Source organism: Drosophila ananassae, chromosome XL (genome assembly GCF_017639315.1).
Source record: "Drosophila ananassae strain 14024-0371.13 chromosome XL, ASM1763931v2, whole genome shotgun sequence".
In the NCBI taxonomy this organism is placed as follows: domain Eukaryota; kingdom Metazoa; phylum Arthropoda; class Insecta; order Diptera; family Drosophilidae; genus Drosophila; species Drosophila ananassae.
The window spans coordinates 6,933,635-7,075,844 of record NC_057931.1 but is presented as its reverse complement, the minus strand read 5'-3'; the positions used below and the strand labels follow the sequence as shown (position 1 = coordinate 7,075,844).

The window sequence follows — 142,210 nt, the reverse complement described above, 5'->3', positions numbered from 1 at the left end:
AATGATCTGCCAGAAATCAGGAACGTTAAAAAGTAGCCTCGTCCTGAGATGGCTGAGAAGGCTGCGAAGGACGACGACTCTCGTCCGACAATCCTGTGTGCCAGTGCCGATTAGAGTTCGCAGTTCGAGGACATTGGATGGCAGACGGGAGCAATCAGGCAAAGTGCCTCCTCCTTTTGTCCGGTGTTGCATTTGCTGATGCTTCAGATGTTGCTGTTGGTGTTACTGTTGTGTTGGTCACTTGGCAGGATACCTGGCAGAAAAGGATACACATACACACTCACGCCGGAATAGTGGGCGATAAGGGCGCTCGGCAGACACAGGAGCTAAAATAATTGCATAATTTGCATATTATTTTCTGCTAAACATGCAAAAAGCTTCCACACCGCGTTTGCAACATGCACTCATGTATGCACATCCTTTTTACCCACACATGCATACACCCACATATAGTGCACGATATATATGTGTGTGTGTATATTAAGTGCAAAGTGTAAATAACCAACTCAGCATAAATCGTGATTACAACATTTTATGCGAGTGTGTGTCGGAGAGTGTGCGGACGTGTGTGCGGATATTTGCGGGCTGGATTTTTTGGTTTTAATTTAATTAATATTTTCACTTCTTTTTTATGTCTCTCCACCACTTTTCTCCACGTGTATGAACCGTCTAGCACTGCTTTTTCATTTAAATATCTAACCAAATGGCAACAATAGACAAAAGGCACTGCAATGATTTTGGGTTTCAAGTCAAAAGATTGGTTATGTTTTTAAGGATACTGTTCTAAATAATATTATAATATTATTTCAAGAATCCTTTCTTTGTAAAGTTTGTATTATTTGTAATTGCGGTAAGGATGGAGTAAGACATAGTATGACATTCAAATAGAAGGGAAACTTCACTACCCTTTTTAAATTAATAGTTTATAATAAATAGTTTTGGGTTGAAATATTCTGCAAAATTAATTAATGATTTCTAGGAGAAATAGAAAATATTTTAAAGAACTTAAATCATTATGGAATTATTATATATTAAGTATTAATTTTTATTATAAACCGGTTATTTAATATTTCTATTATTTACTATATCTCCTCAAACTTTAATATAAATTTTCTTGGTTTTAAGTTACTATTTTAAGGGTCTATCTTAATAACACCTTTAGAATTTCTTTCAGTGCCCATCTCCGCATCACTGCACCCATGCAACAATTTGTGTTTACCTTGTGGATGCCACTCCCTATGCTCCAGGATCTGGCTGCCGCCCCTGCCACGGCTTTTTTTGGCTGGCCTGGCTTTTCATTTCGAGCTTCATTGGCGGTGGGAACAATGCGGTTATGTAATATAGTGCAAATATTGCGTAAAACTTAGATAAATACGTTTTAGCCATGGCCAGCAGAATGGCCGGCAAATGCGTTTATGCGACTCAAATGGAAAAAAAAAAACTAAGCTTACCCCAAAATGTTCATCATACTTTGTTGCACATTTCGTTGAAAGTTTATCGGAATTGGTTTTATAATTTATGGATTGGGTTTTGGTTAGTTTGTTGGGGGAAATGTTACAAAGGAAGTATTAAAATTATTATTTATTTTTGTACATTTTTCAATGTGCATTTCCCCTAAACTCCCAAAGTAAACTAAGAGAGTACCGGGTATCAAAAAGGTTGTCATTCGGATGAATTAGAATAAAGTTAATATTATTATCATTAAATTATTTAAAACCATTAGTTAATAGAAGAAATATAATGTATATAAGCCATTAAAATCTATCAGGAAGTGATTAGTTTCTTTTATCCTTTAATCCATTATTTTGTAAGTAATTATCCTTATAATTCCCAATATCTAAGCGCCCATAAACCCGCTACCCTTCTTCGCTGTGTGTGTGTGCGTTAATGTGCATTTGTGTAGCAGCCTTTGAGGGGGAGTGGCAGCTTAAAGGTGTATGTGTGTGTGTGAGTGCATAGGAGTGTGTGTGGGTGTGTGTGGGTGTCCGATAGAAAATGCAAACGTGCGAAATCGCATTAAATGAGCATTAGCGCATTGTTGGTTTAGTGCAACGAGCCCCTCTCCCTCAACACCCCTCTCCAAATGCAAAATCCTTGCCCCATCCTCCCCCCTCCTCCCTCCCCTGTGAGATATCTGGTTAAATTAAAGCAAAAATTTAAAGTGAATTATGATAATGGGAATTTGATGAAATATTTCCTGGCTTTCCGAAAAGTATTCCACTTGAACTCTCACTTTGATCTTGTGCTCTCTGCTTACAAAAAATGACCGCGGGTCAAAGTTCATTTTCTAATCCCCTCCACCCCCCACCCCTCTACCGCTCTCACACTCATCTGGCCAATTCACACTTCTCTTTCAGCGTCGCCCGAGGCACTTCAATAAATTAATTTAAAGTTTAATTAAAAAATTGGTCTTTATTTTCAATTAGTGCCCGGCGAAGTGACCTCCCCTTCCTCTATCTCCCACTATCACCTCCTCCCCCTCTCTTTACTTACAGCTTTTCTTAATTAATTAACCAAATTAAATTTATGCACAACAAGGCGTGGGAGGGTCTAGGGAGGGGCTAGGGAGGAAGCGTCCAAGGAGCTGAAAGGAAGCCAGGCACAATAATTATCAATAAACCTGACCGTTCCACCTTTTTCTTTTCACTTTTTGTTGTTTTTTTTTTGGGGCAACAAGAAGACTATCTAGAAACGGGGGGTGGACAAGGGGACAAGGCGCCTTGGGGGGTCTGGAGTGGCCATGGTGGGGTGAGAGGTCGAGGGGCAGGCACAACAATGGCTATTAACTTACATTACCCAAGAAGTACCCGACCAGACAGACGGGAGGTCGAGGCGGGGAAGGATACTACTGCGGGCACGTAAAAGAAACATTAACGCACCACCCCCCACCCCCTACCCAGTAACCTCCGCCCCTGGACCCAGTGGCCCTGTTACTTGTTAACCCGAGGAGCGTCAGCATCCGGCACGTGACCTGGAACCTGCAACACGGAACCTGCAGCCGGGAGCTTCAAGTCTGAAGCCTGAATCCTGAAGCCTGGAGGCACTCACAGTCCCCAAAAAAAAAATGGCAAGATTCTAAGACGGAAAGGGCACTGAAAAAAATAAAAACAAGGGAGATTTAAAAGTTTTTTTAAGATTAAAAATATAAGTTAAAATATAAGCATTTTTTGGGGAGGGTTTGGAATATTTACCAAGTGGCAGTTGAGGTTTAATTTGAAGAAGAACTTTCTTAAGGTGAAACATAAGGTTTTGAAAAAAAAGTCTCTAGTTTAAAATATTCTTTCCATAATATAGTCTATGAATAACATAAATATATACTGCTCCTATTCACTGTAGATTATTATTTATTTCTTATAATTATGCTAAAAATAAATCCATAATTCTTGCAAAAATGATCTGAAAGGATTCTCATGGAGTCTGGTTAGTCCTTGCCCTTCCTGCTCCTCTCCAGCCTCACTCTGACACAAACATACATCAGCTGCAAGTTGCATCCAGGACGAACTTTGGTCTTACATGGCCATTAAGATGTCTCAGGTAGCTGGGCTACTGCAGGACTACCGGACGGGGTTACAGGATTCAGGGTTCAGCTGGAGCTGCTCCACCACTCTATTATTGCCACACGGTCGGGCGGGACAACTTAATTTCCGTCTAGATTTCAATAATGGCTGAGAACCCCCTTACCCAGCCCTTCCCAGCCACAAGGGACCTGCAACTTGCAACCTGCAACACGAGCAACATCAGCAATGAATTTTAAAATATTCATAAATGAATGCAAAAAGAGTTTGTCGGGTGCTAATGGGATAAGGTGGGGCACGCCTCCTTTTTCCCAGGCACGCCCCCTTTTTATTCCTCATGCCCCCATACACCGCCCTATTTGAGGTCGAAAGCTTACATTGGTTGGTGTTGCAGTTGCCGTTGCCGTTGCTGTTGCACTAATTGCTGCCTTAGTGGGTGAAATCAATGGCAACTGGCAGACTTGCAACAATGCCATCGCATCCATCCTGGTCGCATGCAAACTGCTCCACTAGTCGCCCCCTCTGATGCTCTGCCTCCCAGCTCTGCTCCCCCGTAATGTTTCTGTTGTCGCTGTCAGTTGTAATCAACGTTCAAGTCACACCATTCTCCCCTATCCCCACTCCCCATCTGCCACAATGCCCCCTCGCCTGCCCCAGCCTGTCCCAGGCCATCGCCAGCTGCGGCAATTAGAAAATGTTACCGACTTAGAAATGCGTGGCGCCCCGGCTAAATGGACGTTAATGGCCATCTGCTGGCAACCAACTAATAGCAAAAAAATGCCAGCAACACCAACAACAGCGGCAATAATAAAATTATCGCCGAAAGGGGTAAAGTGGGAAGGGGCGGGAACGAGAGCCAGAACGAGCACCAGGACGAGGGTGGCTGACCTTTATGAATTGCTCATACGCCCAGGTGTACGGAAAGTGACAACATCAGAGATGGCAGCTGGTGGAGAAAAGGAGAATAGCTCGATTAGAATTCGTAGAGTATATCTGTAAAAAAAAACTAAATATTTAAAACTAATATATATTTTAATAAAAAAGATTTTATGATTAGTGTACAAATATAAAGGCATAAAATAAAAACTCTAGGAACACTTTCTAGCCAATACCTAAACCATTTCCCTTATCAGAGCTTCAAACCCTTTCGATCTGAATTCAAGGATCAAAATATCCCTTTGAAAATGGGGATCTTAAGACTAAGTAGGATTTTTTGACTTTTCTTACACTTTAAAGCGAATATTTTAAATACTTCCCTGCCGAACCAAAAAAGGCGTACCATTTATGAATCAGGGAACTAATCCCCATCGATCTGCATCAAAGGATCTTGAAAATTCTCAAAATAAAATGTTGGCCCAAATCATGATGATACCCCTTGGAAAAGTGCGATCAGCACTTTTCTCGCAGTTTTTGACGAATATTTTAACCATTTCGCATCCGATTCAAAAACGGCGTACCATTTATGAATCAGGGAACTAATCCCCTTAGATCTGCATCAAAGGATCCTTAAAATTTTGCAAAAAAAATTTCGGCCCAATTTTTGATAAAAATCATGATGAAACCCCTTAAAAAAATTTCAAAAAATGAAAAAAAAAAATTTTGCCAGATTTTGATGAGAAATAATAGTACTCTGAGTTCTGAGATCGGGAAGGTATAACATTCTTCAATCAGCCAAGTATTGACCAAGTTATGACTACTTCCCTGAAAAATATTAAGGTATTTATTTTATAAAAATTTTTAAATAATATTTTAGTTTCTTAAAAATAGAGTCGCATCTCCAAGCTAAGAAAACAAAAGGGTAACCCGGAAACTGTTTAATAGCGGAAGGATGTCCTGATGGCCGTGGGGTGGTACTTTGGAGCTGCCTCCCCGGGAGATAGCAGTGGATGGACTGGGCAGTAGGCCATGGGAGTAGGCGGCGGGCTGAGGGAGGCGTGGCACTTCGGTAGGCGCATTAAAATGAAATTGCAAATTAAACATCAAAGTCACTCCCGGACAGAGCGGCGAGTGAAATGAGTTCATAATCGGATTTGACGACTTGTGAAATGGTTTTAAATGGCGTTCGGTGTTCAATGTTCACTGTTCAGGGTTCAGGGCTCGGTTCAATGGAATTATGTAATTTTCTGCGAAAAGAAACGTGTAAGGTAATAAAAAGTTGAATATTTAAAATATATGTATGATATGGTGCCATTAAGAAGTGACGTAATATTTTTTCTTTCTTATTTAGTTTTAATTGATGAGCTCTGGTTGCTCCAATATTTTTGGAGCTTTAGAGAGAAGATTTAAAGAACTTAACACTTCTTAATTGAAAACCCTATTTTTTTAATATTACCTTTTTAATTTTACCTTTTATTTTTATATCAATAATTCCCTAATGTATTTATAATTTTTTGTTTCAAAATCAAAGTACTTGGTAGCATCTTTTTGAATTTTTCTGAATTCTGTCTGATTTTTTGTTTTGATTTTGTTGATTTTGGTTCTTTTGCTGTTGCTTTTTTTATTTTTGTTGCCTATGTTGTTGATGTTGCTCATGTTGGTTGTTGCTGCCACCGCCAATAAACATTAAAAACAGGCGTCGACAACCGAGAGCCGACAACTGACAAGCCAACAACATCTAACGAATTCTTCAAAAATCAATACGCCAAAGAATCCAGAAAACTGAATATGAACTGAAAAAAATATTCAAATATTTTAAAGGATTTTTTAGTTGTTTTTAATTATTACTTTATCCTTAAACATTTCATTCATTATATATATTTCTATTTATCTCAGAAAGTGTAGGTTTATCTTTCTCTAAACCACCTTAGGTATTACTTTAAACTGCTTATTCTTGGCTTTTATTTTATTCAATGTTTATTTATTAAATATATTATTATATATTATTATTTGTGCATTTTCCTCAGTGTATTACGCATGTTGTTAGCTCTACGGTGGCTACATTGGCGCCGGTCACAATGGCGATTTTTACAAAACAGTGGATGAACTTCTGAGGAGGAACTTGGGGAGGGATCTTGGCTTTTTCAAAGGAGCATTTGTTGAATTATAATTTTATAGTTTGGAGATAATAATGGAGAGTTATAGTATAATATAAATAGCTTCTAAATAAAGCAAGATTTTATTTATTTCTTACTTTGAAGTCTAGAAAACCTCCATGAAAGTAGAACCTCTAGACCACTGTTTGATTTCCTTTCCCTCGACTCTGTCAGGACGAAGGGGGTGCTCCCTTTTCCTTGTTGAAACTACATACCACCGCCAGAGTGCACCACCCCCACCAGCCCTTTCCCCTACTTCTCCTCTCCCCTGCTCTCCCTACCCCTACGAATCGCATCTAATGTTTCCCGCTTTCCCAAAACTGCTGTTGGATGTGCGGCTTGTGCCAGCGGTTGACTGACGCGAATGCGTTATTAAATCTGCATGTGTGTGTGGGAGAGAGTGTGTCTATGTCTGTGTCTATGCCCGATACATGAACGGAGATGTGTGTGTGTGTGTGCGTGTGCTGACAGCAATTTGCGTATCAATATGGGCACATAATGCTTCGAAAATGATTTCCAAAAATTTGCATTTAAATTAAAAATTATATTTGCAACACAAACAGACGAACACTGATGTAGTGACAGGAGTGGCCAGGGGGATAGGGTGATAGGAGGTGATGGGGGGAGGGGGGGTGTGTGTCAGACGGGGCATAGGCATTGGCTCTGGCCGCAAAAACGTCAAAAAATGCAAATTTAGCAAATTTTAACAAAAATTTTTAGCTTTTAGTTGTTTCAACGCTGCTGCCGTTGCTGCTTCCGATGGAAATAGAAATGCGTTACGCATACGCAACGTGTGCGGCCACAAAATGGACGTGCACCCTCATATCCATACACTAACACTCATATATACAGACACACTCAGACAGACATGAAAGACACCAACACACAAACGCAAGTACAAATACAAACACACATGCACTTGACAGCATCCGTTGGCCGAAATTTGCGGCTTTCGAAGCTTCTGTTTTTGATTAGGCCACCGACACGATATGGTGTTATACGCATACACCTATACATATATACACATATAGATAGACCAACACACACACACAGGCATTCCTAGGGGTAGCTGCGGAAAATTATCCAAAATTATAGGTTGATAGATTCAGGTATAGGTTCTTTAGGTAGTTTCTTTTAAATATAAAACAAATACAATCCAATCCATGAAGTATATCTGAAGAGCAGATCTATGGAGGATTTTTTAATATATCATACCCGGTACTACAGAAAAGCGAAAACTAAAGTAGTAATTAAACTTTTCGTAAGTTAGTTATTTTATCAAAGAAATTGAAAGAATGCATTGGAAAACCACTAAAAACAAGAAATTATGAGCAGAGGTAGAAGGCAAAAGATATATTATAATATAGAATATACTATGCCACCTATAGATACTATAGCATATAAAACATAAATAAAATAATATATATACTACAATATCGTAGGAATAGAAACTATAAAGAATATCTACACCTTTAAAGCAACATTTTCTTAAATAAACTTGACTTTTTAGAAAGCGCCCCGTTCTGGTCAATAGTAATTTGTTGGCTTCGAGTCCAGTGGCCAATAGTCAATGGAATCCGGGAATTCCGGCTTCCTCAGGACCTCCCCCTGGGAGCCACCCAATAAGCCAGCACTTATGCAAGGCTTGGCATTCCTACGGCGGACACAATCCCTCAGAATGCAGCGGCGGCATTTGTATTGTGCGACAATGCGGCGATGGCGATGGCGATGGCGGAGCGATAGGAAAACAATGGGTCCATCGGCGAAAGGAATCCACCACAATTCACGGATGACTTGAAGGGATATACGGAGAAAAAATTAGAAGTTATAAAGAGTTATATAAGTACTGTTTTTTTGGCTTTAGTTTCATGTTATTTTGAAAGGTATAGGTATTTATTATTGGTTTTTTAAGATCTCATCTATATTCATCTTGAAAGTAATGATTTTTGGTATTATTAGAGGTAGGATTTTGAAAGCAAGAGCTATATGACCAACAAGGCATACCTCCTCTTCTACTATAGATACTTGCTTTAAGGACTATCTTACATATTCTTCAAGTTGCTTAGTATTTATTTAAGTAAAAAATAATATAAAATATAAATTGTCAATAATATAATTAAAAAAAAAATATATATTTCATAAGAATATCCTATTAAACACATTTCTCAGTGCACCCCCAAGGCGCTGCCGAGTGCCGTGTCCTTGTGGGGGGGGAGAGTAAGGGTAGTGGGTGGTGGGCAGAGCACCCAGTGGGCGGGAAAAGGGGCGGTTGCGAGTGGTGGTGGAGAGTGTGTGAGTGCTAGTGTTGGTGTGTGTCAAAACAAATTTCATTTCACATTCAATTAAATTAATTTTAACACCATTTGCAGTCCTGGGCAGCTGGCAGGACTGGCAGGACGATGGCAGGGCAAGGACGCTGGGCAGCAGGCGGCAGTGGAAAGGACACTACAGGACCTGACCCTCGGCGAAGAAGAAGAAGAAGAAGATGCCAATGCCAATGACGACACAGCAGGATATGCAGGATACACTCTCAGGATAGTCAGGACCTGGAAGCTGGAAGACAAGTACCGAGGACCAGCGACCAAGAACCAAGGACCAAGCAGGGAGCCGAACGTTCCCCGCATGCCGTTGCCACGTTTTCCACATTTCTCCACTTTACCGTTAATGGTTTTATCTTTTCCTTATTGCCACGCCCCCCTCATTTTGGCCCCAGCCTCCCGTAGATCGATCGAGCAAAAACAAAGGGGGGGGTTGGTAGGAGGCCCTGCGAATTCGAACAGCGAGTTAATATAATTACAGAAATAAAGTCTGGAATTTTAATTAAAACACAACTTCATTTACAGCCGCAGACGACAGGCGGCCGAGTTGAGTTCAGTTCGGTTTTCAGATAATTCCGATGGGTGGCCTCTGCCAGATGCAGGAGAGGAGGTCCTGGGAGGTCCTGCGAGACCTCAACAGCCTCCCAGCAAAGCCTAGTCTCTGGCCTCCAGGCAGAAAAAAAGGCAGAGATCATTTAGTTAGAATTTTTTAACCTAAAACATGTAATGTCTCATTACTTTTTGTGACTTTTTGCTTAGTTATTTTTAGTTAATAAAAATATAAAAAATATTTAAAACACAAATAAAATATCAGAAAGGAGTGTAACTTCATTTCGATTCCCTAAATAAGCAAAGGAAATTTTCAAAATCAGGAGAACGAGCATTTCGCGGGCATTTCAATTATGTTTTTACGGCTTAGAGTTAATTGAAAAGCAATTCGTCGGCAAACAGCCATTGGCCGATGCTGGAAATAAAAACGAAAATGAATTCTGAAATGTGAAATGTGAATACTGAAATCAGAAATGTGGAATGGACGCTCGTCTTGCCGCTTTTAAATTCATAGATAAATAAACAGATTCATTCGCGACACAAGCCCCCCACAATTATATATATATTATATTTCTGTTTCTGTTTCAGTTTCAGTTTCAGTTTTTGGTTTTGGTTTTACTTGATTTTCGATATTGACTTTGGCGATTTCAATTAAAGCACGTAATTGATTAACGAGGAGGCGCGGGAATAAAAATTGAAATTATATTTACTTTTTATTATTATTATTTTTTCAGTCAGTGGCCAATAAATTTATTTCGAATTGCGTGTGATTTGTAATATTTATTTTTGTCGCTTCGTGTTGTTAACATTAATATGCGATAAGCATTATTGTTTTCGGTTAAATGGTATGAAGACCCGATGATTATGGAAATTGCACTTGCAACTTGGCTTGAAATCAACAATAAGGAATAAGGAGTAGAGGGACTGCAGAGTCCTTTGGCCGAATTTAACCCTCTGACGACCCCTGGCTCGGATTTGCATAATAAATGAGACACAAAGCCAAGCGGCTACTGTCACATGGCCAATGGGGAAACTGGCCATGTGCCATCTATAATGATGATAATAATGATGCCAAAGGACATCCACATCGACAAGGACATGGGCAGGGCATGGACATGGACATGGCCATGGACAGGTGTAAAAGGGGAAGCAATTGAAGTGAGAGTTCACTTGAACACTCGCACAAATGCAAATCGGGGTACATATGCCATTATACACTGATCAAAAAAGGGGGTGAATCTAAAGTGAAATAGAAATTTTAAAATAAAATATTAAATATTCAAAGGATAACCTAACAAGAACTCCATGAAATTATATACTTTTTAATATAGTTTTTTTCAGAGTACTTTTCGAAAAGGAGCGAAACAAATTGCTGGAGTTGTGAGGGGTAAGGACTTGGGGGACAGGATGCAGGAGCAAAACAATATGCAAATTTTGCTGCATACTTTTCGGAGGCAGCGTGAAAATCATTGCAGCTAAGCAGACAGTAGGCCCCCAGCCCCCAGAAAGTCAGCCCCGTCAGACAGACTACTCCACTCAGCAGAATCAAACAAATACAAACAGAAGCCAGCAATACAAATAGACAAAGGCCAGAAAGATATGGCCCGGCTCGAATAGAAAGAGAGCAATACAAAAAAAAAAAAGAAAAGAGAGAAAGAAGCAACATAATGCCCTTCCGGTATCCAATAAACCGACTGCACTTGGACAGCCCGGATTTCCGCCTGAATCATTGATGAGCTATTAAAGTCATTTATATTTTGCTGTTTGTTGTTCATCCAACTTCAGCGGACTTCTTTCGTCCTTCCATCCTTTACCCTTCCACCATCCCTATCTCTTTCTCAAAGAGTGCAGTCCGTCTCTTTCTGGGACTAACTGAGCTAACTATGTGCAATTGTCGGTCCTCTCGAACTTTTCTGTCACGTTTGTTTTCGTCACGTTGGTAACTTCTGGGCAGCGAATGGGATAACTTTCATATTCATTAATGCTCATTTACACACCTGGGCAGGTGGACCCCCCTGAACTGTACCTGGTACTTGCTCGGGCAGAAAGGATAACAAGGATAACACACTCACTGGGCCAGCAGTGTTTTCAAAGTTCTTTGTGGCCAGCTGCTAAGTGATACGATGAATTTTCAATTGGATAATAAGCCATCTCCCTTATCACTTTGATGGAGTATTGTTTGGGAGCTAATGGGGAGCTATATCATATCACATGACAGCTTTTTAGAGACTACTTCTTAGTGGTTGTTTTCTACAAAAAGATTTTAACGAAATTAAGGGCTTATAAGTGGGTTAATATGAAAAATAAACATCTAAATCATGAAAGTATATGTAGATCGTTCTTTTAAAACGACAGATAGAATAGATATCGATTGTAATATGTTTCGATAAACAATTATCTCTTTTTTGAGAGTGATTTCAATATAAATCTAAAATCAATTTGAGAGTGTGAGGGTTTTATATATTTTTATATGTTTTCTGAAAAAACTGGTACAAAAAACGAAATAAAAAAGCCACCTTAAAGCCGCATATTAGAGTTTTAGCTTCTGACCACTTTTCGATAGATTCGATTAATATTTCACCATATTTTAGAGCGTTTTTCCTTAGAAAATAATACCATAATAAAATTAATAAATTAATGGAACCTGTTACCCATTCTTAGTACTTCATTAGTCCTAAAAGAAGAACTATTTCCCAATTTAACCACAAGTGTCTCTCATAATTTGTTTTCTAAAACATATCTTTCCTATCAAATCAATTTAAATGATTTAAATGAATCTTACGAAACATTTAAGTCCTTCAATAATCCTTTAGTCCTCATTTCCTGGCTTAATTAAAGCAACAACATCCTCATTTCTCACGTGGCAGTGCGTGTGAGGAGTAAGGGCTGCCGGCAATTGCCACGAGGACATGGGAAGGACAACGGCAATCCAGACAACAAGGACAGACGGGGACAACCAGGACAACCCGGGACAACGACGACGCGACGTTGATGGAAATGAAAAGATAATTTACCCGCATGTTTCAGCCTCAGTCTCAGCCCAAGGGCCACGCCCTCCCGAAAAACCGTCTCTGAATCTGAATCTGAATCTGAACCCGAATCGGTATCCAAATCTGAATCCAAATCCGAAGCGGGATCCGCATCCGAATCAGTATCAGGAGTTGGCTCACTTCAGGAGCTGCTGTCGCCGAGGAGTCCTCGGAATCATCATCATCATCGTGGTGGGCCCATTGTCCTGGCCACTAATGCTAATGCCCGGCTATCTGTCTATCCATCAGGCGACCATGTTATGATGTAAACGTTAGGCTCCATCTACATTTCCACCTCGAACTCCACTTTCTGACATGGCACTGAGAGAAATGGCTTCTGGGTGGCACTTTCAAGCATGTCCTTGTGTCCGATTGTCCCCCAATCTGACAAAAAACACTATATCTCCCAGACTATTAAAGCTATAGACATGAAGTTTGACATGTTGTGAGTTATATTTTGGGCCGAAATTGAAAACAATTATTCTCTCTGTGGCAACGATGGATAATGTCCTGTTGCAGCCTCAAAATCCCGCTTCATTCCCGTTCAAATATGTCGCTTCCGTCTTGTCATTGGATTTGCAGGCAAACTGGGCAGCCGGGCAGCGAGGCAGCCAGCCAGTAAGGCTACTGCCAAACATTTTCAGGACGCACAGGCCCACAAATTTATTGTCCTTAAACATCCTACTAACGACAGTGAATGAGTGAGCAAGAGCGAGATAGCGGGAGAGTGTCCTGGTGGCTATATTTGAATGCCAAGTTGCCAGTTGTCACAATGTGAGTGATATATAGCCAAAATGTCAAATGTCAGCGAAAGACATTATTACTGGCTAGTTGATCCGTCCTCGCCACCACTTGACTCCCACTTTAATCGTCCCCCTGCCAGTCCTGGCCCCTTTCACATCCTTGGGTATCCTTTTGCGCCTCCGTCTCCGCCTCCGCCTCTGTCTCTGTTTCAGTTTCTGTCTCCGTCTGCGGATGTCGCCGTCTGCCAGGATAATCGATACGCACAAATACCCATACACTCACACACATGCAAATGCAGGACGCGTACAGGACACACGAAGGACTCTTAAAGGATCCGCTTGAGTCGTGGTTAAATATTGAATTTCAATGCAGTTTAGAGAAGCGATCAGAACAATGCCAGTTGGCTTTCATATTTTTTATAAAATGGTCTTAAATTTTTAGATAAATGGATGTAAAGGATAAGAACTAAGAAAAGCCTAAAAATAACAAATCATAGTAGGTTTTTTTTTTTTTGAAACACATATATTTTTAAAACACTACACTTTCCACCTGTTGGCTTTTGCTTCCCTCGCCCCAAAATCACTCATTTATTTAGTTCCTTGCGCCCGGTTCGGATCAAATGAAAAACTGAAAATCTAGCAAACGTGCACCTTAAAGCCGCTGAAGAGGAGAAACGGAATACAACGGAAGTGGGACTCAGACCGGAAACGGAAGCAGCACTCAAACCAGAAACAAAGGCACAAAATGGAACGGCTCAGATCGTCCCGCAGCCGCGAAGTGCGTATCGGCAGCTATAAAGTGATCCGTAAGATCGGAAGCGGCTCCTTCGGCGACATCTATCTAGCGGTCTATATCCATAATGGCGAGCGGGTGGCGATCAAGGTGGAGAGCACGAAAGTGAAGCATCCGCAGCTGAACTACGAGCGCCGTCTCTACCGCGCCCTACGCCCAGCTCCTGGGCTGCCGCAGATTCGATATTTTTGCAAGGAGCCGCACTACCAGGTAAGGTCCAGGGATCAGGTGACTATATCCTATATATATCCTTTATACAGGCTATGGTAATGGATCTATTGGGACCGTCGCTGGAGCGACTGTTCCAGTTCTGCGAAAAGGCCTTCACCATCAAGACGGTCCTGCTCCTGTCCGAGCAGATGCTCCGCCGGGTGGAGTACGTCCATTCGCGTGGATTCCTGCACCGCGACATCAAGCCGGACAACTTCCTGATGGGCCTCGGCACGATGTCCAAGCAGGTCTACCTGATCGACTTCGGGCTGGCCAAGAAGTACCTGGACATCACTACCGGTGTCCACATCCCCTACCGGGAGGAGCGCAGTCTGACGGGAACGGCCCGGTACGCCTCCATTTGCGCCCATGCCGGCGTCGAATCGTCGCGGCGGGATGATCTGGTGGCCCTCGGCTATGTCCTGATGTACTTCAACCGGGGCAGCCTGCCGTGGCAGGGCCTGAAGGCCTCCACCAAGCAACAGAAGTACGAGCGGATCTATGAGAAGAAGATCTCCGTGTCGGTGGAGGCGCTCTGCGAGGGTTATCCTTGCGAGTTCACCATGTACCTAAACTACTGCCGCGGACTGGGCTTCTACGACCGTCCCGACTACGAAGCCATATGCCGCATGTTCCGGATGCTCCGCCAGGGCCTCAATCTCCGCCCGGGACTCATCTACGACTGGGACATGCTGATGATGAAGTTCCACAACACCCAGGACAATCCGGGCATCGGGAAGCGAGTCTTTCCTCCGCGCCAGCCCACCGACGGCGGGGAGAGCGGAGAGCCGATTGTCAAGGACGAAAAGTGCAACACCTGGCCCTAATCTGGACTGGACTGGATGCGTGAATTCCCGGGACACTCCCGGCACTCCCGAGACGTTATCCAGTCCAAGTATGTCCCGTAAATGAAAAGTAGTTCCATGAAATTCCCCAGAAGGCCTCTCGATTCTAGTCATCTATTTAGAAACAATCAAAAAATTTATAAATTAGTTGTGTAATTTTTAAAAAAGTGTTTTAAAATTTTTGAATTTTGGATCTATAGTTGGGATATATATAGATATATAAGGAATATATAGATAGGTCCATCTTTGGTCCATCTTTTAAATGTAAAACTTAGTTGAAATGGTTTATAGACTTTTAGATTGAAACATATATAGTATACATATATTTTTAATATTTTCTATTACATAATACCCGAAACTCGTTTAAAATAAATGATTGCATACTTTCGGGTACTTGTAATAAGCCCTTGAAACAACTCCTCTTGGCTCTCCCAGCTAGACATTGTTGATTCTTTTGTTTACGCACTCAATGGGCCAACAAATAGTGATTTGAAATGTAGACACATGGGTGGATGGATGGATGGATGAAGGGATGGCTGGATGAAGGGATGGATGGATGAATGGGGCAACTAAAATCTGAACCAGAATCTGAGTCACAAACCGAATCAGAATTGAACAATTTTTTTCATTCCACAAACAAGACAACTCTCAGCTCAGCTCGGCTAATAAAAGTTTTCCCAGTTTTTCCGATTCGTGGGAGTGGGAGTTGGGAGTGGCAGTACTCCCTTAGCTCCCCCAGATTCCCAGATCCCCAGATCTCCCCTTTCCCCCCGGCAAATAGACCAATTTAAATTGGAACGTGATTATGCAAACGTTTGCACAGCTTAACTCAAGTGTCGCTCCGTGCCGCTCGGCCAGTTGCAAGTTGGCCAGTTGCCGCCGCTCACACATGCCCGAGAGTGGTGCCCGGGGGTGTCTAGGGTGTCCAGTGTCCGGGTTCCGAGAGAGGGCCAGGGAATGTCCAAGTACCACTGTGTGCATTACAAGTCTTAAATCAATTTTTAAGGCCAACCAGCAGCGCACTAAAAAAACATACAGCTTAGGAGCGGAATCACATTGTTTTCAAAGTAAATGATTCTGGTATTCCATTAAAGGCTCTAGGACTGTCATGAGAACTTGTTAAAAGATAGGTTTCCAGTTAATTAAAAGTAAAGATTATGTGTTAAAATTAAATATATTTGAGAGTCCTTTCAGAAGACTCCACATAAAATAGACTCAATAAACCTCTAAAACCTAGAAAGAAACACTTTCAATACCTGTGAAACCACTCCATTAAGCGCGTCAACCAGCTCCATCTGTGGGAGATCCTTTCCAGGCCAAAGACCACGGTGGCCAGAAAAATGACCAACGCGTGTATGCGGTAGACACCGCCCATTAGCTTATTGGTGATCCGCGGCAGGAGCTCCCGGTTGCCGGCCAAGTCCTTGTCGCAGAGGTAGTTCACGTACCTCCGCCCGATCTGGGCTATCACCCCAGCGCCGAGGAGCTGCTTCAGCTTCCGGTCCACCGCCGGCTTGAGGAAGGAGCGACGCGGGAAGTAGAGGACCAGCTGGTACGTGTAGATCGGCTGGGGGACGAAGGTCAGACGGGTTATGTCGCGGTGCCGGTGGTTCCAGTAGGCCAGGTTGCTGACCAGCGCAATGGATGTCAGTCGCTCTCCAGGGGCGGCGTGCTGGACCCGGTCGAAGCGGGCTGAGAAGGACTCGGACATCCGGCGGGTCATCCGCAACGGATAGAAGTCGTGGTAGCCGTTCGAGACCAGAGTGTAGTTGTCTTCAATGAGGCCGGCGACGTCCTTGGGCAGGGGACGGTACTGCTGCATGCGCAGGACATCGAAGAGACGGGCCTGATAGGCGCCCCGCAGGACCAAGGTGAGCAGCAGCCAGCTGGCCACCAGATACCGCAGGAATCCTGTTCCTGGCAACCTGTGCATGGGTATGGGATTCCCCAAAGTCATCTGAAAGGTAAGTTATATAACTGTGATTTAAAAACAGGATAGTCAGGGTAAGAATGCCTACAAGAAACAGATTCTCCAAGGAATACCGCAATCGCAAACGTGAGCTCAGGGCGAAGGTGGCCACAAAGGCGGTGGCGTAAATCAGGATAATCATGGTCCACACCTTGCCCCGAAAGGGCAGCATGAGGGGTCCGAAGCGGCCCAAGTACCGATCCCGACGAACGACCATCACAAACTGGCTCTGATAGTAGACCGTGGACTTGGAAAAGAGCCACCTTCGCTTGTCCGATCCGCTCAGTCCACCAACTGCCAGCTGGGCACTTCCGTCGGCCAGCTGAAAGTGTATCCTTACTACATATCCTTACTGCCCAAAAGATAGGTCCTACCTGCGCAAAGCTTCCTGTGACATTACCCTCGCCGAAGATCTGGCTCGGCTCGCTGGGCAGCAGCAGTTGAATTTTGAACTTCAGGGCCTTGGACAGCAGCTGCAGGACCTCCCAGTCAATGCCGGAGACATCCTTGGGGTCCACCACCTGGTTTTCCGGATAAGAGTTACGCTCCTCGGTCCACTTTTCGTAAATAAAGTGCGGCGGCATGTGGTTGGCAGTAACATTGAGGACACAGTTCCCCAGGTGACCCTGTCGGACAGGATACAGATAGGTCATGGGCTGGAGAGGCTCTCCGGTGACCGGATCGAACTGATTGATCTCCAGGAGGGTGAGGCCGATGGTGCAGTTTGTTGTGAAGAGCGAGTAGGCGTACAAGACGACAGTGCCATCGGTGGTCTGAACCACCACCACCACATTGATCACCGGAAACCGCAGGCTGGCCACGATTATCTTGCCGACGGTTGCCTCGACGGTGTCAGGAGACTGGAACTGTGTCACCACCACCACGAAATAGAACTCCCGCTCCACCAGTTCGTCCGGGAAGATGATTTTTAGAAACCTATCAAAGAAGTTGAATGAATTATGGGGCTTACAGGTATCCTCATCCTTCTTGTCGGTATCCTCACAGGAACTCTCGCTGGGAGTTGACCACGAAGAGCGTGTAGTCCCAGGAAGTCTCCTCCTGGTCATCGCCGCTGTGGAGCACCACGCTGATATTCGGCGCCAGATTCGACAGCACATGGTCCACTATGGTGCTTTGACGGTCAAGTAACTCATCAGGACATTCCATACAGTCCTGCCTGATCACCATCGTGTTGATCTTGTTGGCAATGAAGTTTTTGACCACATAGTGAGTGGCCTTGGCCAAGACCTGGACCTTCATCTCGTCCTGGGGAGGGGTCAGCTTGGCAAGGAGCAACTCCTGGCCAGTACGTTGGTCCTGGCTGTTTCCCAGGAGCCACAAGGCGGAGAGCAGACAGAGTCCCACAAGTCTCATGACTGAGCGAAAAGGAGTGTCGGGCAGGACTGCCAGGACTTTGGCCAATTCCAGCTAATGTGATGGAGTGATAGCGGGATAAATTAATTGCCTCTACTCCAGGTTATAGTGTTTGTAATTCCATTTTAATTGATTGATAAAATATTTTTATTAAGATACTTTCTAACTCTTATTTAAACCTGAATCGGAGTCGGAAACTTCAAGCTGTATAATTAATCTAAAATCCTATGCCTTTGTATATTTAATTTAAAATATCCTCTTTTATTATATATTTTTTTAAATTTATCTATGTAAGTCCCCCTTTTCTCTCAGTGTACCTACTAATTCTCAAATATTTACCAGAGATAACGCACTCGATCGCCGCCTGAAATCCAAGATGAAAATGGAAATTTACGACCAATTGGAGGATGGCTTTAAATTGAGTCAAGGCCCCCCAAAGTCCGCCATCAGTCATGAGCCATGGCCAGAAGCAATGGAGGAAAGCAAAAGCAACCAAAAAGGCCAAAACGAAATGAAAAGCAAAAGCAATAAGCGCACTTCTTGGTAATTTAAGAAGCGAGACTTGACCAAGAATATGGTGGTTCTTGGGTGGTGTTAGATGGGTACACTAGGGTGGTGCTGCATAGGTCCTAGGTCCTCCTCCTAGGTGGTTCTGGGTGATTTCTGGGTGGTTCAAGAGGGCCTTTTGGGTTCACTTGATGTTATTTTACAAGGACACGCGCACAATTTATAATAACGTCGTCTTCGCCTCGTCTCGAGCTTTTCTTCGTCTTCAAAATGCTTTCTCTTTTTTTTATTTTGTGCCCCGGCAAAAAGGAAAATTCTTGTAAGGAAAAAAATAAAGATGGAAAACCCACACACACACACACTCTTAAATACAAAAATGCTAAGTACACTGGGTGTGTGTGTGTGTGTGGCAGTGTCTGTGTGTGTTTGCAAACGAGAAAAATGAAGCGAAACAATTCCAAGTAAGCAAACAAAACTGATGGAAGATAATCTACTTGAAGCATACTTTAAGGCGTATCTAATGGTCCTTTTAATGTTTAAACACGCTTTCGTCCTGCCAGCCCCCTCACTCCCCTCTCCCCTCTACCCTCTCTGGCCAGCTCCTTGGCCAAAACCAATGTCCCATGTTTATTTTATCCACATCATCAGCGTTCAAGTCGCCGGAGTCGTCGGGTCCAATTCTGCGGTTGGCTTTTTCTCACAGTAGCTGGCCAATGTCACGTTTAGTCCTTCCTCAGTCCCACTGCTTGGCCACGCCCACTTTTGCCCACTTGCCAAAGCATACACTGTGAAAAATAGGTCAAGGAAGGGGTTTATTTAAGGGGGTATGTTGGGTTTTGAATATTTTCCATCTTTATTATAGTTTTAATTTTTATTAAGACTTCACTTTGTATTTTATTTATTTAATTTATTGGATCAATAAAACCTTACATTTTAATTCATTAAATTTATTTTTTATATTTAGTTTTTTATATTTTTTAAATATAAAAAACAATTCTTTAGATTCTATTACAAAAATTTAAGTTTCAACCAACATATCTTTTGGCAACAAGTCCCTTTAGTCTTCTTTTAGTAACCCCTTTTTAGATATATTTATTTTTTCAACTTCTCACCATTTTTTTTCAGTGGATCTTTGCACATCTTATAGCCCGTCGTCTGCGGCTTCTTTTCTGTGTTTATTTTATCATCATAGTTTCGCATTTCTGCTTTTATGAATTTTTAATTTGAACAGCCAGGGAAATCCGCATGGCTAATGTCTAATGGAGGTGGGTGGTTGGGTGGCATTAGGGGGTGGAGCTGTGGAGTCGTTTACCAGACAAGTCGATGATCCAGAGAGCCAGATAGTTTGAGTGGCTATTATTCGATGAAAGACAAAAAAATAAGAAAGATGTCTACTAACTACATAAGTACTACCAAGTATTGAAGAAAAAATGTTAAAGGAAAGTAAAGTAGAAATTTTAAATAATATTTAAAAAAATATTATTTAATTGTAATACTTAATAAAGTGCTAAAAATGTTGAAAACTCTCCATTTAAACCGCAAATATTGTTCAGGCCACATGCCACATGCCACCACCACCACCTGCTCCTTGAACATTTCGGTGGCAGGTCCTTGGCTGCTTGGTCCTTTTTTGCGAAAAACGATTACGCACTAAGCCTATAACTTATGTTGATGTTTTCTTTCCGTCTTAACATTTGCAAATTTGTCATTTTTTTCCTTTGTCCCGCTTTGGGCTGAGCCTTGGCTTTATCTCACCAATATTTTGCCAGCGTCCTGTCCGTTTGCTTGTGGCTTTTCGTGTCCTTGCTGGCTCCTCCTCCAACTCCTCCTCCTTCCACCATCTACTTCGTAGCCTTAAGTAGTCTCTGCCTGGGTCCTGGCCGTCAGTTTTAAGTACTGTTTGCTTATTCCAGGAGCGTTATCTAGGTCCTCCGCCGCCAAGTCTCTGTGTATCATATTAAACTAATCCTAAATGGTTTCTTCACGGTACATTTGCCAGCGCTTGTAAGGACAAAATACAGGCCACAATCTGCTTGCCACAAACACACATACACCCCCCAGTATATGCACCTGCACATTGTTTGGCATTTTGCCGGCTAAACATATTTGTAAAAAAAATAAAAATAAAACACAGTGCAAAAAAATAAAGTAAAAAAATTAACAACAGCAAAGAAAATCCCTAAGTAATCGGAAAGTGGAACAATTCTCAGAGCCCCTCAGATGTTTGCCAACTGGGAATATATCGGTGGCTATATAAACTTGTATCCTTTATCCTTGTATATACAATTTCCAACTCAAATGCGATTAGGCAATATCTTCTTTTTTTTTTCTTGCCTTTGGTGCTTTCGTCTTTTCCCAGCAGGATGTGGCTTATACGCTCCCTGGGGGTCCTTTAAATCCAGGCAGGTGAACTCATTTGATCGACTAGTGGAATAATTTTCATTTCCTTGATTTCTCAATTCCATAAGGGAGTTGCTGGAGTATGGCAACTTAGGGATGGGATTTATGTTCATTTTTTAATAAAAAGTTAAGTATGAATACTATATATAATAATTCATATGTTTATTAAATAATCTTTAATAGCTGCGTTGTGATTTGAATTTAATATCTTAACTTAAATGCCTAAAAGCCTATTTAAACCATTTAATATTAAGTGTTTTCCATTTCAAGACAAGCCATCTCATTTTCAATGCAATTATTTTCCCTGCAATTATTTTCCCTGTTAGTTTCTCATGATAGTCAGTGTGTCTATAATTTTCCCTTTAAAGACATTAAGTTTCAGGTTTAAAGTTTCAAATTTGAAGACTATTCATTCGATTAATCAGCCACTCAATCAATCAGGCAATCCTTCAATTTGCAGCCCCAGACCCCACATCGATGCCTTGATTAATGGCCCTCCAATTGAATGTAGAACTCAATGCCGCTAATTGAGCTACAAATTATAAATCTATGAAAATTGTCGTCACCATTGGTCGCCCAACCCTCCACTCCTCGTTAAATGATACACATTGGCCGAAAACCATTGGGGACTCAACTTGGCCAAATTATGTTTTTGGCCAAATTCGTGTGCGGCGTCAACTTTAATTTGAAAACTCCCATTCCTGTTCCCATCCATTGCTACTCATTTATAAAGTTATGCGCTAATAAATAGTTTACAATCGCCGATAAATTGGCAGTTTCAGCCCTACCTCCTCCCCCAAAAAAAAAGGGGGGTAGAATGGGCGTGGAATGAATACTATTTTTGGACTATACGTCCATGTATGTCCGTATATATTAAGAGGAGCAGGCCGCAAAATGATAATAATTACGTGCATTATGTTTAATGCAAGCGATGAACAAAATGTGGCCAAAAAGGAGTGGCAGGGGAGGGGGGTGAGGGGGCTTGGTAAATGTGTGGCCATTGATTTCAGCTTTTAATTTGCAGCCATTGTTCTAAGGCATGTGCACTGACAGAAAATGTTTGTCAATTTTTGTATAGTCATATTTTGACAGAAAATTATGGTTCAAACCAGAGAGGTATAACTTTTGCTTATCGGCCAAGTAATTGCCAAGTTATTGCCAAAATCCTTAAATTAATAGAAATAAATTTCTCTCAGTGCAAATGCCATGGGTATGGCTGAAAGGGGAAGTGAAGGAGTAGAGGTTAAATGCGAGTGCATGTTTATATTGCCACGTCGGCCAAACAATAGCCGCTAGTTAGTTTGCTGGCCGTTCCTTTTTTTTTGCCACTATTATGGCCTGATCGCTTTCTCCTCATCCCCTTTTCACTCTTAATTTTCCAGCCCCCAGCTCCAGTCCACCACTCGTACTGTATTTTTGTGTGTTGCATTAATTAAAACACAATCATCGCAAAATAATGCCAGCCACTGCCTCCTCGATGGAGTTAAAATTATTTATTGAACGGTAAAAGGCATTCAAACACATATGACCCCCCTTGACCTCAGACTCTGGCCAACAGGGGTAGCTATTGGCCAACCAAAAAAAAAAAAATAAAGAGAGAAAAGTGGCAATTAGAAAACGTAAAGTGCATATGCAAATGCATAATCTATAACCAAACAAATTACTTAAATTAAGCTAATTTTATGAGACCAAAAATGCAAAAAATTTTAAATTAAAAAGGCCAACATGGGAGGGGGGAACTGTTAAAAGGCAGATAGTTTTTTTAAGCCGAAAAGCTTTTCAGTTCCGCCCTCTGGTGAAAAGTTGGAGTACTGCAAGGAGTTCTTGGCCAAAAGCGTTTCTTTTGGCCAACATTTTTTAGGGAAATTTATGTGAAAAAATATGGGTTTTCTTTTAAATATATGGTTGGCGGTTGAAATACAAGTTATTCTAACTGTTTTTAATAAAATACTCCTTCATATCTCTTTCCCCACAGGCATATGTCAGTGGCTCGTGGCTCAAAGCCCAAAAAAGTATGCTACAAAAATATCCGAAATATTTATATATTTTTAATAGGTTTTAATATTAAGAGAGAGAGTTTAAAAGCGAGTTCTGGTTAAAAATATTTAAAACTAACAAATAAATACAAATTAAAGCTCACATTGACCAAATTGCAGCATAAATGTTACGTAAAGGACACCACAGGATCAACATCAAAGTACAGTCAACATAAAAACAAATTGCAAGTGCTTTAAGGCACTGAAAATAAACACATTAAATTGAAGAAAAAATGGAGAAACAAAAATAATAATAAAGAATAAAACAACTTCGCCTTAAACCCATTTTTGTATAAATTTCTGTCACTTTTTAAACACTTTTCTTATTAAAATTTTTTTAACAGTGCCTTGGAAAGGAATCGGTGGTAGAGTAGAATCATTAACCCATGTTGCCGCAGGAGTGTCACATTAATTACAGTTATTGAAAATCAAAACATAAATGCCAGTTAAGCACATTGCTGTGTGTGTTTGCCAGTTACGAATTGCAGCTTGCAACATGTGGCAGCCAAGGGATGTCCTGGCACTACGTGCATGTCCTGGCCGGAGAGAAATGAAACCGAAACTGTAAATCGCATTAAAATAATTACATTTAATGGCAACCGATCTCTTTCTCTCACACTCTCACATCCTGGCAACTCATTTGTTTTTATTAACGCCACATGTAATTGCAACCGTTGCAAGTTGCAAGTTGCAAGCTGCAGGCAGCAGGCAGCAGGATGCCGGCTGCCAGCTCCTGGTTGCCAAAGCTGCAAGTTGCACGTGCCCAGCCATATGGAAGGCCAAAATGAAATGGCAATTGGATTTGGCCAAAAGGTCGAAGTTGGCCAGCGGCCGAATAGTTAACGATTATTTAACCAGAAGGAATTAACCTCATTTTCATGGTTTCATAATTAATCCAATTTGTTTAACATATACACTCGCATTTTCCCAGCTTCTCATACTTTTCCATTTTCTTCAGCTTTTGTTTTTGTTATTTTCCTTTTTTTTTCAATACTCTTTCTGAGGGTATTATGATTTTAATGACTTTTGATAATCAGTGTTCTACAGTACCATTGTCCTTCTGTCCATATATCATTTTGTCCGCTAGTCTGATTGTCGGTTTTTATGTCTCTCCGTTAGTAGTTTCATTGAAAACATTTACATTAATTTAATATATATTTTTAAGAGCATATAACTTCCAACACCTTTAGATTTTATTTATTCCTTCCTGCTTTTTGTTGATTTTTCCTCGTTCTACTTTTTTTTCTTCTTTTTTTTTGCCGATCATAATTGGAAATTTATTATCCACCGTGGAGTTGTCGACAGGGGACTTTGGTTGTAATCAATATGCGATTGTGTCGGCAGTTCTCCTTCTCTTTCTTCTGCCTCATCCCCCCTCTCTTTCAGTCTTCCCATCGGCCGTCTCTGTCCGGCGTGGTCACGTGGCGTATACGCAATGCGGACAATCAGCAACAGGAACAAGAACAACTTAATACGCGGCCACAAACAAGGGCAATTATGAAACGCCAGCACTTATGCGTTTGCCTTAAGGGTGGCGGCAAGGGTGGGTGGTGGCATTAAGGATAAGAAGAAGAAGATGAAAGGACCAGCAGGTCCTTGGGGAACATTCGTATAAAGGGACATTCTTAGAGGCCAAGAAAAGCTTGCAAAAAGTCAAAGTCAAACTTGTCCCAAAAGCTTTCGAGTTTTCCAGGCTATGTTTTTCGATTTTAATTTAGTTTTTTTACGAAAAAAGTTTTTCATCAACAGATGTTACTAACAGAAGGTGTTATTTTAATTGAAAAGACTGTAAAATATTGTATTAATTTATCAGCAAACAACAGAGACAATTTTAAATAAAAAGAATAGAAAAATAAATAAATTACTTGTAAGCCAGGCCTTTCTTTTAATTTTTACAAAATATAGCGAATTCTAGTTAATTATTTTAATAAAATGTTTAGTTAAAAAAAAATTAAAAAAGATATACAAATATGTTTTAAAATAAAAATAAAGTAGAAAATCAGGTAAAAGTTTAATCTTATATATTTTCCAACTATTCAACCAAAGGTACATTGCTTTTAAACAATATTAAAAAGGAAATCAGGCAAAACATTGTTATTTATTAGGTTATAATTAGTTTTAACCCAATGGGTTATTAATGTTTAAATAATTTAAAACAGAAAATCAGGTAACAAATGAAATTATTAACAATTTTAACGTATTTGTCAAGAGGTCCTAGCTCCATCGTCCACAGTTTGTTGACAGCCAAGTCATATTAGACTAAGCAAAATAAAAATAAAAATACCACATTTTAAATACTTATTTTGCTAAAATAGAAAAGAAAGATGAGAGGAGGAACCGTGTAGATTCAGGATGCTGCCAACATAGACCCCAAAACAATTCAAAAATTTAAATAAATTAAAAAAATAAATAATGAGTTTGAGATAGAACACCTTAGCTCGAAGCCAAGGGACTAACTGAATATTCTCTAGGAGGGCCTGCCCTTTTATACCCATTTTTCAGCAAAGCCTCCTATGGTTTTTTTTTTTTGGAATTTTAAATAAAGTTCTCTGGGCCTACTGGGGTTTTAGAATTGGTTTTTAAACTCATCGTTTAATCGATAAATGATTGTATAATACTATTTTCTAGTGTTCAACATTTTTGAAAAGGATTAAGTTTGAATTGATTTGAAATAATAGTTGAGCTTTAATACTTTTTCAGAGAGTATTATATATATTCTAATCAGGATAAACTCCTAAGTCTGTAAAGGTCTATATAGGAGTCTATAAATAGGTTTTTAATTAAACAATAATCGAAAACTGGTATCGCAAAAAAGGCTCAATGGCAACAAAAAGTTGGCAGCACTTATACCCTCTAGAAAAAATTCAAATCCTCTAGATTAGCAACAAGTATTTGGAAACTCCGAAACCAGAATGCCACAAAAATGCAAAAGAATAAGCCAGGACTCAGTCCTTGGACTGTTATACAAAACATTCGAAGAGTGAGAGTACTTTATAATAAATTTAAGAGAAACGTTGTAGAAAAGAGCGCATGTCCAGGATAATTAACAGACACAAAGAGCAAGAACTGGTTAGAAAACATCTCTTAATTTTTTCTCTGTGTAATAGGCAGTGTCCTGTCATCAGCAAAGTTCCAAACCCAGCTATAAATATAACAGAAACTGAAAATGGATGTCCTGGTCCAGTAACCGAAGCTCTTAAAAATCAAGGCGCAGAATTCGAGAGCGAAGGATAAATCTCATCTAATAACAGTCAGTTAGCATTTTGGCAGCTTGGCATTTTGATATTTTGGAGTCCTGCCGACGAATCCTCAAAAATCGGATGCAATTCCTGTGTAAAGGCCCCCCTCGTTCAAGCCTTTTTAATTCTCCATCCATTTTCTAAGGAACACTCTAATAAATCTCAATTACCTGGACCCACAAATCACTGGGAAATAGACAATAAAAAGTCTTAGTGTCTGCGTCTCAAGGCAGAGCCATCATTTATGAATTTAGGAAAGGAAACATAGATCCTTTTTATAAATAAATGCATATTTTAAAAGTCTACTTTATTTAAGGGGTTACATGGGTTTCAAATTCCTCTTTTCAATATTTTTTTATACAAAAAAATACATTTTTAAATAATTTTTTTTCATTTATTGTAAAGATAAATATTTAAAGAAGGTGTTCTTAAATTTTAGAATTTCCATTGCGACGTCATATCCAGAGAGCCCAGGAAAAAGTTACATTTGGGATCATCAGAGCTGAAAATAAAATATAAGAATTTTATTAATACTTTGAATACTTTGAAAAAAGACAATGTTACAAGAAAAATAATTTTTGTTTATTTTAAAATTTTAAATATCTCGAAGGCAATTAACAATTTAAGAGACATTATGCCTATTTGGAAAGTGTTGGAAGTCTTAAAAGGCCATGAAGCTGGTCTAAGTTTAAAAGAATAGAAAATTCGATTTTCGGTAGAGATTAAAAAAAATAAATAAAGAATAAAATATGATAATTAAAAAAAAAATAGTCTTTATTCATTTTAGAGTTTTATGATCAAGTTATTTTGGAGACTTGTGTCTCTTTGGAAAGTGTTTGAAGTCTTAAGAGACACCGAATATGGGCGAAGAATCTTTAAAGATTAACTTTGAAAATGAAAAAAAAATAATATAAGAAAATGAGGCTTCATATTGTTTTTCTTTAGATTAAAATTATATAATTACCAAAATATTAGATTTATTTCCCTCCTGGTTATTTCGGGAAGATTTTTCAAAAGCAACAAACAAGAAGCCAAGGCTTAAACAAAAAATAAGAAAATGAGAGAAAGGAGGGGTGATCTTCTGCACTTACACAGGAAATATTGCAAGTCAGTTATTAAAAAAATTTTAATAAAATAGGAGAAAATGAGAAAGGCCCTGGGTCCATCGCCCACGGTATTAATTGGCTCACCAAGCCAAATAAAAATATAAGTATCTTAATATAATAAATCAGAATAAAAGAACCGGGCTCGGTAGAGACAGTATATTGTCAACTTATGTCCCAAGAGTAAAAAATTAAAATAAAATTTTAAATATAATAAAATAAAACAAAGAAATTAAGACGGTTGAGGCAGAACCCTTCGACTCCAAGCCGAGGGACTGACTGATTTTCCTCTACGTGGCCTGCCCTTTTTATACCCAATTTGGGAGCAAAGCCTACTATTGGTTTTTTGGGAATTTGAAAAATTTTCAGTGCCTACTGGATTTTCCAAATAGTCAGTTGATGTACACTGTTTTCTAGTGTTGTACATTTTTTGTCAATTTATCGTTGCTTTATGAAGATTTTTCAAAAAAAACCTTTAGGATTAGACTCTTTTAGAAGGAATATTAGTCTAAGTTAAAAGGGTTATTTATAGTTTTTTATTCAATATTTTATTGAGAAGATATTTTATGAAAAAAAGAGTATTATGTTACATATAATTTGATGTTATTTTTTATATATAAGAAGTAGGCTTTGGGTTTTTTGTCATTTTTCCATCCACCCAACTCATAACTCAGTTTTCTAAACTCACAGTTTTCAAATCCCATTATCCAATAAATGGCCAAGAATTGACCATAAAATTATTAAAAATCAAGACATATTAGCTGTTACTTTATGAATAAGAGAAAAGCTTCCAGAAAACTATAAATCAAGAAGGCATCTCCGTCTTTTTATTGTTCCAAGGTGGAGGGGCATTCGTGTCGCCCGCATTTTCCATCTTCCGGTGGCAACGTCTTCATTTTGCAGTCATCACGTTTAAGCCACCCCGCCCTTGCCCCTGGCCCATAACACCACCCACAGAGTGGCCCCTTTTGGCCCCGCCTCTGGCACATTTTCGCCTTTTAATTTCGCACTTGGGTCATTTTGTTGTTTGGTGTGGATTATAAGACCACTTCATATTCATGCAAGTAACAACCGACCCGGCACAAACACAAAAAAATGGTGAAAGGAGAAAGCCCCTCCCTACCCGGTAAAGCCAGACATTTGCTACATCTTCTTTGGGGGCGGGGGCGTGGCCAGGGGGGGGCATAAAAACCAGCTGCCTTTTGTATTTAGCCACAAAACAAAAAAAAAATAAAGAGAAATAGCCAAAAAGTGGAGACCGAGGAGAAGAGGGCAACAATAAACATTCCCAGCGACTGGCTGGTTCTTTCTGGCCAAGTGCAAGCTGACCGAAAGGAAAGGCCAAAAGGTTTTCGCCGGGCCAGGGGGTCAAGAGGGCAAGAGGCAGGAGAGCATGAAGGCGGGAAAACAGGAAGGAAAGCGAAGAAAATAGCTCAGACCAGGCCAAAGGCAACTCGACTCCCACACAGACACAAATTAGCTTTAAATACTCCCCTAATTAATTAAGCACAACATTTGATTCATTAATTATTTATTTATATATAGAATTTTTAAAAAAATATGTAAATATTTAAAAAGCTAGTTATTTCTCTCAGTGAAGCCACCACAAAACACTTGAATGTCTGCCATTCGTCGTTGCCTGGACAATATGATGGAGTGTTGCTCCAAAAAAAAAAACCAAAAATCAACAAAAAACGTGGAAAAAAAGGACGAAAAAGAATAGAGGGGAATACTCACAAAAGTAACAACTTAATTTCTGGTCCCTGGTCTCCTTTTTGCCAGGACTCTGCCACTGCTGCTTGGTTACCCTTTTCAATTCAAAACCGAGGACATTGGCAATCCATTGAAATGGAGTCCATCAATCAGAAGGACAAAAAGCAGGAGCCACAAACAAAAGCACACGGAACTTGTCTCGAATGACTAGAAAATATCCTGACAGGATACTTTTATTAAAATAAATTTCCATTTTGTTCTGGGCCACTAAGTTCAAAGTTTATCGGACTAATTGGCTGAAAGATGAGAGTTCTTTTTGGGAAAGTTCTTCAAAAATCAAACTATTAAAATAAAAAATAATCATCAGGTGTTTCTGCCAAATATTTATTATTTTCTTTATTTATTTTTTACTTTTTTTATAAACATTAATATCTAAAAGACCAACAAAAACAAGGAGCTGGCAGGGGTCATCGTTCACAGCTGTTCTGGCCACTTGTTTCGCTCCCTTTCCGTTCCGTTCCGTTCTCCTTGCTCCACTTCCGCTTCCGTTTCAGTTTCTTCTGCCTGTGTGTGTGGGTGTGTGTGTGAGAGTGTGTTGGCATTTTTTTTACTTCCTGCATCCTTTGGTTTTTATTTTTGTTGATAATTTGTTGGCCATCACATTTTCCGCACATTTTGCGTCTCCCGAACTTTTGGTCCTTCGCCGCTGTCCCTTTCTTTTGGCCGTATTTGTCCTCCTTGTTGTTGTCCTTGTTGCACGCACTATCCGCCTCTTTCTTCATGCATTATTTAACTATTTGTCCTCTCTTTCTCTCCATCTGTATCTCTATTTGGCATTATTATTGTGTTGTGTTTTGTTTCCCTTTGTTTTGTTTTAATTAAAACTGCTGACCGCCAAGCTGTACCCAGTTTTCTTCAAGATTTTCTTTGGTCCTTCTACCTCCTTTTACGCCAACCTAGACCACGCCTCCTTTGAGGGGCGGGCGGGGCATGTCTGTGCATTAATGTGGCTTATAATCAAGATCCCGCCAACACAAAAAGCAAGCCAAGCCAGAGTCGAGTCAAGTGGAATGGAATAAAAAGTTGTTCGTCCTGCTTTTTGGCCACATCAAAGGCTATATCCTCCAGCTCTCTTTTCACTAAGCCGTTGCCCCATTTCCCCTGCCACTTTTCTTGGCATTTTCCCACACATCCAGCCCCCCATCCAGCTTCGGGGGGTCATCGAGTGTGGTCGCCTTTTTGTCGAAACTTCCATCATCCGCTTAATGGCATCCGTTGGCGGCTTTTATTTGGCCCGAATTATGGCACAAATAGATGGCTTACTATATCCATAAGATATAGTTTTAAATAAGATAGCAAGTAAAAAAATTAAAATAAATCAAAAATAAAGAAGAAAATCAGATATATATAAATGTTTCCAGTTCAACATCAGATCCAACTAAACAGTCCATGAATTCGAAAAAAGTAAAATCAAGATAAAAATAAAAAAATATTTTAAAGAGGATCTATAGGTTGCCCACACTCTTCACAAAATTGTATATATTTTAGAGCCCATCGAGGAAACAGAAAATAAAATAATAATGGAAGTACCTCACAAATATCATGGTATTAAGCAAGTAGAGGACAGGAAAATAAGCAAAAGGCCCCATATCGGTAGAGTCAGTATATTGTCAACTTAGACTCCAATGGATAAATTTTAAATAAAAATAAAATAAAATAATAAATAAAATAAGAAAATAAGACGGTTGAGACAGAACCCTTCGGCTCGAAGCCAAGGGACTGACTGAACACCCTCTGAGGAAGACTGCCTTTTATACCCAATTTTCGTGCAGAGCCTACTACTGGTTTTTGGGAATTTGAATAATTCGATTTTAAAGTTCGATAACAAAAAAGTTATCATTTATTTACGTTTTTCAGCACTGGCAGTATAACAATTTCACAGTTAATAGTGTGTCACAATTGTTGAACACTTATTTCAAGTGTTGCAAGTCTTTTAATTAGACAAATCACAAAACGATTTTGGCCAAGTTAAAGCCTTGTAGACCCACCAAATGTTCTCCGTTGATTAAAACAATTCATATATACTTTTCAGACATTCTATTACAAATACGTAAAGACTTACAATTTGATTTTGTATCCTTTATTTTTTGTTTTAAGAAGGACCTTGACCTGGTAAGCCAATTCAACGGTTTCAAAAAACGGCTGTAAGTTTGCTTTTGTGGCGTTCCTTGAAAATGTAAAAACTAGAGAGCGGGAAACAAAAATCGGAGAAACGTAGTCAAGGGGTTAGATGGCTAAGAAAATTAACGACACGACGCGGTTTCATTTGTTTTCTAATTTAAATTTATGTTTATGAGTTATGGCCGCGTCCCCCTCCTTGGAGTTCCTTTCCTCCCATAATTATGAGTTTCTGGTCCTGGGTTCTCTTTCAGGTTGTATTCACAGGAAGGCTATTAATTTTTGAGCACTTTGTTTCGCGGTCTCGGATTAGTTTACAGGCCCAGATTGAAGAAGGGCGGGCGGTAGGAGGCCCGAAACTTTCGAGGTAATTGGATGAACAGCGACCATCTAGGCGAATGAGTAATGTGGCCAACAATTGACAGATGGCCGAGACCAGAAATTAGACCCGAAAATGGCTCTCGAAAATTCATAATCAAGATTTTGTGGCCGGGACCATCGGCTTTTGAGTTTTTCGGTATCTTGCAACCATTTCGACCAACTTATTGGTGATTTTAGTGTCTTTGGCTGATTCGGCAGTTTCCTAGAGCTGTGCCTGTCCCCAAAGAGTCCTGAAATTCGTTTTGCTGCCAGGATATCTGAGGTTAAGGCCGCATCATGACCACGCCTCTTCAGCCCCCTACCGCCCCCGGAGATAGGAGAGAGCAGAAAAAAAATTCATTTATTATTAAAATCACTTTCGTTGCAATGAGGATTCCGAATGTCCTATCGTTTCGTTTGTTTTTATTAGTGTGCGTGTCCTCCTATCTCTCTCTCTCATACACTGCCGTCTCTTTCATGGCCCATGTTTGTCCAAAATCCTGACGAGAATTGTCTTGAACTAGCCGAGTCCATGTGTAATGTTCTCTACTCCCTTGGCTGCCCGTTCACAGGACCTCGACATCGAAACTCCAACTACACTTCGCACAATCTTGGATATTTTGTACAAAAAAATATTTATATATATTTTTAAAAATAAAATAAACAAATAAGCACCTCATAATTTCTCCTGGCCACAAAGCAACCTTTAAAATTTTTTAAATAATACCCCAATGTATTTAAATGAAACGCCAGTATAAGTACCTCATATTTATCAAGAATTTACCAAAAAAGGGCCATAACCGAACATGAATATTTTCGAAGAAGAGACCCAGTTTGAAAAAATAATAAAATTAAAATATCAGTACCTCATCATAATTAATAAAATAAAAAAATAGGAAACGAGGCGGTGGTACATTAATTTGTATCTGCTTCAGCTGACAACGAAATCCCACTGCAAATGGTTTTTGGTCTTCAAGCAATTAAATAAATTTCTTTAAGAAGGACCTCATGAAAATTAAAAAAAAAGTAATATAAATATGAGAAAATCAGAAACGGTAGAGGCAGTATATTGTCGACTTATGTTCCAACGATAAATATTAATTAAAATTAGAATAAAATAAAATAAGAAAATAAGGCTTTTGAGATAGAACCCTTCACTTTAAGGTCTGAGGACTAACTGATTATTTCCCACTAGGACTGCCCTTTTTATAACGAATTTCTGAGAAAAAAGGGTACTGCTGGATTTTGGAAATTGAAAATAAAGTGCTCTGGGCCCACTAGGTTTTTAATTGGACCTGCTTACTTGATGCTTTTCCAGCACTAGTTTCTATTTTTTTACCTTTTTATTACATTGTTAAAACTTACAAATAAAAGGTTTAAAAATTCTAAATTAGCTGGTTGTTTGAAAAATCAAATTAAAAATGTCATAACTTTTAAATTAGCTTTTCAAATATATCATATATTTGAAAGCTTTATTGTTAAACACTATTTTCTAGTGCTGGTCATTTTATTAGTATTTTATTAGTATGGAGTATTTTTTTCAGTGCTGGCACTTGAGTCCTTGGCATCCTTTAGCCGAGCGAAGCCGCTTGTTGTTGCTGGGTTAACAAGTGTCATATGTGGTTGCTGGATGTCTCTCCATCTGGTTGTCCTTCCGTCCGTCCTTTTGTCTGTCTGTCTGTCTGTGGTAATGGCACAGCTTCTACAGTTTCCACTGCAGCACTGTCCCCCGTCTTCACCCCAGCCAAATGCCACGGCGCACCTGTCTCAGGTCGTAGTAGCATATTCCTTGGATTTAACTCAAGTGTGCTTTGGAGATTTTGTAGCCGCTTTAAAACGTTAGCCTCCCCCCTCCGAGTCATCCCCCTATTCTGTTATCCTGTCGCTCATGCCATCCCCTTAAATACACCACCCCCTGTTTTGGGTTGTTTGTTTTTGTGTTGTTTTGGGCTGCGCAAAATGTCAACGAAAGTGCAAATAAAATCTAATGGCGAAATCATTGCAAAAGTTACGAATACAGACGTGTTTTCTTCTTGTATGAGTGTGTGTATCTGCCTGTGTGTGTGTCCTTTTTTGTATCTGTGTGCGGATAGGTAAACTGTGTGCTTAATGTGCTTGTCATTTGGTTTGTCGCACCCGCGTGAATTTGTTTTTATTCCAGCATTGCATTTTATGAGCCCGACCGACTCATTTATGGCAAACGCATTTCACCCAACCTTTCCCTTCGCCAAAAAAAAAAACCCACATCCCTCCCCGGTAACCTTACACATGCCCAGGATTTAATGATCCTGTGGCAACCGTTTGCCATCATCCCAGAAACCTCGTTTGGGATATTAGATTCTCCACAAAGGACTTGAAAACTTGGCTAGGTTGCATATTACATTCATATTAAATATCTGGTTTTAATCTGGAATTTTTAATACAATTCTTACAAGTCTATTTCTTAGATACTTTAGATATGTACATACATATGTTTCACTTTTTTAGTTACTAATACATACATTAATTTATAATATTTACCAAAAAGGCAAACAAACAAATAAAACAAAAATTGAATAAATAAAAGACTTACGTCAAAAAAATGTGGAAAATAAACCCACAAAAGCCAATAAATTAAAATTATTAGATATTTGTATAATACAAAATATAATACATATATTTGTAAAAATTTTAATATATATTTTTTTTTGTTCAAAATAATTTTAATAATTAATTAATACTATTAATATTATTATTTAATACTAGACACCTGCTAAGAAACTGACCACCATTTCTTTCATTAATTTTATGTATTTTCCATACAAAATATTTTCATAAATTTTTCATTTCATTTGAGTTCACAATTTGGCTGTAATTGAGGTAAATAATTACCAAAAATTAATTCACACCACACACCATTGAATTTAGACAAAAACAGGCCACTCTAATTAAACCAAAACATTGTCAATATTTAATTTGTAACGAGTATTGCGGAGTAATTACTGTCCATATTCAGGCGAAATAAATGGTTTTTATTTTTTTTTTTGTAGTTTTAGCTTCTGTTTCAGTTTCTATTTCAGTTTTTTTGGCCAATTCCTGTTGGCATCTTGGCAGATTTTATTTGGCCTAAACCAATTTCTAATCTCCTTTCGCACTCGCAATTGATTCAATTTCAAATATTTGCCTTTTGGCCGACGAGAAGAGCCAACGCCAAAGCCAAAGTGAATGGGAAATTGGGGAAATTCGGGGAAAATCTGTATGAGACTATGGCTAAGGGGCAAAAGGCGAAAGGGGAAAGGGGAAAGGGGAGTGTGGAAGGGGGGGTGCAAGGGCACTAAAGGTGCTCAAATATTTATGCCCCTTGTGGTGGATAACCGAAGAAAACACAATGAAACTAAATAAGAATATTGCGATATACAATAACCGTCTCCCACGGCCTGATCCGCTGAATAAAACATGCACACTGAAAGAAAAAGTTGTCTTGAACTAGAGGTTGTCTTGAACTAGAAGTGGTTTTAAGATTTGATACAAAAATAAATCGCTATTAATACCAGGTACTAATACCTGCGAATACAAAGAGTACCAGGTATCATTATCAAGCTTCCACTTATCAAAATCTTTTATAGCTTTTCATTACATTTTCTCTCAGTGCAATGCCAGCTACATAATCAGTGGGAAAAAGCCTGGCGGAGGCAATGAATTTCTGAATTTAGGCGCTGCCCATTTTATGAAATCCCCCCCTTTTACGACTCGCATCGCATATGAGTAGTGCACAATTACACACATTTTTCTCCAGTCTGTTTCTGCTGCTGTTGCTGCTGGTGATGTGTGTGTGTGTGTATCTCCATATCTGTATCTGTGGATCTCTATATCTGTTCTCTGTATCTGTATAACTGTGTATCTGGGCGGCATCAAATATTTATAGACGTGCCAGGGGAAGCCGCCAAGCAATCGCTTCATATTCAATATTCAGTTGTTACGCGCGGCAAGTGCAGCAAATTGCCAATTCGCCATTCCAATAAGCCGAAACCAAATGAGCAGCCAGCCAAACAATGGCCAAGTCCCCTCTGCTCCGGCCCTCCTCCTCTACCCGAGGAGCCCTCCCGTCCTCTATTATCTATCGGCCAAGAGCCAAGGGCCAAATCCGTTCCGGCTTTTGAGACGAGTTGCCTGGCGGAAGCTTCCGAAGAGCAATTATCCCGGCCAACACAATAAAATCCAAATATTGGAATCGTACCAACCAAATGGAATTTCGGTGTGGGTTTGGGGTTTATAAAAGGAGTAGGATATGGCCGAAAGTGTCACTAGTCTGAGGAATCTGGGGCACTTTTTTTCAATAAACTGTATCTGACAGCGGAAATTAGAGCATTAGAAATATCATTGAAAGGGTAATTAAATGCTTAGGTATTTTTAAAATAATTGACTCCGTGAAGGACATGTCAGGGAGGTTCTTTGTCAAAAATTATTAATTTCAGACTCTATTTGGCCTATATTTGAGAAATTTTACGGTCGGAAAGCTGAATTTCCCTTCAAAACGCTGAATTTCCGTACATGGCCCATTGCCATAGCTATATCTCAGCCAATTCTCACCCGATTCCTACACGGAATACCTTAAACGATTTGTGGAGCGATTTCCAGCAATTCTGCATCAAAATCCTAGAAGAAAACATTTTTTCGTCATTTTTCATATTTTTGTGGGGGATCCCCTTAAAAATTCGGGATTTCCGTACTTGGCCCCTTCCCATAGCTATATCTCAGCCAATTCTCATCCGATTCTAAAACGGAATACCTCAAACGATTTGTGGATCGATTTCCAGCAATTCTCCATCAAAATCCTGGAAGAAAATATTTTTTCGCAATTTTTCATATTTTTGTAGGGGATCCCCTTCAAAATGGGGGGTTTCCGTACTTGGCCCCTTCCCATAGCTATATCTCAGCCAATTCTCATCCGATTCCTAAACGGAATACCTTAAACGATTTGTGGATCGATTTCCAGCAATTCTGCATCAAAATTTGATCACAAAATATTTTTCCAAAATTTTTGATATTTTTGTGGGGAATACCCTTCAAAATGCGGGATTTCCGTACTTGGCCCATGGCCATAGCTATATCTCAGCCAATTCTCACCCGATTCCTAAACAGAATACCTTAAACGATTTGTGGATCGATTTCCAGCATTTCTGCATCAAAATCCTGGAAGAAAATATTTTTTCGCAATTTTTCATATTTTTGTAGGGGATCCCCTTCAAAATGGGGGGTTTCCGTACTTGGCCCCTTCCCATAGCTATATCTCAGCCAATTCTCATCCGATTCTAAAACGGAATACCTCAAACGATTTGTGGATCGATTTCCAGCAATTCTGCATCAAGAGTCGATCACAAAATATTTTTCCAAAATTTTTGATATTTTTGTGGGGGGTCCCCTTCAAAATGCGGGATTTCCGTACTTGGCCCCTTCCCATAGCTATATCTCAGCCAGAACACCTTAAACGATTTGTGAAGCGATTTCCAGTAATTCTGCATCAAAATCCTGAAGGAAAATATTTTTTCAAATTTTTTCAAAAAGTATACTGCCTCGGAACCCTTTAATGATCTGCTCCCCTGCAATTACAGGCCCTTTGACCTCCGCCACTGCATATATGCAAGAGCAATCAAATTTTCAACGGTCATTTGGCCAGCCAGCCAATCTAATGGCCATCAGGGGGCTTGTGGGTGGCCGCGAAGAGGGCGTGGCATTTATATATTCATAAAGCAGCCGCCGTGGCTGCATCCGAATGATGTTTACCTCATAAATAAGTAATAGGGAAGCTCAGATGTGTGTAGATGCAGCAGACAAATTACCAACAAACTGAGAGAATGTTGCCAAAAAAGTTACTACAAAAATAGACATACACTGAGCCTGTTTTGTGGCAAAGGACTTAAAGGATTTGCTAGCGAATTTATGTTCAGGAGTGATAGTACACAGGAAGAACTGCTTGAAATGGAATTAAAATCATAAAGAATGTTTACTGTTTTTCGCCTTATTAATGCTGAAATAAAATTATGATTTCCGGATGAATAATATAATTTATGTCACATCACGTATACGCCGTGGAGTGCCATAGTTTTATTTTGCAGTTTCCCCAGCCAGGGGATTCAAATGCACACAATTAATGCTAATTAAGTTTATTTGACAAACTGATGCCGAAAATCACGTATACGCCTGGTTGGCCGATGCATTGAAACTTGTAATTCACTTAACTGGCACTGTCCTGGTTAATTAATACTGTTAATTGTAGTATATCCCAGTCCGTTTCGTCCTTAAAAACATATATAAATTCCAGCATATCAGCTCTTAATTTTAAGCCAAGAATGTGATGTTACAATGTGTGGTTTCCTTTTTCCAATTTTCAAGTCTTGGCCATTCATCGAAATGCAATTCATTGCATTGGACTGCACTTTGGAGGACCAAAGGATACTGGGATACAAAGATACAAGGACCAAGCAAGGATATCGTAATTGAGGAGCAAAGAAACGAGCCACGGCTCATCAAGCTCCACTCGAGAGTGGATCAAAATGAAAATCAAAATGAAAATGACGACGGCACCGAATCAGTTCCACTCTAATGGCCACAAGTGTGAATGTCTCGCAGATGTGCCCACCCCAAAAAATACAAAAAAAAAAAAAAGAAAAAACGTAACATAAGTAACGAGTTCGAGTCCGGGGATGTCAGTAGTATATCATTTTTTAGTGAAGTGCAACCGCAACAGCCGCAAAACGAAAGAGAGCAGCCGCAATGGGGGCATAGGAGGGGTGGCAGGTGGGAGTCACGAGGCAGGAGGCGTGGCCTCGACCCTCAGACGGATTCATAGTTACACTCAGCCACAGACACAGATACAGATACAGATACAGATACAGATACAAATACAGTTACAGATACAAAATATGTAAGCTGGCCCAAAACGCCCGCACTTGAATTAAACATCTTTCACATTTGGTAGCAGAGATGCACTCACACACTTGCATTTTACTCTACACATGTCTCCACGTGTGTGTGTGTGTGTGGGTGTATGAGTGTGTATCTGTGTGTGTTAAACCAATTTGTCTGACTGCCTGCGGATGTGTGAGTTAGTGGGTGCTGTGCTCGTTTTTTTCAAGAGCGTGGGTTTAAGACTTTCGAAAACTGTTATAGTTTTTTATATTTTAATTACAACTCTTAAAAATTACAATATTATTTATATTATATTCAAGAAACTCTTTAAAAGTTTGAAAATTTACCCTTTCAATAAATAATGGAAAACTTTACAATCCCCCCATTGCCAAAAACTATGGCAATGTCATGGGTATGGTTAGGTGGCTTTTTCCCGAAGGGGTGCTAGACGGAGAGGGACATCGGGGACTCCAGCTAGCATTACAAGCAGCTGCTGCAGAGGTCCTTACTGCCTCCTGCCGCTGCTCCTTTTTCCATCTTTCTGATATTATCGTCGACTGAGACGTCGTCTCCTTCAGCTGAACGCTCATAAGAAATTCATAAGTATTTCCGCTTCTCTGATTTTTGATTCGGTAATTAAAATGCAACTGAGATTGTGCTTGCTCTTTTTCTTTCAGTGTGAGTGTGTGGAAGTGTGCTAGTGTGTGTGTGGGAGTGTGTGTTTTGTACGCTATGAGTGAAATATTTTTGTATTTGTACAACAAAAATGAGAAACATTTGACAGACGTGCAACATTTTTGGCGAAATGTGTATAGTTTTAGGACTTAAGTGACTTTAAGTTCTCAAAGGTGTTTTTATTCCTGAAATTTAAAAGTTTTTGTGGATTTATGTATTTATTAAGATAATATATTTTAAAAGTTAGTTTTTTTTAAATAACATTGGGATTGAATTATAAAGAAGTTAAAGAGTGTTGATTTTCTATACATATCACGTATACGCCGTGTATTCTTAGCTTATGTTCTAAATCATTACGTATACGCCACGTAGGCATAGTTTTAAAACTATGTATGTATAGGTTTAGATAATATTTAAATAACTATGATATTTAATAATATATTTAATTATATTATTATTTTATTGATTAATTTCAATTTAAAGTCATACTTTCCTATAAGCGATGGCTAAAAATCTATGTATTTCGTGACACGCCGCCATCACTAATCGATATCGTCCTGTGATTGTTTTTGCCAACTCACACATGCAACCAGAAACACACACTAACAGACAGAGAAATGCTCATTGGAGAGAAGCGATGGAAACTGTTATTCCAGGTGCTCCCTGGGCCCGACAGCTGATTGCTTTGGCGGCTCCTTGGCTCCTTCAAGTCGAGCTTTGATTACTCGAACGGTTTCTAAGCATCAAAAGGACGACTCCTTTCCGCTTTCACCTTTTCCCCCCGCCTCTCTCCCAGTCCTTCCTCCATTCGAAGCCAATGCAACAGTGGCAAAACGCATTATCTGCTTCAGCTGTCAAGTGGAAAGCGCTGGAGAGCAACTGGAGAGCGGGGGAAAACTACTGGGGGGAAAGTGGGTGGAATGTGGGTGGATCGAAGGGGTATTTCAGGGCGAAAGTATGGAGAAAATGGCGGGGAGGGATGCAGCAAAAGAAATATATTTTGCAATTTCATTTACAAAAGTTTATCTTGGAGTGCGCGATTTGCGCCAGGAAACGGACTGTGACTGCGACCAGGTGGAGGCCCAGATTCAGAGATTCAAACGATTCAGGACTCCAACGACTCAGCATTCAGGTGGCAGAGGCCCAGGACCAAAGGACGAAAGCAACATGCTGCTGTCACACAGGAAACGTCGATGAATTTTATACTTTAACTTTGATATTTAAGCGAGGAAATTCATTTTAAATTTATTATGTGCTTTAAAATATTTCTAGTTAACAATAAATTTTAAATTATAGTCGGTTTATTAAATTACTTAAATGTTTTTTTTTTTTAAATTAATCCTTTATTTTTTAGGACAACTATTGTATTCCAGAGAAGAATGAATCCTATTTTATAGAGATCTTTTTTATTTTTATTCATTAAACTTACCAAGAAACTAATTATAATTACCTTATTAAATATTTTTTTAATTTTTAAATAAAAAACCCTTTCAAAATCTTAAATACCCTTGAATTAGAGTATCAAAAATATAAAAAAAAAGAAGGAATGAAAGAAAAACTAATGGCATCAAAGAAGAAAATCAAATATTGCTCAAGTGCCACTGGCAGCCCAGCCGCCAACAAAATTCGCCTCCTCCTTGGCATCCGCCTCCACATCCGCATCCGCAAACACATCCGCATCCCCATCACCCCCACCAACAACAACAACAACAATATGGACAACAAATACAAGAAGAAGCCGATTATCGTGGAAAACCGTGTAAGAAAACATGCAGATGGTGGACGGAAAGTTTTTGGCCAAAACGATAGACCGCAATGCTGCCATAGCCAGGCAGGACGAATCCTCGAGATGAGATTTAAGGATAGGATAACAGAGGGGGACCTGGCCTGGGCGTGAGCAAACAGGGAACAAGTTTATATGATTTTGATGAATTTCCGTGGCAACGGGGCCAAAATGAAAGCGCGACTCGATAAGTAGCAGTTAAGATTTCGCTGCTCTTCTCAATATCCGCATGGTCAGCGAGCCAGGGGGTATGGGGCGGGAAAGTACTTTTCCAACTCTAACCACCACCCCTCCACTCCACTCCATCCCAGTAGCAGGGGAAGGGGCCTTTACCTTTGAGTTTAATATCTGGCGAAAAAGATGAAAAGTCTTGAGGAGCGAGCGAGTCCCACTGGAAAGTAATTTCCTGCAATTTAAACTAAAGAAAAATAAGGAAGCGTCTTTGATTTCCGCGTGAAATGGCGGGTGGCTCTCAGGAAGAGGGGAGTGGCGGTTGATCGAATTAAAGTTGATTCAATTTATTATTAGCCTCGACTTATTGGATAACTCTGCCCGTTGCCGATTGCAATTGCAAGCTCCAGCTGGCTGGAAACTGGCTATCGAAATCCAATCAAGCTTACTCTATATATTAATATAACTATTTATTTATTTTTGATGGCCTCTTAAAAAATAAACGGTACTCCAGGACACGAAAACTATTTCAAAGGGAAGTGGGAATAAGTGGAGCTGAAAAGTATGCTACGAAATATTGCACGCATTTCTTAATAGGAATAAATGTACTTTATAGCCAAAAGGGCCTGATTCCGGGTATTATATAGCTTTCAATTTGTATACTATGAGTGGAAATATTTTAAGAAATATATAATCTTTGTTCCAATTACTTTTTTCAATTATTTATTATATTTTAAACAGGTTCTTTTTATTGGGAATCTTAGAAATAAATCTAAAAAGCTTGTTTTTCTTATTATTTTTTCCATAAATAGTATCTTTATGGTATTACCCTTCAAATGTTTGAACTAAATAATAAAAAATCTTAAAAATTGATATCTTTAATCATTATATTTCAACAGTTTGAATTTTGTAACTATTTTTGGCTCTAAACTGAAACCTGAGTTGCAAAAAAAAAAAAATAGCTTCGTCCTGCCAAAAAATTCAAACCTATCTGTAGCATATCGGTCTGCGACTGTTTTGTGTTTGGTTCCTATTTCTTTTTGGTGATTTTTGTTACTTTTTTTTTTAAACAGGGAGTGAGGAAGGAGGGTGCAGAAAAAAACAGGAAGTGGGGGTAAAGGACTCCTTCAATGGAACTCCAGCCGCCCCCCCGTTTAGCCGCGACACCAAATGAAATGCCTGAGGGCAGTAAATTTAAGCGCCCGCCAGGACTTTCTGTCCTGCCAGTATCCTGGGCTCGGTGGTAGATGGCTGTAGTTGGTAGTTGGCCAACGGAAACGGCAATGGAACGCGGTTTTGGCCACGTGGCGAGCGGAGTATTTACCGCCATGTGCATAGTTTGCAAGTCTGCGCGGCGACACCTGCAGGAGTGGCCGAAACAGCTCCTATCCCCCGGCCTCTGGTCCCCTCTGACAGGATACATACGTATAGAGGACCAACACGGAACCAGACTGAAAAGCAGACATGGCCACTAACAACATCAAAAAGTGCCAAGTGCCAAGTGTTTGCGTTTGCGTTGGTCGCCAAAACGCGGCCCAACAAATTGTTCCTCCTCTCGTGCATTTTTGATACCCTTTAAATGGTGGGAAATTAAAGGGGATTTTGTTTTCTTTTAAAAATATAAGGGATTACTTATTTCTGTAATTTTTTTCTTATTTTTGTAGGCAAGCTACAGAATATAGAAGCTATTTTTTGGATAGAGTTCCTATAACTCTTTTATTTGAAATGGTTTTAGAATTATTGTGACCTGTTTGGAATGTTATTTTTATATATTTTTAACTAAACTATTTAACTTATATTCTAAACTTACTAATGATAGATAAATATTCCTACTTCTTCTATACTATTTTTAAGAAAAGCTCTCTTATAATATCTTGTATAATTTCATCTTAAAAACTATATCTTTCATAAATGTATAGTTTTAATGGGTATCCTAGTCTTCGATTTGTGTGTGAAAAACCTGTGACATTTTTTCGCAATTTTTGTTTTCTTTCCTTTATTTTTTTTGAAGGGAAAAGGACCTGCTCTCTAATGTGTACTGGACTGGTCCAAGTTTTCTTCTGGCTCGTCCTCCGTTTATATTTCGCTTTTTTTCAAAACTTTTTTTCGTAGTCGTTCGGCTTGTTTTGTTTTGTACACTTGTTGGCTACTCTTTTATGCACATCGATTTTCGCTCAGTGCTTTTTATTTGCAGTGGTGTAAGGGGGAGGGGTGCAGGACATGGAGGACATGCAGGACATGGAAAGGTGGAGCCTTGCATCGGAGTTGTTTGTTTGGCAGTGTTTGTTTATGTGCCGTAACTGGTTGGTGAGAAAAAAGGTTAACAGAAAAAATGGTAGGGCGAAGGTGGTAGAGCCTGGGAGAAAGTGGAGAAATGGAGAAGAGGTGGCGGAAACTTTTTAAAGCGACATTTAACGATGCTCTAAAGTTGAGAGCACCCCCGGCACTCGAAAAGGAAGAGTGAGTGTCGCATGAGTGCATTCATTCACTCAGCCGCACTCGTTCACATTCGGCGAGTCCTCACTTGACACCCAAGTAATTATACACATTAAGTCCTCTGCTTTTTTTCGGTGTAAAATGGGGCAACAAGATCCTGAAAATTTAACGAAAAACTGAAAAGCAGAAACCTTCAAGTAAAGCGACAAATCGCGCCACAAAAACTCAAAAATTCACACGGAAAATTGTGAAAGTGTGGTGAGGAGTTGCGGAAAAAGGGGGGTACTGCGTGGGGTTGCATGTGATGATTCATTTTGCAATATTGCATATTGTGCGACGCACTTAAATTCAATTAAGCTACAAAGGCAGTTACACAACACAACACAAGGGGCAGCAGCCATACAGGGCGCGCTGACGAGAAGGACCAAAAAGGACCCAAAAGGACCCGGACCGAGAGCCCGGACCGGGTACCGAGTACCGGGCACCACAAGCGTCCAATAACCCATGAGCTGTCGCACCGTAACCACCCACTCCACTGCAGGCAACCACCAGCCCACAACCACTCTGCAGACAGCACTGACAGAAAAGCAGGATAAAAGCTCTTATATATGTTGTAATATTTTTATATTTTCTCTCAGTGTAGGACTTCACGGCATTGCCCTTCGTGCACTCACTCATTCATTGATTCATGCACCAATTCCCTCAACCATTCAAGTCCCTCATTCAATCATTTCTGGCGAGTCCTCGAAGCCATTTCTTTGGCTTTATAGTTTTTCGCTCCGAGGACTCAAAGACGGCATTGTTATTTAGTATTTTCCCTAAACACAAGCCCATTGGATTTCACGAGCATACGACTGGAAGACCCTAAAATGCGGACTAAGTAAATGGCTACGAATACCCACCCACCAATTCCAGGGTATCAGGATGGATGTTTTTTAGGTGAAAAAAAAAGAGCTAACGATAGTGGCAGTGTGTCGGGTGTGCCTCTAATTTCATTTACACGCTTTTCAACGAGCTCCATTTAAATGTTTTTCCAGGTGTGTCAGGTGCTACAATGGCGGGAAAATTGTTGGGAATTTAGGGGTTCAGAATAAATGATTTTATATTAAATTTTAAAGAAATATAGAATTGATAAAAATTATTAAAAGAAAGGATTCTTTTTTCCAGAACTTAAACTTTTAATATATATCGATTTATTTTATTCTATTTTATTCTATTTGAAAATCATATGTTTCCCGAAGTTTCAAAAATAACATCGATTAAATTCGTGAATAGATCTTTAATAACTATCGATATTTATCGATAAAAACTTTAAAGCAAGCATAAACCAAGTATAAATACAAATACCTACCCTTTATTATGGCTTTTAACTAGGATCCTAAACTCTTTAAGAGATAGACTATCTATTGTGCTATTTCCATGACCTCTGCTATAAGTAAATATATGTAGGTATATCTGAATATTTATGTAGTTACCGTAGCAGGTGGGCAGGTAAGTGGGCGGGCGGGCAGGTGAGTGAGTGAGTGGATGTGGAAGTGGAACTTCCGTAACTGTATTCGCACGAATCCTTGGCTTTGCATCTCGCAGATGCCTCGCTGCCATGTAGAACTAATTCCATTAAAGCCAGCTCTAACTTGATTTTCAATTGACTCCTCATTTGCAGTGGTGCGGCAGGACGACGGTGCCAGGACTCAGTCGATGGGTCAGGACCTCGGTGCTGTCAGCAATCAACATGTTCAATTGAGCATATCCTGCCGGCTGCAGGACACTATACCAGAGAAATGTGATTACCCGACGCTATTTTCCACATACACATCCATCCGCACACTCGCAGGACTAGAAAGAGATGGGCCGATAGATGGCGTTAGAAAACAAGGACACAACATAAAGAAGCAGGAAGAAGTCCAGCGGGCGCCTTTTACATTTCATTGGATTTTATGCGTTTCACTTTATGCTGATGTTTTTATTATTAAATTTTCTTGAATTTTCATTTACATTTTCTGGCTTTCTTAGCGCTCCTCCATCTCTTTCTATCCCTTAGACGTCGTCCTATCTCTATCCGGCATTTCTCTGTCTCTTTTTGGTCGTTAGTGTTGTCGCTGTTGCTGATGACTCCTCTTCATTTTCACACTTTTCATTCAATTTATTGCATTTCGCAAATTGAGTGTCGCTTTCCTCAGATCTTCTCGCATTTTTTTTCTTTATTCCCTTTCGTCCTGGCCACATCATCATCCTGTCCTGTTTCTCACTTTCCTAATTTTCCACAGCTCTGGAAAAATATGCGAATGAAATCCCTAAAAAAAAAAGTAGCCAATTCGATTTGTGTTATTAAGGAGCTCTAGACCTTCAATATTCTTAAATTATGGAGAATGTTTTTGAAACCAAAATTAGGTAAGGAGATGGGTTTCCCAAAAGACTCCCTTAAGATAAACTTAAAGGATCTTAACAATACTTCACAAATCTTATCAGTTTAGTACCCATAACCTTGTTGTATTTCATCAGTATAACATATATTATATAATTAAATATTTAAAATATAAATTAAAATAATAATTACATACAATATCCCTGTTTTCATTGAATGCTCTCAGCAAGAGTCCTTTCAGAAACCGTGCTTCCAGCCACCTCGCTTTCGTCCTCGCTGCCATCCTGGGTGTCGGTGTCCAGGGGCGTACCTCCCTCAGTAACCATAACAGAGACGTCCATCTTGACGGAGATCTGGATGCCCACCATCTCCATGCCGTTCTGGGTCAGCCCCTCCACCTGATCGGCGGTCAGGATAATGGCACGCCCGCTCCTCAGAAGCTTCAGAGGGCGTCGGGTGTTCCGCAAATCGTAGCCCTGTCCCGTGTAGGAGATGATGCACTCGGGCCTGTCGCCCTCCAAGGACCACATGCTGAGAGTGATGCGCAGGGGCAGGAGATCAGTGACCACAGTGGTGGCCCAGATCGCAGTCAGTTGCTCTTGAGAGTTCGAGTTGGCCGTGATGTCGCCCAGTTTGATGTGCATGCTCATCACCATAATCGGGAGGAGGTTCTTCTGCTCCCCGAAACCAAAGCCCGTGACCACGTTCTCCACCTGCATTACGGCGTGGCACTTGGGCACGTTGCGCAGCGTCAGCCGGAGATCCATGCAGAAGCTCTTCGGCTCCCCCAAACGGATCCGATCGATGGTCCAGAACCGATGGCAGCCCACCAGGTGATCGTTGAGCCCCTCCGCACAGAGATACGTCGGGCAGTTGAACTCTGGGCATTTGGCCAGCCGTATAGTCCTCGTGATATTCTCCATGGCGATCGGAAGATCGACAGCCACCACACTCATCCGGATCTTCATCAGTTCGTCGAAGAAGACCGAGGGACATCCCACGCTCGATGAGTGCCAATCCTTCCACTTGCGTCCTGTGTAGATCACACGGCGTACCTGAAAGGATACTTGTAGGACTAAGAATCTCAAATCAAGAGTTCCAGATTACTTTACCATTGAAATCAAGTTGCAAAGTGCATTCTGATCCGTGTTTGGGGGATCGGAGGCCAGAAGAGATAGAGAGTAGTTGTTTCGTGGACCCAGAACATTTCTTTCCACGGGCACAGGCTTGTTCTCCTGCTTCGCTTGGGTGGAAGCCACCGGATTCTCAGGCTTCTCCTCCAGCTCTGGCGTCTTCGGCTTCTCCTGACTCTCAGACTTCTTTGTCTTTAGCTTCTCCAAATTCTCCAACGCCTCTTGATATTCCTGCTTTTGTGACATCTCAGACTTATCCGACTTCTTGGACTTTCTTGACCTCTTTGACTTCTTCGACTTCTCGGATCTCTGTGATCTCCCCGACTTCTCTGACTTCCCCGACATCTCTGAAATCTCCAACTTCGAGATTTCACTCGTACTTTCTTCCACTGGCTGCTCCGCCTTAAGTGTTCCCTCACTGCTCTGCTGCTCCTCCAGCTCGACTTCGGCATTCTCCTCAGAATCCTGCGATGATGCATTTTCCCACAGCGGCGATTCAGGAAAAGGGGGCCTGTCCCCGTCCAAAGAATTGCTGCGACGTCGCGGCTTCACCGGAGAACTCTTCCGGGCAGACACCTCCGACCGGGAGCGCTTCTTCTCCAAGAGGTTGGTGCGGCTGCAATAGCGCGTGAAGTCGCTCAGATTGTCGTTCTGCCACAGCGTGATCATCTTCCCGTCGTTGCCCGGCTTCGCGGATCGATGAGCCTTGGTTGTGGCCACACCAACGTCCAGCTCCAGTTCCAGGCGCAGTGTGACGCTGAGTAGGTGGGTGATCTCGCCACAGAAGCCGCAGTGGCGGGCCATGTGCTCGTCACACTCGAGGCACTGGTAGTGCTCCATCTCGCAGACACAGAGCTGCGGGGTGGTCTCCCGGGAGAAGGGCCGGATCATGGTACGCTGACACATCACACAGTTCATCTTTTAGATTTATTTTTAACTAAATTCAATATTAACTTATTTAATAATTAAATAAATAATATTAAGTTATGCTTTGCTTAGATGGGCGACTGAACAGGACGAAGGTTGAAGAATAACTGAAAATTATAAAAAGTCACAGTTAAAGAGCTGAAACCCAAAGTGACAGAAAAAGCACAGACTTCTAAGGATTAAGTAACAAAATATTTTATTTCAGGCAACTATTTACCACATTTATGTCAGATAAGTTATTTAAGTATAGAATAACTCAATTTTGGCGCTTTTACTCTATTATTGTTTGTGGAACCATGAGAATTAAGCTTTTTAGCAGCCATTTTGAATTATAAATATTAGTCTCTTCCTCTATTTACGGTTTCTAACACTGCTTTGTCAGTGCTGCCAACTCTTTTTCCGACGAATGGAAACCTTCTAAACAAAAATGGTTAAACTGTATAAAAAATTGTAAATATATATATTTTTATAAGAAGAAGGGATAAATCTTAAAGAAAATGATGACAAATGAGCATCACTGATAGTCGATTACCCTCTAGATAACTGGAATTAGTGTTGATAAACGTAATAACTTTGCTCTTTTGGCACTGCTGGCGCCATTTCTTAAAAATTAGCATAATGGCCGCCACTTGGCTTTAAAATTATAAATAAAATGTTTACTTTTATTAAAAATATAATTTCAAAAAGGGGGGGATCGATAATTAGTTTGACTTTCAGTTGCCTTTCGTCTAAATATCACCGATCGACTGACATACATACATAGTTTGCTCCAAAAGGCCTTGCTTGTTTCCCGGAAACGAACAAAGCGCCCTGGACAACTCGAAATCATGTGAAGGCCTTCACAAAAATCTCAAAATTACCCGAACCGAATACGGAGCCACATACAAATTCTCAACGCACAAACTGAAAATATATATACTTTATTTTATGTATATTTTTTAAAATCTGAACGCAACTCTGAGAATAAAATAAAAGGCAGGATGTCCAGCGATCCACCGGAAATGGAGGCCGATGCGGAACAGGAACACGACCAAGACCAAGAGGATCAGGAGTCAGAAATGCCTATAGAAGTACCGTCGATCAGCAGCATCACCAGCTCCGAGGACGAGGCCGTTCCCAGCACCAGTCACCGTCCGCCAGTGATGGCATGCCCCGTATCCCATCCCGTGCTGGGCAACACCACCGGGTTGTCTGCCTCATCGCCGATGCTCACCGCACCGCTTAACGGCTGTGTAGTGCGGGTCAAGCGGGAGCTTCAAGAGATCCGGAAGCACCCACCGCCCAACTGCTCCGCCGACATGCTTCGCGACGATCTGTTCCGCTGGACGGCTGGCGTTAATGGACCCAATGGCACCGTCTACGAGGGCGGGCACTTCCGGCTGGACATTCGCTTCCCGGCGGCCTATCCCTTCCGGCCGCCCCGCATCCGGTTCACCACCCGTATCTATCACTGCAACGTGGACAGCCGCGGCGCCATCTGCCTGGATGTGCTCGGCGAGCGCTGGTCGCCAGTCATGAACGTGGCCAAGGTCCTTCTGTCCATCTATGTCCTGATGGGCGAGTGCAATCCGGACGATCCGCTCGTCATGTGCATTGCCGATCAGTACAAGACCAATCGCAAGGAGCACGACAAAATCGCCCGTCACTGGACCAAACGCTTCGCCATGCCCAAGGACAGCAAGGACACCAAACAGGACATCGATCATACCGAGACTCATGAGCAACAGCAAGATCAGGAAAATCAGGTTCAGAATCAGCAGCAGGATCACCATGGACAGCAGTCCTCGGCCAAGGATTAGTAGCGCTTGGGCCCCCAATTGCATCCTTCAAAATCGATTCCTCGGTTATTTTTACATTTTGCCTTTAATAAACCATTTCAATACATCAGGACGTGCACAAAACCACAATCCTACCGATTTTATTTGATTATGATTCAAGCCATCGATTAGATTTCAATTATTGATTGTTTCTACATTCTACTTAACTCCTAGGAATAAGTAGGCCATGAGAGTGGAAATTTGAAAATATTTCGTATATAAGGGGGCTCTGTTCCTAAGGGAATCAGTTGCTGCCTGCCTCCAAGGCAGTGAGGAACTCGCTTAAGTTTCTTTTTATTTATTTCTTATTTTCCAATTATTTAATTTCAAATTTTAATTGATGTGCCCCTATTTTTTTCGTTTTCGCTTGTCTTTCTTGGGCTTCTTGCGACTGATTTTCTTATTTTTATTTTTTTATTTCAATACTATTTTATTTATTTTTTTCTTCGTAATGCCGTCGAACGCATTTTTTTACAAAAACTTTTTTATATTTTGTATTTTTGGATATTTTTTATCGCTCTACGTGCGTAAGAGATTTATAATTCCAATGCAATCGCATTTAAATATAAAAGGTTTCAGTTTCGAAACTTCTGAATACAAAGTTCTGGATTAATTCAACAGACCTCATAGAGCTTATTGTTCTGGAAAAGAGGCAATTTCCCAGGAATCTCATAACCCAAGCGGTAAGTGGCTGCATAATTATTAATTAAAATATAATCAAATATTTAAATCAATTTTCAGGTAAATTGAGATTTGGAATCGAATTGAAGCAGCTCTAAGTCCAGAATTGAAGTTCAGCAGCTCACCAACGGATTATCCTTGGCCGATAAAAATTATTTTACCTTCTTTCTTTATATTCTTATTGTTAAAAATAATTAAATTAAAATATAGAACCCCTTAATTTATATGAAAAGTTAAAAACTATTTTTATACTGTTTAAAAACTGAAGAAAAAACCGAAAAGCAAATGGAAAAAGAAAATAATGAATATCCTCACTTGTTGCATTTTCTTTAGAAAGCAGAGCCCTTTGAGCCTTTGAGCCTTTGAGCCACCTGTGGGGTGCATTTCTCGTAGCTTGTATCTCGTATCTTGTAGACCGTATCTCGAGGATACGAGAACGATGATCCGAATGTTTTGTCCTGCCAGGCTCCTGCCTATCCCCCGCTTCTGTCTGCTATCTCCTCTCGGCCGGCTCCCTTTTGTTTATTTATTCTTTCTGCTTTCTTTCGCTTTGGTTTTTTGGTTTTCCTATGCCCTATCTGTGAGTGTGTGTGTGTGTCGCCATTCCTGTGCTTTCTCTCCCTTTTTTGTTTTTTGTTGTTTTTTTTTCGTCCTTTGGTTGCCTTTCTTTCCCGTTTCTCCGGCTTTCCTTTTCTTTCATTTGCCTTCAATGCAATTATACTGGATAAATATCTTCTTCCGTTTTAGCTGTAATTACAAAAGTTTAATTGAGTTTTCTCGGCTCGTTGTGTTCTTTTTTTTTTTCTTCTTTTATTTTTCCTGTCGCTGCCGCTTCAGCTTCTGCTTCTGTTGTTGTTTTTTGTGGGGAGAGAGAGGCGGGGAGAAGCGGGGGAAGAGTGGGCGTTAGGAGCCGGCCGGAGAGGGCATGGCCAAAGAAGTTTCGCCCCAGCATTCGTCCTGAAGTTGTCGTATCCTTGTCGCCGCGGCTGCTGTTGACGTTTGGCTCCCCAGCCACTCCACCCCTCTTGTCCGCCGCCCCTCTTCTTTACAAAACTGAGATACACAGATACAGATACATTTTGTCTTTTTTTTTCGCAAAAGTATCTGGCGCTCTTGTTATTGTTGATGTTGCAAAAAAAAAAAAAAAAAAAGAGTTGTCAGAGGCTGTCTATCTCCTGGCCACGTGATTGTTTTCCTTGCCTTTGCCGGGCCTGTGGCAAACACTTTGTTAACACCACCACCCCCCCAGGATATCTCCAGGACACCCCACCCCACCCACTAGCCCCCTCTACTCCTTCCTCAAGGACGTCGCATAATAAAAAGTGATTAAAACAGAAAATAAAGCTGCAATGCCAGCCGCAAGAATTATTGATACAAAAAATGAAAAAAAATGAAGGGATTAGGGAAAATAGGAAAAACTTCACCGAGGGAGACCAGGACATTGGCCAGGACAATGCTAAATTTGTTGCCTTAAATTAAAGAACAACAAGACAGATTTTAGGGCTATATAAAAGTCGGTACTTATAGAGCCTAGCCTTTCTTTCTAAGGACTTTTAGTTGACAACTAAAGTTTTCGATAACTATTTTTATAAAATATAAAAAATATATAATAAAAGGATTAACTTTTTGAGTTTCTTGGTTTTAAACCCCGTTAGAGTCTTTTTTTTCAGGAGACTATCTACCCCGGATATCCCATCCGACGTATGTATATGGCTAAAGTCAATTTATATTTTAATAAATAGCGAAAGTGTTGAGCAGCGTCACAGGCACGCATTTCAAAAAAGCATCCTTGGAGAAGGATGTGGTTAATTTATTCATTGCAAATTTACATGCTCATGTTTGCAAATTTAAAAACTGCTCACACCCGTGTGTACCGAAGTAGGGGAAGTTTATTCAGAGCAGACTTTCCCTTTAGTAATATGTAAATCGAATTGCCAGCCCTGCACTTTTCCGACACACATGCATTCTATATACGTACATATATGTATATATATCTGCAGGAGCGTCTCCACTCGAAAGATATAGTCAGGGCATTTACATTCCCATTTACATGCATATCGTCGAGTTAACCCAACAAACTGCCAGCTAACTTAGGGTTATGGTTTTGTAGGCAGGATAACACTAAAAAGGCTTAAAGTGTGACCAGCCTTATAAGATTTTGTAAATTGGTTTAGAAAACTTGAGGAAATATCAGGTAGCATTCTTTTTAAAGGGTACAATGAGTAGTATAAGAACTGTAGTGCCTATAATATCCAGAAAATTTACGACTTATTTTATAAAGTGTTGAAAAAACTATAAAAGTGTGCCCAAAGCCATGTTTGATGACCCCTTTTTAAGGCTTCATGGAATGGATTTATTCTACAATTTCTAATAAAAATGTAAATAATACACTATTATGAAATCATCCAAGTAATTCCTATAACATTTTTCTTTGGTTAATATTTTGTATTTATGCATTTTGTTTGGACGAATTCCCCAACTGAACCGAAGCTGGGCAGAAAAAGCAGCCGTTTCAAATCTAATATAATAAATTACATACGCCTGAGTAATCTAATATTTATGATGAAAGTATACCTATGTAAGCATAAAGCACTCGGCCCGAAAGAAAGCATAACCAGACTTATCCACACCCATTTTATATGCATTGGATGAAAAGAAATTCGCACACATGGGTGGCGGAGTGTGGATATGGATGGTGGGTGTGGGTATGGGTGTGGGATGTGGGTGTGCGTGGGTAGTGTATGTGATTCAGTGGATGGTTTTGTGCGGCACTCCTGTCAAAACAAATCCGTAAGAGATTACATTAAAAGGCGCATTTGGACAGCTCAATCGCAAAATAGCAAAACATTCCTCCGGCATCCAGTAGTCGAGCGGCAGTCGAGCAGTCGGCATGCGGGTCCTGTATCCAGTATTCAGTATCCTGTATCTGTGAGATATCCCCAATGGATTTACTGAATGCCAACACCCAAATCAAATCTGCAAACGCCCCCGTCGTCCTGGGGGCCGGGTCCATCCCCCCCCCCCCCCCCCCCCACCTTGTTTTGAGACCCACACCCGTCCCTGATCCTGGTCCTGGTCCTGGTCCTGAAAATGATGGAAAGTTCCCTGATGCAAGCTGACAGTAGTTTTTTATTACGAATTCATGTAATCTTTCTACGTGGCTCGCTTTTTTAAACGGCCAATCCGACACTGTTTTCTCCCTTCCGCCCTTGTTTCTCCCCAGCTTTCTCTACTTTCTCCGGTTTCTCCATTTTCCTGGGAAATTGAGCAGAGGGATATAAAGGTGGTTGACAAGCTGGAACCTCGATTGATTCAATAAGCGATAAATTATGTTAATTTCTGCCTGCCTCGGGTTCTTTCCTTCTCCACAAACAAAAAAAAGAGTTCAATTCAGATTGATGATTTTAGGCAGATTGGTGTACGTATTACGTAGCATTTATTTATAGGAAAATAGTTTGAAATAATGAATATTAATGGAGCGTGTTTTGCTCATGAAATGAGAGAGACATTAAGGAAGTCTTTTTTTAACGTAAACAAAACGGAGGATTATAAAAAATAAAAAGGTTGATATTTTCAAACAATTGATCTAATTGATAGATTTCTGTACGTGGCCCATAGCCATAGCTATATCTCAGCCAATTCTCATCCGATTCTAAAACGGAACACCTCAAAGGATTTGTAGATCGATTCTAGCAATTCTGCATCAAAATCCCAGAACAAAATATTTTTTCGCAATTTTTCATATTTTTATGGGGGATTCCCTTCAAAATGGGGGATTTCCGTACTTGGCCCCTTCCCATAGCTATATCTCAGCCAATTCTCATCCGATTCTTAAAAGGAATACCTTAAACGATTTGTGGATCGATTTTCAGCATTTCTGCATCAAAAATCTGGAAGAAAATTTTTTTTCGCAATTTTTAATATTTTTGTAGGGTATCCCCTTCAAAATGCGAGATTTCCGTACTTTCCCCCTTCCCATAGCTATGTCTCAGCCAATTCTCATCCGATTCTAAAACGGAATACCTTAAACGATTTGTGGATCGATTTCCAGCAATTCTGCATCAAAATCCTAGAAGAAAACATTTTTTCGCAATTTTTCATATTTTTGTGGGGGATTCCCTTCGAAATGGGGGATTTCCGTACTTGGCCCCTTCCCATAGCTATATCTCAGCCAATTCTCATCCGATTCTTTAACGGAATACCTCAAACGATTTGTGGATCGATTTCCAGTAATTCTGCATCAAAATCCTGGAAGAAAATATTTTTTCGCAATTTTTCATATTTTTGTAGGGTATCCCCTTCAAAATGCGAGATTTCCGTACTTTCCCCCTTCCCATAGCTATTTCTCAGCCAATTCTCATCCGATTCTTAAACGGAATACCTCAAACGATTTGTGGATCGATTTCCAGTAATTCTGCATCAAAATCCCAGAACAAAATATTTTTTCGCAATTTTTCATATTTTTGTAGGGTATCCCCTTCAAAATGCGAGATTTCCGTACTTTCCCCCTTCCCATAGCTATATCTCAGCCAATTCTCATCCGATTCTAAAACGGAATACCTTAAACGATTTGTGGATTGATTTCCAGTAATTCTGCATCAAAATCCTGGAAGAAAATATTTTTTCGCTATTTTTCATATTTTTGTAGGGGATTTCCTTAAAAATGCGGGATTTCCGTACTTGGCTTATAGCCATAGCTATATCTCAGTCAATTCTCATCCGATTTGAGATCGGATTACCTTAAAAAAATCATTACAATTTCCAGCTAAAAAAGGCTTAAACTTCCATCTTTGAGGCTGCCATTTTTCTTTTATATGGTAGTGTGGTAGCACTGTCCGATAACTTTGATCGATATCACTTATGGCCCGCTAAAATTTTAAGTTTAGACTTTCTTTTTAGAAGAATTTATTCATTATCAATTATTTAACCATATATTTATGATTAGATTTATAAAATATAACATTTTTCAAGTATTTGAATTTTTAAAAAAACCTTTCTTGAATCAAATGTTTCCGTTACACATTTTTTCAACACCTTCCCCTAAACTTTGCGAGAAATAGATAAACGTATTTAAATACAAATACTGTTAGTATTTAAGACTACCTGCGAGGAATCGCTTGGAGGTCCTTGGTCCTTGGTCCGTTTTGGCACACATAACTTCACTTGATGCGATTCCTTGCATATAACCAAACTTCGGTTATGGCCATCTTGTGTGACTTGGCCGTAAGCCGACAAATCAGCTTAGATGGAGTGCGATGCTGATGCCGGGAAGGACAAGGACTTTGAGCAGGACTAGGACTCGGACTCGGACTCAGTGAATCGGGAATGAGGATAGACACACACACATACACTGGGGAGGACTTAGGAGAAGCACTTCCACCCTTTTGGGCTGAACTGAGCCGACAGTTGAACTGACAATCTGAAGGACCTGGCAACCGCAAGGAGCCTTTGTCATGCAAAGAGCAAAGTGGGCGCCGCAGCCGCAGTGCCACGCCCCCTTGAATCGACTAGGACAAAGGCCAGGACAGGTGCCAGGAGGAGGCGGACCGAGAACAGGACCTCTCCACCTCTATAAATTGTAAAACTATTTTCAATAACAGCACACAACAAGGATGCTCGGGGCTGAGGTCCCTGATTATTTGCCTTCTACCTTGACACGAGGACACCAGGACGAAGGCACCTTTGTATCCTCCCCCGCAATCGTCGCCTGGATTCGTCCTGCTAAAGGGCTTTCCCTTCCATACCCCGTGATTCTTCAAGCCAGGCCAAGGCGATTGGGTTTGCATTTTAGTTTGTTAAATTGAATTTGATTTAAGTTGATTTTGGCATTTCCGGTTCAGGAATATTATTATTTTATGGAGAAATAGAGTGTATAGATGAGGTATTCTATAAGGACTTGGATATTAAGTTTTTTGGATATTAACTAGAGGGACTATGATGATAAGATCAAGGTTGTAAATTAAGAATATAATAGTATATGCAAGATATTTGAGAAAAAAAGGTAATAAAAGTTAATAACATAGTCCAAATATAATAGAATATTTTATTTTAATATTATATTTTTTTTTAGTATCCCTATATTTTTTATAAAATATTTTTTGGCGGGTATCCTGCAGTCTAAAAATCAACTCCAGCCATGGCTTTTGGTTTTTTGTCTTTGGAAGGCAAGTGGGGAACTCGACTTTGGGCAACTTTATAGACGTTTCCCCACAAAGGGGAAGAGGCACCGGGGGCGGAGTGTCTCCTTTTTCAGATTGAAGACTGAGGATGGTAGAAGACAGAAGACTGGGAGGAAGAGTGAGGTAGAGTGAAGAGTCTAACAAAGTTTATTCTTTTTCGTGTTTTATTTTTTCCATTTTGGTTTTTTGTTTTCAGGCGTGTTTTGTTTTTTGTCTTTTGGTAATTTAGCATATTCCTTGCAGGACTTGTTGTCCTTGTCTGCTGTGTTCTTAAGTTTTGCTTCACCGTTTGCGGTGTGCAAATGCAAATTGCTTGGCTTGCATATTTCCTAACCGAGTTCTGTGTAGTCCTTGCCATCCTCTGCTGTCCCTGCTGTCCTTGGAGATCCTTTTGGAATGAGCCAGAGGATTGCCAGAGGGGCCGAAACTGAAGTGCGGCCAGCCGCATTGATGGTTCCATCTTAGAACCTCCCTAGGATCTCCCCAGGTAAGTGGCTTCTTTCCAAATGCACTTCTCCGTTTCCAGGACCAAGCACGCCAAGCACTAAGGACCATGGACCAAGGAGGAGAAATCAATTCGCAAATAACTCAAAGTTAACTCAATGAACCCGCAGGGAGTTGACAGGACGAAGGGGGTCCAGGGTCCAGAATTTATTGGGTTGGGCGGTTTGCCAGGCTTAATGAAGCGGTTTCCTAAAATATTCCCAGATAATTGAATACCTGATTGCAAAGGTTGCAATTACAATTGATAAAATCCAACATGCAGCTCTTTATTTCTTTTCAACATCAACTCAATACTCAATAGTCAGAGCCACAATCACACTGATACGTTCACTTTTCTCAACCATTTCGGTTTGAATAAATAGTGTGGAGTTCGGCATCGTTTGTTGTCTTTGGGTCGTGTGTCCCAAAGACACTGTACGTTTTGATTCACCCATTACCCACTACAGCCCACCACCACCTCTTCGAGTGCTTTTCCAACTGTTATTGTTTCGCCAATTGTTGTTTTTCTTACTTGTGTTGTTGTGCTTTCCTCCGAGTTGCTATTAAGAAAAACGCCTCCAAGAATAATCGACTAAACGAGCGAGCAAACGATAATTTTACAGCAAAAAAAAATGTTTAAAAAATATTCAAAATTATATTAATAGTTTATGTAATTTTGGTTTTTAATAAATATATTAATTCATTAGTGCAAACCATTTTATTTTTAGGAGAAAGGGGTCATCATTAAACCAGGATAAGCCTTCTTGAATCCCTTGAATCCATATCCCCAATAAGGCCTATAAGAAACATTTCTCTTAGTGTACTGAAGCTACAGTGATGCTCCTTGATATCCTGTGCCCAAAACCCCCACTCCCCCGCAGCAATGTGTCCGCTTCCTTGGGCTCGCCTCGAAATGCAGCCAACCAGCCGGCAATAAAAATATGATTGTATTTTCGCTTGAGTTGTTTTCATTTCTCGATGATGTCGAGGACGAAACGGAGGGAAACTGGACCTGGAGGTCCTGTGTCTGCGGCCGAGTCCTCAGACCTCAGATCCCAAGTCCCCAGTCCCGAGACCCGAGACCCGAGTCCTTGGTCCTCAATTCTGACCCAATGCATGGTTAAATCAGGCGAATGCCAGCGGTCGAGCATTGAACTGCTTGACGTTGTTTTTCCATCGCCGCCTTTTGTTTTGTTTTTCCCTTCGGTTTTCCCTTCAGTTTTCCTCTGGATGTTTCCCTCAGAATATCCCATTTTTGAAATCAGGACGGCAACTCTCGCATATTCGCTACATTACATTTCTCGTTGCCATTAATCGTGCATCTCAGGATCTGAGGACTCACAGGACAGCACACACATACATACATACACCAAACTGAAGGCCCACAGCCCTCACTCTCCTTATTTTCCCCCTATTTTCCATCAAAAATGTTTAGCAAGGCAAATCCTTTTTAAACGTCGATTTTCCCCAGGACTCCTTGTGTTTTTGTTGCGGTCTTTTGGGCACTTTGCATACACATATGCATATATGCTCTATTATTGTTATTAATAATCATAAATCATGTTTTTTTTCACAACCAGGGTAAGTCTGGCTGAATAAATTTCATTCACCGGTAGTTTGGCTCAAAGAGAGCCATTCAACACTGGTTACTGCGAAAATAGGGCCTTTAACAGCACTGAAGAAGAAAGGTTATGTTATTAAAAACACTTTAAAGGACTATCAGATTTAATATTTTTAAATAATACTAAAGAATCGAATTTAATAAATATTTTTAGCTAGAAAAATCACAAATCCTGTTGAGAACTTTTAAAAACTATGATGAACAACCGGAAATTATCCAACACTGCTTGGTGTTGGATAAAAAAAGAAGAAAATCGAAAAACTGGAAACTATATGCCTTTAACCTTGCCCACTCAGCTTCGAAACAAAGAAAGTGGCCAAACACAAGAAACAAGAAAACAAAAAATGACGCAAACAAATTTGTAATGAAATTTTGTATGCTGACATTTCGAAAAATTGCTTTTTAACCTTTGTGCTGTGCCGCTGCCTCTGTTCGCCCCTAGAAACTGCAGTTACTTCGTGTGTGTCAGTGACATGTTAGACGTGTATCTGTATCTCGACTCCTCGCTACGGGTGGTGCCACGACCCGGGGAAGGACAGGAATGTCGTTCCAGTCAGGACACTTACATGGCAAGAAATAGTCGATAACAGTGTTGTAAAGCAATAAAAAACACAAGTTTCAGAATCAAAGTATTTAAAACATGCAGGGACTTTGAGTTTCTCGACTAGACTCTTCTCTTTAACTTCCCTCACTTATATTTATATTTTTCTATTTTTACAAAATTATATGTTATTATATATTTTTTTCAGTGTAGCAAAGCAAAGTTCTGTGTGCAGCTTGCGAAAATCTGTAAACCGAAAAGTCTGTGACATGTTTTTAAGTTTCTCAGCTTGGCATGCAGATTATTATTAGGTTGTCCGTCCGTCTGTCCGTGTGTCCCTGAGTCCCTCAGTCCCTGTGTCCGTCTGTCCGCCAGTTTGTTCATCTCTTTAGCTCCGTACACTGCTGTCGCCTGCCAGGTGAGTCTCCAAAAAACTTTGCCCATGTCCAGTGACACAGGGTGAACTTTCTAGGGGGATGAGTCGTCGTAGTTGTGGATGCAGGGGCGTAGCTCAAAAAGGGGCTGTGCCATAAGTTTTGTTCTAACAAACCAATTACTCGCACCAATTTCCAAAACAGGCTGACTTTCCTTTAACCTCCATGGATGGATGCAGCATGATGGAAGAGTTCGACTTTGAGATATCCAAAAAGATATATATATATATGAAGATATATGTATATATCTGCCGACAGACAGACAGAGACAGAATGAGGTGGACTAAAAAGAGACAGACAGCAGAAGCTGAAGAAAATACAAATACGACTTTGAGTTACTTTTTCATTATTTTTCCAAAGAGTTTGTCCTTTGGCGTGTGCCATACACTTGCAACTGAGCACTGGGGAATATTAAATTTATTTATTTATGAATTATATACAGTTTGCTTATATTGAAGAACTAAAAAGGCTTTTAGTATTCTCATAAATTATTTTATTTGTTTAAATATATCCCTAATTTTTCTCTGTGTAACCCCATTCACTCTTGGACTCCTTTTCTGCGGCAATGTGTGTGTTGCAATGTTCAAAACATTGGCAGATGTCGCCGCACTAGCAAAAGTTACGAGAGCGGCAAGTGGAAAGTGGCACGGGAAAAAAGAAATGGGTGGGTCCTGGATGGTTTAAGGTGGTTTAGGGTGGCCCAAGAGTGGGAGAGTGTGGGTTGCCTTGGGTGGCTGAGACAAGACATGCCAGCCAGCCAAGTCAGCCGTCGTCGAGTAACAAGAAAATAAATAAAAAAAAAAAGAAAAAAAACAGAAACATACGAACACATCCATATGAAAAAAGTTGTTTCAAGTTTTTCTTGATTTTTTGTTATTGTTGTTGTATGTTTTGTTGCTTTTGTTTTTTTTTTCCATCCAGGTTTTTCCGAGTTTTCCACAACAATTTTTGGCTAAAATTAAAAAATGGGAAGACCTTTTTTTTTTTGTTTAATACATATAATAAATATAGTTAATACTTAAATAAATAGATAGCATATTAAATACAATTTTGTATTCTTGTTTTTCTATTATTAAAAAATTTTATTAAAATACAAAAATTATCAAGCCACTAACGTGAAATCTGTTTTTTAAACAAGGCCTTTTGGGAGACCTTTGGGAGAACAGACACCTTTTGAAGAAATATTATTTGTATTAATAAGAGACCATATCATATCATTATTATTACCCTTTTAATAAACTAAAACCCCCTAATTTATATATTTGAATATTATTTTTCAAACTAATACTAAGACTCCCCTTCTGTTTGAACAAGAAAAAGATTTGTTAAATTGATTCATAAATGTTAATATTTAAATCGCCTTAAATGCGATGATGGAGCTGCCTCTGCCATTAGCAGGGGGTGTGAGAAATTGTCAAGGACCTGCTGGCGGCAGGCAAAGGGATCGCTTAAGGACGAGCAACTTTGGAGGAGATCTGACATGTTGCATGTGTGTGTGTGGCAACGTGGGTGTCACCGCCTGCGGTTCTTCTTAGTCCGGGATTAAGACGCATTTTTCGTGGGGCTAGGATATGGGTAGGCAGTAGGGGGTGTCCTAGTGCGACATAATCTTCCCTTAACTCCCACTCTTGCCCTCCTTTTTTAGCCGCTTAACTTTTTCCACTTGCATTTTGGCCCCGCTTACAGGATATTATGGCAAAAAAAAAAAAACAAAAAAAAACAAAATAGAGAAGCGCATGTTGTGTGCGCGTTGTAAAAAGTTTTTAATTTTTCTTTTCAAACATTTAACTAAAAGAGCAAGTTCAGCCCAAACACCCAGAGCCCAAGTCCTCATAAGAAAAAAAAATAGTAGAGAAAAGAAAAAGATGGAAAATGAGAATCCCCCTTTTTTCTTTTGGTCTGAAACTCATAACTTTGGCCTGGAAAAATATCATACGCATAAAACAACATACGATGCAATCTGCCTGACGTCGACTGCACTTTTCCTTACCCCCTTAGTCCTTTCCCCTCTCTGTCACCATAGGTTTTCCGCAGCGATTTTCATCCTTCTCGTGGTGCTGGCTTGTTGGGATGTTGGGCGGTTTATTTTTCTTTTAATGAAACAGTTGTTGCCCGGCGGCATTATGACGATTATTATTATTATTATGAGGCATGCAAAAGTTGCCGTTAAAGCATCGTGTAAAATAATATTTAGATGGCAACTTTCCGAAGCAGCTTTTCATTTTGAGCCAGCCAAGCCAAGTCAGCCATCCCGCCTTCCCGCCTTCCCGGCCAAAAAGCCTCTGGCCTGGCTTAATTAAATTTTCGGATGGAAAGCCGAAAAATCCAAGCCGACAACGACAACTGAAGACTGAAGACCGCCAAAAACTGAGACTCTTGGCAGCTTACTCTTTCTCGTCTCAAAATTAATTGAGTCCTTGTTGAAAATATCCTTCTTAGTTTCGATCCGAAGGAAGCCATTGGAAAATTCTTTAGCTTTTGAGCTAAATTTCAGTTCCAACTTGGTTGACGAAATTAATTTTCCTTTGTTGTTACCCGCAAATGGCATGAAAATTGTATTTGAAAAGTGTGAGCCGACAGCATTTGAATGCGCACTATTTTGATTTTGATTTTCAGTTTTGATTTTGTTGTGACGGCAGAGAAGCCTTTTTGATGCCATTTCGTCCTGCTACAGGATTAAAGCCCACTCTCCCAGCCCAAAGCCAACACCGGGCATCGAAATTTAGGCCAAAAAAGCACTTTTATGTCTTCGACAGTGGTAGATTTTAATTTATATTTTGGACATAATAGAAGCTATTTTTAGTTTACAAATTTTAGTTAGTTAAGTATAGTTTTCTAGTCCTTTGATATATTTTTGAACATTTTTTTTTTAGCAACTTAAACTTACTGTTCAATTTTTAAAAACGTCATTACTAATTTTAAGTCTTTAGTTCTTCAACCCTTAAAGCCCCTGAATGAGACTGGCTAATTGACTTTCGATGCAGGATAATTTGTAAATGGCCAGGCAGGCAGATCCTTGACTCTTTGGACTCCGTGGCCGAAAAATAAAGGACTCTGAACGCATGTCCTTTGGGAAGCTGGGCCGCCATAATCATCATACGGGATGGATGGAAAAGTCTGTCTGGTGCGATAAGAAGCGAGTCCTTTTGTAGTTTGTCCTTTTGACAAGAATTGCTGTCCTGGACCATGGTAGTTGGTCTCGTTGACGGAAAACAGGATGCGGGCAGGTCCTATTTGGTCCTGTTTTTGTGTGTGGCTGTCCTGTGGCAGCAGTGTCAGTGGCAGAAGTCGTCCACTTTTTGGTTGGCTAAATCATCTAAAACAATTTGGCATTAACATTAACGACAGCCCATCGGTGGGCGGTATCGATGGCGATGTCTCTTCATTATATTGGGCCCTTTCTGGCCCTTTTTCGGCAGGACTTTATGATGACGTTACCCCCTTTCAGCCCACTCTGCTCTTCCTGTAATGGAATTCAATAAAAGCTGAGAGTGCAGAAGGCAATCGTTCCGACACGGAATCCAATAGCTCCACCCCACGGCTATTGACTCTTCCCCGGAATCGAGGGGGGTTTTCTGGGGCTTTTCCGGGGCTTTTCCATCCCCGCTCCTCCTCCGCCATCCCCCCTTCGAAAAAGTGGCGTGAAAACTCATCAGCCTGTCGCTTGTCGGGCTCATTTGTTAATTTTCAGCAATATCGGCGAGTGGCCGAAGGATGTTGCAAGTCCTGCCTGCTGTCGGCTGTCCAGTGTCTCCTGCCTTCAATCTGGGGGCGAAACATTTAACATACGATGGCAATATGTCCTTTGGAAAATGTCAAAAAGGATCTCTAGGGTACATGGGCTTTCAAAGGCAACTATAAGTATTTTTTTCGAATATTTTATGAAGCAGGAATGTCTGAAAATCATATCGTAGCCCCTTTATGATTTTAGAATTTGGAAATTGGTATATTTTTTTATGAATAAATATGATTTTCTAAACTCTTCTTTTCATAAAAATTTTAAGGATTTTATTATCCAAAAAACCTCTCCTAATACCCTTCCTAAGCCCGCCAAAAAATCCCGGCATTTGTGATGTGACTTGGCCGCAAACTTCCTGCTCCTACACGCAGCCTCATTAACCCCTAGTTAGCCCCCACCGCCCTTAACCCCTTGAACCCCTTAACCACAGGCGTTGGCGAATTCGCACCCGGGCTAATGGGAGAGTCAGAAGGGCAGTTCGATTGTCAATTTTGGGCCAAACAGGCAAATAACATGGACAATCCGTCAGAGCTACGAAATGGAATTGAATGGCTCGGTTTTGGGATTGCCATTGGAATTGGAATTGGAATTGGTCATTAGCTTCATATTGGGAACTGGAACGGAGCGACTTGGCCCGATAATCGCATTGGATTTGGCCCAAAACGGTTCCAACAGGAGGTGCAATTTCCCACTGGTCACTGGGCCAATTGCCATTCAAATCGCTTTCGTCCTAGGAGCTTTAGGAACTAATCGCCTTAAGATGGAACAAGTTCACGGATTTTAAATTAGGTTTTTAAACAACTTACAACCAATCATAGTCTTTTTTGAGGGTCATATTTCCATAATATATTTAATGTTACCAATATTAAAAGGAGTTTCAAAAGCGAATCGGTTGAGAATTGCAGAAGATATAGGATCCACCAGGGGGCCTTGTTTGAAAACACCAGAGTTTACAACAAAAATGTTTTGTTCTAAGATTTTTATGTGGATGTATCAGGAATCGATATAGAAATCGTTTAAGGTATTCCTCTTAAAGATCGGATCAGAATTGAAGAAGATATAGACATCGGCAGGGGCCATATGTGGAAATCCTGGATTTGGCAAGGGGTCTCCCCACAAAAATTTAAAAAATTATGAAAAAATATTTCGTTCCCAGGTTTTGATGCAGATCGGCGGGGAATCGGTCCACAAATCGATTAAGGTATTCCTTTCTAGCATCGGATGAGAATTGGCAAAGATATAGACGTCCCAAGGGGCCACATATGGAAATCCTGGATTTGGCAAAAAAATTTGAAAAATTGTGAAAAAATATTTCGTCCCCAGGTTTTGATGCAGATTATAGGGAAATCGTTTTATAAATCTTTGAAGGCATTCCTCTCAAAAATCGGCTGAATATTGGCAAAGATATATTCTTTCCAGGACAACAGATAACATCTATCTTCAATATAATACTCCGCATCTGCGAAGGACATTTGTTCGTCGGTTAGCAACGAAATCGACTTTATTCCGTCATCCATCCGAGAACTGACTTTATTTTTAAGGGTCAAGCTGTCTCAGGACGAGGACATGGAAGTGGGCGTGGAGGAGAAGCAGCAAGTTGCTTTTATTGCATTTACTCTGGAAGAGAGCGGGTGGGAGTGGCCCGTTCCCTCTGATCCTGCCGGGATGTCGATTCCAATAAACGGGACAGACATTAACCCAAGGATGGGTATGCGGATGGGTGTGTGTGGCATATGTGGGCTATCTGCCATCGCCTGCCACTTTAATTAATTTCTTTAAGTTCATTAACGTTTGACTTGCCGGGGATGCAGTGTACTGTACAGACAGTACAGTGCGGAACAAAACAGACAGCCATCAGACAGCAAATGGGCGGCGATATTGGAAGGGCACTCTTATTCGCCATTTGACGACATTGTCATCCTTGCGAGTCCTTGTCCGTAGTCCGATGTGTCTGCGCCATGGCACACCGGCCGGTAAGGACGATTTCCTGGAGGTCCTTCGAGGGCTGTTGTGTCACTTTGGTTATCCTTGTGTCACACCCTCCTTGGGATTGCAGAAATTAAGATTTCCAGGCGAAAATTGACACTTTTTTTATTAACCTGAATGCCATCAGATTCTTGAAATATAACACAGGAGTATTTTTCAATTTCTGAGAAAATAATAAACCGAAATGGGGCTTCAAAGGAGTTAGATAACAAGGAGTCTACGTATCCTGCTTAATAGACAGTTCATAACATAAAATTTCATTTGTAATGAGAGCAATTAGGTTATCCTGTTGGGAAGGAAGGGATGCTAAATATTAATTGTGTTTGTCCAGGAGTCGGTCGGTCGTTTAGTGTGCCATGTGGGCATTAAAGAATTCCACGACTCCCAGCATGCCAGGACTCTGGCTGGCTGGCACTCAACTTTTTGGGCTTGACCCCATTCCGCGGCTTGTATCCTTTTTGAGGCTGTATCGCCTGATGGCTTCCCGGCTGCATCCCGGCGGATCCTTAAACCGTTCGCGTTCCAATTCATTTTTCAAAGCCATCCTGCCCAGGATGGCAGGAGCAAGCAACACCTTGGCCAACAAAAACCAACCGACCATTGGGCCATTGGGCCGTGGATGGGTTTTTTCCAGCGTTCATTTTTTGGCACCTCATGAATATTCATAGACATGAGCGCCTCCCAAAAAGGACCTCCGATGGCGTGGGCTATCTGACACAGTCAGCATTCCAGGGGCGTTTTGGCCCAAAAAAGGATAAGGGTGGGGGTGGGAGTGGGAGTGGGGCTGGATAAGGGGTGTTGCCAACAACATTATGCCGGAAGTATTTTGGGAATGACTCGCCTTGAGGTGGCGGCTCTGGGAATTCAAAAACTGTCGAGTGGCTTACATTCTGCGGCATCATACGGAAACCCATTAAAACGAAGAAAGTGCTTTCCAAAATACTCGTACTATTAGATGGCTTGTTTCTGGGAATTATTGCCTGGCTAATAGTAATGGCCCTCATATTATTTTTGTTTTTTAGACTCTAATGTCGGCACTCCGAAGGCCTTCTAGGTTCCAACCTAATATCTATACTATTTTAGTGATTTTTGTATCCCATTGCGTTTTAGACTGTTGCATCTTAAAAAATTTGAAAACATTTCATTAAACATTCTTTTTATAAATTTAAGAATTTAATATATAAAAAAAGGTATACATATGTAGAGATATGTGCTTTTGAACAAGGATCTAGTGCTGCTATTCTCAGAGTTGCTCCAATATAATGCCATACCTTGAGTAGCCTAAAAATTGATAAATTTTAATATTTAATTAAATTTGTATTTATAATTATGCAGCCACTTACCGCTTGATTTATGAGATTCCACTCTTGAATTGAAGAAATTCTGTGAAATTGCGCTGTTTCCAGAACGATAAAGCTCTATGGGGTCTGTTGAATGAATTCAGAACTTTTTATAATTAAAAGAGATCGCATTTGAATTAAGATTTAAATTGTAAGTCTCTTATGCATTTAGAGAGATAAAAATAAAAAAGATACAAGGAAAAAAAATAACAAAAATGTTTTTGTAAAAGAAATGCGTTCGACGGCATTACGAACACGCCAAGTCATTATAAATAAACTAATAAAAATAAATAACATAGTATCCAAAATAAAAATAATAAAAGAAATATAAGAAAATCAGTCGCAAGGAGCAAATGCAGAGAACGAAAAAGAGTCAGGGCACATCATTTAAGAAAATTTGAAATTAAATAATTGGAAAATAGAAAAAAAATAAAAAGAAACTGAAGCGAGTTCCTTACTGCCTTGGAGGCAGCCAGCAACTGATTGTCTCAGGAATAGAGCCCTCTTATATACGAAATATTTTCAAATTTCCACTCTCATGGCCTACTTATTCCTTAGAGTTTTTTCACTCCATATATGGACAGACTGGAAAGTGGCATTTGCAAAAATTCTATTCCATCCAAGAAGGCCCTGGGAAAGTACTCATTTCTTCGATATCCCTGGCACAGTAGCTACTCGATTCCGGGTCTATTATTCCAATTAATAAACAAAGACTAACCTGTCGAGAGTTTTCCAGAACTGCCCATATCGATTCGCATTTGAGGGCCTATTAGTTGCGCTTTTGATTAAAAGTGAGCTCCTTTTGACAAATTATCATTCAATCGAACTGTAAACAGAATTATTAAGGAATTTGGTTGCAATTTCGAAGCCGACAATTGGCTGATTAGGCCAATTTTTTCCAGCCAACTGACATGGTCTAGATTGAGTTTGAATTTGGCATTTGTAATTGTTTTCATTTTCATTTTCATATTTTTTTTTGGCTTGATTCTATTGACATTTGGTGGAGAATCGAAATGCAAAATGTTTTCAATTGTTCAGGTTTTGTCCGGTTGTCCGTTTGTCCGTTTGTCCGTATATCCGTCCGTTTGTCCGCTTGTCCGTTTGTCCTCTTGTCCGCTTACTGATGAAGACATTAATTTGATGCAAATCGCGTCAACAGAACACAATCGAAGTGCTAATTGCGCTTCTTTCAATTCACAATCCGACACCGAGTTCTCCCAGCCCACTCTTGTTCCACAATGTACGCTAACAAACAGCAGCCAATCGCCAATGATGATGACAATCATCATCATCATGACGAGGATGAGGATGAGGATGAGGATGAGGTGGCCAGGTCAGGTCAGGTAAATGCAACTCCCATCCCCTACAGTCCAATCACAGTATCCTGCTCCCGCTACTGCTCCTACTCTTGCCAAAGTTCAGGGTTCACTTCATTATGTATGCGTGACACAGACAATGGGCCACTGATGGACGTGCTGCAATTGCACCATCCCCCCATCCAGCTATCCCCCCCCCTCTATTGCCAGTAAGTAGAGCCAGTCCAGTAGCTATTACTAGTGCCAGGTACCGTTAGTAGCACCGACTATCGACTGCCCACCATCGACTAGCAGCTGCCACCGCAAACACAGACTCTCCATTTCCAGCCACTTTGGCACTGCTACAAAAAATAATATACATTTAATTCTTAAGAAAGAATGCTTAAAAATCTTAAATTAATTATTTAAAATTTTATTTAAGTTTTTCTTACAATTTTAAAAAACCAAGAACTGATATAAAATGGCCATTAAGGACTGCCTTTCGAAGGTCTATGATAACTAGTTCTACCTTCTTACTTCTTGCTTCTAAACATAAAATAAATATATTTCACACTAAATATATATATTAAATTTGTATGATTCCTTAAATATAAAACAAGAAGAAGAAAGACTAATATAACATTTATTAAATCTCATAAAAACTATTGCCAAAAAAGCAAGCCTACTTTTAGGCTTTTAGCTTTTGTAACTATCTCTAAAATATTTAAAATATGTTAATTAGTTTAAAATTATGTTAAAAGTTACCTTACACATATTTTCTCTCAGTGCTTGGTATTCAGATCATCCCAGGCCGAAACCTGTGAACCTGAGCTGTTGTTGCCACTACGACTTGGACTGAATAAAATGTTTTGTAAATCTGAAACGCTTGTCCATGGCAATGACATGTATGTGGAGTCTCTTAACCCACCTCCTTTTTGGTGGCACACGGAGTGGTCACCTCCTCCTACTAACCCCCCTCCGCCCACGTTTCTCCATTCCGACCATTTCCGTTTGGGGGCAACACCTTTGGATGCCGGAGCGGAGTCAAATTGTCGAGCATGCGGTGCTAGTTTATCTATTTGCCGGCCAGCCTGACCAGCTTGTTAAGTTTTCTCTTCAACCGACGGATGCTCTTTCTCCAGTTTCAGTCTCCTGGCACTTTCTCCGCTTTCTCCTGGCCCTGGCTCCTACTCTGGCTCCTGCTCCTGCTGTGGGCAAAGCCACAAGTGACGGGAAGCAATGCCAAGAGTCCTGTTCCTGTTTCCGTTCCTGTTCCTGTTCCTGGAAAAGGGTGAGACCGCAAAAGCGAATGGCCCGTCACTCCATTCATTCGCTCATTACACTGGAAGAAAAGGTATTAATAGTAATTATATTATATTATATAGATATTTATTGTTCAATTTTAGGGCCTAAGGGAGCTACTGCCAGGATACTAAGTATTTAAACTGAAGAAATATTCACTGACTGATAAGATTATCACTTAGTTTCGTAGCTCCCCTTCTAGCCTCTAAAAAAAAGTGATTTTCAACAGAAACCCCTTTAATTAAATTTCTTTTAAGCTAAAATATATGTATAGTCTCCTAACATCTCCTATCTTTTTGCCTTAAGAAATTTGTCTTTCAGTGCACTAAGCATCCTATAGCTCCCCAATCTCCTTCTGAAAACGAATACGCCTGCAGAGCTCTCCTCTTCATCATCAAAAAGACGAAGCTTCAGGAACTTTATGATCCCCCCCTACTGGTATTTGGTCCGCCTATTGGGGGGGAGTACTGTACTCCCCGTGTTCGGGTTTCAAAATGGCAAATGGGAAAATGGCAAACGGCATCATCAAAGTGTCATTGGCAAAGTTATCTGGTCGCTTGTAATTTAATGTGGGCGTTACTATAAAAACTCGACCATTTTGTGCCACACTGTCCCGTGGGGTGGAGCGGGTCGGTTCGGGTTATACTCTCCAGGATAACTTTGTCTATAACCCAATAGGTATAAAGTAAATTTTTTTCCATTTTAGGTGCCTTCCCACCCAGCACAGATTGGATTTGTAAACGCAATTTTTGCTTACACAACATTATTTTAATATAATTTTCCTATTTATTGGATGGCAGTATTAAGGTGGACCTCAAGAGTAAAAAGATTAATGATATAAATAGATAATTGTCTAGAAACAAGTCTTGTATTGCAATTTTTGCTTCAAAATTAATTTTAAAAAATATGTTAGACTATAGATATTGTTGGTAACAAGTTCCACCCTAGAAAAAAGGGCATAATTTATGTGCTATGATTTTTTTTATATTCTCCATATTATAGATTTAAGTGCAGACATTAAGCGGGTTAACGCAGTTCCCACATTGCAGGCCATTATTATGAATCCGCGCGGCTCTCTATTCAATTTTATAAGCTCTTTGCATATAAAACAAAACAATGCCAATGCCACGGGATTCCAGGACTCTGGCCCAGGACCTTTTTGGCCTAAATGCATTTCGCCGTGGCTGGGCCAGTATGGCAGGACCTCAACACTTTAATGGCCAATGTCCACGGAAATGTTTTCATAAAAGCAGTATCCCCCCCCCCTTTCTGGCAAAAACAATTTATGAGTCCTTCCATGTCAGTTCAGTGTTGCGTCTGCTCATTAAATCCCCATATCCTTTCGTATTTTGCACATTTTCGCAGGACATCGAATGGCCGAATCCGTATCCTTAGCCATCAAAGTCGATTACCTAGAAAATGCCCCAGCAATGCCAATCGATTAAGTTGCATTAGCAAAGTCCAGCATCCCAGGTCACACAGCATAGAGAACATAGAGGTCCTGGTATTCTGGAGTTCTGGTATCCTGGAACCGAGCCCCAGTTCAAAGTTCAGCTCGTTTTCGGGTGCCCTGGTGGCACTCGGTTGATTGTCAAATTACATTATCAGGCTCCTGGAGGAGTGTCTGTGTTTTGACAGCTGTTTTTGGCCATTGACATTCGCTTCTTGACAAAACACCCACAGCTACACAAATACAGGACAGGCAGGACAACAGGCAGGACATGCGAAGTGCTCGGGCCCCTCCTCAATCCCAACTAGGACCTCTTCCCAACTTCGAATCAGAAGCCCCTAAAATTCGGAACCATTTAGATCTCATTTGTGCACTTAAAAAAATAGTTATTTCTTTATATTTTAGGTTGATTTAATATTTAAGTGTAAAGGCATTTTAGAAAAAATATTAAAGCCGCCTAAAAGTAGGCACTGTATTTTATAGATTCAGAAACTTTGCCACAATTAATTAATTATTAATTTTTACTATAAATATTATAATTATTTTTATATACTCTTTAGTTTCAAATAAAAAATTCCTCAGTGCACACCCTGATTCTATTTAACGGCAGCCAATGAAATGTCCTGCCTGCGTTTTTATGCCCCCTTGCTGGAGAGTTAATTTCGCCATGTCCTGTATCCGGATGTCCAGGGCTTCGATGAGAAACTCTTTGAGCCTGAACTGAGAAACTATGGTATTGCCTGTGAAAGTTGGCCAGCTCTACGGTAGCCCTGCAAGCGGCAAAGTTGCCTCAAAGGATCGACTTTCCCGACCCACCCGGCACTTGAGAAAAGTTTGCCATTTACCTGGGTAGCCAAAATAAACTGCAAACGACGAACAGAACTGGATGGAAGGGGAGTAGATGGGTGAGTCGAGCACAAGTTCAATAATAAAAATCACTTTTATTGCTCAATATATTCTAATTACGATAATTTCCACGTAAACGCAACAAAAACTTGACTAATTTCAGTTGAGCAAGAAGGAAGGGTCGAGTTCTTGGTCCTTGGTCCTTGTCTGGGCTGTTGTTGCTAATTCATGAAGTGTCCCTGATAAAGTGTAATTATTCCATGAATATCGAAAAAGTGTTCACCTTGCGGTCGTAAGTAGTTTGTTCCAGAAAAGGGGCAGAAGACAAAAAAAAAGAGAGAATAAAGGCCGGCTGGCTAGTTGCCGGGCTATGTGATTTTATGGTAATTTGTGTGTAATGAAAACTAATAGCAATTGATTGTGCGACGTGTACGAATGCCAAGGACCCTTTTTTTTGGGCTCCCCTAGAGATGGAAGTCGAGGATACATGGAGATTGTTTGCCATTCAACTGTGATTTCACATGAAAAATAAGAAATAATTAAAGTTAATCCCACTTGTTGTCACATAGCATGGTAACACTGGCCAAATAGAGTTACCATGCTCGTAGTTTTTTGTTATTTGTATATATTTTGATTAAAATAATGTTATTTCCCGGCCATCCTTAGCAAGGACATTGTCTTGACCCGCTCGCTCGGCTGGCAAATGGAAATTGTCGCTGACTAAGTAAACAATGGGACTGACACCTGATAATGGTTATATATTGTAAGCACTCCATTCCCTGTATGGGTGAGTATCTGTGTTTATTGCGCCATTGGGGCCATTCCAGCTGTGGTCATCAAAATGTTGCGTTCGTCCAGGACCAAAAACTGATTGTTTGCTCCGCCATCCCAACCCCCAAAACGACCTCAAAGGCATCCAAATAGCTGAGTCACAAGGTTCATTTATAGTTTATGTAAATGATTATAATTTCTGTATAGATTTCACAGGACATTTTGCCTGACAGTGTCGTGTGAAATTATTAAAGGCTTGCAGGTGATTCTGAGTAAGGGAAGAGCCAGCTTAAGCGCCTTAAACTTTTGGTAATGACTGCCAAATGCCAGGTGCAGAATTTCAGAGATTTTTTTGTTAGAGAATTGGGAGCCTTGGGAAATCCTTGCAACATGCAACCGGCAGCATCCTTTATTTTTTCTGGCATGGCATGCAACTGATATTTGTCGGTTGCCACATCTCAGAGATACTTACTTATAAGCTCCTTGCACGCGACCATTCGTTGTGGGATCCAGGATCCAGGACACGAAGGTTGGCCACATTTTTTGCTTGATTAACTATCTAGTTGAATATCAATGCCGCATATCACAGATACAATACACAGATGTATCTGGAAGATACTGATTCAAGTGTGTGCCGCAATATGGGCTCGACATTTTCATTATTGTCTGGCCCAGAACTGATTTATGTCATTCAATACGCTTTCGGCAGACAAACCGCCGGAAAATGAAGCCCATGAATCAATCGGCCAGGCCAATACTCCGAATACAAATGGTGCCAAGCAGATGCCGCTCTGACCCCCGGCCTCTGACCCCGGAAAAGTTAAACGATAAACTTTTCTCCCCCAGCTCGGCCTTGACTCGAAACTCAATCATTGTTCGGCATTTGATTTTCACCGAAACCACAAAAAAGAAAAACGAGGCCAGGCCAATATTCTGGTATTCTTCTGTCCTCAAGGGCTCAAGCTCACACAACCCGACAGTTGTTAAGAGTATCAGATTCTTTTCTCAATAATTTCTAGATATTTGTGGAAATATTTAATAATCTTGTAGGAATAGTGAGACAAAAGCCAAAACAAAGGCTAAAATATAAAATTTGTCTATAAACTAGCTGGTACTTTCCCCCAAAAACTTTTTCTTCCTTCATTTATTCAAAGATTTCTTAATTTATTCAACAATTTTGTATCACCCGTAGAATTAAATTAGTCTGATTAAGAAATAATATATAAATTCTTCAAATTAATGGACAGTATTAAAGAAAATCAATGAATCGAATCATGGGAGTTAGCAGATCGATCAAGAACATTTGTCATTTGCGTTTTCCAAAGTGGAAACTGTAAGATTCCGAGTACCAATCAATACAATTCTCTCAAACAAATAGCCTTAATTTTTTTGGGCTCTCAGTTTGTTTGCTTTTTATGTTAAAATTAACAAAATACATAAATAAACATTGAGATTTTGCGAGAAAATTTGGAGAGGCGCGTGCCTCCAAAAACCCAAAAAAATACAAAGCTTTTAAAGCTTTCTTTTTTAAAAGAATTACAAAGGTATAGAATAGGGGATTTCCTATAAAATAAGGGATTAAATATTTCATAAATATAGTTACTTAAATTTTTATAAAAAAAAAAAGAAAATTTTACAGAGTTTATAGGAAAATTTATGCAAATTACCAACCATTTTCTTAAATACTATTTTTCCAAAGTAAATCTTTTATTTTCTTTTGTTTTCAAAAAATTCCAAACAAATAAAGCTTTTCTGAGACTTTTCTCTATTTCTCAGTTTCTCTCTGGGTGACCAAAAATTTTGGGTAACGCCAGGGAGTAATGTAAAAAGAGCACATGATCTCGAATATACAAAATATACACAAAAAAAAACATATATTCTGTCTGTATGGATCGAAGGCGACGGAACTGAAGGAAAAACAAGAAAAATTTCAATACGATGGGAGAGTACGAGAGATCACTCTCCCAAATGGAGATGCAGATACACAGATACTCGGCTACAGATACAGATACAGCTATGGGCCAGAGTCTGAGATACAATTCGGGTATATCACTTTCAGATACGAATGCTGAGCGTTCCCGTGCGAACGCTGCGGAAAATTCAGAGCGGACTGTATCTGACAGATACTCGAATCTATTTATTGTTACTTTGAGATTCTATTTTTTTTTTCCAAAAAAAAAAAAGAAATAAAAGCAAAAATTGTTGCACGTTCTGGCCATGTTTCGGTTGTGTTCTCATTGTTTTTGGTGGCAATAATTTTTGCACCAGAACGTGCAACACGGCGTATGTGTGTTGCAGGCAAGTGAAAGTGCGTGAAAAGTATATTCTTCATCTTTTTTTTTTGCAGTGCCAAGTGAAAGTGAAAGACCAAAAAATATATATAGAAGCCCAGGCAGATTACAGGTGCACCTGTGCCTTTGTTCACCTGGCATTATGACGTCACAGCCATATAGAACTATATAGGGGTTATATATGGTATATAAAATGAAGGAAAATGCGATGAAAAATAGGAGAATAAGATGGAAAGGAATAAGAGAGAGAACCGCACAATCATACAGTTCATTTGCGATGTGTTTTTCGGGGCATTAAAACAAAAGCATTTCACTACGAAATATTTATTATTGTGTGTACCAAATGTGGAATGTGTTTATAGTAGCCCCCCTATCCCAACCTCACCTTCCTCTCGCTCCCAAAACTCAATACCAAAAATTTCAGATTTTTCAATCTGAAAAATCCAAAAAGTTTCCTCCACTCTTCTCCACAAAGATTTTTAAATCTCTCTCACCCAAAAATTGTTCACTTTTATTTCATGATTTTCGCGGTCGAACACGTGCTCGTGATAGACTCTGAATGCCCCACTCGATCAATCAGAATCAGAATAAGAATCGAGCTCTATAAACTACTTGTCATCTCAATCGCCGATGGCCCATCAATACCAGTTCAATTATCGCCAGCCACTGGCAGCGAAAATAACAAAAACCAACATGAACCGCCGCTGGAAAATCAGTTCATTTAGCCAAACGATCGTGTGAGTTAAGACATTTGTGTTTCCAGTTAATTAAACACTTCCAGACCTCAACCGATTGGGCAGGAAATTAAATAGGAAATTAAAGTAATGCCAAGAAATAATAAAACTTTAGAGGAACCTCTACATAGAAATATAGCTATTATTTAATTAAATCATAAAATAAACTATAAATTCTGTCTATCTAAAATATTGTGTCTGATATTTTTGTTTATAGTTTTAATATCTATTAAGTTTTTCATTTACCTTTTTCATTTACCTATACAGTTCCCAAAAAACAACAATTCTCTTAAATAAATATTTAGAACAAAACAAATACCTTTCTTTTTGGTCAAAAATAATATTTTTCAAGTAATTAAAAAGGCCACACAAATTTTCGGGATTAACTTGGCTAAAAAGCAATCACAACAATGTCAAAACAATAATACATATACAAACATTCGACAAATTCGAAAGCAACAGATAAATATTTGACAAAATATAGAAATAAATATATATTTTTTTTTAAAAAGAAAAATGGCAAATAAAAATTTAAGAAAAATAGTAATCCTTTCATATTATAGACCGAAACTACTAAGATTTTTAACTTGTTTTTGCATATTTTGAAATGCAATGAAAAACATAACTATTTAAAAGGAAATCTTACAAATCAAAGCCTTTTAAAACAGTAAAAATCTCTATATAATTTAAAGAAAACATAAAGAATCTAACAATTTCTTTCAACATTTTTGCCTCAAACATCCCCTTATTTCTTGTAAATGTTATCTTTTCTTGAAAAAGAACTACATTTTAGTCAAGGACCTTTTTTGTTGATTATTTTAGAGCCATAAATTCCGAAAACACACAAAACACGAAAAGACAAATAAATATTTTCCAGGGACCCCCGAATTGGATTAAAATTCTTTCGAATTCTGTTTCAAATTTTGTAATGCGACAGTCAGCCTTGATGGACTGAGAGCTGAGAGCTGAGAACCGAGAACCTTAACCCTGAAATCGGGCAGACACTATAGCATGCATATAGCGTAGATCTATATAGATTCATTCCTTTGCGGATCGGAGGATTTGGCACATCTTGTTTGTGTTTTTATCATATCCGGCAATCAATTGGCACGCAATCGCGCACAATTCGCCACTTAATTTCTATTTTTAATAACATTAACAACAATCGGGTATGGAAATGGAAAGCGGTACGGCATTCACAACAAAAATTTTCAAAAATGAATCAAGAGCTTATTTTTGGGGTAGAGCGTCCAAAAACCAAAAATCCCCCACCTATAAACCCCCTCAACACAAAACAAAAAATCATATTTTTCAAAACGTTTTTCGCCAATTTGCGCGGATTCCCTCCAACAACTTTCTTGTGTATTTTTGCTCTCCTGTTTTGTGTGGGCTGTTAGATTTTCAATAAATTTCCAAATCCATTATTAGTCGATCGCTCCTCCAGTCAACTTTCCAAAACAACAATAAGAAATACAATTCAATTAATACAAAAACAATCTCGAAAACAACAGAAATTCAAATGGTAATCATTGAAAAATTCCAAACAAATACACTCATATTCTGATATTATGCTGATATTATGCTCTTAACGATGAATCAAAAAATTTGTTATTCCCCCGAAAATAAAATTTTCCAAAGAAATTATTCAGAATATTTAAACATTAAAAAGCCAACTTTATGGCCATTGAAAATTATTTTCTATACTTGAGTCGGATGACAAAGGACATAGATATATAAAATACATTTATCATTTTTCTATAAATTCAATTCTCTATCAAATATTTAATAAAAAAAAAGTCTATAAAGAAGGCATTATTTTTAATCCTTAACTTATAAATTTATCTTAGAATGAAGGCATTCATTGGGTCTATTTTTTGGAAGAATTCTTTCTTTATTGATGATTTAAAATAAATTTAAAGCGTTCATTTTTCATTAAAATTCAGTTATCAGTTATTCATTCTTTGTAGTGTTCATTTATTGTGTTGTATTCATTCTAAGATAAATGAATGAAAATGTTTAAATAGTTTTGATGAATCAGAGAGTTGTTGGAATATAGTTTCTTTAAGGTACAAATGATCCTCTTTTTCAAAATTCTCATAAAAAATATATAAATACCCTTTTGTTATGACATTTCTCTCAGTGTAATTAATAGATCCTCAGCGATCATCAGTCTGGCATCAGACAAATGGTTCCTCAACACTTTTCCACCCACTCGCCCGCCCAAAAAAAAAAAAAATGTCAATGTCATATCGGAATACGTGACACAATTTTTCCCCCAAGGGGGAGGAGTGGGTGGTGGAGGGGGCAAAACAAAACTAAAAAGGGGCAGACGGCTAAAGGCCAATGTCGATGTCCAGCAACAACATTCAAATTCAAAATATTATGCATAATTTGAGCATGATTTTTTCTCACTGTGTGCTGTCTTTCAGGTATCCATCAACGCGGCTTTAAACCTGGCCAAGAAGTGCCAGAAAAAAATCAGAAAGCAGAGAGGCAGAGGCAGAAAGCATAAAACAGAAGCAGAAACACACAGCTGACTGAAAATGCACAGTGTTTATTTAATATAAATATAAAAGAATCGCCTTGTACTCGCCATAAAGCGCCAAAAGTGAAACACAAAACAGAAGCCCCAAGAAAACACACCTAAAAGATCCCCACAAACGAAAATATATAGAAAAAAAATATATATATATTTTTATATAGATGGGAATCGGAATCACAATCCGCAACGGAATCAGGAGACCGCAGAGCAAGACCCCAAGATGATGTTCACACGCGCCCAGGTGCGCAAGCAAAAGTCCAGCAATTCCAGCAGCCAGCGACCCCGCAGCTCCGGGGGCTCCTCCCGCCATCAGGGCGGTCAAGGGGGTCACGAGGTGAGTAGGGGTTCTCTAAGGGGGTTAGGGGTTATGGGATCCTCAAAAATTATAGATTAAAGATTTTAAACAGAAAGGATAGGTTAGGTTTTTGGAACTATTGATAGCCGGTACTTTTAGGCTTCATGATTTCAATAGATCCTATTTTTGAAACAAGAAGTTTTTACTATAGACTCTCAGGAATATCATACCTGTTTTTTGTATAGGTTATTATAGTCCTTGAACTTTATAGTTTTTCCTATAGACTCTTAGCTATATGATACCCCATACTTCGAGTAATTTGCAGAGTCTTAAAATTCAGATATTTCCTATTTTAATACTAGAGCGATAAACATTTTAATACCTAAATTTTCCATATGGCTTCTCCAACTATTAAACAAAAATATTATTAAATAATATCGGCATGAATGAATTGTAATTATAAACGAAAGATTCTTTGTTTTGATTTAAAACAAACAGATCAGCTTTATTTACAAAATCAAGAGCCAAAATCCCATTAAAAATATAAAACTAATGTGTAAATAGTGTGTAAGACTGGAACAGGTGCAAACATTTATAGAATTCCATAATAAAGTGGTTTACGAATACCTATTGTTTTTAAAATTATTAATTATTTCAACATCTTACTTTCAGACTCGCTACAAACAGAGCTCGAGCAGCAGCAGTGGAGCTGGAAGTGGCTTGAGTGGCAGCAGTGCCTCCGGTGGAGCCCGAAGGGATCGGGACAGAGATCGGGAAAGAGATCACTATGGCAAGCAGCATTCCTTTGAGCTGCCCAGGCAGCACTCCAAGGAGGAGGCCTATCATCGGGATAGGGACAGGGATCGGGATAGGGAGAGCAGCACAGGCTTGCCAGAGAAAGGAGGCGTTGGTGTCACCGGAAGCAGTGTCTATGTGGACAGGCGAACTCGTCCTCGGAGCATAACCAATCGACGAGGCGCCATCAAGCATCAGAAGTCAGTAATTAGAATTAATATTATCCTTGTAAGATATAATATCATATCGCATCCTTTTCAGAACCCACGACATCAATGGACATCGTTTTGTGGCCAAATTCTTTCGCCAGCCTACTTTCTGTGCTTTTTGCAACTTGTTCCTCTGGGGATTTGGTAAACAAGGCTATCAGTGCATTAGTAAGTCTAAAAATTATTATTTTAACATTTAAAAAATAATAAAATATTAAACTAAATATTTTTTATGCAGTTTGTCAGACGGTGGTGCATAAAAAGTGTCATGAAAAGTTGTTGGGCAAATGTTCTGGATCCGTTTTTACCTCAGCTAGTACAATTGTATGTGGTTTTACTAATTTTCTTGATTAAATTATGAATATATAATATTTATAATTATTTTTATAATTTAGTTGCTGCGGGAACGCTTTAAGATCGATATGCCGCATCGTTTCAAGCCCCACACTTTTATGTCACCGACTTTTTGCGATCACTGTGGCTCGCTGATGGGGGGATTTTTTATTCAGGGTCTCAAGTGTGAAGGTGAGTTTTAAATTCTTAATTAAGAAAATAATTATTACTGTTTTATATATTTAAACTAAAATAAGAGCACTTTATAGAATATTAATTGAAACACATCAATTATTTCTCTGGAAAATGATACTTTGTTTACAAATACAACCCTGGTCACACTTAAAATGTTTTATTTCTGTCTATTTATTATTTATACATATTAAAAAACAAAAACCACATTCCTATTATGATTTTTAGACTTATTAAACACATTTATTTCTATATTCCAATACAAATATTATAATAATATGAAACACTTAAATTTTAAGACAACTAGGTGCTCCTATTTTAGTTTTTAACATTTTATTTAAAAAACCTATCCTTAATATCCTTATTCTGTTGCGATTTAGTAGGGGTGGCTTTTGTAGAAACTTTTTCCAGGTGGCACCCTCTACGCCACAGGTGAGACAATAGCTTTTCCTCAAAAGCTTTTCCGATTTTGTAGCGATTTTAAGAACCTAAGGCTTTTGAGCTTTTTCTTAATCAGGGAAATGTAACGGTCACTTCAAATAGAGGGTCAAATAAAGGGAATTTAAGGAAATTCTTTATTAAACAAAGGGAATTAAAATAAGAAACTAGTATTTTATTTACATGTAACAGAAATTATTATTTTCAAACACATATTTGTTCTATTTTGATTATGTGAAATAAATTAAACGATTTGACATCCCATCCCCTTTTGAAAAACCATCTTAAAATACACAAATATTATATTTTTAATTTCTGGTAATTAATGAATGCATCCCATTCTACTTGTCCCGTGAAATTTTCACTTTTCGCATATAATCTTTCCACATATATGCCATAATTGTGTCTCTGAATCTTTTCCTGTTTCGAAAAGTGTCAGTATAAATTTTTTAAATAAAAATTGGGCCATTCCTTGTTCAAACCAAAAAAAAAAAATGAAAGAATAGCCCACACTGCGTATGTGTGATAAAAATGCGCATTTTCTGCGAAAAAAACGAATTGAAATGCGAGAGTCACAAAAAAAGAATTGAAATTCTTTCGTGATGCCATAATTTTTGACATGCAGTTGCATTATGCAGATGTGCGAGAAATTGTGCAACTTTTTTGCGGAAAACAAAGAAATGAGAATATACTTTCACTTGCTGTCAGGGGATCGGTTGAGCGATCAAAGCGGAAATAATGCCAAAAGGCCCGATCAGACCGAAATCGTTTTATTTGGCAAATGGACGGCCAGACAGATAGCCAGACTGCATTAGGAATCAATTTATTGCGACTTTGCCAACAGAAAGACACACAAAAAAGTACAAAAAGAACATTTTACTCTGAAGGCGAAAAATTCGTAAATAATAGATCGACTTTATAAGTTCCCTGCATTTTTTATTTATCAATTAAATGTCTGATCTAGAATTAAATTAAAATTATTACTGGATAAATCCAAGTAGGTGACGAACACGCCAATAATAAATTTCTTTAAAAATTTCAAAATTAACTATTTCTAAACTATTTTCAAGCCTTTTTTTCAAAATAATAGTCCGGAAATTATGCCTCATATGATATACATTTTTATGAAATGGCATCCTTTTAGGCTTAGAATGTATGACTCTTTAAATATTTTTAAAAAGACATACTGTTTGAAAATATTGTAAAGTACTGTACCTTAAAAAAAGTGTTTTTTGAAATACTTTCTAGTTTTTTCGAGTGTTCAAGTGGGCCCGGAGCTTGGCACCTTTACAACTGACATGACAGGAATGCAGGCGCAAAAATATCGCACAAAGTATATATCGTTCCCCTGTTTTTCAATTTCTTCTCATTTTTTTTTCGTTAGTGGCTATAAATCGCAAAAGATTAAGTACTAAGACTGCGAGAAAAACTACCAAGAAAAGTGGCAGAAATTCAAAAAAAGAAAAACACTATAGAAAATTAGAAAAAAGTAAAAGAAGAGCATGTTGCAGTTCTATTTCTGGTTGTTTGGCGCTTTCCCATCTCCTCCTCTTGTTGGGGATCTATAATTGTATTTTGCGGAACCGACATAGCGTCACCACTAGGAATCGCATTTACGCGGACTTTTTGGTAGAAAATGTACGATATATGTACGATTTTGTACGATTTTAGTACGATTTGTAGGATACATCCTACGTAAGGCATTTCTGGCATTTGTTTTCGATTTCCTTGCCTCGTGCCTCGTGCCTCGAGGGGGCTGAAGTGGCTAAGGAGGGGGTGGTGCTGGGTCGATGGACAATTTTAGCCAAACATCTTGATAGCAGGTGCCACAAACGAGCAGATTGATGATCTGACGAGCCCAGCTAAGTATTTGCAGTTGCCTTCTTGCCTCTTAGGTTCTTTGCTTGACATTTTCCATTTTCTGCCAAAAATTAAACAAAAAAAAAGTATTTTTTAAGTATTTTTTGAAAAATATTATCATATTTTTTGACTTTATAATTTAGAGTATAAATTTTAGATATATAGGTATATTTTAGAGCACTTTATAGGTATTATTATTATAGGTATTAGCTTTAAAATATCTATAAACATTTCAAACCAAAACCCTAACTTCTAAAGCTTGATCTTCACTCTTTCAAAAAATTAGTACTTTTCTAAAAACAAGTTTTATTTCTGGATGGAATATGTTTTCTTTTAATTACTATATCCACACATTAAATGATATTTTTAGGAAAAACTATCTAAAAATCAGTTATGGCAGATAGAGTATCTTGTGAAATTTAAAAAGTCAAAACCATAAAGACTTTGATGTCTGATTACACTACAAAAATTCATTATAATTTATGGTTTAGACAAATTTTAGTGACAATAAATTGGTCACACATTTTATGAAAGAAAATGTGATTTTTAAGGGGGTATTTGATTTCGAAAACTGTAGTTTTTAAGGAAATTTTTGAGGTTTCTAAAGCGCATATCTTGAGGTGTTTAATATCACTTTAGTTATCATCATTTTAGTTAATTGCTTGTAGTATTTTATGAGAAATCTCTAAAATATGCTCTGGACTCTCTTTGGCGAGAAAACTCTCCTCAAAAATATTCTCATTTTCGCTTTTACTTTCGCTGTGCAAATATATTTCAAAAGAGTCAAAAATCGTGTTCTGATGATGATGATTTTCGAAATTCGAAAAAGTGCTTCGGGGGTCTGGGTGTGAAAATTTATGGCAGTCGGTGGGTGTGGGCAGAGTATGTGAGGGGGGTTAGCATATTTCGAAATTGGCAGACAGAACAACGATGATCTGGGGCCTCTTGCCTCAACACAAACACAAACAAAAATGGAAGATACATCCTCAGTGAAATACACAGATACTTGTACAAAACAGGCCCGCCACACGTGTATCTCGTCAGCAACGAAGTTAGCCTCTCTCACACAGATACTCACCAATACACAGACTATGTACATATATATGCAGATATAGACTTCGAAATCGTCGAGATCAGGAATCGGAATTGAAAATTTTTCAGCGCTGCCTTTCACATTTCAGTAGTTTCCGTTAATGCGTTCGCCACGTCGACTTTGCTGGCATTTTCTTTTTTATTATTTTCATTTTTTTTTTCACTGCTGTCGCGTTAACGGTAAAATATTCATTTTTAAACAATAATCAAAAAAATGTATTTAAAAAAAAACCATTAAAAAATATCAAAAAGTGTGCTCTAATAAAATAATATCAAAAACACAAAGTTTAAAGAACAAAAACAAAAATTATAAAAAGTATCTGTCAGATGCGTGGAATATCGCAGACAACGACTCGTGAGCGCTTACGTCATGCAAAAAATACAAAAAAAAATACAAAAAAAATTATATCGGAATATATATTCATCTATTTTCTATATGGCACATGTGGGCAAACGCAAAAGCCAATAATAAACATATTGTATAAACCAAAAAAAAATTAAACAACAAAAAATAAAAGAAACGACGCGTTAATTATTGAAAAGCCATCGATTCCAGAAACCATTTCTGACCTTCAGCTTCAAATCAATGACAATTTCAGTTCCATTTTCTTTCATTTTCGTCTAAAAATGGATTTTATTCAATTTTAATCTCAGTTTTTTTGGCAAACTTTTTAGCAAATCATTTGACGAATTGATTTTGCAGAAATTTCCAGAAAAATTAAACAATTATTGTGTTGATTTCCGACTGTATTTGGAATTACCAAGAAAAGCTATTAAGAATTGGACTTTTCCTTAAAAAAAAAACATAAAAATGTATCTGTTTTCTTAGGAAATTTAAATTGCTATTTAACAAGTGATTTCAAACTAAAAGTTAATTTTAAAAAAGGCAAGAAAATGTAGGTAGTCTTCTTGTAATAATTCCCTTTTCTAAAAACCAGAAAATTTAGCAAAATCTTTCCCATAATTCCCCCAAAAAAAATTCTGCCAAAATCATATATAGAATTCTTCGATTTAGAATCAAATTCGATCCGACTGTGCGGTCAATCAAGGGGAATTAAACCTTTTTGGCCAATTAGGCCAAATAATTAATGCCGCTGCTTCTGCTGGGCAGAAGCTGGTTCGATGTCTCGGCCATGTATTGCCAAATGCTGGCACATTATGACAGCAGTTTTGAAATTTCTAAAAATTGTATAATTAAATGACAGAAGAGCCAAGCAGAGGGCGAAGCAATATACATCCTATATATACATTTATGCGGTAGAAGCTCTAAGAAGTATATATTATATATAGATTTATACTGTATTTTCAAGCAAGCGTTAACCTGCGAGAAATCAACTGAAGTGCCATCGAAATTATGGGAAGAAATCTTCACCCGTTCTACGATTCTACGAATCTAAATTTATCGCATTGCCCAAGCGAGTTGGCCAAGAGGGATTAGCCTCGTTAGTGGCCAACAATTGCAATTAAATTGAGTTATTGACACGAAACCGAGTGGCTTTTAGCCGGAAACTGCGTGCTGCCTGTGTGTTTTTAAGCCAATTCCCATTTGTTTATCCCACACCATTAACACCTATTAAGACAATAAATTAGAGACTAATTAGGTTGATTTTTTTAAGGTATTTTTTCCTTGAAGGCTTTCCATATGGGCTCGATAATTTCCATTCGATTCTCAAAAGGAATACCGAAGGATTTCCATACGTGGCTCCTTAGGAAGACTATATCTTTGCCAATTCTCCTCCGATTCTACAAAGGAATACCTTAATCGATTTGTGGACCGATTCCCCGTCGATCTACATCAAAATCTGGGAACAAAATATTTTTTCATCATTTTTCAAATTTTTGTGGGGAGCCCCTTGCCAAATCCAGGATTTCCATATGAGGCCCCTTTGGAAGTCTATATCTTTGCCAATTCTCATCCGATTCTAGAAAGGAATACCTTAATCGATTTGTGGATCGATTTCCCGCCGATCTGCATTAAAATCTGGGAACAAAATATTTTTTCATCATTTTTCAAATTTTTGTGGGGAGACCCCTTGCCAAATCCAGGATTTCAATACGTGGCCTCTTAGGATGTCTATATCTTTGCCAATTCTCATCCGATTCTAGAAAGGAATACCTTAATCGATTTGTGGACCGATTCCCCGTCGATCTACATCAAAATCTGGGAACAAAATATTTTTTCATCATTTTTCAAATTTTTGTGGGGAGCCCCTTGCCAAATCCAGGATTTCCATATGAGGCCCCTTTGGAAGTCTATATCTTTGCCAATTCTCATCCGATTCTAGAAAGGAATACCTTAATCGATTTGTGGATCGATTTCCCGCCGATCTGCATTAAAATCTGGGAACAAAATATTTTTTCATCATTTTTCAAATTTTTGTGGGGAGACCCCTTGCCAAATCCAGGATTTCAATACGTGGCCTCTTAGGATGTCTATATCTTTGCCAATTCTCATCCGATTCTAGAAAGGAATACCTTAATCGATTTGTGGATCGATTTCCCGCCGATCTGCATTAAAATCTGGGAACAAAATATTTTTTCATCATTTTTCAAATTTTTGTGGGGAGCCCCTTGCCAAATCCAGGATTTCCATATGAGGCCCCTTTGGAAGTCTATATCTCTGCCAATTCTCATCCGATTCTGGAAAGGAATACCTTAATCGATTTGTGGACCAATTCCCCGCTGATCTGCATCAAAATCTGGGAATGAAATATTTTTTCATCATTTTTCAAATTTTTGTGGGGAGCCCCTTGCCAAATCCAGGATTCCCCCATGTGGCCCTTTTGGAAGTCTATATCTTTGCCATTTCTGATCCAATCCTGGAGAGGAATGCCTTTATCGATTTGTGGATCGATTTCCCGTCGATCTGCATCAAAATCTGGGAACAAAATATTTTTTCACCCCTTGCCAAATCCAGGATTTCCATACGTGGCTCCTTAGGATGTCTATATCTTTGCCAATTATTATTCGATTCTAAAAAGGAATACCTTAATTGCTATAAAAATAAATAAATAAATAAATTTTGTAAGCCCTTAAACTGTGCCATTTAGAAAGTATTTAAAATAAATCATAATTGCAGCTTTATAGCAACAAAAAAAATGAAATCCTAAAAAAGTAAAACCTCAAACAACTACTTCAAATATTAAAAAATCTACAAAATAAAAACAAAGAATAATCTTGAAGAGCAAGAGTGTTGTGTGATTTTTTTTAAGTTGTAAAATATAAAAGAATATTGTGACAAAATGCCTCTGTACTCGGATTCCACGAACTACTACTACAGCGGCGGTAGCAGTCAGCTCTACTCGCCGTACTATAGCTCCGGTCTGGGCTTAAATCTGCCCGGATCGAGCAGCTATACCTCCAGCTACAATCGCTCCTATCCGGCCAGCTATATGGTGCCCCTCAGTCCCTCCTCGCCCCGCTCGCCCAGCTATACGAGTGGCGCCTCCAGCAGTTCCAGTAGCTCCCTCCACGGCCTCGGCTCCAGGTATCAGCCCAAACTGACCACAATCACCGAAAGTGGCAGGCACAGCGGCCACAGCAGCCTGATGCCTCTTACTAGGATCCAGTCCCCCAAGTACACATCCACTAGCTACGCCTCAACCACGCCCACCACCCGGTATATTCCGCCACGTCCCATCGCCATAAATACGGCGGATATCGATGTGAGTTCCTCGCGGTATCGCCGGGGAGTGACTCCCAAGTCCAATGAGAAGGATGACAAAGACAAGGATAAGGACAAAGAAAAGGATAAGGAAAGGGACAAGGACGAAGTCAAGAAACAGGACACCAAGAAAGAAATAAAAGAAGAAGTCAAAACAGAAGACCCAGCCAAGGAGAACTTCCTCGAAGTCCCGGAATCGGGACCCAAGCGCCGTTCTACTATTCGAAGAAATCGCGCTGTGGTTCGACTTTCCACCATACGACGTCGCAGCAAGGATCGTGCTGAGGAGAATACTTCCAGCAAGAACCCAGAACCCATCCAACCGCCAGAACATCAGTTCCGGGATCTTCCACCAGCCACCGAGCCCAGTCTGAGTTGGCGACAAAAGTTGGCCGAAGAATTGGCGGCCTTCCCAGTGACCAGTAATAAGAAATCCCCCGGAGAATTGCTCCGCGAACGATTCTACATCCGGGATGGCAAGGAGGAGCCACCAGTCACTAATCAGGCCCAGGTCCAGGAACTAATCCAGCCACAAAGTGCCCAGAAGAGTGAGGCCCCCAAGGAGGAACAAAACCAAAAGAATGATCAGGAGAAAGATGATTCCGAGTCCCTCGATGATCAGGAGGAGCTGGAAGAGATGCAGCAGAAAATCCGAAGGTTGAGTTTGGTTCAATGTCCCACATTTCATGATATCTGCGAGGATATATCCTCCGATAAGATCGACGATGATCTGAATGCCGGGGAGCTGAGGCGCAGAGCCTCCATTATCCAGGAACAGGAGCAGGAGATCCTTAACAAACTGCAAAAGTCCAGCTCCGGAAGCTTCCAGATGATCCATCTGGAGAGGAGATCCAGTCACGATAGCACCACCACAGCCGATGAAAGCGGCACTGAGAGGTCGAAGCGTCGCTCTAAGAAGTCCAAGAAGTTGCGCCACAAAATCACCGCCATTGTGGACGTGGAAAATGCTCCAGCTCCCTCCGCCAAGGTGGAACACATGCCCAGTGTCCTGGAGCTGAATGAAGAGCCCTCTGTTACCAGTCAAGGACTCATCTCCACGTCGGGCTCCAGTTCCACGCCCAGTCCCAGTCCGAAGCCCAAGTTCACGGTGAACGTGGAGACTGTCGAGGAGCACCATCAGATCCACAAGATCTTCAAGTTGCCGAAGAAAAAGCCCGAGCCGGCCCTGCCCGAGGGATTCATGAAGGCGGCTCCCAAAACCAACAAGACATCGCCTTTGAAGAAGGTTCTTCCAAAGCCGGAAGAGAAGAAGGAGCCACCACAGCAGCATGTAAGTGTGGCGCAGATCTTCACTTTTGATGAGGCGGCCATACAGAAGCAGGAACCGGAGAAGAAAGAACCCAAAGTGGAGGGAGTGGCCACACCCAAGCCCATCAGGAAAGCCATTCAAAAGTCGGAGAGCGGTGAGGACTTTTGGTCGCAAATTGGTTCGAGGGAAACCCTCTACATGACTAATCGCAAAAAGGCCCTGACCGAGAGGCAAGAGCGTCTTCTCGAAGAAGAACAGCAGCCCAAGTCGCCAACCACACCAAAAGAAACAAAGACAATAGTAGATGAAGTTAAAGCAAAGGTCCCAGAGACAAAGACACCAGCAGTACCAAAGCTTAAGTCGGAAATAACCATAGAACTGAAAACCACACCAACAGTTACAACTTCCAAGGCTCCAGGAACTCCACAAACTCCAGAGTTCCCAGCCACAAAGCCATCTACACCAAAGGTTGCAACTCCAACAACCATAACAACAAGCAATATCGAAAACAAGACCACAACAGCAACAACTAAACCAGTAACTACACCTACAAGTGTCATTAAGCCCATAGTTACACAAACAACTTCAGTGGACTCCCCATTGGAGGCTACAAAGACCAAAACAACTGCAACAGATGTTGCCAAACCAAAGACAACACCGGCAGCGACCAAAAAAGACTCACCAACAAAAACAAAAGAGGAAGGAAAGCCAAAAATAGCCATATCCAAGGATAATCTAATCCAAATCGAAACTAGGGAAGCTGAGAAGTCGAAGGCGGCAATTGCAACAGCAGTTCAGGCCAAGTCAGTTACACCAACACTTACACCAACCACTCCGGAAGCAAAGTCAACAACAAAAGATAATGCCGAAGGGATGACTGAGAAGAAAGAGAAACAATCTCCAAAAGTCAAGGCAACAACATCAATCGAAGTCCAAACAAAACCAGCAACACCAACTGGCACACCAGCAACACCAACGCAAGTCAAGTTGGCAACAAAACCAGAAGAAATTCCATTGACACCAGCAGCACCAGCAAAGACAACAATAGCAGCTGCGAAGACAACAACTAAAACAACAACAGCTGTGACAGTTAAACAATCTGGCAGCTCTGCAACAGTTACAACAGCAACATCAACAACAGCAGCAGCAACAGCAGTAGCAACACCAACAGGCAAATCAAAACTGAACGAAACAACAGGGCCAAAAATAAATAGCGGGCAAATGGCCAAGTCACCTGAACAACAACAGGCAATCGAAACGAAAATAAATAAAACAACGCACAAGGAACAGCAACAGCAGCAGCCGCAGCAGCAGCAGCAGCAGCAATCCCAGCAGCAACAGCAATCCCAGACGGAAACCAAAACGAAATTGACGGAAACCGCCAAGTCAAAGGTGCAATCACCGAAAGCCGGCAAAATAAATGTTGCCAAAAAGAAGACAACAACAGCAACAGTAGCAACAGCAGCAACATCGAATGCAACAGCATCAACAGTAGTAGATGCAACAGCAACTGAGAGCAATGTGACCCCAATCAATGCCGATCAATTTATAACTTTGGCCCCCACAAAAGCGACCAAAATATCACCAAGAGGAGTGCAACAGCAACATGCGTCATCGCAATCAGTATCTGCAACTACAACGCCTACAACGAATTTGAAAGCAATTAGGCAAGAGGAGAAACAGCAACAGCAACAGCAACAGCAGCAAGAGCAGCAATCATTGCATGTTGCTGTTGCTGTTGAGGCAGCAACATCTGTTGGTGTTGCTCATACGGATGTTGCTATTGCTATTGCTGATAGTGTTGCTACTGTGGCTAGTGTTGCTGATGGTGTTGCCGATGTGGATGTAGACAACAACAGCTGCGGCAATAATTTATCAAAGTTTGCAACAGTATCGAATTTGGCACAGTGTCTGCGAGACGTTGACGCTGAATTAGAGGACTATATACCATCGTCGGCGGATAATTCCGATTCCGAAACCGATTCCGACGACTTTGACGGCGACAGTTCGGCGGAATATTCCAGTGCGAGCGGTATCCGTCGGAATCTCAGTGAAAGCATGAAGAAGAAGCAGCGCAAGGAGAAGAGAAAGCAAAAGAAAGCGGCCGCCGCCGCCGCCGAACCGCCACGCTTCGATCCTCACAAGAAAATCAAAATCGACACCACCAACAAATGCTACGTGAAGGAGGAGGCGCCACGATATCCCCTCGTGGCCACACCGCGACCCCTTTGGAAGCGGGAGAAGATCGTCTATTCGGACGAGAATACGGACGATGAGAGCGGAAGCGAGGCGGGCAGCGAGTCCTTGGAGGAGGAGGCGACCAGCGACGATGAGAGCGGCGAGGAGTGCAGCTCCTCGGGCAGCAGCCAAAGCTCAGCGGGATCTGCGGGGGCGGGATTGCGTGGTGGCGCCACCAAGGGAGGTGGCTCCTCATCGGGGGTCACCGAATCGTCTACCTCCTCGGGAGCGGGAGCGGGGGCAGGGGCGGCTGTGGGCGCGACACTGGGCGTGGCTGGCACTCCGGCCGGCACCTCGCCCTCCATCATCCGGATGAGCACCTGCAGCAACGATTCCGGATTCGAGGGCGGCACTGCGCCCTCCAGTCCCAAGAAGATGTTAGGTAAGGCCCGCGGGGCACAGTCACTCTCTCTCTCTCTCTCTTCGTCTTCATTTGTCATTCTCTCTAATCTAAGTACACAGAGAAAAATTAGGGGTAGGATAGGATACAAATAAAAACAATGGGCACAAATAAAATGTTTATTTTCCTAAAAGAATGAGTTCGAAATAGAATCATTAAGAAGCAATAATTTAATATTAAAAATATGAATAAAATATTTCAGAAAAAGATATATAATATATAAATTAATAATATTTATTATTTTATGCTTCATATAAATATATATTTTTTAAATTACCTATTTTTCTAACTTGTTTTAAAGCATTTTAAATGAAATTCCTCCAAAAACTTCTTCAATAAATTTGAGTTTTAAATTAAATTAATATTAATATTCAAATACTTAAATAAAATAATAAAAAAAAGTATAAAATATAGAACTAGTGTCATAAACACACTATTAAATGCCAACAAAAATATATATAATTTAGGAATTATTGTCATTAAAATAGAATCAAATATTTATTTTTCCTAGCTTTATAGTCCAAAAAATAGATTATTTAAACTCCCGTAAAAACTACCATTTACAAACCAAAAAACCCTAGAATTTTTCTCTGTGTATTTAACCAAAAACATATCCCCCGAACACCCCGATTCCCAGTTGATCACTTGAGTGCGGCACGTGTCCCAGTAAATATACAAGAAAAAAAAAACAAAATATAATAATAAGAACGAGCTTTCTTACTGTCCGAAATCATGGGGCATTTCGGAATGCTTTCGTTTTCTAGACAGGCATATAGATATGGGATATGGGATATATGAGGGATATACTATATAGAGATGACCAAAGGCATCCAAACAATTCCGCAGAAACGCCAACAAAAAATTAAGAAAAACACAAAACGCAAAAAAGAAATAAACAAAATCATAATAACGTTCAATAGCTAATATATAATATATATATAGATATAGAGTACATGATCCGGGGAAAACAATGCCCCCAGAATATGGTATAAAAATATAGTCGTCGATAGTTTTTGGCTTAGTAATAGACCCCGATTCAAGCTGTTAACTAGGAAGTGCTAGAAAAAATCGGAATCGTTTGCGGATGCAGAATATATATAAAATATATATAGAAAAATAATGGTTCAGTGACCTGTGCGACTGGAGGAATATAATTGTGTGCAAAAATATGATTTGTGAATGAGTTTTGAAATTCGGAATGAGATTTCTGAATTTTTCTATTTATTTTTTTAATTATTTTTTTTCTAGTGAATTTTATTTATTATTTATTGGTGGCAAAAGATCAAGAACTGGATAAAGTTTTCGAAATAATAGGATATATTTTGTTGCTTTGATATTTTCCATATGGCTATAAAAATTATTTATTTAATTGTTTCTAAATAGAAATAATATGAAAAGTAACTCAAGAAGACCCTCTTCGAAGGTTTCCTGGGAAAATTTCTTCACATTTTGTATTTATTTTTTTTTTTGAGTGGATTATGGGAAATCGACTTCCTATATCTTTCGTTGTTTTATGTAATTTTTTCACCGAGAATTTTATCGTTTATCGCTGATTACTGTTCCGTGGTGGCGTTTCCTTGATGTTTTTGCGAGAATTTGCTAGAGAATCGCAGCCAGAAGCCGCAAGAAAAGCAAAGAAAGCCGAAGAAAAGCAAAGAAAATCTTAGAAAATGAGAGAAAAATAAAGAGTGGAGAGGAAAGGCTAGACAATCGACAAGTTGGCATTTTACTTTTAGCCAAAACAACAAATGAAAACAAATTGTTTAGGTCATCGTCGTGAGAGAAGAGAGCTCTCCTCAGACCATATACTTAATAATATATATCCTCTATCCTCTACATAATATATTTATTTTTATATAGATATCTATATTACCTGCAGCTAATCTGGCTACAATACTTGTACTATATACAACGCAGTTATGAGCCAGATAGTAAATTCGATTCGATTTGAAAAGTTTATATAATACCTTTTGCCTTTCGAACACACTGCGTATACGTGATATCCGGGCAATGGTTCGAACCAAAATTTATTGAAATTGCAATCAAAGTGGCCCAAACAATGGCTCTTTCGAATTTTGTTTATGCCTCTTGGTTGAAAGAATCAACGGAAATTCATGGTTCCCGCTACACTGAGACATAAATTCTGTTTATTTATTTAAATCGGAAATAAGCATTTCGGGTCTTTGAGGGTTCAGAGTACTTCCACTTTGAAATTTATGTGATTGTTTCCCGAACAAATATCGGAAATGGTTTTATTTAAACTTGTTAGACAATTCGTTTTTCTCTTAAATGAAAGATACATTCTGTGAATTAATTTGAATTATTAATTATAAATTAAATAGGTAACTCTTTCTATGAAATATATTTTGGGAGTTTTTATTCTTAAAAGTGGGATGATAGATTGGAAGTTTAGAGGGAATTCTATTGTTTTTTTATTTAATTATAAATGCAGTTACTTTATGCATAAATTGTAAGTTTAAAATATAAGTTTCTTACTTAAAATAAATAGAAAAAGTCGAGAAACAAAGCCAACCCATAAATCGCAACAGAATATTGAATAACCCCTTTGAAAAAAATTTAATAAAAATTTGTTTGCAATTAATTTCCGTCGAATGACATGAAATGCGGTGCGTGGGCTTTATACTCTGATATATACCGACCATGCTCCCACCGTATTCCGCATTAAAAACCCAAAACAATCAGAATGTGACGTGAACTGCCACAAGAAATGCGAACGGCTCACGGCCAATTTATGCGGCGTCAATCAGAAACTCATCGTCGAGGCACTCAACTACGTGAAGCGAGGTAATATGCGCCACAACTCACTGCAGAAGTCCACTGAAAATCGCAAAAAAAAATCAGAAAATGCCGCCAAGATGAAAAAATGCACAAATCACAATCAGAACGAGCACGTTGAAGGCCGAAAAAAAATCCAAAAAAAAATTTATAAAATCTTTATAATTTGTGCTTTTCTAATTTATGGGCTTGATTTTGCTCAAAAACAGAAATTTAGAAGGTGATAATTGGCAATTAGTGGGGGAAATGCATTAATGAATTTATTGCAAACAGGAAGACTTAATTAGTTTCGAAATAGGATTTAATTTATAATTTTAATATAAGTTTAAAAGAACAGAAAGTCTTTACAGAAAAATATAAGTTAGGAGAAAGTGGAAGATAAAATTTAAATATAAAAGATACTAATTAAAATTCCTAAACAAAACCTAGTTTATGAGCAAAATCAAACCTTGAGCCTCAAGCCTCAAAAATTTTAGAAAACTAAATATATCAAAATAAAATAAATAATATTCCCGAACAAATTAGGCGCCCGAGAAGCCCGCGACTCCCCCAGCACTCCGCCCAGCTTGAATCCAGCCTATAAGATCGAACCCAGCGAAGAACACGATGGTATGCCGAATAGAAATGATATATCCCAGATCCCCCCCCTATAATCTCTATATAGACATTATAAGAAAACTCTCTGCCTGCCACTCAAGTGATCCTGGATAAAGAGTCATGAACCGACAACCATTATCTATCCAATTCTAATATATATTTTTACTTGATCTTAACTAACTTTGATATTCTATATATTCTATCCTATATACGCTATCTCGCTCTGTTGATCTTGCTGTCTCGCTTGCACAGAAACATCATATACATATTCACAATTCCAAAAATCCGGACGTTTCACTGCGCCAGCCACAGTAATACCTAGATTTAAGAATTATTCGGTAGATGATTTCCACTTTCTGGCCGTCCTCGGCAAGGGAAGTTTCGGCAAAGTGAGTATATCTTGTTTTATATATTTTTTTAATTATTAAATATTAATATTAAATTATTTAATAGGTCCTGCTGGCCGAGCTGAGGGATACCACGTACTATTATGCCATCAAGTGCCTGAAAAAGGATGTCGTTCTGGAGGACGACGATGTGGACTCGACGCTCATTGAGAGAAAGGTCCTGGCCCTGGGCACCAAACATCCTTATTTGTGTCATTTGTTTTGCACTTTCCAAACGGAGGTGGGTTTGGTTTTTAGTTTTTAAGGATAAATAGGGTTTAAGAATAAATAAAATAGACTTATTAGAGGTATATAGTTTCAGATTCATATTTTAAGAGAGCTCTTTTTCAAAAGATCATAAATCTAAAAAATATTTAAAAAATACCTGTAAAATTCTCAACAAATTCTCTGACTATTTCCACTTTAAAACAAAAACTCTTACATCCTATTGGCACCTTTCTCTCAATTATCGTTTAGAGGTAATCCCCACAAACAAAAGGTGGGTCTGTGGGACAAATATATATCCAAATGTTAGATAGAACAATCGATTGGGCTTATAAATAGCCAGAGGAAAGGTAAAACGCTCTATAATTAAATATATATTTGATTTAATTGGGACTGCGGCTGGCCATCGATTGGGGCACACGACATTCGGACAGGCGGACAAACGGACAGACGGACAAACGGACAGGAGGGACAGTCAGACTGTTCGGATATTCGGACATCATGTAGATCAGGGTGCCTGTCCGTCTGTTTCGTGTTCTTAGCATTTGTATCTTAGAATCTTGAGAGATGCATTTGTGTATCTCTATCTGTATCTGTATCTTTTAGCCGTAAATGTATCTGCATCTTGCCACTTGCATTGACACCGATTAGAAGGTATTTTAATTATTTATGACTTTGGGGGCCGATTCTTAATTGTTTCTCAAATACATTTTTAATTTATTTTCTTTTATTTTTATTTTTTTTAAATAATTTCTCCTGCAGAGCCACCTGTTCTTCGTGATGGAGTATCTGAATGGCGGTGATCTCATGTTCCACATCCAGGAGAGCGGACGCTTCTCCGAGGAAAGGGCCAGATTCTATGGCGCCGAAATAATCTCGGGTCTCAAGTTCCTGCACAAAAAGGGCATTATCTATAGGTGTGTTATAGCTATCGGCTTTAAAATTTACACAAAGCCTTCTTATATCAAAATACACTATATTTGTTAAAATGACCAGGATCGGTTGTCATTATCCTATAGTTTTCATATAACTGAAAGATTGGAAAAACCATAACCATATTGTCTTTTTGTAGATCTTCTTGAGAGCTTAAAATACTCCCATATTACAAAGATTTCTGTATATTTTTTTCTAGGGATCTCAAACTGGATAACGTCCTGCTGGACTACGAGGGACATGTTCGTATCGCCGATTTTGGAATGTGCAAACTGCAGATCTATTTGGACAAAACAGCGGATAGTTTTTGCGGCACACCCGATTATATGGCGCCCGAAATCATTAAGGTTAGTTGTGCCTTGATTTCATTGAAATATATATATTATAGAGAATAAATTCTATATTTATAATATTCAGGGTGAGAAGTACAATCAAAATGTGGATTGGTGGTCTTTCGGTGTGCTGCTCTACGAGATGCTGATCGGACAGTCGCCATTTAGTGGCTGCGATGAGGACGAGCTCTTCTGGTCCATTTGCAATGAGATTCCATGGTTCCCCGTTTATATATCCGCCGAGGCAACTGGAATTCTCAAAGGGGTAAGCTCGTTAATATATATAATCTTATAAATATTATAATAAATATTCTTGTACTTTATAGCTTCTGGAAAAGGATTATACAAAGCGTATTGGGTCTCAATATAGTACAGCTGGAGATATAGCCGATCATATATTCTTCCGGCCGATCGACTGGGGTCTGCTGGAGAAGCGACAAATAGAGCCGCCCTTCAAGCCCCAAGTGGTAAGTATTACACCCCAAAATATATATATATATCTATATTATATTCTCTTGAAAACTCTATTAGAAACACCCATTGGATACCCAATATTTCGATCGGGTTTTCACCAGAGAACGGGTCCGGTTGACCCCCATCGATAAGGAAATTCTGGCCTCTATGGATCAGAAACAGTTCCATGGCTTTACGTACACCAATCCGCACATCACTTTGGACTAGAGCTTAACCTTAAAACTATATCCTAAATGATAAATAATATTTAGAGCAACAGTATTTGTATATGTAAATATTTTCAAAAAAAAAATGGAACAAAAAAATAATTATGTGTTGGATTCGAAGGGAGAAATCGAAATAATTTATATAGATAAGTTCTAAAAGAATATAATTTTCTAGTCAGCTAGCAGTACTTGTACATCTAAGTCTCTCTACACTCTAATTGTACAGATATCCCTCCTCACCATAATCTATATATACTTTATTATATAAACCAATTTTTTTTGCACACTTTTGTTCTTAATTTTAGTAATTAAGCCAAGTCTACGTCTACGATAAATAAATAATTACAAAAAAATTATAAAAAAAAACAACTGGTTGGCTGGTGATTGAGGCTTGTGATTGAACAATGTGTGTCAATCAACTCGGAATGGTATTAAGCTACCGTTAGTGATGTTGGCTCTTGATTATGGATGAGTACAGTGCGTTTCATGAAGGGAAGTTGGTTGGAGAATCTTAAAAGGTACTTTTTGGCCCTCGAAAGTTCGAAACTAATTGAAGATTTTAGGGTTTTATAACGGATTTATAGGATAATAATAAATAGGTAATATAATTATTTATATATATTCTTTTTATCTATATATTTTAGAGTTCTAATATTAATTCTCTTATAAATATTTCTGGAAAATGCTAACTTTTTATTCAAAAAACATCTTTCTGTTCCTATAATTCCCAATAAGTTCTAGCATAGACAGACACAAAGATAGGTATTTTGGAAATAATTATACTTTTTATTGAAATTGAACAAGAAAATAAATATAAGCCTTTCTTTATAAAACTTTTCCCTACAACCCATAGCTAGTTATGATCCGCACTGTCCACATATGCTAATGTAGAGCAGTGAGAGTGATCTGTGAAGCGTTGAACTTTTGAATTGTCAACTATCATTAAATTCGAGTGAAAATTCTGAAAATCAAGCATTTTTCCATAAAATCTCCATTTGACAAAACATGTATGGTTTTTTATACGTTTTTTCATTGCGGGTGTCTTTTGTTTTAATGCTAATGGGCCGGAGATACGACCCATTATATAGGCACTTGTATGGACCAGATATGGAAATATGTACCATACCGAGGTAGTATGTTGTCTTTGGGTCAGCCGAGCAATGGCAGCGAGAGTGGACGACGGGTTGAGGCTTTAATGGCCGGCATAATGGCCCAAACCGACGGCCTGTGTGAACCAGTTTAATGTCATTCCACACACAAAAAGCCACACGTAGAATCCAAAGAATTATTCTTGTTAACTCTCTGCCATAAATCACAAACACATACTATTTTTTTTTTTTTTTTATAAATTTGTACTGTCCCAGTGGCCACAACAAAATAGGGGAAATAATAGAGTAACTAATAGAGGAAAAAGAGTAAGTCGCCAAACAATAAACAATAAACGTCGAGAGGCCTCGGCCAGTTATGTTTTTATTTTCAATTCAAAGTGTTCGGACATCTCTATGGACAGTGGTTCGGAAATATATATGAGAGTTTTTGAGATAAAGTCGTTTGAAAATACATATTTTTTAAAGATTTTTGAAGTAGAACCATAGGAATCTGGATGTCTATACATTGAAGTTTTTATTCTAGACCTCAAGATTTCTATAAAATTAAACTATTTTTAAAACCAGATTTATTTATTATACAACTAAAAAAATATTGAAAACAACCTTAAAATCATGTAAACTTAAATGTATTTAATATATCCCACTTATTATTATTTTTGAAACTTATTTTACTATTATATGGCACTTAATATTATACAGAATTGAAAGATATATTAACTTTAAATTTAAAATTATGTGTATCTATGATCCATAAATATTAGAAACTATTCAAAGATGAATATAAAATCATATAACTAATACAATCATTTACATTTTTTGTTTAATACTTTAAAGTGTCCATGTACCGGGTATAAATATCTGTTTCTTTGTAATTAATTTTCCTCACAATTTCGTCCCACTGTGCAGTCGTGTACCGTACGGTATTTTCTCTAATTAATTCGCTTTTACGAGCCCACAGTGCACACGAGACGCTCGGCAGTGAGTCGAGTTGAACCCGACTCGAACGGATTCGAGTTTATTCAGTTTACTCAGTTGGTGCAACGCGGGTCGGCATTGTGGGTCTTTCGTCAGCGGAGTAATACCACCGATCGGTTATATATTTTTTTAATGTGATCCTAAAATGAGCTAAGCCCCAGAAATGCTAGCCATAAACACTCTGAGCCTGTTGGGCCTTTTTGGCCTGGTCAAGAGCTACCAGAGCCACCAGCCCCTGCTGCGGAATATCATTAAAGTACGAGCCAGTGGCTTCATGCCCTTCGAATCGGATCTGCTGCTGCCTTTGGGGATCCTTCGGCAACTGCAGTCGCAGGATCGGTCTTCGCGTTTCATGGCCCAGAGGCCGAAGCCAACCTTTCGTCCAAAACCCATCCGGCAACAGGTGCGACTGGAGAGAGCCCATCCCCTGCGGGAGGCCAAGGGTGTCCAGCTCTACAACCTGATCGACGACGATGGGGAGCTGCTTCTCAACCTGAAGGTCCACCAGGAGCCGCCGAAGATCCTCCCGCCGGAGGATAAGATTCCGTATCACAACAAGTACCATCAGGACTACGATTCGCCGTGGCTGCCCTCGAAATGGCGACCCACCAGCGAGTACCCTTTGGCGGTGACCTCCTCCTCGCCACGCCCACTGCCCCTGCACCAGTATCTGAGCAACAGTAATCGCATCGAGCCGAGTCCTGCGAAACGAAGGCGCCAGGACATCTGGCCGCACAAGTAACAAGCAATCAGACAGGAGCTGGTTCTATAATTAAATATTAAATCATAATTATATTATAATTCTTAATTTAAACACTTGAATAATCCATAAGATTTGGGAATGTATCTGCGAGATACACGAGCTCCACTCTGAAGAGGTCATCGAGCTACTGACAATTAAGAAGACGAGGTGATTATGCTAATTTCCCATTTGGTTCATCGATTGAGTTGAAAGTGAAAATAAAAATGAAAATAAAACAGAAACTGAATCTGAAAAAATAAGAAACAAAAACAGTTTGAAAGTAAGTCTATTGAAAGCCGAAATGCTAATTCTTTTATTTTTATGATCTGTGAATCAAGTTTCGATTTAAAATCTCTTGTCGCACATTTCTGAGATTTATTGATACACAAATACTTGACTTTTTCTATTTTTTAGCTACACTCCTAAAAAAAAAGCCTAAAAACTTATATTTTAAATGTAATAGAATTTCAACTAAAAGCTCATTTTTTTAACTGATATTTTTAACTCATAGATCTAATCATTTGGGAACTATTAACATCAAAATTAATTTAAAAAACGCAATTCAATGGTAAAAATATATAATTTTTAGAATTAAACTAAAAATATAAATATTTATATCAGTTCTAAGATTATTTATTCATTTTTCAAGTAGTTTCCAATATTTATGGATCATAATCTTTAAAATGCCTTTATCTCTTTTAGTTTTCAATATTTGAATTAAATTTTCTTGATTTTAATTTAAATTTTCATTAAAAACATCTTTTTAGATAGATCTTTTTATAAAGTAGAGTATGATAGTTTTTCAGTTTTTTTTAACTCTTTTTTGAAAATCTAAGTTTACGTTTTCGAATAATATTCATATTTGTACTTAATGGAATACATTATTCTCTTATAAATTTTTTCTTAAATACATCTAAAATACCAAAGTAAATAGATATATATATTTATCAAACATTTACAAAAAGTAATATATTATTTAAATTATTGTTTAAACCTTACAAATACAATTTATTTATTGTAGATTTTGTGCGTTTTCAAATACATATTTTGAATAAACTAGAAAACACGTTGGAAAACAGTTTACTCCAAAAATTTCAATTTAGAAAAGTTCTTGGTAGAGTTTTGATATTAATACCCGGTACTTGTGGGGTTCAAGGTTGTATGATGTATATTTTAATAGGATTTTTTTAATAGGAAATATGAGATTAAACCTTGGTTTCTAAAGATTCTTAAAGATCCAAGGGCTTAGGCCAAGGTGAAAATGGGTTATAGTACCGGGTATAGTGATACCTTAAAAGGTGAAGCCACTTTCCCTCCAAAAATAAAACTATTCCGATATTTATAATTTACAGATGGCATATATTTTTGTCATTTTTTGTAACAAGTGAGGTAGAATGGATTCAACAGGAAAAAAAAAGATGGGAAGAAAAAAAGGATAGGTTGCCTAAAACTACTTAACAACAAGGTTAAAAAAAAAACTGGGGGATCAGTAGCTCTCATCGAAACGGAATCGGTTCGAATCACAGTGGGGATGTGTATCCGTCAGATACTCTCCGGCGGGAAGCGCCTACTTCCAGCTGGACGAAGGGGGCAGGTATCCGGGAGCGGGAGCGGACACGGGGGGCAGGTACTCGTTGCTGGGCGGGAGGTACTCGTTGCTGATGGCAATGGCGCCTCCGTGGGAGTGACCTCCGTGGGCGTGGCCGCCCTCCTCGTGGATGACCTTGATGGTCTTGACCTCCTCGAAGCCGCCAGCGTGACCTCCGTGTCCGTGATCGTGTCCACCGTGGCTGTGGCCGCCCTCCTCGTGGATAACCTTGATGGTCTTGACCTCCTGGTGTCCTCCATGGCCGCCATGACCGCCGGAGTAGCCGCCAGTGTAGCCGCCGCCGCCTCCCAGAGCGTGTCCTTCTTCGTGGATGACCTTGACAGTCTTGACCTCCTGATGACCACCATGGCCGCCAGAGTATCCGCCGGAGTAGCCGCCAGAGAAGCCGCCATGTCCGCCGGAGTAGCCGCCGCCTTCCTGGTGGATGACCTTCACAGTCTTGACCTCCTGATGGCCGCCAGAGTAGCCGCCGCCATGGACATGACCACCACCATGGGCGTGTCCGCCCTCCTCGTGGATAACCTTGATGGTCTTGACCTCCTGGTGGCCTCCATGGCCGCCATGACCGCCGGAGTAGCCGCCAGTGTAGCCGCCGCCTCCCAGAGCGTGTCCCTCCTCATGGATGACCTTGACAGTCTTGATCTCCTGATGACCGCCGTGACCGTGTCCTCCGGAGTAGCCGCCGCCATGTCCGCCGGAGTAGCCGCCACCCTCCTGGTGGATGACCTTCACAGTCTTGACCTCCTGATGACCGCCAGCGTAGCCGCCGCCGCCGCCGTGTCCGCCGGAGTAGCCGCCACCCAGGGCGTAGCCACCGCCTCCGCCGGAGTAGCCGCCGCCCTCCTGATGGATCACCTTGATGGTCTTCACCTCCTGGTGGACATGTCCTCCGCCACCACCGCCTCCGGAACCGATTCCGTAACTGTAGCCACCGCCTCCGCCGCCGCCACCGCCGCCGGACGAGCCGCCGAGGAAGCCGGCAGAGGATGTGGCCACGAGAGTAGCCAAAAGACACACAAAGATCTGATGGAAAAAATATTAAATAATTAATTATTTAATTTTTAAGATTAGGCCAAAAAACGTACCTTCATTGCTGGAAGTTTCTTGCTTGGGGGTCGATAACCTGATGGGAACTCCGCGTAGCCGAAGAGGAAGCTGGATGCCAACTGATGCTCCATTCCCAGCCGATCCGGGCTTTTATAGCTCCGCCTCTGTGGCTCCGTTACGAGATGCATCTCTGCCCAGCTCTCTGCCGGCTTTCGTCATCCCCAAAATGGATCAGATGAGATCCAACAACAAGAAACCCAAAAACCAAAAACTAAAACCAAAAAAAACCAAATGCAAATGAGCCGAACGAGAAATGAAAATGAAATAAATAATAAAAAAAGCAGTTCCATAATTGGGCCAGCCACCGAAATTAATCCCCGGGGCTCGGACCATCTGCTCGATGAGGGGCCCCGCCCCCCTGCCGGGTCACCTGATCGATGGGTCAGGTCAGTTCACCTGGGGAAGGGTTCAGGTTCAGGCATGGGAGTTACATGCAGAGTTACAAGTCATGGAGAGGAAAATCCCCAATGCACCTGGTATTTAGTCTGAAACATTAATTATAACTATAATTAAGAAATTATGACTTAATTTCATTAATTATTTTAAAATATAATAACTAAAAATTAATAGTTTAAAGGTAAAGGATAGTTTCATAAATATTATCAAGTCATTTCAGTCAAAAAATTAATTTTAAAGTCAAAAGAAATATTATTTTATCTATTATTTGAAGAAAAATAATATTTTTAAGGCAATGTATACTAAATTTAATAAATAATCTAACTTAAAAATAATATTACTAAGCTTTCTTTTCTTAAAATTCATTTTTTATATTTTTATTTTAAAGATGAAAAATTACTGCTATTCTATTTTTCAGATATTTATTTATTGATTTATTTATTTTTTTATAGGCAATAGTTAAAATAGAGATGATATATAGAGATGATTTATTAAAAGACTCTAAAATCTAAAACAAATCTGAAAAATTCCATTTAATAGCAATTTTTACTTAAAGATATACCAATATTCTAAAATAATACCTAATATTTCAGTAAAATTGGAGATCTACTGTAAATTTAATATTTAAACAAAATAAATATATTAAATTGAAGATATATTGTATAGAACACACTATTTAAAGGTTAGAATTTGTTAGGTTTTCCCTTTAAAAGTTTTTTAAATTTTTAAAGAAGTGACTAACAACTGACTAATAAAGGCAATAAAGAATAAGTTATTTTCCTTAAAAATATATATAAAATAAAAACTAATAAGCAATATTTTACATCACAAACTAAAATAACAATTTCACAACCAAAACAACTATTTAAAACTCCATTTTGTTTTGAAAACCCACTAATAATACCCATAAAAATAAATATTTAAATTAAAAATGTGATTTGAAAAAAGCATTCAAGCTTATCAAAAATAAATCGAATACAAAAGGAAAATAAAACTAAAAACTTAAATAGAAACTAAGTTAAAAAGCAAGTCACAAGATATGCAAATTATTGCAATAATTTCGCCGTCATTCCCCATTAAGTCCCTCGCCAATTCCCCACCAAATTTTGATAATGCTCCGAAACTATAACGAGTCCGGCTATATACCCCGTAGACCCCGTTGTCACGCCCCTCTCGAGCCTCTTTTTTTTCGGTTTTATTGGCCAACTCGGGAATTGTGTAAAAGAAATAGTTTGTCTACGAAGAAGCCACAAAATGATTTGCTTTTTTTATCTTTTCTTTGGCTTTCAGCCAAAAAAAATAAGAAAAAATAAGAAAAAAACTAAGCCAAATCGAAGGAAAGGCAATTTGAATCATTTAAATAATATTACAATATCAAATTGGGTTTGCAGCGAGGCGATTAATCACATCGGACATGGGACAACCCCCAGATGTTGAAAACGAAACAAATCGATCCAGACTCTGAGAGAGGATGGCCTTCTATCGAAGAGGAGAGTACCCTGGAAATAGTATCGTATCTTAGTATCTTAGTATCATAGCATATAGTATCATATATATTATTCTATCTAAATATTTTTAATATCCTATTACTAGAGGTTTTCTTATTTCAAGTTCTTTAAGTATTGATTCTTTTCGATAGTTTACTTGTTTGGAAGTTTTTGACTTTTTCTTAAGGAAGTAAATAAAAAAAGAAGGTTTATAGCCTTTTTTAAATTATTTTTGATCATTTTTGTATAAATTTGTTGGCTTTTTTCTTGAATTAACTCTAGTTTATGTTTAAGGAAAGGTCTAATATAAAGTATCCCTTCTCAATATTATTTTTTTAAGGATAATAATTAATTAAAGTTAATGATACATATAGCCCTGATATTTTTAATACGATTCTTAATTTTTCTATATTTATATTTTTTTAAAATCTTTATAAGATTCTTTGTTTATATACCTAGATTCCCTTCTAAATATATATTACATTCTTGGTAAACCTTTTTCAAACACTCCTTTTGTTTTGAATAAAATCAATAAATTATAAAACTGATGAATAGCTATAATACCTCGTCTCTTTTTTAATTTCCAGGGTATGTGGTGTGTTTCTTCTCTAATCCAATTTGTGGCTAAAGCCGCCAGAGGGGGGATTAATTTGTTTTTCTTGGTTTTACATAAGCCTTTCCAAATTATAAGATTTTGGGTGCTTAAATTAAATTACATTTAAAACAAAATACATATATATAGGTTAATATTAAAAAGAGCTTTAAATAAATAAATCTATAACTTTTTAAGACTAGTATTATTGTAACTAATAGGATTTTTAAAAACTAAAGTTTTCCAAAAAAAAACAATTGTTTCTAGGAACTTTTCATCTTAAAAAATACCTCCTAAAAAAGTCTCTTAAATATTTAAAAATATTTTAAACTCAAAACCCTAAAGTTTAGACTCGAAACTTTCACACTTTCCCCATTTAAAGAGAAAGAGACGGCTATAAGGGTCAACCAGGAAGCTGAAAGGGATGGAGAATCGAAAAGTAAAAGCCTCTTTCTTCTTGTTTTTGTTGTTCATTATGAATTATCTTTATCAATTCGCCTTTGTGTGTTTCGCTTCAATTACAATACATCTCTAAGAATATTTTTTAATCCAATGCTAAACAAAACAAAAAAAATAATTAATTTCTTTTCTTATTTTTCTTTTTTTTTAATTCGTACAAAAATGATTTTCTTTTTCTTCGCAATCTCTTATTTTTTCCAGTTTTTTTTTTTTATATATATTTTTAGTTATTAATTTTTTATTTTTTGTGTTGCTGTACGAAAAGGCTGCACTTAAAAAATCAGCACTTTAAATATTAGAATTATACAAACATAATAATATTAACAACATTAGAGTAATGCAAAAAGATAGAGAGCAGGGGGGGTGTTGGAGTGTGGGGGTGGAGTGTGCGGGTGTGGGTGTGGATGTGGGAGGTCAAGGGGCAGTTACAAATTAAATAAATGTAAGCTGTACTGTTTAAAAAAAAAAAATATAGAAAAAAAAAATAAAAAATTATAATAGAAAACGAAATTCGGAAAGGACATTCCATTTGGTTGTGTGTGTGTATGAGTGTGTGTGTGTGTAAGGATGTGTGTTTTTTTTGTTAGCCTAGAGTACGTAAGTAGAGTTCATTTAAAGTTAATGTCGCTTGCGTGGGGGAGTGTGTGGCAACAGCTTATCCGTATCCGTATCCGTCACAATCCTAGTCCAGATCCGGATCCGGATACAAGGCAACGATCACGCGATCGCACAACTATTCCGGCTACCGCTCGTCGGCGTCTTGCAGCGATTCTTGCTCTTGGAGCTCTGCGTCAAGGAGTTGTAGCACTGCGAGGTGGTCAGCGCGTATGACTTGAGCGTCGACTTGACGGACGGCGGCAGTGGCAGCGAGTCGATCGCATACACGCTCGTCCTTCGCACTATTGTCCTGCAGCACAGCTCCTGCAGGGTCAGCACTGCAAGCATACACTCAATTAGATAATAATTAAGGATTATAAGGATATATTACCCTTATTACTACGCCAGATATGCTCCATGCCGTTCCTGTGCAGCGCCATGCGCGCCAGCTCGCAAAAGGACTCGCGTATATTGAAGTCGCAGAGCGGTGATATCTCGAAGCAGGACATGTTGTTGCGACTGGCGTAGGTCTCGGCCTGTTTGGCCGCCACCTGACGCTTAAAAGCCAAGTGCAGCCGGTTGCCCACCAACACTTTTGGAATACCAGGGGCGTGCTAGAAAAATAAATCATAAATTAATAAAGAAATGAAGAAATGAAGAAGACCTCCAGAGCTCACCTCATCCACCTCCTTGAGCCACCGATCGATGCCATCGAAGCTCCACTTATTAGTTATATCGTAGACAAGAATAATACCCTGGGCGCCGCGCGAATACGATCGGATGATCGTGCAGAAGCGTCCCTGGCCGGATGTGTCCCACAGCTGGAGCTTTACGCGCTTCCCCTCCAGCAGGATGGTGGTCGTTTTGTATGCTACCGTTTTGAGGATGTGAGAGGTGCAGTCTATTAGATTAGAGTTCAATGCCAGTTGATAACCATAACGAGAGCGAGAGGCTGTTCAACACTCACCATTACCACTGCAGAAGGGACTCTCCGTGGAGGGATCCTCCAGATTCGAGAGGATCTCGTGCTTCCCCACATCACTGTCGCCCACGAGGAGAACCTTCAGCAGATAGTCATAGTCCTTGGTCATTGTTCCCATGTGGCTGTAAAAATAATTAATTATTATTATGTTTGGAAGACAGTTTTTCTTGGAAAACGATAGAGTTCTTGGAAGAATACTTGCCACAAAGGGTGTGCTTCACACTTGTACAAAGTATCTACCGGAACAAGAATATATATACATATACTAGATAGGGCTTGGGAACTGGGCAAGGTTATAAAAAAATAGACACCCATGTGTGAGCAGTTCTTGGGCAAGATTTGTGGCCAAAAGCGGTTCCGCACTGGTGCAGAGTTCTTAACCGGGCTAACCGGTATGGTATGCACCGGCGGAATTCCGTTCTATTTCTGTTTATTCTGCGCTCTCTAAACCACAGAAACTAAAGTCATTTATATTGTGAGTCACGCGCTGCCCGCCTCAGCCCACACGGCCTCAAAAAAAATAAAACAAAAATGCAATTTCTTAAAGTGCATCGCCAAACCAAAACAAATGGGCGGTGGAATATTTACTATTTTTATTTATTTTTAGCACCTGAACTGTAATAGGGATTTCTCTTCTTATTTATTTATTTATCAAGCACACTTTTTTTTGCAATTTGATGCAAAAAAAATAAAAACACACACACTTGCATGCAATTTTTTGGGTGTGTTTTGGACTAAATCGATTACCTGCCACTATTTAACGTTTAATTGAACAATTATTTGTTATAGAAACAATTTGAAACAATTTCAAAAATGCACATGTATTGTACAACACAAAAAACAAAACAAGAAAAACAAATGGGAAATAAATAAAAATAAAACATTTACCTGCATGGGTGTGCGTGTGTTTTGGTTATTGTTGTTGCTGTTTTGCTTGTTTTCGCTTAATTGCGTTGCCGCATTTAATTCATTAAAAATAAACAGCTACTCTAGAGAGTGAATAGGTCGGTTAACTAGTGCTTTCAAAGCATTTTATTGACGTTTATCTTACCATTTAGAATGCACGCAATTTCATTTTCGTATTTGTAATAGTGATGAGCGATAGCCCTCGCCCTTAAATCCGCTCACTGCCGTTTCAAGGGCTGTTGAATCCCGCACCGTTGCTTGAATTCAATCGGGGGATATGTCGTCCATTTGTTATTGTTAGCCGTCTGTTGTTTGGATGTTTTTATTGCTTAAAAATCAAATCTAAGCGAAAAAATTGCAATTTTGCTCATTTCTTCATAGAGATGCGCTCTAGTGTTAGAGATGAACAATTAGAAATAGTAACTATCGATATTAGTGAGGAGCATGAAACAGGGTTGTTAACATAATCAAAAAATGCAAAACTTACTATGTAATACTTTTGAAAATAAATTTTATTTTAACCCATAAACGTATTTTGATTACATAACATGTAATTTTTAAGCCTCCAGGCAGACTAATCTACACAGAACACAGTTTGTGGATACAAATAGTGACAGAGGTACATAATTTAGTGTTTTTTCCTTAAATTAAACCGAAAGAGGGCTGTTTTTTTTTTTTTAGAATTTAAAAGAATTTCAAAGATTTTTTATCCAAAATAAAGCATGTGGTTGAGTCCTACGCTCGAAAATACGTTGTATGGGTGGAATAATGAGGTGTGCCTGTTTCTAAACGTTGCTAGCCATTTTAAGGGGCTGTGGATCCTTCGGCGCCATTATTATGGGAGTCCTGTCCATTTTCTATCGGTACTGTGACCGGCCCTGCCTCCGAACGACCGCCATCCGTAGTGTCCTGGGAAGCCTGCTCCTCCGCCATGATTCTGGCATTTATCCCAGAAATCAGCTCATGAATGACATAGTTCGACGGACTTGCGCGAAGTGCCTCCAAGAAGGTCTCGCGGGCCAGGTACAGCTCCCCGATCTCTTCGTGCTGCCTCGCCTCCTGGACGAGGGCCACACAAGATGGCGGCTGGTTGGTAATACGGCGTAGCTCCCGTATGGTGTACGCAACACGCCAGTAGTTGCGCTTCTTGTCGTAGCATTGCAGTAGCAGCTCCGAGAAGGTAACCAGACCGTTGAAGCGCTTCTCCTGCTCCTCGGCGCGATCGGTCTGGAAGTTCCTCAGCAGCGAAGTAGCCTGCTCGCACAGGCGCAACGACTCATGAAAGAAATTACGATTTATCGCATCCACGACCTGGCGACGCATATCCTCCACCCTGTCGCAGATGCTACTGAACTCGGTAACAGGATGGGCAATCGGTACCAGGGTGAGGTCCTCCACCTCCAGGATATCGAGAGAAAAGATGCCATCGACCAGATTCTCCTCCAGATCAGCCTGTTGTAAATATAGCGCCTCACGGGCTACGGAGAACTCGGAACATTCATAGGGTCTCATCGATAGTATCGCTTCAGTCACGCTCTTGAAAACTCCCTCCTCGCCAGATAATAAGTTCAATTCGAATCCTGTTCCGACATTCGGCCGGCTGCTGTCAAAATATCCACAGAACATTACCTTAAGCTTGATTCCAGGCGGAATGCATCCATAGTTGAGGTCCCCTTCACGGACAATACGCTTCTTCATGTAATCGTTCATGGGCTGCATCGACTCGCGAATCTCCTCCAAGGTCCTCCCGGCGTTCTCGGGCGCCAGGTGCTCTACATTCTCCAGCGATGTGATACTATCGTGAGACATCTGTGCGACGATATTGCGAATTATAATATCCAGGAACTATCAGCTTTCTCCAAAAATCTTACCTTATGAATGTTCTGAAATTCTCCAAACCAGCAACAAATTTTAATTACACCAAAAATTAATTTTAAAAAGTTAAATTTTGTTAAACTCTAATAATAAAAACCGAAATATAAAACCGAATAATAAAATAAAAAAAAAAAGCTGTAGGTCGTGTGATCAGCAACAAATTTCAATTGCACAAAAAAAAAATTTTAAAAAACAAAATATTCGTAAACTCTTATATTAAAAACCGAAATAAAATTATTATTATTAAAAAGCAGAAAAACTGTAGATCGTGTATCTCGAAGCACACCAGAACCTAGAATGAGGCTATGTAGGAATGTTCTCTACCAAGTTCGAAATTATCTTTCAATGCCAACTTTGTTCTCGGTATTTTTCCGTTTCATTGACTACTTGATCAATTATTTTATATATATTTTTTACAACAGGTTTACTAGCCAAACAGACAATAAGAATCCAAATAATTAGGCAACAAAATAAACAAATTAACGTTTTTAAGACAAGCTTTTTATGATATATCGCATATAAAAATATTCAAATATAGTGTCATCGCTAGAATACCGCCATGGCAACACTGATGGGCGGGCAAGAAAACTGGTATGACTGTTTGATCCGACTCACGCAAGTGCCCATCACTAATTAGTGTTGCCAATTATCGAGCGGATATATCGATAACTTTAACAGAACTCGTTAGAGCAGCGCATTACTTTAACAGAACCAGCACCAGCGATAAACAGAAACAAAGCGGAGCACGGGACGTTTGGATTACAGAAATTGAACGCGCAGCCAAATATACACACGATAATCCCACATTCGCACTGGCGTTTCGCGTTTAATAAATGCACATCTAGTTTTATTTATAAACTCGTGTTAGGGCGCCAAGTTCTGCAATCGTTTCGGGAATTATATATGTATATAATTTATAAAGTGCAGGTCACCGACAACGACAACGACGCCGTTGCCGCTGCTTCAGCTGCTGTTGGTTCTTCTGCTACCGTCGCTGCCGCAGTCGCAGTCGCTGTTTTCTGTTTCTGAGCGGTGCTAATGTGCTAATATTTGTTGTTTTCCTTTTTTATTGTGTTTTATTTTTTTTTTTTTGCGGCGGAAATTGCCTTTAAACTGAGTGTCGTCCGACTGTGTTTTGTGTTTGTGTGTGTGTGTTTGAATTTCAAATCCAATCAAGCGGTAATTTCTGCACAAGTGTGCGTCTAAGTACCGTTATTTGGTGCACCTATGCTGGCCCTGGCCCCGCCCACACCGCCGCCCCCCCAACAAAATGCCCCACTGCTACCATCAACAACAACAACAACAACATCTGTGAAACCGAATATATTTCCTACCGCTGCCGCTGCTGCTGCTGCTGTCTCTGTCTCTGCAACCGCAATGCAGTCGACGTCAAACGGTTCTGTCGCAGCCGCAGCCGCCGCCGCCGGTGCTGCTGCTGCCATCGTCGATGAGCGGACGCGTCTGTTGAGCGAGGAGGAGGAGACTACTATTACCGTTACCTCTTCGCCTCCTTTATCATCCTCACCTGCTATTGCCGTCTCTATCGCACCGCCCACAACGCTACCGCTGGTGCATACAACAACAATACAACCGTCCCATCAACAACAACAACAACAACAACAAAATAATAATAATAATACAAATAACAATAATGCGGTTAGAAATGTGGTCGAAAAAACGAACAAAAATCAAAATCAAAATAACAATAATGCAACAGGAGAGACAGAGACAGAAACTAACATAACAGCAACAACAACGGCAACTACTGTTACAACAACATCAACAGCTGATGAAGAGGATCTGTCCAGTGATCTGAGCGATAAATTCCCACGCCCCCAAAAGAAGCCCGGAAAGCTCAGCAAACTGGGCACCAAGCAAGTCGGCCTCAAACGGTAATTCATACTCTTTCTCCTCTCTCACTTTGCACCTCTCTCTTTATCACCTTTTCTTCTTCTCACCTTGTTTGCTAATAAGAATATTTACACTCGAGTGTGAAAATCCACTTAAATACCCCCCGAGAGACACTACTAATCGTTCCAATACGGGACGGGAAGCAGGAGAGGGAATCCCGCAAAGAATTCCCATGAAAAATTGCAAAGGCATGGGAGGGGGGGCAGGGGATGGGGAAGAAACAATGGGATACCTACGGTTTGTTTAAAAAAAAATATATACATTCTACAAGGCAGTGGAAAAAATTATAAAAATAATTAATCAAAAAATTTAATATATTGTTAATCTAAAAAAAAAATCAAAAATCAAACTTTGTAATAAATGTATTTCATCTTTTCTTAAATTTTTGCCTTAAAAAATAATTAAATGATATGTTTTTAAAATCTATTTTGAATAAATTTGTATTATTTTTGTTGAAATAAAATTATAAAATAGTTTTAATAATTTTTGGAGATCTATTTCTTCTCATTTTTGAGTTTCAGGAAGTAGAAAACCTCTCTTTTAATAAAATATTTATCTATAACTGAAAAAAAACTCATTCCCATTCCGGTTTTCACTTTAGAACTTATATGGATGGATATTTTTATATGGAGACCACCTTTTGGGACAGTTTGAAGGGGGGGGATTTCGTAACAAAGCTTTTAAATGGGCCTTTATATTCAAATTTTGTTAAAAGACCGGTTTTTTTTTAGTGATTTCTGTTTATTAAGGTGACACTGGGAGTTCTAAATTAAGGGTTATTGGCTGGAGAACTTTATTTAAAATTTAAATTAGGGGGTTAGGTGATTTTTTACTATTTTATGATGTAATATTTGGTTATATTTGGTTATTAAATATTAGTTTCTTGGGGGTTAACCCTTTTTTTTAGTAGTATAAGCTTTATTATGTTATGGTATGGAATTATAATGAAATTTTATCATAATTCAAGAGATAGAACTATAGATCCTAAAATCCTAGTTATAAGAAAAGAATATATCTTGAAAATTACCTAAAAAACATCCCAAAAAGATTCAATTTTCACCTGTTCTTTGTCTATAATTAGAGCTTCTAAATGACTTATTTTTAGAAATATTTTTAGAATTATATATATTTGAACCCCTTTTTCTTCTCCCTTTTTTTGTAGCGTCTCCTTTGGCTCCTCGAAAGGATCGATGGTGGAGACGCTGGTTTTCGAGACGCCGACTCCCTTGTCGGAGCACGTGGAGTCCACTTTTGGATTCGATGCTGCCGCTGCCGCTGCCTTTGCTCGAGATGCTGCTGCCGCTGCCGCCGCTGGACAGCCGCAGTCGGCAGCGACGCATCCGCATCCGCATCCGTCGCACCTGCCGCTCTCGGGCAGCTACAGTGGAGACTACGCCAAGGCGAACATGGACGACAGCGGCATCGAGGTTCAGGAAGAGTGAGTTCAATGTTCCCATGTACTATACTTCCAGAAATAAAAAAAAGCGGTCTCTTTTTTTATTTCTCATCTTTGTAGTCTTAATTTTTTATTATTTTTTTGTCGGGCCCTTTTTTTTTAATGATTGTACGCGATGGTATGTACAATGTGCCCCGATTAGGGCCTACTTTTTCCTCATTAAGACTTCCGTCTAATGACTTTTTGGCAGCTTTCACTTTTGTTTCATTTTTTTACCTTTTTTTTGCCTTTTTTTTACAGAGTTAGGCAATGTTTTTTGGGGCTAATCCATAAGTGAGCCGCTTTGTCTAGCCTGGATGGGTATTGCATTTCCCACCAACATCAACCCAAATAGCGGCCAAAGAACTCTCGGGGGGCACTCTCATCCCCTTTTTCAAAACCCCCAAAGACCAGGAAGCTTCAGACACACAAATTTTTAAATCGATAATTACCGCTCACCGTCGTCAGCAGTTTGATTTAAAAACTTTGTTTGCTTTAACCCACTCACAGTGGTCTCTAAACTTATAGAACTTGCAGAAAAACTAAAGAAAAGCTTTCAATTTGGCTTAAAGTTTTGGAAAATATTTATTTTGGGGTGGTTTTTAGAGGAAAAATATTTAAAATTCACAAAAATTACGTTTTCTGGGGACAAGTGATAAAAATATATAATTTTTTTTTATAATTTTTTAAACATAACTCATGAAATTTAAGTTTTTTATTAAAATTTTATACATTTTTATTATTTTTATTAAAAATATAATAGTTTCAGGCTCCACTGTACTTGAAACAGTAGTCGCCGTTTTCAAAGATTTTTTTTTATGATAAGAAACTTGCAGAATTGGCAAAATAGCAAATAATTGCGGAAGCAATAAAAAAAGGCTTAAAAAATAAATACTTCCAACGAAAAAGAAAAAATAAGCAGGCAAAAAATAAAATAAATTAAACCTAAAAAATAATAATAAAATTTTTTAAAACCCCTTTAAGGATTAAAGAATTCCAATTGTATAGCAACCACTGTACTTGGATCCTTATAGCCCATCCTTTCTGCTCTCTCTGCCGCTCTCTCCCGCTCCCGCTCTCACTTGTTATCAGTTCGATTGGAAGGAGATGGGTTTGTTTATTTGGGTTCGCCTCCGTCTGGTTATCCGTTATTCGCATGTCCCAACCACCGAGGGAACTCCAAATTGGAGTTATAATGCGCCGGCGCTCTGCCAAGAATACCGTTAAACAGCGTCATCGTTTTATTACATAATGATGCCTGCCTTGTCCATGTCCATGTACATATGTATGTGTATGTGTGCATTTTAAAGCATTATGTGTATATAAGTGGGTCAACTTCATTCGGTGGTTGATGACCCACATCTTTTTCGGGTGCACTGCATCTTCATGGTGTGTATCTGTATCTGTAGCTGTATTAGAAGGCGTATCTACCGCACCCACCGCAAATTCGAAACGAGCGCTTTAGTTTAGTTCTGGGCTTAAAGTCGATAACATTAGTGGCGCTATTAAGCTCGTTCATCGATTGTTGCTTTAGATATGTGCAACTAATGCGATTAATTATTTGGGGGGATAACTATCGCATACCATTTCTATGATTTATTAGATCTTGAATATTTATTATCTTTTTTGATTCTTCTTATGACAGTGAGTGGCCATAAAAAATGCCATGTTTGGAAAGGTGTCTTATGGTCTTCAAATCAAATTTGCTGACAATTTGTTTCTTTCCTTCCTTTTTTTTTTTGATCCGCCTAGGTGGCATATTCCATTTTGGGAAGAGATTAGACTTAACACATGTTGTGACCTTTTTGTTCGCCATGCGTGTTTCTTTTTCCAATTCTTTTTGAATTTCTTATGTGTCTTTTTTGGGTGTGAGTGTGTATCTGTGTGTGTGTTGTGTGTGTGTTGAGCTTAAAGTTGCCGATAGAGCGTGATGTCATCGGCTCTGAGCTCGCCACTTGCTGTAGAACTTTCTTTCTTTACAGTTAGTCAGACAAAAAGGAATAAAAACATAAAAGAAACAATTAAATGAAAAAAAATGCTGCTAAGAAAAGCCCGCAATCTAGGTGCTGTTGCTTCTTTCTATTGATTACCTAGAAACACTACAAAAAAATGGTAATTAATAGAAGAGATTATTTTTTTCGAGGTTTTTTGCATTTCATTTTTTTGAAGCCTGGTTCACATCTTTAAACCGATAGTTTTTTATGATAGCGATGTCCTAGAGATGATAAATCAAGAGTTCTATGTCCTTAGCTATCGTATATGAGAATATCGGATAAAAAAGGATTGTATTTAATTGAAAACTTATTTTTTGGAACTTTCTTATATTTTTTTCAGTTGAAACCTAATGAAAGGAGGCTGTGTGAAGATGCTGACCTCGACATGATTTCGTTTTCCAATTTTTTTTTTTTGCCCCCCCCAACTATAGAAATTTGATCGGACGGGCCGGTGGTGATGGTGGTGGGCCTTGCACATATCTATAGCTATTGTGAAAGTACATCTCAAACTGTCCGGCCTGTCACTCAGTCAATTGATTTTCCGGTACCCACGGCACACTTGACATGCATATACCATAATCATCATAATCCCGTTCATAATCATAATTATCATCATAGGCAGACGGTCCCAGACAACACAAAACAGCAACAAAAACAAAAGAGAAAAGCTATTGTCACATTTTTTTTTTCTATTTTTTTTTTTTTATTTTTGTAATGCTAACGGTAATTGTGCCGCTGGTCAGCAGTGCGTGTGTAATTACCAAACCGTCTATATAGCCAGGGAGCTATAGCTTTGGATCTTCCCATTCTTTTGTTGCTGTTTTTTTATGCGAGAACTGTGGAAATTACCAATTTCCTTTCTAAAAAAAAACGTTAAAAACAAGTCTAATATATAGTTTTGGTTTAAAAATTGAAAAAGAAATATTAAATTTCTTAGAAACAACTTTATTCCTAAAATATTTCTTTAAATAGCCCATCAATAATAAAAATCTGCAACTATTACTCATAAAATGAATAAAAATCCATCAATCTCGTGAAATTTTGAGAAAAAAAAAGGTGAAAAATATTTCAGAAATACCAAATACGCCACAGAATAGCTTTTTAAATATTTATATTTATATTTTTGTGCCGATTTTAGGAAAATCGCAATATGTTTGGGAATTATGCCAATTTCTATCATTTTTCTTGGTCAAAATAAACTAAAATTTGTTTCCTAAGATGGGTAGACCCCCCCCAAAAAATCTAAATTTTAAGCCAAACATATTCTGATTAATCATTTTGCACCTTTGTAGGTAATACCCATTAAAAAATATCCATTTAAAAACAATAAAGTATCGTTTATATATATTATTTTTGTTGATACCAATGTCATCATCAATCTTCGAGGCGAATCCTTATCATTTTTTAGTCAGGCAGGCAGTCAGGCAGTCGGGTAGGGAGTTATCAATAGCACAAAATAATCTCAAATCACTTAAGGCCCCCGAAAATATTGGGGAGCGTAAATCAAGCGAAGAATTAATCGGGAGTAGTAAATTCTATATATAGAGCTCTGTGGTCAGAACTTTAGTTATGCATGATGTCGTATTCAAATGGGATCGCTTTTGAGCTGCCAGCCCACCGTGCACTCTGGTCCTATTACCTAGTTACGTGACACAGTCAGGGGAGTTCCAATAGGATCTAGAGATGGGATTAAAAAAATAAATATAAATAAAATTGTTATTATTAAAGTTTAAATTATAATTAAAACAGAATGAAATATGTTTATAAATTAATATTAATATTTAAAAGGAAGTTAGAGATGGAACATAGAGATGAGAAATTATATTTCAATTACTATCGGACTATAAAGATCTAACAATTAGAGATGGGAAAAATAAATAAATAATAATTATGTAAATAAATAGAGCCGCAGTAATTCCCTATCTAACCAACCTCAGGTGTGCTTGTCACTGATGGTTCTTTTGGTTTGTGAGCGCGTTCCAAATAGTTTGCCGCATTTGTTCTCTGATGTTTTTCTGGGATGTCAGCTTGTGTCATTTGGTTCGCTTCTTTTTTTTTTGTGTTCATTTCACCGTCTGTTTGACAACAATAGAGGAAATAAATGACCAAGAAGATGTTGGGGGCGATTGGGACCCAACATTTTTTCGGCAGCCCGGTGGCAACACTGTTTTTAATCAACTGGGGAGATATGCTCCCACTCCCCCATCCCCCCATCCCCCACCCTCCCTTCATCCGATCAGCCCCATTCCAGCAGCTTCCCCAATTTTTACCTTTATGTTTCCCTTCTCTCATTCGTGTTATTATTTTTTATTTTCGCTCCGTTGCTTGTGTATAACATGGGCCAGAGAGACAGCGAGAGAGAGAGAGTGGAAGAGTGAGCTTAAGCGGGAGAGCGGTAAAACGGCGACGCGCTGGCTCGCTCTCCGCTGCCATAGCCGCTCTCTATCGCCCTTTCAATCCCCACCACCCATCCCGCCCCAACTCGGGGCGTGCTTTTATTACTTTGGTGAGTGCGCAAAAAAGTGATGTCATGTTTGTTGGTTTTAGCAATGTTGCCAGATGTGGCGCATTTAAGTTTTGTTTGTTTTCAGTTTTTGCCATTTTTACAAAATGCGCGCTTCATGTTCCTGTTTTTTTTTTTTTTGTTTTTGTTATTTTGTGGCCAGTACGGATTTTCTTATTGCGCATCTTGTTGCGTATTTACAAGATGCGACGCAAAAACACTAAACAACAGGAAATACTTTACATCAATGTTTGATTTTAATTAAATTACTCTTTTTTTCGAAAAAAAATCTCAAAAACTTTAATAAAAAAATTATTAAAAATGAAAACTCCTGAAAACTTGTTCTTCTACCTTGTAGCTTAGTGTAATATCTGGTTTTTCTACGGCAGCTGCCAAAATTCCACACACAAAAGCACAAATTGCCGGCTGCTGTGTTTGTTTTCGTTTGTTTGCCCGAAAACGCTAAGATTTCCTACCCAGGAAATGTGCAAAATGAAAAATTTGGAAATGTTTTTGTTTCGCTTGAAAATAGATCGCAATAAAAGCATGACAAAAGATAGATGGTGTGTTTGGGTCGGGGAGTGTCTGGAGCACATTAACAAAAAGCTCATTAAACAGCATGTTAATTGTTCTTTGTGTCTTTTGCCGTGAATGTTCTTCTGTTGTAAAATAAAACATTCAAGAAACAGTGATTTATGAGTTCAAAAGTTTAACTTTTATTGCTTTTTTTTTTCTTTTGGATAAAATGTTTACCTACGAAATCTAATTGGTTGAGTTTTATTCCATAATATTTCCCTTTTTCTACTAAAATAAAATATAATAGTTTTAGTGCATGAAAAAGATCAAAATTAATGAAAAAGAAATACTTTTTTTTCTAAAATCCATGAAGTAATTTATCCATGGTAGAAACTTTCAAAAGCGCGCCATTACTTTGAGCTAGGTGGCAACGCTGGACGAACTTCGAGAGAGCCGCGCTCACTCCCACTCTCTCGCGCTCTCTCTCTCTCTCTCTCATAGTTCCTGCAAACATTCGTGCTGGCATGCTCGTGTGCGAGCGTTTGTGTTTTGTATCTTTTACTTTTTAGCAGCAAGTTCAGTTCAGTTTCAGTTTAGCCAGGCAATCCAATCGCAACCACAACAGAACGCAAAAGCCGTCTAAAAAAGCGCAACAACAACAGAAACGAAAAAGCATCAAATACGCGCCCCTCTTACTTTTTTTTGCGCGCGTGGATTTTTTTTGAAACGGTGCGTGCTTCACTAACTTAATATTTAGTTGGTATTATTAACCTACCATCACTAGCCAATATCTCTTAACGGTAAAGTGCAATCCAAAGAGATCTAATCTAAATAAAACAAAACAAAAAAGAGGGAAAAAATAAGTAACAGTTACAGTTACCTTGCCAAAGTCAATCGTGCGTGTGGAAAGAGTGCGCGCTAGGGTGAGACCCCATGTGAGTGTGTGGGTGTGAAAGAGAAGGTAGGGGTGGGAGAGGCCAGGCGAGGCGAGAGAGGCACACGCAAGTGCAAGTGGTTGGTGTGGTGGTGGTGGTGGGCGGGGGGCGGAAAAAAAAACGCTTGAATTAAATAGCAAACTACGGTATAATGGTATAAAAAATGGCACAAAAATTGAACAATGTGAAAGTAATTCGGGCTATTTGGTTCACAGACACACACTAGTGCTAGTAGTACTCTTGTAATTGTTGTTGTTTTAGTTGCTCCATGGGATGCGCGCAGTGAGTGAGTTCATCGCAAAAAATAATACACACACATACAGACACATACACATAGACATACTAAAACAGAAAGAGGGAAAGAGGCTAGGGAGAGAAGAGAGCGGTAGATGAGCCACCGCACCCGTGGATGGATCTCTCCCTCCCCCCGCCCACTTAGCCCCCTTTTTGGCCACTTTAAGCTACCCCACTGAACGCAATTAAAATAAATGTGGTAGTGTATGTATGTGTATGTGTGTCTGTGTTAAAATAGCGCCTTGTTTGTACATAAATTAGCCTTAGTCGCTGTTATTTATACTATATATATATACACATTATACAATATATTATAGTATATATATGGCTACGTGTTGAAATTATAAAATCGAATGAAATTCCTTCAACAACAAAACAAACAAACCCGCCGTATTGCTGCAGTTCTCCTCTTTCCCCCTCCCATCCTCCCTTCTCCCCTTTTGATTTACCTGCAAGTGCCTGTGCGTGTTTGTTTTTATTAGTGTTGGTATGTGTGTGTGTGTTTATGTTTTTTTTTTTCCATTTTTCAAGTGCAGAATCGCGAAAAATTATTTTTTTTCCAGTTTTTTTTTTCTATTTTTTTTGCGGGTGGGGCTTTTGGTCGCATAATTTGTTAAATTAATTTTCACTCTCAATATGGCCATCTCGGTCGCACTCACTCACTCACTGCCCCCTTGAGGCCCTTCTCCTCCTGCTGCTGCTGCTTCTTCTTGCTCGCGTGTGTGCCCCAAAAACAAAAACCAAAACTAATTGAAAAGCCGCCGCGCTGCCGGCGTCATATCCCAACTACTATCAGTGATGCCAAGTTAGCTCCAGCTGATCGCTAAAATATTAGCAGGTTGTAGCTAAAAAATCAAGTACAATAAAAATTTTTTTAAATAAAAAATATATAAAAAATTAAATTAAAAAAAAATATCAAAAATTATAAAAAAAATATTAGGAAACTTTAATTATATAAATTTTTAAAACCCAAAAATTCAAGCTAAAAACCTCTATTTAAAACTCAATTTCACCTGCTTTTGGGGTTTAGCGGGAAAACAGCTAGACTGCCAGCACTGCTCTTGGAGCGTTGGCGGCAAATGTGATGCGCTCATCGCAGCTGATGCTGCTGCTTCTTGTTATTTTCCTCTTCTTCTTCGTGTTTTGTATCTTCGTCGTCTACTTCAGTTTCCCATTTACAGTTCATGTAGCTCCCCCGCCCCCTAGGCCCCATTTGCCTCCCAACTCCTGATCTTTGTAATTTATTTGTTGTTTTTTTGTTCGCATTTAATTTCTCATGTTTTTTAAGTTGTTTTTTAAGTTGTTCAATTTGCTGGGCACTTGAATCCGAATCCGCGTTTATAGGCATGAGATGGAGCTGTGGAGATGGTTCTGAAGCTGGTGTTTGAGATACTTCTATCCGGCGACCCAGAGCTTCGTGTTTGAATCTTAAAGATACTTTGGAAATGTATCTTTTTTTTCTTCGTATGTTTGTTGAAAACTTGTTTTCTTTTTTTTTGTGAGCTTGTAAGTCTTGTTCTTGTTCCAGTTGTAGACAGTTGTACTTGTTATTTGTTGTTGTTGTTGTTTTGTTGTTGTTCTTTTTGCTCTTTCATTCGCATATCAATTTCGGCACATGACGTAATCTTCACATGTTCGACTACTACAAAGGGGGCAAAAAAAAAAAAAAACCTACAATTTTTTTTTCATTTTTTTTTATGAAGTGTATTTGAAATGTAAACAGATAGTAGGTGGTAGTGGGAGGTAGTGGGTGGTTGGGAGGTGGTGTGGGCAAATATATAGAGTGCCAGTGATTTGTTTAGTTCGATTTTGGGTTTTAACTTCCTATTCTTTTATTTTTATATATTTTTTTTTAATTTTTAATTGTTTTTTTCATATTTTTCTTTAATATTTTACATAAAAGATACAAAAGTATCTTATGATTCTATGATCTTGGAGCCTTCTCTTTGTCTCTTGTTTCCTCCCTTTTGTTCTGCCTATTCGTAGATCGCTTACAGTGCGTTTCGGTTCAGTAAAGCCCTCTATTTTTACACTAACTCTCGTATCTCCCATCCAATCGGTCTGTCATAAATGAAGTCATCGACATAAACCAGTTATATAGATATAAAAAAATAGAAATAAAATAGAAAAAAAAAATAGTTACCTGTAAAATAAAGTAAAGTGCGCCATAAAATCAAAATCCATTTGATCAAACACTGATTTTTCGAGTTTATTTCAAGGCCAACTGAAATTGGGAAAATAAATAAATCAAGTTCAGGGTTAAAAGTGGGGGTTTTGAGAGGTTTTTGTCTAAAAAATATATATAAAAAATATGGAAAAATGTTAAAAAAATTTAAAATAGAAAATTACTTTGAGTTTTATTCAAAAAATTTTTTTTTGAAGCCAGTTTTGGAAACTAGAAGGAACAAATTGAAGAAAAATTGTTTTTTTTTAGTATTTTGGCTTAAAATTTTTATAAATAATTAAATATAAAATTGTAAATATAAATTAAAATGAAAAATAAGAATAATTAAGTAAATAAAATACAATTTATTGTTGATTATATTTTGTAAAATTTGTATTATAATTATTAAAAATTTAAAAAAATCAAGTAGGCCTTTGAAACACATTAATATTTAATTTTTTTTTTGAAAAACAAGTAACCTATGACCGTAGAATCAGACTTAGTTTAGAACCGATTCGGTCCGGTTGGGTCAGATTTCGTTTTGGTTTCATCGAATTAAGTGCGTTTACAAAAAAAAACATAATGAGTCGACTCTATTTGGATAATGGCAGTTTTCCCTACGAGGACGAGGACTTGATGGAGTCCGAGACCTACGAGATACACTATATAGACGAGGGTCCCGACGACGACGAGGATGAGCCGGAAATGTCGGTCCTCAATTGCGCCATATCGGATGCTGTCAAGAGGAGCATGATTGAAGCGTAGTTATTTTTTATTTTTTATTTCATTTCCATTACCTATTTTGGCCAAAAAAAGAAATGGAATTAGACTTGAAATTGTATCTGATTTGAAAGCCAATTGGCAAACGACTTAATTTAATTGACATTGAGGTGGCTCCTCCGTAGGATGACGCACTTGCTCAACTATTCTAAGGTCACATTCGGTGATGCGTGATTTTTTGTTTCTGCTCTTTTATTTTTTTTTTCTCTATTTTTAATTGTTTAATTTAATTAAATTTGATTTTTTGTTTCTGTTTCAGATCGGAACGCTCGATTGTACGCGTCTCCATTTACCAAAGCAGCCAGCCGCAGCAGATCTGTCCACCGGCTGAGTACCTGCTGGAATCTATAGACGGCGGACTCGCCTACAACTACAACTTGGACTACGAGACGGCGGTGGCGGCGATGCAGCAGCAGCACCAGCTCGGCCTGGGAGCGGCCTATGACCGCCAACAGAGGTACTGTCCTGTCCCTTTAAAAGTGTCCTTTTGTCAGTAATCTTGTAGAGAAGTGCTCTAGTTCCACTGTCAAACTGTCCGTTTGTCCGTCTAAAGGAGAGGATCTAAAGAAAAACAAAGTAAAGATCATCAAAAGTACCAGGTATCATATAGTACTCATAAAAGTCATATCTTCCACCTTTTTGAGTTAAAAAATTAAACTTTTAGAGATCTAAAGTATTCTCTATTTATAAAAAAAAATCACCTATAGAAGATCTCTTTAGGAAACCCAATTCTTCTAACATCTAGACACCTTCTAGAAGAATTCTGCTCCTTAAGATCCTGTATATCCTAAAGATCTCTTAACTATATAATGGTTCTATAATTTTTTATAGATTTTTTAATGTTTTTACCTTTATATTTAGAGAAATAAAAGTATTACTTTGATTCTCCATTTATTTTGAAACAATGGAATATATTTAAAAAAGATAACTTAATATTAATGGCCTTGGAATGGCTCCATTTCTTCAATTTAAAAATAAAAAATTATATTTATTAATTTAAAAAAACAGCGCCCTCCTCCTCGATTCTCATACTTGGCACTTAAACGGGGCCAAAAAATCAAAAATAATTAAAAAATATTTATTTATTTTTTTTTTAATAAAAATAAATTAATAAATAAAAATAAACAGCGCCCTCCTCCTCGATTCTCATAGGTGGCACCTAAGCAGGCCCAAAAAATCAAAATTAAAAAAATTATTTTTTATTTTTTTTTTAATAAAAAATTAATTTAAATATAAAATAAATAGCGCCCTCCTCCTCGATTCTCATACTTGGCACTTAAACGGGGCCAAAAAATAAAAAATAATTTTAAAAAATTTATTTTTTTTTTTAAATAAAAAATAAATTAATTAATTAAAATAAACAGCGCCCTCCTCCTCGATTCTCATAGGTGGCACCTAAACAGGGGCCAAGAAATAAAAAAATATTATTTTTTTTTTTTTTAATTAAAACTAATTAGTAAAAAAAAGCACAGCCCTCCTCCTCAATTCCCCATCAAAGGTACATATGTCCAGAATCCCAAAAGGTAGATCTAGAACTGCCTTATAGAGACACTTTTTTTTTAATATTTTATTTAAAATAAATATTAATTCTCCCATACTCTTGCCTTGCAGCACTGACTCCGGCTGGGATAATCCATTTCGTCCAGGCGGCGATCTCTCCAGAGAGGCTGATGAAATCGTGAACATGATTAGGGGTAAGTAGTGGGTATATATTAGGGATATAGGGCTTCCAAAGCAGTATCTATAAATAGTAATCATCAATATTTAGACAAAAAGTAAAAAAAAATATTCATAAAATCAAGATAGAATCTATAGATAACTGGAATATACCTTCATATTACCAATTTTTAGTCAACAAAAATTGTATTCTTGCTTATTTGAATGCACTTCTCATTCCATCACGTTTATTTATATTTCTTTTAACCAAAAAATCTAAATTTAATATTTGGGGGTCACCTAGTATATTATTTTTGACATTTTGTTTATTTCCTTTTTGGAAAATCATTGAAAATGGCACGTTTCGGTCTCAGAAGTCTTAAAAAACTATACTATAGCCATTATTTGGACTTTCTAATAGTCTTTTAATGAAAAATATTATAATATCTATTATATAATAAAGATCTATAGGCCTTGAAAGACTTCCTCATAAAAAAATAACTAGTTTTGTGGGAAAACCTTGTGGGTGGGAATTGTTATTTCTCATGTACTGATTTCTGGTTTCCCCCTTTTATTTTTTTTTTTTCTAATTTTTTTCTATATTTGCATTTCGTAACCCCCCCTCCGATCCAGGCGGTAAACCCATCACACCCACAGAGGACCGTACAATAGGCAATGGAAGCGCACATGCGGATGATAATTGCAACGGCGGAACGGTGATTGGCGAGAGCGTGACCAAAACAAACGTGAGTATCTCTCTCTTAATCTCTCTCTCTCTCTCTTAGTTCTCTCTCTCATAATGCACTCTCTCTCTCTCTTAATGCACAGCTCTCGCAGAATCAAGCAACAGCACAAAATGGTACAAATTCCCATGCCGGCAAGCTGGAAACTGGAGGCGAAAAATCAGCGACGTCGGCGGATCAAAGTAATGGCGGTGGTGGTGCCAATAATGGGGTGACCAATCTGGGACAGGTATCCAAGCAGGTGGTGCCGGGACCCACCTCCGCCAGTCATGTGGTCATCGATGAGAAGAAGAACAAGAAGAAGGGATGCTGTGTGATCCAATAATCAGCTGTTCAATGAACAGTTTAACAGTAAACAACAGAGAGAACAGAGAACAGTAAACAAGTGAACAGAAATATACAAGATAACAGTAAACAAAAGAGAGAGGAGAGAGGAGGAGCAGAAGAAAGAAACGCGACGTTGGCAATTGTAAGGGGAAACACGAAACAGAAGATGAAAACAAAACAACCGAAAGGTTGAAGAAGAAGAGAGTAAAGAAAGCTAAAGGATCAGAATGAACGAAAATGAACAGAAAACATAAGCATAAGCAAAGAAAAAAAAAAGGATGGAGGAGGGGGACATTTACCGGCTAACGGTCTTTTTTTTTTTGGATGTTAATGTTTTTTGGGGAAACCGAAACCGGAGCTGTTGATATTTTTCATGCCGCATAAATCGCTTGGCTTTGCTTTGAATTGTAAAACAACAAAAACAAAAAACACTCAAAAAAATAATAGCAGGAAAAAAATTAAAAGCTCTCTGACCAACATTAGCAAAAAAGAACGAAATAGAACTAAATACAGAAACAAAATAAGTTTGAAAAAGAAAACAAAAAACCAACTAGCAGCAAAATAACGGGACAAGCAGCAGCAGCGCCACACTAAGAGCCAAAATTATAGCAGCAGCAACGCGGCTGAAAAAAAAAAAAATTGCTACAAAAAATCCAAACTTGAATTGTAAATCTTAAAAAAAAAATAAGAAAAGAGAAAGAGAAAGCTAAAAAACACATCTATATATTTATATATATATTTGTTAGTCTGGAATAATTGCAATTCACCATTATTATACATATATACATAATTTTTTTTTCGTTTCTTTTTTTTTTTGTAACGCGACTTCGACCTAAAAACTCATATATATTACACATATATGTGTATGGATTTTTTATAATTGTAAAATTTAGTGCAGCTTTTTAAAAGATAGGACGAGGAACGTTTAAAAAGTCTAAACAAAAACTGAACAAAAAAAATTATTAAATCGAAGAACGTTTTGCTGCTTGCATGCATAAATGACTAAAAAAAAAAAAAAACAAAACAAAATAAATAAATAAAAAACAACAAAGCAAAACGAAAAGCATAAAAAAAAATTAATATAAAGAATAATGTATTTATTTTTATTTATATGAGGACGATGAAGCTGATGAAAGTAAATTAAATGTTAAACCTTAAAACAAATATACACACACCCATACATACATATACAAAACACACACGCGTATATACTATATATATACATATATATATGAATGAAGAAAAAAAATAAAGCGAGGAATGAGTAGAAAATGAAATTAAAAACAAAAATCCCAATTTTCTAAGGCTAAAAGTAATGAGAAATTATTTTTTAAATACATTATTATATATACATGAATTCACACTCTGGGCTCTGAAAGTGTGGGTGCACTGACTTTTGGGGCCCACTGTTAGTGCGGCTGATCAAAGAAAATAACTGTATTCGATGTAAGCTCGACCGGTGCTGGAAAAGGAGGGTTTTAAATAAGAGAAGCTTATTTATTTCTCTTTGAAGAAGCTTCAAATAAAAAGAGAAGGAGAGCGAGAGAAGAGGCCAGGAAAAGTGTAGAAAAAAACAAGGAAGAACCACCGTTTTTTTTTTCAGCTTAGGCACCAGACCACCATACCACCACCACCACCCCCTCTGCACAACGCCCCCTCCAACCACCTCACCCCCTCTCACTCAGTATTTTTCTTAGTTGGGAAAACAAAAACAAGAGGTAATTAAAAAATAAAAATATATTACAAAAAAAAATCAAAAGCAATGAAGCTGGTAATCAAGCAAAGCGAGGTACAAGACAGTTTACACTGAGCGAAAATAAAAGCAGCAACCAAATAGCAAAGTAAAGAGAACACCGAAAAGGAAGTAACACCCACACTCTCACTCACACACCCACACTTACACACCTACAGCCTAAGCATATATGTGCTGCATTTGATAAACGTAAAGTAAATAAAAAAGAAAAATAAAAAAATAAAACAAATATATATATATATGTATATGTATACATAAACAGACAGATATATGAAATAGCAATATTGTTTCCAAACCAAATTATGCAAAAATCCGCAAACAAATCAGTAAAGAAGAACGGCAGCCCGAGCAGCAATAAAATCAATATTTAATATTGTAAATTTCCGATTCCAAAAAAAAAAGAAAACAAAAACCAACAAAATGTTAAGTTATTGTATAAAAAAAAATCCTAAATAAAAAAAAAGAAAATAAAAAATTAACAAAATGGGGTTTTCTTTAGCATAGTTTTATGGGCCGACCTAAAATCAAAGCCTACTTTCAGGCTAGGTGTTCATATCTATTATATGAGAAAAGGACTATCCGTACAATTATATCCAATCGATGGATAATTGATTTCACAAAAAATCAATATTCCATCATAAAATGATTAATAAAAGGATGTGGGGTGTTTTTAACCCTTTTAACTGGAATGTAATTATTTAATTAAAACAAATAATTTAATAATTTGTAAATCATTATCTATTTAAATATTTTTCAAATTAATAAATATTAATATTTCCGGCACAAAAAAAGTATTTTAAAGATCATGGATTAGTTTTTTAAACAATAATAATAAAAGTTGTTAAATTACAATGAAAATATTTATGTTAAGAATAAAAAAACGAATTATTTTTATGTTAAAAATTTAAAAATGTCCTCTTTTACGCGATAGTATCGGTGCACCGAATCTGTTATCGATTCTTAAATCCAAGTCCATATCGATATATCGATATTAAGAAATATTTTCTACATCGGCGGCACTCTGCCACCACTGGCCCACGAAAAAAAGACGTCTCGCTTGGCGAATTGTGCGTTCGTTGCTCTGCTGTTGAATTTTTCGCGCGCACATACCCCCTGAAGCTATAGAATTGATGCCCGCCAGTGAGGAGAAGCAGTAGTTGTTGGAATGGAGGAAGGTAAGTGCAAACCGGCGACCAATTCCCTTCAAACAGTGTACTCTCATGTGCTCCAACCAACCCCCCTCCAAAAATTTTTCTTAGAGTATTCGGCGTCATCTTCGGCCGGCGGCGGCGGCGGCGGTGGAGGAGCTGCCGGTGGAAAGAAGGCCGGCGTGGGCAAGCAGCACAATACGCTGCCCTTTTGGGGCAACGAGACCTCAATGAACCTCAATCCCCTGATCCTGGCCAACATCCAGAGCTCCAGCTACTTCAAAGGTGAGTTGCTCTTCAGACCCAACACTTTTTACCGCCTTTTTTATGCCAGTTTCAGTGTATGCTTGTTTTTGTTCGATTTTTGAGAGAAAAAAGCGTCAGAGACTCTGCCGGTGGTGAGGGATTTCATCCCAACTCCATGTTATGTCTTTAAAGAAGTTATATCACTGTAGAAGTGAAAGTAATAGTCCTGAAAACTAATAGAAAAGCCTGTAAGGAGCATACTAGGATACAGATAGCCATCCAAGTCACTCCTTGGCTCCTAAACCCTTCATCTAGAGCCCCAGACTAACCTACTCTCCTCTCTTTTTCAGTACACCTCTTCAAGCTGAAAACCTACCACGAGGTCGTGGACGAGATCTACTACCAGGTGAAGCACATGGAGCCCTGGGAGCGTGGTTCCCGCAAGACCTCCGGCCAGACGGGCATGTGCGGCGGTGTGAGTGGTTTATGAAATGTAGCGCTAATCGTTGGCGATGCTCCTTATCATCTAACCATGTCAGTTACTCATTTATATTATTTATATTACCAGGTGCGTGGCGTCGGCGCTGGAGGGATCGTTTCCACGGCCTACTGCCTGCTCTATAAGCTCTATACGCTGCGCCTCACCCGGAAACAGATCAACGGACTGCTCAATCACACAGACTCGGCCTACATCCGGGCACTAGGTAGGTGTTGGTAAGTTGCATGAGTTCAGCCACAGTCATGATGATGATGCCGTCGCTTGCTCCTGCTCCCTATTTGCACTTAAACACCGTAAACGGAAAGGCCCATAGATGCTAATCCCCCGTCCTTATAGGCCCCTTAATGGGGTGGGTCGATTACGGTGGATGTTTGGCCATCGAACAGGTTTATTATTGCACTATAGGTCCAATTTCAAGTTTTATTGTCTCGGAGAGACTATAGTTCCGATTTCCAGCTGCCCGTAAGGCCAAAATATCAAGTTTTTGTTGTCTTTCGAGGGTTCCGTTTCAAGTTCTGTTGAAAGAGGAGAGATCTTGGGAAGATCTGCAAGAGGGTTACTATTATTAACCAGGAAGTCTATTAAAAATGGCATTTATTTTGTAATCTTTAAGGTAATTCCTCCGCCTAATCGATCCATTCCGCCTTGTAAATCCTCTCCCATTAGATAGCTCTATTCCTTTAGCATCAAGGCACCTCTTAACCCATTCTCATCCTGTAGGTTTCATGTACTTGCGTTACACGCAACCACCTGGAGATCTGTACGACTGGTATGAGGACTACCTGCAGGACGAGGAGGAGATCGACGTTAAGGCGGGCGGCGGCCAGGTGAGTCAACTGTATGAGCACCAATCACATGTACCCAGCACCCTCTTGGATCGAATTTGTCACTAAACTGAGTCATTTTCAGGTCCTGACCATTGGCCAGATGGTTTATCAGTTTATGACGAAGCTGGACTGGTTCTCGACGCTATTCCCGCGCATCCCTGTGCCCATCCAGAAGCAGATCGAGAAACGGATCGAGCAGTATTGCCGCGAACAGGGCATCACTGTCAGCCAGTTGAGTACGGGTCGCCCGCCAGCGGGGACGGGGGTGGGTGCGGGCGGTGCTGCCCAGGAGGGTGAATACCAGGATTATGATGCCAGCGGAGGAGCCGGACTGGCCGGAGATCGGGGCGGAGGAGGAGGAGGACGAGGGCACGCCATGATGGGCTCCGGTTCCCGGCCTGGCGCCTACCCACCACCGATGAACAACTACCGGAACGATCATGACGATCGTGACTACTACGCCCCCACCTCGGGCTCCTCCTACGGCCGTGGTGGACGCGGCGGCGGCTACGAAGATTACCCACCGGCGCCATTGGAACGAGAGCGCGACAGAGGAGGAGAGCGGGACAGAGATCGGGATAGGGATCGGGAGAAGGACTACGACCGCCATCGCAGCAAGCACAAGAAGAAGCACAAGCACAGACAGAGCTCGCGAAGCCGGAGCAGAAGCCGGAGTCGCCACCGTTCCGAGCGGCACGAGCGGAAGCGGGAAGGAGTTGGCGGCTACGAGCGGAGCAGCCGGAGTCGCCACAACGATTACGAGGAGCGGGATCGACGCTACCGGTGAAGACTAATCCCAAAAAAAAAAAAGGAAACCTCCACACGACTACACCCACAAGAGAGAAACATAAACAAACAAACACTGTCAGTTCCAGTCCCGATCCTAGTCCCCAGTCCCACTCCGCCCACTACGTAGTTGCTTCTCAACTTAATTAATTCTTTTTTTTTTTTGTTCAATCATAGAAATGATTCTATTATTGGGGAGATCGAGATCCCCAGACTCAGGTTCTATACGACTATTGCCCCACAAGTCAAGTCACAATTGTAAACAGAGACACCTAGACACAATCAGACGAACAGCATCAAGGCTATATATATTATGTAATTTTTTGACCACGCGTATGCTGATAAAATAGTTTCCAAGTTGTGTTTTATGCAAATAAAGTCAAAAGTAATTTGTTTAAAGTTGGATTGTCTTTTTAATAGGAGATTTCAATGGAAAGGAAGGGATATCTCTAGAGATCTCTTGTTTTTTATATTTTTTTATAATATTTCTTCTTCAAAGGTTTATTTATTTAAGAGTATTTATTAACCTTATTATTTCTATTGGAATTTATAAGAAAACTTAACTGAATTGAAGTAACTTTGAAGCTCGGAGGTTGACTGACCCTGGAATTGCGAAAATGGCACGTACTTTCCGGTTCTTGAAATTCCGGAATATTTCTGTTCAACAACTACTGGTAGTTAGTTGCTTTGAGAATGAGTAATAATATAAATATTTTATTCATTTGAATAGTGAAAAGTAGTAACTTTAAGTAATAACTTATAATTGGAAGTATTTTTTACTTTTTTTCTATTTTAATTTTTTAAGTTATAACATATAGAAGTAGCTTCGAAGTTCTTGAGAAGCTAGAAAAGTATAACTATTAATGATCAAAATCCAAAAACAAAATCATCTATTATCTGGATTCTAATCTAATATCTGGTATCTAATCTAATATTCTATCTAATATCTGGAATTCTTGGTAGAAATTTATTTATGAGCTTTTTTATAAATATTCTAAAAGTTCTAAAAGAGTAACTAGTAATACCTGAATATATCTCCTTCATATATACTTTTTAAAGGCAGATTCGGGGAGATAGAAATATAATAGACTATAGGAAGTAGTACTTAAAAGTAATACCTATAATTTTAGAGTAATATTAAGATTTTCCCTATTACTAAGTTGATCTTAATATATATTTCCTTATAGGTATGATCTATCTATGAAGTTATCTTTGAAGATTTCTAGTTTATTCGAGTCTATTTATATAGTTATACTGATCCTATTTGTCCTATTTTATATCTTTAAATCATCTATCTATCAAGTTTTCTAGGATGATATATGATCTCTTTCCTTATGATCTATATTTCCTTCTATATAGTACCTGTACCTTGTTCTATCTCTTCTAGTACCGGGTATATAGTAGCTCCCATTATATCTCCTAAAAGTAGTATTATAGAAAATATATCTATATTTTTTTAAGAGTACCCCAGGTTCGACTCTCCATACAGCCTATACAATTAAAGTTTTAATTAAAACCCAAGTATCCAAAGACCCGAAACTCAGAGAGCTGCTGCTGAAATTATAATCACCGGTGGTGCGTAGAGTCTGCCGGGCAGGTGAGGCGGCTGTCCGGCCTCTTGGCCAAGTCTGGACTGGGCCGACTCCGATATCCGAAATTCGAATTTGAGGTTTCGGTTTCGGTTTCGGTGTCGACTTCAGTCAGTGTGCAACGCCTGCGCCGAGTTGTCGCCTCTCGGGCGCACCGGGGAACGATCCACGCTCGCGTTCAGTAACCGAATCTGAGTCCGAATTCGATTCCGAATCGGTGTCCGAAACGAATGTAATTAGCCGAACCATAATCCGATCCGATCCGATCAGATCCAAGACCCGATCCCCGCCAGCAGACGCACACGCAGGCTCGAAACATGAACACGATCCACGATATCACTTCACATTCGCATCAATGTCAGTTTGGAGCAATCGATAGCTACTAGGCACTGAAAAAAATATTTACTTATTTTTTCTATAAGGAGGTTTTAAATGTTTCAAAGTTTTAATAGTTATTTTTTGGTTTTTTCATGAAAATGTTTAATTTATAATTCAAATATGAAAATAATAAATATTATTTTGTTTTCTTCATAATAGTTTTTAATGTATAATGAAAATAAAAAAATTATAGTAGTGTTTTTTTTTATTAATATTTATGGTGTATAATTTAAAGTATAAAAAGAATATCAAAAAATAAAATATAGCACAGTTTTGGAAAATGAATCCTAGAACAGATTTCGAACTTGAGTTTTGAAAAATCTTCCCTTAAAAATCAAATAAAATTATACTTTTTTAACAAAATATAATTGTTTTATTGCAAATTTGTTTTAGAAGTATATAGTTTTATTTTTATTTGAATTAAAACATATTTTAATTAAAGATACAACTAGAAAACCAATGAAAAAATTTAATAAGAAGAATAAATATTTAATTTCTTTAAGATCGTCAAGAACCTCTTCCCTTCATAAGCAATTCCCCTTTTAAAAATCTTACATAACCAGTGAAGAACTCAGTGAATGCCAAAAATATTTCAGCTATTTCCTCAACTCGCACACATTTTTTTCTTGTGCAACAACAACAAACGGCACACAATTCACGCGTCTGCGATTATGCGAATTCGAATCCGAATGCCTCGTTTTGACCATTTTGGGAAAACAGAAACCGAGTGGATCGCTTTCGGCCGAAAGCCAATGTGCCAAGTTTATGGATGGGCCGGCACCTCACTGGCTCCTCCCTCCGCCAACCCCTCCCTCGGGCCACCCGCTTTTTCTCTCAGTGTCTAAGCTCGTTTTCGGACGGATGTGACGGGTTCTTGCCAGAAAATAACAAACCAAGGAAGTCGGAGTCTTAATACTCTAAGAAATCCAAAAATATATATAGGATTTCCATACGTGGCTCCTTAGGAAGGCTATATCTTTGCCAATTCTGATCCGATTCTGGAGAGGAATACCTTAATCGATTTGTGGATCGATTCCCCGCCGATCTGCATCAAAATCTGGGAACAAAATATTTTTTCACAATTTTTCAAATTTTTGTGGGGAGACCCCTTGCCAAACCCAGGATTCCCCCATGTGGTCCTTTGGAAGTCTATATCTTTGCCATTTCTGATCCGATTCCGGAAAGGAATACCTTAATCGATTTGTGGATCGATTTCCCGCCGATCTGCATCAAAATCTGGGAACAAAATATTTTTTCATCATTTTTCAAATTTTTGTGGGGAGACCCCTTGCCAAATCCAGGATTCCCCCATGTGGCCTCTTTGGAAGTCTACATCTTTGCCATTTCTGATCTGATCCTGGAGAGGAATACCTTAATCGATTTGTGGATCGATTCCCCGCCGATCTGCATCAAAATCTGGGAACAAAATATTTTTTCATCATTTTTCAAATTTTTGTGGGGAGACCCCTTGCCAAATCCAGGATTTCCCTATGTGGCCCTTTTGGAAGTCTATATCTCTGCCATTTCTGATCCGATTCCGGAGAGGAATACCTTAATCGATTTGTGGATCGATTCTCCGCCGATCTGCATCAAAATCTGGGAACAAAATATTTTTTCATCATTTTTCAAATTTTTGTGGGGAGACCCCTTGCCAAATCCAGGATTCCCCCATGTGGCCTCTTTGGAAGTCTATATCTTTGCCATTTCTGATCCGATTCCGGAAAGGAATACCTTAATCGATTTGTGGATCGATTTCCCGCCGATCTGCATCAAAATCTGGGAACAAAATATTTTTTCATCATTTTTCAAATTTTTGTGGGGAGACCCCTTGCCAAATCCAGGATTCCCCCATGTGGCCTCTTTGGAAGTCTACATCTTTGCCATTTCTGATCCGATCCTGGAGAGGAATACCTTAATCGATTTGTGGATCGATTTCCCGTCGATCTGCATCAAAATCTGGGAACAAAATATTTTTTCACAATTTTTCAAATTTTTGTGGGGAGACCCCTTGCCAAATCCAGGATTTCCCTATGTGGCCCCTTTGGAAGTCTATATCTCTGCCATTTCTGATCCGATTCCGGAGAGGAATACCTTAATCGATTTGTGGATCGATTCCCCGCCGATCTGCATCAAAATCTGGGAACAAAATATTTTTTCATCATTTTTCAAATTTTTGTGGGGAGACCCCTTGCCAAATCCAGGATTCCCCCATGTGGCCTCTTTGGAAGTCTACATCTTTGCCATTTCTGATCCGATTCTGGAGGGGAATACCCTGTAGACTCATTGGAAGATATACTAATACTTAATTGCTTTGAAAAGCTTCCAATCCGGGAATTTCGGTCAGTGGGACAAGTCATTGAGAACGAGTGGGTGGGCTGGGTGGTGGCAAGGTGTGGCGATCCCCGAATGCAACTGCTCATTATCCTTCACTAAAAAATAATAGTTTTTTTATTTAACGATGTCTGTTTTTAAGTTTTTTGTTTATTTTGCTGCTCAGTTCCATCCGATGCATTGACGTAATTGCCTCAAGCGCACAGCTCACCGTATATATCGATCTCGATCGCAGGTGTGTAAACCTAAAGTGGTTTTGATTTCACAACTATAGATGACCAGAGGGGGGGAGCAGGGGCAGGGGCAGGGGCGTCTACGAGGAGGTTGTCAGAGAGAAGGGGGCGGGGTAGAGGTTCACTTTAAGCCGGTACCACGTCATTCTGGTGGGGCCTATCAGCGTCAGCAACTAGCGTCCGTGCGTCTTGTCAGTCAGCCAAAGTAACAAAAAAAAATTAAAGAACAAAAATAAAAAAAATAAATCAACAACAGCTAGAGGCAGAATACAAAAAAAATCACATAAAACAATAAAAAAATTGCATTTTTTAATTGCCCCTTGTTATTTATACCGCAGCGATTTCGCCGTCATTCGTGCGTTGACAATTGGGCAGAAGAACACTGAAAAAACAGTGATTTTCAAAATAGAAAAATAAAAATTATTAAAATATTAAATTTTAAATTTTTATTAAATTTTTTATTTTTGTTAAATTTTATTGAAATATCAGAATTAGTCTCTAGAAATTAATTTCTCTCAGTGCAAAGAGTTGAGTAATCACCGCTCCCTGGTCTATAAGTTACCGTTACCCCTCCATCCTTCTTAGCCTTATCGCCCCAAGGCCCTGTCTCTCTCTCTTACTGTGGCTGTTGCGTCTGCGTTGTTCGGCCCACTGACGTCATAGCCCCAATGGCTGGACAAAGTGCGATGCCGCACCGTGGAGTGGGTGGGGGATTTCGCAATCCGTGAATCACGTGTTGTCATAGATTCCGGTCACAGGTATACGCTATAATTTGTCAATGAACCTGTCGGTGGCACATTTTTTTTTTGTTTTTGTTTTTTTTTTTTGTGGCTTTTCCGAATAAGGGATGAATAATAGCAATTAATTTTTATTTTTAGCCAGAAGGAAATTTATTTGTTAAAAGTGCCTATTAAGTTGTTAAAATTTAATTTTAATTGTTGACTTTTAACTCTTCCAACTAAAATAAATTAAAAAACTTATCTTTTTGCTTATAAATCATGTTGAGGAATTGAATTTTTTGTCGTAAAATAAAATATACTTCCTCTTTGAGGTATTAAACCCATAAAAGTTTTAATGGATAGACGTTAAAATAAAGACAATGTCCATTAATTCACTTTTTTTTGTGAAAAATAAATATTATTTGATTAACAATGACATTGCTTATTTTTTTTTGTGTTTTTTTATTGACTCAAGAAAAAGTAACGCCCACTGTGTGGGTTGGGTGGGGGGAATAAGAGTGCGATAAGTCAACGTTTTGTCCCATTGTGCGTCAGTTGCATGAAATTGCATCGCCTTGTCATTCCGTCATTCCATCATTTCGTCAATTTGTCATTGTGTGCGTGCGTCTGCTTGGAGCTGCTGTTGTTGTTGTTGTTCTTGTTGCTATTGTGACAGTCAGTGCCTGAAATGCAATTTACAATTACGCCAGAACATATAGTGCATATTATACATACATTACATACATAATATATATACTTACATACCATGTAGTGACTGCAATTGGAGCATTTTCGTGTAAATAGCTGGTGGAGCAGTGTGCGTGTGTACGTGCGGGATCATTGCACATTACGTCAACGTTTCAAGATCACAATTACCCCCCCTCTGCCAACCACCCCCTCCCCCATCCTCTTCTTCTTTTTTAAATTGCTTAAAAAAATAATAAAAAAAAAAAAACTAAAAGCCTATGACAAAAACAGTAAGAAGAAGAAGAAAAACTATCAACAATAATACGCCCGCAGAACAGCTGTTTACTTGTCACCACGCCCCCAATCCGCCCCATTCCCCCACAGCTTTTTTTGCTCTCTTCGGCAACCCCCCACACCTCCCTCTTCTTCTTTTTCTCCAGCGAAACGGGCAGAGCTGCAGAGAGAAGCAGAAAAAAAGCGATTTCAGTTCAGCGACGGCAGCGCACAGGTGCCATTCGGAAAGTGCGGACGTAGTATGTACAATAGAATGTTTGCCGGCGTCACTACACCCATATATCCCAGTCCTTGAGAGATTCCTTAGCCCTCCTCCCCACCATTTCACTCTCACGCGCTCTTAGCTCCATTGTAACTACTACCTATACCGTTAATCACACTCACTGAACAGAGCTTTTGTCGCTCTCTTAACTCTCCCTACCCCACTGATCCTGTCGGTGTCCCTTTCTCTCTTTTGTCATAGTCTTACTCTCCTAACTCTCTCTAACCACCTGTTATCATTACTTTCTCTCACATTACTCTCATTTGGCATTGCACTCTCTCTCTGATCCTTTAATCCTCCCACCTGCCCCCCTCATGAGTGCGTGCGAGGCTACGGTAGCAAGAACGGTAACGAGAACGGGTACGGTTTCGCGAAAGTCTGACGCCCCCGCTTTCAGATTCGATGTCATGCCAAAGATAACGAAGCCAGCAGAGGCGGCGACGTCGGCGACGGCGACGGCGACAGCGACAGCGCTGACGCGAGCAGCGAGCACGATTGAAATTGAAAATAAATGCCCGGAGGCAGAGGCGACGGCTTTCAGTTATCAGAGAGCAGCGAAGCGTGCAGCACCGCAGAAACAACATTGCCTCGCAGCAGAGATATCAGGAGAGATAGCACCGATAGAGACACTCGACCTCGTCGCCAGATCCAATAATCCATGTGAAGACATCTCCGGGAGCTCACTGGCCCTTCGCAAGGCTCGACTGAAAGCGGATTTCTTTGGCGGTCCAAGCACGTCCTTATCACAACAGCAACAACAACAACAACAACACCAAAAATACATCAAAACCCAGACCTGGGCAAGAACGGAGCCACATAAGCCCGTCCAGCAGCTGATCGAACAGTTCCAGGCCATGATTGTCCAACAGGAGCAGCAACAGCAGCAGCAGCGGGAGGCCGCCAAGGAGGCACTGCCAGGAGCCACTGCCTCGGACGAGGGCTGCAATGTCACCGGCGGAGGACTGAGCCCCTACAGCAGCGACAATGAAGATCTAACCGGAGGAGGAGGAGGAGGTGGAGGTGGAAGAGGCCTCTCGCCACGTCTGAGGAAGAGCAAGGTCACCCGATGCGCCAGCAGTGACTCGGCCCTGGGACTGGAAGTGGATGACAGCAGCATGGACACCATGCCAGTGGCCCCGCCCCAAAGGAGGATGACCCTGACGGTGACCGATCTGCCACTGAGACCGGCACTACTGCCACTGGCCGAACCAACCGCCCTGCCGGACTCCCCCCTAACCTCGCCCACCGGGTCCGCCAGCGTCGCCGTGCCCACCAAGGTGCTGCTCGAGGAGCGAGTGGTGGCCGCTCCGGGCTCTCGGCGGGAGTCCACCCAGAGCTCCTACAGCGAGCTGGGCGCTAGTGGTTTCCCGGCTGGAGTGCGATATGTGCGCACCCCCTCGGTGGTGGTCAGCGACTACTCGGACGACATCACCGCCTGCGGCATCAGCATGGAGGAGATGGAGTACTTTCGGCTGCAGAGGGCGCGTGTGGAGCGGCGGTGCTCCCTGGAAGCGGGACATGGCCATGCCGGATTCGGAATGGGATCGGGAGGCGGCGGAGCTACGCCGGGATGCCCCAAGGACGAAGGCCAGTCGGATGTCAGTGCCGCCAGTAGCTGCAGCAATCTCTACTACTGCGGCTCCACCATCTCCGCCCTGGATGGGGGCGAGTGCATCGTGAATGGTATCCGGGTGGCACTAGCCCGCAAGGGCAGCACCCAGAGCAGCAGCCTCAGCGACGAGGATGAGGAGGAGGTGGATGAGGAGCTGGAGCTGGATGAGCAGCTGGAGCAGGAGAGGCAGCGCGAGGAGGAGGCGTACGAGCGGGGGGAGCGGGAGCGGCAGCTAAGCGAACTCCTGGCGGCCACACAGCTGGGCGAACGCCAGAGGGACCGCTCCAAGAAGGTAGGCGCTCCACATGGCCACTCTGACGTCACAAACCAGGGAAATCTCAAAATAGAATAGAAAAAAATCCAAAAAAAATTTTAATTCTGGGCTCTACGAGTACCGGGAAGGGAAGAAGGGGACTGCCTCCTTGCCCAAAAAACATTTCAAATTTAAATACTATTAATTTTAATTTTAAAATATATTTTTTTTAATAGTAATAGGGAAGGACTGAGAGGCAGAGAGAGTAGTTTGCCACGAACAGAGGAGAAAGTATTAGTTATTTTTTATTAAAAAAAAATATTAAATATTAAATATTAAATATATAAACTTATGATTTCTAAAAAATATATTTTAGAAAGTCTTGTATATCTTAGAAATAGTTTTTATTAAATAATTAAATAATTATAAAGAAAAAACAAAACTAAAAACAAATATTTTTCTTTTAAGATTTACATTTTTGGAAGTCTAGATCTTAAAAATTGATTCTTTAAAGAGTCTATGAGTTAAAAAAAAGATATATTATTGGATTTTATTTTTAAAGAAAATATATCTTTTTAAAAGTATATTTTTCAGATAAAAATTTCAATACTTTAGACTCATATTTTCTGAATAATATTCCTGAGATAGTATTCTTTCTGTCTGTTTCTAAAAAATCTTAAAAAATAATCTTAAAACTTCTTTAAATCCCTCAAATACTTCCATAAAATTATAATCATTTTTCTTTTTTTAAATTTTAATTTTTCAAGACCCTATCTCTAAGATATAAACCTAATTCCCGACTTCAGATGACGTTCTCCCCTCTGTTCGTGTGTGTGTTTGCTTAAAAGGCTGTTAATTAATTTGATTTTTATCTTATCACTAAAAAAAAAATAGAAAAAAAACTTCTTTTTTGTTCTCCGCTTTTCGTTTGCTATTTATTATTCTTTTTTTATTTTTGGCGTGTGTGAGAATGAGAAAGATATGGTTGAAGTTTTAAAAAAATTAGGGGTGCCTTGATAAAAAAACAAAAACCCAAAAACAAAAAATAGAAATTAAAACGTTGTTTCCTTTTTTTTTTTTTATCTAGAACTATGGCTTATCTTAGTTAAGTTTATATTGTATTTTAGATAAATATTATGAATGTACATACCCCCTATATATATTTACTGTTATATAATGACATATACACACTCCTGGCAGTTTGTAAAGAAAATAAATATTGGAAGCCCAATTTTTCGGAGTCATGATAACGATAATAATAAAATAATCCAAAATCCACATGGATATGTCCCAGAACAGACTGTATATAGTACATATATAGTATATAGTCTATACTATATCATTGTTTATATGCGATATCAGTGCCTCCAGTTACTCTGTTTGGTTAATAATGTTACGGGCTTATCAGGCGGGTTTATCTCTCCCCTCTGGTATACTATATACTATATAGCATTGTCGGGCTATATAATCAGAGGGATTCCAGTCTTCCACACATGAGGGTTATGTGTGCTCTTCCAAACAAACAAACAAATATATATATATTTAAGGCAGACATGGGTATATCTATGATGATCCCACCTGCCCCGACTTGAAAAATAATATCACTCATACGTCACTGTTCCCATTAACTGTCTGGGATATATAAAAAAAAGGGGGGATTACATCCATAAGTCACGGGAATTGTGTTTACGAAAAATAAGTAATTCTCCACCAAGATCTTAGAAATATAAACAAGATATAGAAACCTGATCTGGGTAGGAAATATGAGTCTGAAAAGGGTCTACTATACTCTTCAAAGTCTTGAAGTTCAGAGAGATTGGCGGACAGATGAGCGGACAAACGGACAAGGTTAGATCATATCCAGCTAGGCTAGTCTTAGGATATATCTCTATCTATATCTTTCTGGGAAAAATTAATTTCTCCTTGAATGGAAGTTCCCCATAACTCTCTTATCAATCCCGGGTAGAGGCTTAAATTCCAATTAATTTTCCCCAAAAGCCATCAGGTTTCATTCATAGTTGAAGTCGGCCCATTATCTGACATGGAAGTAAACATATATATAGATATATATGATATTTACGTGTCATGATGATGATGCTGGCATTCTTGGGACTATTATTTCCTGGTATCCTAGCCCTGTCACCTCCATCTTATCAGCACTACGGACTCTAGTCTTTACATTCCATTTGTGGGATGGGTCTCTGGATGGGATCTGGTCCATTGTTGGTCCATTGTGGACATTGCGGCGTGGGCTTCATAGAAATGCCTTTTTGATTTCTCTCTTATTTTTTTTTTTTCCTAGTAAGCTCTTGCTTACTTAAAAGATAAGTCCCTGTGTGGGTGCCCCCCAAAGTCACCGACAATCTCAATTTGGTCCGCTGACGTACTAGTGACGTCACTGGACACTGGAGTGCCTTTGTTTGTGGACTGCTCCGAGTCATGATCATTAATAATATCAGACCCATTTCAAGCCCCGGTTCCATTCGAGGTTAAGATATACATACGCCGAAAAAAATGAACATATAAGAAGATATTGCAATCAAGTCTCGAAATATTCCATTGACTCTTGAAATTATCTTAAAAGAATGCAAGAATTTCCAGAATTTATTTCTTATCTTGAAACTAAGGAAGTGTTTTAGAAATTAATGGAAAGAGAATAGATGGAGGAGTACCGGATATCATATAGTCCAAAATACCATATACTCTTGTCATTTTTTGAAGATTTTTTTCAAAGGTTTTCTGGAAGAATCAAGACTCTGACACACTTTCAGTGGGAATATCTCTTCTAAAAATCGAAAAATATTGAAAAACTCTTCTATAATAATCAGAAAATACTAATCTAATAGATAATACTATTTATTTTACTTACTTTTAGTTAAACATTTTACGAAAATCGCATTATCTTGAGAATTATAAAACAGAAATAGACATCCATAATAATAGTTGATTTTGTCATAAAATATTATTAAATTTGTGTTAAAAATATTTTTATTTATATTTTTATTATACTATAACTGACTATTATTATAAATCAGGTATTTTCCAGTTTCCACCTGAAAAGACCTCCCACATTTGGACAGTTTCGGTTTTAAACAGAAAATCACGAAAACCTCTCCTTTTTAACACATTTTACAACTTTGGTTATTAAATAAAATTTAAGTTTTTATATAAAATATTTAGGAAATATTTAGGTATTATATTTTAGATTTTATGTAGATTATTAGTAGATTATTATATTGTTTTGGATCAAGGTCTAATAGGAAGAATCTTATAGATAAAGAACTTAACCTATCTTAAAGAACATAAAGAAGAGAAACTTAAATTTTGTATCTTATATAGATCGATTTTTTCTGGAAATAATACTATTTATTAAATGATTATCTTAATTTTATTTAAGAAAGGTCTAAAGTCTTTTCTTAGA

At 39.0% G+C, this 142,210-nt stretch overlaps 12 protein-coding genes and 1 long non-coding RNA gene across 24 annotated transcripts; 7 read left to right on the top strand and 6 right to left on the bottom strand.

Annotated features, from left to right (window-relative positions):
* Nucleotides 1-13,710: 13,710 nt before the first annotated feature.
* LOC6502151 (casein kinase I) lies at nt 13,711-15,136 on the top strand. Its single transcript, XM_001966082.4, has 2 exons — nt 13,711-14,189; nt 14,240-15,136. The coding sequence occupies exons 1-2, from the start codon at nt 13,932-13,934 to the stop codon at nt 15,014-15,016; spliced, it is 1,035 nt and encodes a 344-aa protein (XP_001966118.1). The 5' UTR covers nt 13,711-13,931; the 3' UTR covers nt 15,017-15,136.
* A 1,147-nt stretch (nt 15,137-16,283) lies between these two features.
* On the bottom strand, nt 16,284-18,377 carry LOC6502264. The gene is made up of 4 exons (XM_001966081.1): nt 18,007-18,377; nt 17,378-17,939; nt 17,053-17,325; nt 16,284-16,991 (listed from the first exon to the last, which is right to left on the bottom strand). Exons 1-4 carry the CDS (start codon nt 18,375-18,377, stop codon nt 16,284-16,286), a joined length of 1,914 nt encoding a protein of 637 aa, XP_001966117.1.
* A 27,473-nt stretch (nt 18,378-45,850) lies between these two features.
* On the bottom strand, nt 45,851-48,404 carry LOC6502263. Its single transcript, XM_001966080.4, has 3 exons — nt 47,344-48,404; nt 46,428-47,286; nt 45,851-46,160 (listed from the first exon to the last, which is right to left on the bottom strand). Exons 1-2 carry the CDS (start codon nt 48,280-48,282, stop codon nt 46,441-46,443), a joined length of 1,785 nt encoding a protein of 594 aa, XP_001966116.1. The 5' UTR covers nt 48,283-48,404; the 3' UTR covers nt 45,851-46,160; nt 46,428-46,440.
* A 612-nt stretch (nt 48,405-49,016) lies between these two features.
* Nucleotides 49,017-50,198, top strand: LOC6502152 (ubiquitin-conjugating enzyme E2 D2). The gene has a single exon (XM_001966079.4). It carries the CDS (start codon nt 49,272-49,274, stop codon nt 50,088-50,090), a length of 819 nt encoding a protein of 272 aa, XP_001966115.1. The 5' UTR covers nt 49,017-49,271; the 3' UTR covers nt 50,091-50,198.
* A 24,613-nt stretch (nt 50,199-74,811) lies between these two features.
* LOC6502153 (putative protein kinase C delta type homolog) lies at nt 74,812-97,362 on the top strand. Of its 6 annotated transcripts, none has more exons than XM_014904466.3 (16): nt 74,812-75,084; nt 75,620-75,804; nt 78,231-78,677; nt 79,311-79,633; nt 79,695-79,810; nt 79,881-79,966; nt 80,038-80,167; nt 93,833-93,934; nt 94,451-94,534; nt 94,865-94,911; nt 94,976-95,149; nt 95,896-96,050; nt 96,266-96,413; nt 96,484-96,663; nt 96,725-96,865; nt 96,930-97,362. In XM_014904466.3, exons 3-16 carry the CDS (start codon nt 78,564-78,566, stop codon nt 97,077-97,079), a joined length of 1,950 nt encoding a protein of 649 aa, XP_014759952.1. In that variant the 5' UTR covers nt 74,812-75,084; nt 75,620-75,804; nt 78,231-78,563; the 3' UTR covers nt 97,080-97,362. The 6 variants fall into 6 exon arrangements, with proteins under 6 accessions (XP_014759952.1, XP_032309343.1, XP_001966114.2 ...); XM_032453452.2 differs by having other exon boundaries at nt 94,775-94,911; XM_001966078.4 differs by lacking the exon at nt 75,620-75,804 and having other exon boundaries at nt 94,775-94,911.
* Nucleotides 97,363-99,167: 1,805 nt separating this feature from the next.
* LOC6502154 lies at nt 99,168-100,686 on the top strand. Its single transcript, XM_001966077.3, has one exon. The coding sequence runs from the start codon at nt 99,326-99,328 to the stop codon at nt 99,902-99,904; it is 579 nt and encodes a 192-aa protein (XP_001966113.1). The 5' UTR covers nt 99,168-99,325; the 3' UTR covers nt 99,905-100,686.
* Nucleotides 100,687-101,242: 556 nt separating this feature from the next.
* Nucleotides 101,243-102,843, bottom strand: LOC6502262 (glycine-rich cell wall structural protein). Its single transcript, XM_032453481.2, has 2 exons — nt 102,599-102,843; nt 101,243-102,536 (listed from the first exon to the last, which is right to left on the bottom strand). Exons 1-2 carry the CDS (start codon nt 102,746-102,748, stop codon nt 101,472-101,474), a joined length of 1,215 nt encoding a protein of 404 aa, XP_032309372.1. The 5' UTR covers nt 102,749-102,843; the 3' UTR covers nt 101,243-101,471.
* Nucleotides 102,844-105,555: 2,712 nt separating this feature from the next.
* Nucleotides 105,556-108,462, bottom strand: LOC6502261 (ras-related protein Rab-40C). 4 transcript variants are annotated; one of them, XM_014904500.3, is made up of 6 exons: nt 108,185-108,462; nt 108,022-108,122; nt 107,119-107,255; nt 106,829-107,052; nt 106,543-106,765; nt 105,556-106,489 (listed from the first exon to the last, which is right to left on the bottom strand). In XM_014904500.3, the coding sequence occupies exons 3-6, from the start codon at nt 107,249-107,251 to the stop codon at nt 106,272-106,274; spliced, it is 798 nt and encodes a 265-aa protein (XP_014759986.1). In that variant the 5' UTR covers nt 107,252-107,255; nt 108,022-108,122; nt 108,185-108,462; the 3' UTR covers nt 105,556-106,271. The 4 variants fall into 4 exon arrangements, with proteins under 4 accessions (XP_014759986.1, XP_032309363.1, XP_001966111.2 ...); XM_032453472.2 differs by having other exon boundaries at nt 108,022-108,117; XM_001966075.4 differs by lacking the exon at nt 108,022-108,122.
* Nucleotides 108,463-108,533: 71 nt separating this feature from the next.
* On the bottom strand, nt 108,534-110,226 carry LOC6502260. Its single transcript, XM_001966074.3, has 2 exons — nt 109,911-110,226; nt 108,534-109,848 (listed from the first exon to the last, which is right to left on the bottom strand). Exon 2 carries the CDS (start codon nt 109,846-109,848, stop codon nt 108,844-108,846), a length of 1,005 nt encoding a protein of 334 aa, XP_001966110.1. The 5' UTR covers nt 109,911-110,226; the 3' UTR covers nt 108,534-108,843.
* A 382-nt stretch (nt 110,227-110,608) lies between these two features.
* LOC6502155 (homeobox protein 5) lies at nt 110,609-127,346 on the top strand. 3 transcript variants are annotated; one of them, XM_014904467.3, is made up of 6 exons: nt 110,609-111,806; nt 112,988-113,263; nt 122,706-122,903; nt 124,058-124,140; nt 124,736-124,848; nt 124,931-127,346. In XM_014904467.3, exons 1-6 carry the CDS (start codon nt 111,142-111,144, stop codon nt 125,168-125,170), a joined length of 1,575 nt encoding a protein of 524 aa, XP_014759953.1. In that variant the 5' UTR covers nt 110,609-111,141; the 3' UTR covers nt 125,171-127,346. The 3 variants fall into 3 exon arrangements, with proteins under 3 accessions (XP_014759953.1, XP_032309347.1, XP_001966108.3); XM_032453456.2 differs by lacking the exons at nt 110,609-111,806; nt 112,988-113,263 and adding an exon at nt 118,841-119,002; XM_001966072.4 differs by lacking the exons at nt 110,609-111,806; nt 112,988-113,263 and adding an exon at nt 122,167-122,427.
* LOC116655556 lies at nt 116,571-118,683 on the bottom strand. Its single transcript, XR_004310625.2, has 2 exons — nt 117,187-118,683; nt 116,571-116,931 (listed from the first exon to the last, which is right to left on the bottom strand). It is a non-coding gene; the product is annotated as an uncharacterized LOC116655556 (long non-coding RNA).
* A 586-nt stretch (nt 127,347-127,932) lies between the features above and the next one.
* On the top strand, nt 127,933-130,830 carry LOC6502158 (pre-mRNA-splicing factor 38B). 2 transcript variants are annotated; one of them, XM_001966071.4, is made up of 6 exons: nt 127,933-128,100; nt 128,185-128,358; nt 128,670-128,794; nt 128,888-129,023; nt 129,539-129,645; nt 129,728-130,830. In XM_001966071.4, the coding sequence occupies exons 1-6, from the start codon at nt 128,091-128,093 to the stop codon at nt 130,430-130,432; spliced, it is 1,257 nt and encodes a 418-aa protein (XP_001966107.1). In that variant the 5' UTR covers nt 127,933-128,090; the 3' UTR covers nt 130,433-130,830. The 2 variants fall into 2 exon arrangements, with proteins under 2 accessions (XP_001966107.1, XP_032309361.1); XM_032453470.2 differs by lacking the exons at nt 127,933-128,100; nt 128,185-128,358; nt 128,670-128,794 and having other exon boundaries at nt 128,888-129,033.
* Nucleotides 130,831-136,849: 6,019 nt separating this feature from the next.
* LOC123256976 lies at nt 136,850-140,020 on the top strand. Its single transcript, XM_044717074.1, has one exon. It carries the CDS (start codon nt 137,239-137,241, stop codon nt 138,886-138,888), a length of 1,650 nt encoding a protein of 549 aa, XP_044573009.1. The 5' UTR covers nt 136,850-137,238; the 3' UTR covers nt 138,889-140,020.
* Nucleotides 140,021-142,210: the final 2,190 nt, after the last annotated feature.

Coding starts and splice junctions, on each gene's coding strand:
- LOC6502263 (XM_001966080.4), bottom strand. CDS start 48,282: ATGAACTGTGTGATGTGTCAGCGTACCATGATCCGGCCCTTCTCCCGG. Junction 47,287..47,343: donor TTTGCAACTTGATTTCAATG/GTAAAGTAATCT, acceptor GTATCCTTTCAG/GTACGCCGTGTGATCTACAC.
- LOC6502151 (XM_001966082.4), top strand. CDS start 13,932: ATGGAACGGCTCAGATCGTCCCGCAGCCGCGAAGTGCGTATCGGCAGC. Junction 14,190..14,239: donor GCAAGGAGCCGCACTACCAG/GTAAGGTCCAGG, acceptor TCCTTTATACAG/GCTATGGTAATGGATCTATT.
- LOC6502154 (XM_001966077.3), top strand. CDS start 99,326: ATGCTAGCCATAAACACTCTGAGCCTGTTGGGCCTTTTTGGCCTGGTC.
- LOC6502158 (XM_001966071.4), top strand. Junction 128,359..128,669: donor GAGCTCCAGCTACTTCAAAG/GTGAGTTGCTCT, acceptor TCTCTTTTTCAG/TACACCTCTTCAAGCTGAAA. Junction 129,024..129,538: donor GGCCTACATCCGGGCACTAG/GTAGGTGTTGGT, acceptor CTCATCCTGTAG/GTTTCATGTACTTGCGTTAC.
- LOC6502155 (XM_014904467.3), top strand. CDS start 111,142: ATGCTGGCCCTGGCCCCGCCCACACCGCCGCCCCCCCAACAAAATGCC. Junction 113,264..122,705: donor GGCATCGAGGTTCAGGAAGA/GTGAGTTCAATG, acceptor TTTCTGTTTCAG/ATCGGAACGCTCGATTGTAC. Junction 124,849..124,930: donor AGAGCGTGACCAAAACAAAC/GTGAGTATCTCT, acceptor CTTAATGCACAG/CTCTCGCAGAATCAAGCAAC.
- LOC6502152 (XM_001966079.4), top strand. CDS start 49,272: ATGTCCAGCGATCCACCGGAAATGGAGGCCGATGCGGAACAGGAACAC.
- LOC6502262 (XM_032453481.2), bottom strand. CDS start 102,748: ATGCATCTCGTAACGGAGCCACAGAGGCGGAGCTATAAAAGCCCGGAT. Junction 102,537..102,598: donor AGAAACTTCCAGCAATGAAG/GTACGTTTTTTG, acceptor TTTTTCCATCAG/ATCTTTGTGTGTCTTTTGGC.
- LOC6502153 (XM_032453450.2), top strand. CDS start 86,800: ATGCCTCTGTACTCGGATTCCACGAACTACTACTACAGCGGCGGTAGC. Junction 95,150..95,895: donor TTTGCACTTTCCAAACGGAG/GTGGGTTTGGTT, acceptor TTTCTCCTGCAG/AGCCACCTGTTCTTCGTGAT. Junction 96,051..96,265: donor AAAAAGGGCATTATCTATAG/GTGTGTTATAGC, acceptor ATTTTTTTCTAG/GGATCTCAAACTGGATAACG.
- LOC6502260 (XM_001966074.3), bottom strand. CDS start 109,848: ATGTCTCACGATAGTATCACATCGCTGGAGAATGTAGAGCACCTGGCG.
- LOC6502261 (XM_014904500.3), bottom strand. CDS start 107,251: ATGGGAACAATGACCAAGGACTATGACTATCTGCTGAAGGTTCTCCTC. Junction 107,053..107,118: donor TCCCTTCTGCAGTGGTAATG/GTGAGTGTTGAA, acceptor CTAATCTAATAG/ACTGCACCTCTCACATCCTC. Junction 106,490..106,542: donor TATCTGGCGTAGTAATAAGG/GTAATATATCCT, acceptor GTATGCTTGCAG/TGCTGACCCTGCAGGAGCTG.
- LOC6502264 (XM_001966081.1), bottom strand. CDS start 18,377: ATGAGACTTGTGGGACTCTGTCTGCTCTCCGCCTTGTGGCTCCTGGGA. Junction 17,940..18,006: donor AACTCCCAGCGAGAGTTCCT/GTGAGGATACCG, acceptor CTTCTTTGATAG/GTTTCTAAAAATCATCTTCC. Junction 17,326..17,377: donor TCACAGGAAGCTTTGCGCAG/GTAGGACCTATC, acceptor ATACACTTTCAG/CTGGCCGACGGAAGTGCCCA.
- LOC123256976 (XM_044717074.1), top strand. CDS start 137,239: ATGAGTGCGTGCGAGGCTACGGTAGCAAGAACGGTAACGAGAACGGGT.